General features: G+C 39.6%; 7 protein-coding genes across 18 annotated transcripts in view; 4 read left to right on the top strand and 3 right to left on the bottom strand.

Moving 5' to 3' along the window:
* Positions 1-10840, top strand: part of slc12a5a (solute carrier family 12 member 5a) — a 183240-nt gene extending 172400 nt beyond the window's left edge. The window contains exons 13-22 of the mRNA XM_046075103.1: positions 1605-1709; positions 2050-2218; positions 2346-2541; positions 3903-4072; positions 4459-4590; positions 5078-5185; positions 5737-5862; positions 7810-8003; positions 8478-8611; positions 10222-10840. Coding sequence (XP_045931059.1) covers positions 1605-1709; positions 2050-2218; positions 2346-2541; positions 3903-4072; positions 4459-4590; positions 5078-5185; positions 5737-5862; positions 7810-8003; positions 8478-8611; positions 10222-10313 — 1426 coding nt within the window. The 3' untranslated portion in view covers positions 10314-10840. The remainder of the gene's footprint in view (positions 1-1604; positions 1710-2049; positions 2219-2345; positions 2542-3902; positions 4073-4458; positions 4591-5077; positions 5186-5736; positions 5863-7809; positions 8004-8477; positions 8612-10221) is intronic.
* A 4571-nt stretch (positions 10841-15411) lies between these two features.
* Positions 15412-26565, bottom strand: ncoa5 (nuclear receptor coactivator 5). 8 transcript variants are annotated; one of them, XM_046075331.1, is made up of 12 exons: positions 26439-26565; positions 25451-25509; positions 23341-23619; positions 22974-23081; positions 22109-22172; positions 19803-20039; positions 19595-19716; positions 19022-19175; positions 18676-18878; positions 18350-18554; positions 18069-18160; positions 15412-17395 (listed from the first exon to the last, which is right to left on the bottom strand). In XM_046075331.1, exons 3-12 carry the CDS (start codon positions 23507-23509, stop codon positions 16830-16832), a joined length of 1920 nt encoding a protein of 639 aa, XP_045931287.1. In that variant the 5' UTR covers positions 23510-23619; positions 25451-25509; positions 26439-26565; the 3' UTR covers positions 15412-16829. The 8 variants fall into 8 exon arrangements, with proteins under 8 accessions (XP_045931287.1, XP_045931289.1, XP_045931291.1 ...); XM_046075333.1 differs by having other exon boundaries at positions 18676-18875; XM_046075335.1 differs by having other exon boundaries at positions 19022-19157.
* Positions 26566-32098: 5533 nt separating this feature from the next.
* On the top strand, positions 32099-36734 carry LOC123956827 (F-actin-capping protein subunit alpha-1). The gene is made up of 10 exons (XM_046029287.1): positions 32099-32237; positions 33814-33877; positions 33961-34012; positions 34111-34174; positions 34300-34506; positions 34597-34676; positions 34832-34910; positions 34997-35068; positions 35288-35350; positions 35764-36734. The coding sequence occupies exons 1-10, from the start codon at positions 32202-32204 to the stop codon at positions 35902-35904; spliced, it is 858 nt and encodes a 285-aa protein (XP_045885243.1). The 5' UTR covers positions 32099-32201; the 3' UTR covers positions 35905-36734.
* Positions 36735-44121: 7387 nt separating this feature from the next.
* Positions 44122-56184, top strand: mov10a (Mov10 RISC complex RNA helicase a). Of its 2 annotated transcripts, XM_046029028.1 has the most exons (22): positions 44127-44692; positions 44792-44897; positions 45227-45405; positions 46008-46249; positions 46353-46599; positions 47045-47185; positions 47273-47435; positions 47670-47821; positions 47931-48101; positions 48823-48970; positions 50188-50349; positions 50535-50638; positions 50751-50848; positions 51852-51950; positions 52103-52211; positions 53054-53171; positions 53834-54025; positions 54116-54187; positions 54370-54495; positions 54626-54714; positions 55123-55241; positions 55430-56184. In XM_046029028.1, exons 1-22 carry the CDS (start codon positions 44574-44576, stop codon positions 55492-55494), a joined length of 3021 nt encoding a protein of 1006 aa, XP_045884984.1. In that variant the 5' UTR covers positions 44127-44573; the 3' UTR covers positions 55495-56184. The 2 variants fall into 2 exon arrangements, with proteins under 2 accessions (XP_045884985.1, XP_045884984.1); XM_046029029.1 differs by lacking the exon at positions 55430-56184 and having other exon boundaries at positions 44122-44692; positions 55123-55246.
* A 111-nt stretch (positions 56185-56295) lies between these two features.
* Positions 56296-71895, bottom strand: LOC123987056 (rho-related GTP-binding protein RhoA-D). Its single transcript, XM_046075644.1, has 5 exons — positions 71728-71895; positions 64051-64208; positions 61452-61572; positions 61000-61130; positions 56296-59434 (listed from the first exon to the last, which is right to left on the bottom strand). The coding sequence occupies exons 2-5, from the start codon at positions 64204-64206 to the stop codon at positions 59261-59263; spliced, it is 582 nt and encodes a 193-aa protein (XP_045931600.1). The 5' UTR covers positions 64207-64208; positions 71728-71895; the 3' UTR covers positions 56296-59260.
* A 3119-nt stretch (positions 71896-75014) lies between these two features.
* ppm1j (protein phosphatase, Mg2+/Mn2+ dependent, 1J) lies at positions 75015-95950 on the bottom strand. 2 transcript variants are annotated; one of them, XM_046029188.1, is made up of 11 exons: positions 95933-95950; positions 94773-95055; positions 88657-88771; positions 85524-85853; positions 82087-82199; positions 81741-81825; positions 81137-81255; positions 80640-80703; positions 80132-80239; positions 78474-78625; positions 75015-76778 (listed from the first exon to the last, which is right to left on the bottom strand). In XM_046029188.1, the coding sequence occupies exons 2-11, from the start codon at positions 95030-95032 to the stop codon at positions 76631-76633; spliced, it is 1494 nt and encodes a 497-aa protein (XP_045885144.1). In that variant the 5' UTR covers positions 95033-95055; positions 95933-95950; the 3' UTR covers positions 75015-76630. The 2 variants fall into 2 exon arrangements, with proteins under 2 accessions (XP_045885144.1, XP_045885143.1); XM_046029187.1 differs by lacking the exon at positions 95933-95950 and having other exon boundaries at positions 94773-95264.
* A 7784-nt stretch (positions 95951-103734) lies between these two features.
* tafa3a (TAFA chemokine like family member 3a) overlaps positions 103735-108846 on the top strand; it is a 110315-nt gene continuing 105203 nt past the window's right edge. For all 3 annotated transcript variants that reach the window (XM_046075953.1, XM_046075954.1, XM_046075955.1), the window contains exon 1: positions 103735-104210. The gene's annotated coding sequence lies outside the window, so the exon portion shown is untranslated. The remainder of the gene's footprint in view (positions 104211-108846) is intronic.

Genomic DNA, 108846 nt, shown 5'->3' with positions numbered 1-108846 from the left:
CAACATCCTCCAGCATGACCGGTTTGGCGGTGGGTCAGTAATGGTGTGGGGTGGCATTTCTTTGGGGGGCCGCACAGCCCTCCATGTGCTCGCCAGAGGTAGCCTGACTGCCATTAGGTACCGAGATGAGATCCTCAGACGCCCTGTGAGACCATATGCTGGTGCGGTTGGCCCTGGGTTCCTCCTAATACAAGACAATGCTAGACCTCATGTGGCTGGAGTGTGTCAGCAGTTCCTGCAAGAGGAAGGCATTGATGCTATGGACTGGCCCGCCCGTTCCCCAGACCTGAATCCAATTGAGCACATCTGGGACATCATGTCTCGCTCCATCCACCAACGCCACGTTGCACCACAGACTGTCCAGGAGTTGGCAGATGCTTTAGTCCAGGTCTGGGAGGAGATCCCTCAGGAGACCATCCGCCACCTCATCAAGAGCATGCCCAGGCGTTGTAGGGAGGTCATACAGGCACGTGGAGGCCACACACACTACTGAGCCTCATTTTGACTTGTTAAGGACATTACATCAAAGTTGGATAGGCCTGTAGTGTGGTTTTCCACTTTGATTTGGAGTGTGACTCCAAATCCAGACTTCCGTGGGTTGATAAATTTGATTTCCATTGATAATTTTTGTGTGATTTTGTTGTCAGCACATTCAACTATGTAAAGAAAGGAGTATTTAATGAGATTATTTCATTCATTCAGATCTAGGATGTGTTATTTTAGTGTTCCCTTTATTTTTTTGAGCAGTGTAGGAGCAAGACCCTCAAACTCTGAAGACGACTACAAACTATGTGGCTGCGTAGTGGTTTTGCATCTCTTTGAGTGGAGTGATGTTTTGCATGTGAAGCAGAACTCTCAGGTGCTGCTGTTTGTTCACTACAGCTGTGTAGTTTGTAATCATTTTGTGTCTCTTCATAGTCGTTTTGTTTCTATTAGTAGTCATTTTGTGTCAGTTTCAGTGACATTGGGAGGTGAAGCACAGCTCTGTGGTGCTGCTGTTGGTTCAAAACCTGCACCTAAACATCAGTATTTAGTTTAAGTTGAGAGACTGTCATGTTATAGGAAACCAGCAAAGAAAGCCTGAGACGAAGGTTCTGCTTTCTTTAAAGTACAGCTTTTTGTTGTTCTAATTTAAATAATTTTACTATTTTTACTGTATTTTTTTTAAATGTTACTTTAGCCTCAGTATGCTGTGCAGATGTAATATGAAGGAAAAAATCACCAAAAACATTGGCTGGATTTGGTTAACAGATATATCAATATTAAAAGACCGATCAGTCACTTCAAACAGAGGCTCTGGCCACTGTGCCTGGGAGGCCCGCTCAGTAATCCATCCATGCTTATAATGGAGTAGTACTGAGCCATGCACACTGAGTATTTAAGTGATGTGATTCCCTGTGGTGAGTGACATCATGTTAACTTGACATTTACCAGTGATCCCTAATCCTTAATCACATTGCATTATGTCAAACTGTCGTCTAAAAAGTAGACTCGTTTCAGTGTGCTGACTGTATCACTGTCACGTTTTTAAATTTAGAATGAAGCTGCAAAACTATTGTTCATGTTTTGACTGACAATTATTGATTGGCGCTTGTCTGTCACAGTGCGGAGAAAGAGTGGGGTGATGGGATACGAGGTCTGTCTCTGAGCGCTGCACGTTACGCTCTCATGCGGCTAGAGGAAGGTCCCCCACACACCAAGAATTGGAGGTATGACCGACACACAAGCACAAATTCACACATTGTGTTGGTTTAGCACGGTTCAAATTAACATAGAATTAACAACATGTCTGCACATGTTCAGCTATTCTTTCACTTAATGTGAATCCCCTCAACACAGCTGTCAAACAACAAGAAGTGACTGTGAATTCATATTAACACGACAACCTTTCATGCCGTTTTTCTCTGCCCAACTGGAACTTTACTTGGCCCACTCTGCCATTTCTTTCTTCACGCCTTTAAAAGATTCTTTATTGCTCTCCCTTTCCTGCATTTGTGTCCCCCTACTTTTTTTTCACTTTCTCTGCCCTCTGCTCTCCCCTCTCTTCAGGCCCCAGTTGCTGGTGCTGGTTAGTACAGACGGAGAGCAAAATGTGGAGCAGCCTCGTCTGCTCTCTCTGACCAACCAGCTGAAGGCAGGCAAAGGTCTGACCATTGTTGGTACAGCTCTAGAGGGGACGTACCTGGAGAACCACGACCGGAGCCAGCGTGCAGAGCAGGTAAGGAACCTCAGCTATTAACTACAGTTAACAACTTGAGAGCCTTAGGCTAGAACTAAGCATTAAGCTAGCGTCTCTCTTGTTCTCTGCACCTTGGTAACCGTTATCCTCTGTCTTGCCTTTCTAGGCGTTGCGTAAACTGATGGAGACTGAGAAGGTGAAGGGCTTCTGCCAAGTAACTGTGTCCTCGAACCTGCGTGATGCCACCTCCCACCTCCTCCAGGCCAGTGGGCTAGGAGGCCTCAAACATAACGCTGTGCTGGTATCCTGGCCACGCAACTGGAGGCAGGGAGATGAGCTCCAGACCTGGAGGAACTTCGTTGGTGGGTCACTGGGAAAGCCAATAAACCAATAATCCCATTCAAAAAGGCTGAAATCCAAAAGCTTTGGCTCTGCTTCAGGCAGATTTTGGGGTAGTTTGTTGGAGTGGTGCACTTCTCTTCAACCAAAAACTACAGGTTTCAAGCACTTTTTATTGCAGCATCTGTGCTGCCGAAGCATCTCAGAAAAGACCAAATCCCTACCGGCTCCAGCTTTTGAGCAGCTCATCCTGCTATTTAACCTGTATGTTGAGGGGAAAAGTGAAAGAAAATCTCCTAATAATAAGAATACAGCATGAAAGAAAAGAATGAATAGTAACACTTTCTAAGAAGATCATCGCTAAAATGACTTACACAATATAATGCTTCCATATGACATTATAACAATTGTTATAATCACTTACAAATGCGCTATAGCAAAGTTCACAAGTCATTATGACCTTTTGATTTAATGTTTTTATAACTAGTAGTAATACCAGTTTATAACAATGTGCGCCAAGAATCTCCGACTATATTCCATAGCACATTATAACCATCGACTCTGCCTCGTCATAAATACACTTAAGTCACAATTTATATTTAGTGATATAAAATGGAATAATAGCTAATAGTAATGTTTAAAGTTATATAGCCTGTCTTTGTTTGCTTTAAGAAAAGTGTTAAAATATCTATCCCTGTATAATATATTATTGTGTACATAATACCATATGAACTAATTATAAGAACTTATAACACATTTTGCGCAGGAAAACAACATTTATTTATGTTTCTTCACTTTATGAACAATCTGTATGAATTTTTAACATTTTGCAGTTTAGCACAAAAACACAAATTAATTAGGGTACATCAAGGAAATTCATTCTCAGGCTGGTGAGAGATCGCTCAAGAGAAGACCTGTTGCCAACCATGTAACATCATGTAAGAAGAGGCTCAGATGTTGTCACAGATGAAAGGCGAGCCAACCGGAGACATCGTGGCAACCGCTGCACAAAACTTTTTAAAGAACATTTTAAAGTAATTGAATGGGAATACTGGTTGGGCAGTAAGGATGAGAATATCTTGGCACCTCACATTTGATTACAATTCAGAGGGCGGCGAAACAGAACAGGCAAGTTCAGACCATGCAGAAAAACATACTTATAATTTAATCATAGCTAATCATTGTCAAAGCTTCCCATTGAGGGTCAACCACAGCCAATTAGCTACAGCATGAAGGCCATGCAAAACAAAATCCAAAACACCTTAAAAATCTGAATAAATCAAATACTACATGATAGTTTCTGTTATGAAGACAGTTTGTAGAAGTAGTATGGCTAACAACTCCTCCTCCTCTGTGTGTGTGTGTGTGTGTGTGTGTTCTGCAGAGTTGGTCAGAGAAACCACAGCTGCTCACCTGGCTCTGCTTGTCCCAAAGAACATCGCAGCCTTCCCGTCGAATGGAGAGCGTTTCACTGAGGGTCACATTGATGTGTGGTGGATCGTCCATGATGGAGGCATGCTCATGCTGCTGCCCTTCCTCCTCCGCCAGCACAAGGTACTGTGCAACAGTTATTACTACAAGAAAAATACATAATAGGTAAACATTACAAGTACAGTACAGAATACACAACTAACCAAGCAAGGTCTACATTTTTACAGTCAGAATCAAAATTCTTACAGACAAAATAAACACTTGTACATCATATTCAGTCATATTTCCTATAATGTTCTTTCAAGATATTCACTGTGAAGTTTTAATACTCTTCAGAAAAAGTTTCTGTAGTAGTTTTGTGGTAAATTCTGATAGTTGTAAACAGGTAGACAAGCAGATTTGCAAATCACATCATAAAATAAGATTTACTAATGATTAAAACAAAGTAGTCACAGAAGAATGGAACAATACTCTAAGGATATGTCAGAAGCGTTGTTTCTGCTGCTCAGGTTTGGAGGAAGTGCAAGATGCGCATCTTCACGGTGGCCCAGTTGGACGACAACAGCATCCAGATGAAAAAGGACCTGACCACATTCCTCTATCACCTCCGCATTGACGCCATGGTGGAAGTTGTAGAAATGGTGAGTTTTCTCAAGACTAGACTGACACAATGACACAATGAAATATAGTGTGTGTGTTAAGTTGTCTTAAGTGCTTGTCATATGGTTGAACAGAATCTGAAAAACCTACATTTTTCAACTTTCCAAAACCATTATTCACGCCCACTTGAGGCATACATGGTATGCATGAGAATGCAGGAATTTAATTTCTCTCTAAAGCTCTTTTTTATTATTCACACAAGAACTTCTGTCACTTTTCATGTATACAACCATGAATGCCTTCAGCGCCATTTGACCTAGTTTATGTTTATGTTTAAAGCATACCTCATCATTCATTCTCCGGATGAAACTCCTTCCTGTCAGGCTATATGTGTATCAGGTTGAGGCTTACTGTATTAAAGGAGTCCGCAAGAACAGGCAACATTACACATGAGTGATTTGGCAATGACTGACTACTGGTACATGAATGTGAAAAGCACAAAAAACAACTGGAATTCTCTCTTCTTAGCATGACAGCGACATCTCAGCCTACACTTACGAGAAGACCCTGGTAATGGAACAACGGTCGCAGATGCTTAAACAGATCAACCTGACCAAGACCGAGCGTGAGAGAGAGGTAAGAAAGTTTGTTTGTGTGAAAGTTTTGTTTGTTTTGAAATGCACTCAAAGATGCACACATACACTTGACATGACTTGACAGGCCGACTTGGCATAATTCGACTTGACTTTACTTAACATGACACATAAGCCCCTCTGGACAAAAGCATATTTATGGTTTAATCAGAGCAGTGGGACACCATATTTACCCTTTCTGTCAGCGTTGACTACAGCCACAGCAGAAACAGCTTTGCTTTTGTGCATGACAGCAGGATGGTGTGAAAGATGTGAAAAATAATAGATATTGATCTCAGTGTTATACTATTATTACCTCCTACCAATTATTTGTTGAACTGATTGCTGGGTTTTCCGGGCAGTATGTTTAATTACTTCAGTGGGATTATCCTTAACCTATAATTCACTTTTTTATGAGCTGTTGCTGTGATATACAGTAAATAAATTTCATGTAAAAACACATTCCTGACCTACCTTGTTTTTCATAAATATTGAGCAAAAAAAATCTCTACTCACATCACCTGTTCCTTGCTTTGCTCTTGTTCATCTTTACAGATCCAGAGTATCACAGATTCATCCCGCGGGTCTATCCGCCGTAAGAACCCAGCCGCTGTAACGACCCAGCTGAGTGTGACCGAGGACCCGCCAGCAGCCAGCAAGGAGGAGAAGCCTGAGGAAGAGGTAGAGCACAGCTGACCTCAGTTTGAAGTGTAATGAATTGAAGTCAAGTTTATTTGAATGTTCACATGTAGGTGATTAAACACAGAACGGGCAAGAAAAGAAAAATGTGCCTGACTAAGAGATGTGATAAAACCAGGCACCCAGTGGAGTGTTGGGATATTTTTTAGTTATAAAATTTCAAAGGAATTCACGTGATAAACAAACACTGGATTAAACTGTACAACACAACACATAGTAAAGGACCTATTTTAAGGACAAATACTGTAGTTGTGTGGTGTAATAGAACTCTATAATTTAAAGGAATAGTTGATAGTGACATTTTAGGAAATAGACTTGTTAAAAGAGAAGCTAAATACCTTTCTCATGTCTGTCCGTTAAACGGGAGGATACAGGCAGCAGCCAGATAGCTTAGCTTAGCACAAAGAATGGAAACGGGGGGGGAAACCGAAAAGTCCACTTAGCAGCACCTCTAAAGTTGACTAATTAACGTGTAAATTGTGGTTTTTACAGGGTTTACCTGTGGGGCTATTTCTTAGCCAGGTGCAGTTTCTTCCTGGATTTGTCCTGGACAGAGCTGGCAAACTGTTTTCCCTGTTTCCAGGCTCTGTGCTAAGCTAACCTGTCCTGCTGTAGTGTATATACAGGTGCATCTCATAAAATTAGAATATTGTGGAAAAGTTCATTTATTTCCGTTATTTTATTAAAAGTGAACCTTTCATATATTCTACATTCATTACACATAAAGTGAAATATTTCTTTTTCTTTTGTTTTAATCTTGATGATCATGGCTTACAGCTCATGGAAATCAAAAAAACATATCTCAAAATATTAGAATAAAGAATGCACAAAACAGAAACGTTGACCTCCTGAAAAGTTGAAAAGTTCTGAAAAAGGTTAATTGGTCTTGGTCGGAGCTCCGTTTGCTTGAATTACTGCATCGGTGCGGCGTGGCATGGAGGCTGTGACTCTGCTGAGGTGTTATGGAAGCCCAGGCTGCTTTCATAGCGACCTTCAGCTCTTCTGTATTGTTGGGTCTGGTGTCTCTCACTTTTACTTTTGACAGCTCATAGATTCTCTATGGGGTTCAGATCAGGTGAGTTGGCTGGCCAATTAAGCACCATAACACCATGGTCAGCAAACCAGTAACTAGTGGTTTTGGCCCTGTGGGCAGGTGCCTCCTGCTGGAAAAGGAAATCAGCATCTCAGTAAAGCTTGTCAGCAGGTGGAAGCATGAAGTGCTTCCACCTCCTGGTAGATGCTGCATTGACTCTGGACTTGATCAAACACAGTGGACCATCACCAGCAGATGACACGGAACTCTCGACTTCAAGCAACTTGGATTCTGTGCCTCTCCACACGTCCTCCAGACTCTGGGACCTTGATTTCAAAATGAAAAGCAAAATTTACTTTGATATGAAAAGAGGAGTTTGTACCACTGAGCAGCAGGCCCGTTATTTATTCTAATTTTAGGAGAAGCACCTTACAGACATGAGATTGGTATAGTTTTCTCATCTACCTCGCAGCAATACAGCGAGTAAATGTATTTCCCAAAATGTCAAACTTTTCCTGTTAAATAATAGAAAAGCTGCCTTCTCTGATATCAGTTCACAGTTTTAGATTTCTGTTGACCAACTGATTGCGTCTGCTCTAACTGCAGGTTAATTTCAAGGTAATGTAATAGAGATTTGCTTTTTTCTTGCCTCAATCACAGCCCATGTTACTACAAAAGAAACCACATAATTTGCAGACTAAACAACGTAAGGCTCCTTAATCACACTTGTCTTTCCTCCCCCTCTCTCAAACACTGTGGCTCTCTGTGACTTTACCTACATTTTCATCTCAATCGTGACTCTTCCATATAATGTACATGTAACTCCACATCTGTCCTCTATTCCTCACGTCTCATAGTCAAAGTCGGCCTCTTCCCCTGTGTCCCCCCCTTCCCAGGTCCAGCTCATCCATGACAACACCACCCCTGCAAGCCCTGCAACCCCGGCCACCCCACTGACCCCCGCAGAGGGGGCCCAGAGCCCTGGGGAGCAGGTCCAGATGACCTGGACTGAGAAGTGCGACGGTGAGCCAGCCAAGCCGCCTGGTGCAGCCACACCAGAGGGCATCAAAGACATCTTCAACATGAAGCCGTGAGTGCTTTGAATTGCTCATTGAACCTTAACCTGTTGCAAAGGTAAATTACCTTCTTGTTCCTGACAAAAACAGCCTCCAGTCTCCACAGTCTTTTTTTTTTTCTGAACAATATAACAGCAAAGTGGTGTGCCAGAATACTGTTGATAATAATTTATAAGGTTAGATACACTGAATTCACAACTTATACTACTAAGCATGTGTTTCTCTTCTTGCCATGCTGCAGCGAGTGGGAGAACCTGTAAGTATTGAAGTCCCTGTAAACATCATTCAGTCCATTCACATCTCATCCTGACCAAGTTGGCCACATGAGCAGATGAAGATAGAATGCTTGTGTGTGAATGAGCACCTGTCACCTCGACCAACTTAGTATCACAAAGTTCTTCGTAACATGCTTTGAAATATCACTTATCTAGGCCTTAATCAGTGTGAACCAGTTTGACCTCCTTCTCTGTTGCTCTGTCTTCACTCAGGAACCAGTTCAATGTGCGACGTATGCACACAGCGCTCCGGCTGAATGAAGTCATCATCAAAAAGTCCTCAGAAGCCAAGCTAGTCCTTCTCAACATGCCCGGGCCACCCAAGAACCGGACAGGTGACGAGAACTGTATCCTTTACCCACACAGAAGTAGCTTTACTGAGAGGAGTTCCTAATATGTTACAGAGACTGCTGCTTTCCTTTCAAGTAATAAGCTTCAAGAAATGAGGGAAGCTCAAACACATCCTTGTAAAAAGAAAAAAATAAGATTTGTGTTGCTGATATGTAGGATTCACATATAAAACTATTTGATCATGGGTGTACCATGTCACAGAATGTCAATTCTGAAATCACCTGTGGATCCTGTACCACTGATTTCAGTGGTGCTCCACAGATACAACCAAATTCCGTTTAAGCCTCTAGGCACTTTACTATTCCAGGAATAAACTTGGATTTTAAGTAGTTAGCAGTAAATGGGAAGTTAATTGACTTGCTTTATGGAATAAAAATAGCACTGTGATTTGTTATCAGAAAATATGTGCAAGATGACAACGGAGGCAAACAACTAATTAGGATTTATAAGTGCCATTGCAGAAGATGGACCTTTTTAAATAACATGTGCAGGTAATATTTTTGATTTATTCTTTTTACTCATTTGGTAAACAATGTAATGTGAAAGGTGTTACTTGTAGTGATCAACCCACAGAGAACTATAAGAAGACTCCGCAATTCCCCTCAGCTCTATGGACCGTTTAGCCTCTTTAAGCGAGGAGAGTGAATATTGGTTGGCCCAAAACATGTCTCCAATGGTCAAATATTTTTAAACATAATTAATACATAATAACATATGTAATAACATATGTAACTAATAACTTTAGTAGGCAATAATATGTTAATGATGTTTTTATAGCTTGTTCCACTGCCCCCTAGTGGCAAAATAAATCCATAAATGCAGCTTTAAATTAAAAGAAAGAAAACAAACAAATACTACTATTACCACAGGAGAAGAAAACCAGACGAGACAGAAAAAGCCCATCTAATCAGAGAAGGATTAAGAGGTTAAACACTGTACAATTGTAAAACCTGAAACATGGACTAGATTAAAGAGAGCTATTCTTGTATACTGCAGTTATCCAACTAACTTAAAGGGGACCTATTAATGCAGCTCATTCATCTCTATATTTTTATTCTGGGATTCCACTAGAGCAATTTTGCATGGTTAACAGTTCAAAAAAAAACTTTATTTATCTTATACTGGCCCTTTATGCAGCCTATCAGTTCATCCTCCATGTGAAACATGCTGTTTTAGCAGTACCCTCACCCTAAAAACCCACTTTCTTCTTTCTTACAATTTCCCGGAAGCCTGCTCAGGGCCTGGTGAGCACTGTAAGTTCTCTTTATACACCCAGTGCTGTGAGCCCGCACCACCTCATCCTTAGCATATGACAGCTTTAACTTTTGATGAATTTACTGTTTATCAGACAGCAAATGAGACCGGAATTAGGCTGGAAAAACAGTAGATGACGCTGGAGTGGAGTGTTCCTGGGGGCCGGTGTAGGTACGAGATGTGCTTGGCCTGGAAAATCGCCCCGGGGCTTCACTGGTTACTGTACAAAAACAACTTTATAAAAAAAATACTCAAACCGATAAATCGATTATCAGAATAGTTGGCGACTAATTTCAAAGTTGACACAAAGTTGACAGTACTTGCAGTAGTTTCTTTAACTCTTCTCTCCCAGACATGGAGTTCCTCGAGGTCCTCACTGATGGTCTCAACCGGGTCCTCCTGGTCCGCGGAGGCGGCCGTGAGGTTATCACTATCTACTCCTGAAAGAGTAACCCCCTACAACCCCACCCCTCCCTCAACCCTGTTCCTGTATCACCTGTACTCCCACCCTCTCATCAACGCTGCTTCATCATCATGTCACCCTTGCCGTTTATTTCTGTAAGATAGTCCTCTCACACCCGACCAATAGCCCAGCTCAGCTTCAGCACCTCTCCCTCAGCTCCACCCCCAGCTGCAACGATGCTTGGCTACCAAACCCTTCATTATAGTCCAATAAGCTACTATAACTATTGTAGGTTCTAGACTAATTTAGATGCTACCTAGATTTGTTCTTCAAGAGACCTTTTTTTTCTTTTCTAGTCTTTTAATCTGCTGTAGTAACTCGCATTGAGTTGGAGTCACTTGGTGAGGAGGAGGAGGAGGTGGTGGTGGGTTGTTAGCTGAGGTGTGAGCGCACATGCATGTATGTGTCTCTGCAGTCTATTTATTTATTTATTTTTTTTGTTTTTTCAAATACAAATGTGACATAGCAGCGGCTTCTGCTCGGAAAGAACAAGAGGCAGCTGAAATGATCTCAGTGTACAATTGTCTGTTTAGTTCCCTCGCGGTGATCGGACACCTCCCACAGCGTTCCAGCCTGTTGTCTTTGATGTGATTTATCTTTCAAGGCAAAAGACACTGCTACCTACGGTCAGGACCCCCAGCTGGAAGGAGGAGAATAGAGTTGTTAAGTATGAACTGTGAAATTCACATTGATATTCGAAGAAGACTGAAAAAAGCACGTGGATCAAATCTGCAGTATTATCTTTAACCTGATCACTCCTTAGCATGCCATCCTTATAACTGTTTTTACTTACTGTTACTACCATCGCTGTCTCTCTACCCATCCTCATTCAACTCATTTCTTAGTGGCTGTTTATCCCTGTGGCCACTGTCAGTGCCAAAAAAATTAAATACAACAAGGCTAGCTTAGTTTGTAGAGATTGACACGTAATTAAACTGTGAATAGTGCGTTTCCTAGCAGAAGGCTGGTGTGACAGCAGAATGGGGAGACAGTACAACGCCGCCTCACCCCACCCCGAGGAGATTATCATTGCCAGCACCCCTCGACCCTCGTGTGGATCACTGTAAATAATGTACAAGCTCTGACGCGTTGTTCAGTATGAGTGTAGTATTTTTGTGACATACTAAAAAGCTTCTAGTGGAGAGAAAACGATCCTTCGCTGAGAGGGACAGCTCAAAAAAGCTGTTTTTAAAAAATGTATTTATTTATTTATTGGATGGCATAGGCTCCTGTCACTATGGTAAATAACTGTCATTGTAACCTCGACAAGCACTGCACCTGCACTGTCCGCCACTGTGCAACACGTAACAATTTGATGAATTCATTAGGTTCATCAAATAAAAAATACTAAATGTTATTTTTTCATCTAGAGAACAAATATGTATTTATGTTTATAGACAGAAGTTACACATATTGATAAAATAGTTGTATGTCATTTTGATTGTCACTCAAAGATATATTGTTGTTTTGCCTAAGTTAGATACATTAAATGTGCCATATAAAAGTATTTTTCAAAAAGAAATAGTGAACAAAAATTCTATTGCTTAAATCAGAGTGAACAAAGCGTGCTATATAAAAAAGAATAATAAATGAGGTGTCTACATGAAACTGTAGTTGGAAAGTTACCCTATAGATGATAAGAGAATAGATGTTCAGACCTCCATAAAAACTACAAACGCTCAGACATGACATGAGCATATCAGCCCTTACTGAGGTGAGGTTTTGAACATCTATCAGCTGATTGTTTGTAGGGTCCAGTCTAAATAAATAGAGGACAATGGCTTCTGTAGCTGGGAAACTCACGTTGTCCACAAGACTGAACTCTATGCAGTAGACGCTCCAGTGAGATTTTATATCCTCTAGATTGGTTAAGATTTGAGCCACACGTCCCTGACTGAATGACTTATGAGCAAATCATATTTAGGTTCAAAAAGTGCATCTTGGAAGGAATGTGCAATAGTTGAAATCTGGACTCATGTGATCATGTTATTTATTTTTTTACACATATATTTTGTATATGTAGATTTCGTAAGTCTTTAAAAAACAAAAAACAAATATCAGAATCATCTCACTCTGACCAAGGACAGCTGTCACTTTACTTTGATTTGGTTTCTTTTCTTGAAGAAACTGTTTTTGGTCATTTGCACTTGTAGTAGAAATATGAATATAAATAAATACGTATATATATATACAGTATTTACAATATAGGGAAGCAAAACAAATTAGTTTCTAGTACTATTTAAAACAGTATTAAGTGTTTTTAGTGTTGCTTGAATGTCTGATCATATGTTGTGAATGCTGCTAGTATCAATAGATGTATTTGTACTGTAAATAGAAATGACTAAAGCAACAGCTCAAATGGAAAAGGGTATAGACATACATATCAGTAGTGGTGGTTGTCAAACAAGACAAGGCTGTACCTGTGAACATTTGGCCTGTGATCTCTGAACAGGGTTCAACTTTCTTTTTTATTAAAAAACTATACTGAATACCTTGATGCAATATTCCAACTGAGGGAAAATCCGCCACCCTTTTTTTTTTTTTTTTTTAAAGAAATGCTCTCTTGATTGTTACCATATTTAATGTCATGAGTAAAGTGAACCAATTTTAAGGTATAGATATTATTAATTTACATAGTTAACAAAATATGTTTAAATATGAACATTTCTGGATTATCTACTAAATGTCACTGTTTGCAAATTTTTAAACACACCTACCTTTGACGCCTGTGATACTTAAGAAGCAGCCACTCCTAGTTTTCAAAGATTTTAGGGTGCCAAGTCATGAAGATTTTCTTTAACATGATTGTCACACTTAACTCTGACAAAAGGGGTTGTTTAACGCTCACATCAGTTTTTGAAGAACATGGCTATTTTGGGATTGTCTCCACAACATCGCCTGCATCAACTGAGCCTTTAAAATTGATTCAAAAGAGAAGATATCTGATGTTTATTGGAGAAGTTTATTGGAAATTAATTTATTTATTGAATTATAAATGTTTTATAATTGCTGTTTGCATGGTACTATGTGGCAATATTTGTTTTAGTGGTTTCTATAGTGACGATTTACAGGTTCAAGGTGCAGAGTTGGGGTAAAGTGTTGTCAAATGTTCTCACTGAGTTACAGATTTTGAGAATAGACCTTGAAAACAAGTCTTTTGCAAAAAATAAGAAAACGTATGAGTTCACTATATTGTTACTTGTTATATTTCAATCTTGCTCAAGTAGTCTTATGTAACGTAATAGGAGGATTTTGAGTTTGCGAATGAATGGGCCTTAGAAATGGTCTTTTCACCTTTTGTAAATATATATCACTTAAGTCAGAGACACTGTAACCTACTAGTGTTGTCTTTTGTTGTACACTGTTCTATCACTGTGGACAAAGTCTTAGAGTTTTGTAAGATTATGTGCAATATTGTTCTCACATTGGTCATTTTTCATTTTGTTACAATTGTGTTTTTTCTTTTCTACAAAACAACTGGAGGTGTCACTTAATTCATCAGAATGTTTGTCACCAGGTCTTACAGACAATACAGATCTACAGTGTTCATCCCAAATGTGGCTGTGACAGCAAAGCACTTTACACTGAGGGGGTACTCTGTGACAGGATCAGTTTTCTGGAGTGGAGGGTGTGATTGAAAGAGAGCCACCTGCTCTGTATACTCTATCCCACAGTGATCTCTAGTGGCACATCAGTGTATTACAGCCAGCTGTGTGTGTGTGGGGGGGGGTCTGACAGCTCAGACCAGAAAATATGATTAACTCCCATCAGCTTGCAGCAGTTTCAAACTGCAATACTCCAGAGACCAACCTGCTGATTTTGTTGATTTTGATATTGTCATTTGAGCATTTTTCTTGGACATTTTAGCATGCATCACATTCTTTCCTTTCTCTTGGCAAACTTCTTGAAAAGAATAATATTAACTGTTAAATTTATAATGCTTGTCACTCAATCTGTGAGGTGAGCCTTCCCTGAATCCCTCCTCCACCCCCAAAGCCCTGGCCTCCCCCATCCCAGCTACTAAATCCACCCCAGCTCTGTATTTTAAATGTGATTGCAGTATAATTCTCAAAAATGATCAAATATAAAACTCGCGCTTCCAAATCTGGCACCGGCTCTGCTTGGACCACACAAGGTAGTCGACTCAGAAACCAGCACGTCCCTTCTCCCCCCAACTGATCCATGATTTAGATCAGATCCTTCGCCTGCACAACTGTAGCATGAGACAAACTTGCTGGTGATCATTACTCAGTCTCCATCCTTAAATGGATATTAAGGGCTCTGAAACACATCTGTTACCGGGTTAAGGAGGCTGTCCTGTTAAGACACCAACAGAGAAAATACAAAACACATCCCAGATTATTGCAGAGGGAGCACACAGTCTGTAGCTGAGATAAAATAGTACCTTTCAGTGTATTTTGGATGGTAAGACAGCTGCACTTACACTTCAGTCGATCTCTCTGGGAGTCAGATGAGAAGAACTCAAGTGGCTATCCATGCAGTGCAAGCAGAGCCCCGTTCCAGTTATGTTGTGTAACTAAGTGCATGCATGCAATTACCCTGAACAAGGTGTATTGAAAATATATTGGGTGTTTGTGGCATAAAAGTACTTTGTTTAAATCAGTTATAAACTTTTCTTTCTAGTCGTATGATTTCTCTTTCCTTAGGACTGGCCAATCATTGTATCCAAGGTGAATATTATTATAGTACAAGATTCTATTTTTTATGGTGGATTTGTTGACAACAAATCAAATATCAGATAATATTTGCAGATAAACTGAGTACCAAAGTATATTTCAATTAACTACATATTTGGTAGTGTGCAAATGTGTGCTCCAGTGAATTAGACGCAGAAAGTTTACAAAACAATGTGTAGCAATTATTTAAGTTAACCGATCAAATATTTATATTGTTTCAACAGGGTAAAACTAAATACAATGGGAGTGCCAAAGTACATGGTGGAAGCTGCATGAAAAGGCAGAGTCTCTGCCTGTCCAAAACTGTAACGTTAGATGTATTATTTTTCAATCAATAGCTGTGGTTCTATTCAGTCAGTGTATTAAGTAAAGAGATTACCAATGACCAAAACAGGTATTTTATTGTTGAAATTCAGACAACCAAAACAATCTACATTTTTGGTGAAATTTCTGGCCAAAAGTTAGCACAAAGACTGGCAGGGGGGGGGGGGGGGTAGCCTGGCTCTGCCTCTTAAGACACATATTTATTTGGGTTAATCCGTAAAAACACTGAAGTGTAAAAATAACATAAGGCCATGCCATGCAACAAGCGGAGACTCCAGGAAGTTCCTACTTTTACCTTTGGACAGAGCCAGGCCTGCAGTTTTGACCTGTCCAGTCATTGTGCTAAGCATTAGCTTCATATTCATAAATGACTGGAATGATCTTCTTACATACCTCATGGAAATAAGCTATTTTCCAAAATGTCTTATCCTTTCAACACTTTATGGCCCTTGAAAAAACAGTATTTTATTTAACCAGTACCTCCCCTCTCGAGGAATGTCCACGTTTGTTTTTAATTCACTGGAGTTGTGGGGAAAATTTTTGTATGGATGCTTGAAAACTTTAATGGATGTATCGTATATATATATATATATATATACATACACACACACACACAAAGACACACCTGTATCAAATTTTAGTAATATGAAATTGTGTTCCCCCCCCCCCCCTATTCAGAACTGTTCATTACTCTTCCTTGATACTGTACCTAGTCTTATGGTAAAGCCGTAGTGTGTTCCTTTCAGTTCTGTGGGAGTGTGTATGTGTGTACATGTGCACTTGTAACTGCTGGGGGCGGGGTGGGAGGGGGCTATGTGTAAATAAATCAAATACAGTTAGTGTGGAGGTGTTTCTTTTGTGTCAGTGTAAGTTAAATATTCTAAAGTAAAAAAAACAAACATGTATTCTCTATTGTGTTTCATGGTACATTAAAAAGAGGAAAAAGTAGTTTTATCTTACATTTCAAATGCTTATATCTATAGCTTCTGGCGATACCCGTTCCATTTTATAGATTTGTCAGCACAAAATGCAATAAACCAATACCATTTTATTACAGCAATTGTGTCTTGAATTTTTAAATCATGTCTTGTTTTGACAATGAAAATGTTACAAATTAAAAAGACACTTTGGAAAACTATAAAACACACAACAGATCATGGTTGGAAAAATAACTAAGGAGTCCATCATAACCAAATTACACTGTACTTGACACACCTCACAGTTTAAATCACATGCAAGAAGAATGATTTATTATCTTCTGGCTAATAATTGAAAATACAGAACATTAGGAAATCCGGACAAGTTGTCAAATTTAACAAACTGAGCACAATACCCAGAAAAAAAATAAAAACTTAAGATTTTACAAAACACCCCTACAGTCTACCTATACACAGCTGGTAAATTCACCGCACAGAGTGTGTGTCAGAGGCAGAGGTGGACCTCACATTAGGAGAATAATTAATTCACTACAATCCATCAGTAATGTCGGGGATACATGGACATAGGCGGGGCCTGGCCCATGCTGGGTGCCTGCCTGGGTGGTGGCTGCTGAGAGGCGCCAGTTCCCACCAGGTGGTTGAGAGATGGTCCGCTCTGAATGAGGGTGTCCAGAGCTTTCTGTACACTTGGGTTGTCAAAATTGATACCTGAAGCAGAGCCGGGAGGTCTTTGACCGCCTGGTACAAGTGGCATGCGGCCAAGAGGTGGTGGGGCACCATAACCCTGGGATCCAGATGGAGGAAGGCCAGGCATGGTTGGGCGGGGTGGGTTCTGGGAAGGGGGGCCGTAGGACTGTGACTGAGAGGTGACAGGCAGGCCTCCAGTGCCTGTTGACGCCCCTGTGCCACTGTTGAACAGGCTGAGGATTTTAGCCTGCAGCTCCTGCTGATGATTGGGGTTAGCTGAGACACTTGAACCCGCTGACAGGCCGAGGTGGCTGGACTGTGGGGGTGTGTGAGTAGAATGGGATGGAGCAGGCAGTCCTGCAGCTGTGGGCGGAACATCATGGTGGGCTGCTGCAGGAACCGCAGAATGGACTGCAGCTGTAGGGTGATAGGTTCAGTTAGAATGAGCTGCTCTGCAAACACCTATGCTGCATTCAACAGGAACAAATTTCAGAAATAATTCAATTACCGTAGAAGAATATTTAAGGATTGGTTCGCATTTTTTAAGTCTGTTAGAATAATATTTACATGCCCGGTATACTAAAAGTTTTGGTTGCTATAATTGTTCTTCCTCGCCATAATGACTTGCGAAAGAGATTTGGGACAAAATCCACACAGTCTTTATTCTCGATAAAAATGCCATGTGAAATTGAGTTGAAGTTAATTTCACTAACTCGGACTGCGGAATATATTCTCATATTAAGTAGGTATATTCCAATTTCAAAAGTCCCCTAGTTTCCACAGTGTTCCCCTGATGAGTGGTAATAGGGTAGGGGGTGACACAAAGGGGACATTTCAAACTAAGAAGACTGACTTGGAAAAATTGATCTGTCCAATTCAGACCGATGAAGCCTTTTATTAACTTCGGCTCAAGTGTGAAATGCGTTTTTGCACAGAATAACAATTTTTTCGTTATAGGAAGGGATTTCTTCAGGGATAAATTACAACTACCACTTACTCTTTCAATGTAAACATGGGCAGGTGTATCGTTTTAAGAACAGACTTGAGAAAATGGGAACTTATACTTTAATAGCACACTTTTGTCTCTTACCTGCAAGAGGGTCTGCAGCGCTTCGTAGCAGTCGGGCTCTTTTGTCCTTCAGGTACGCAAGAAGTGCATCCAGTTCCTCTGGGGTTACAAATCTACCCGCCCATGACACAGAAATGAATAAGAAAATTAATTATTCCAAGGGTGGAGACATTACAACATGCCAACTGTGATTGAGGTATCACAGAAACAAATTACATTTTACATTCTCCACAGCTCCAATTAATTATTAATTCAAGATGTTACATACTTTTAGACAAGTCCAAAGATATTAAACCACATACCTGTTTTCAGACAACAGCGTGATGGCAGTGAGCACAGAAATAGGGTGGCTCTCTCTGTCAGGCTCCCTGAGTAACACATCGTCCGCCATCTTGGCAGCCTTTCTGGCAATCTCCTCACGTTCTTTTTCACGGTTTTCAACTTTGTAGGCGTCATAGTTGTGGGCAACCAGCATCATGGCATCCTGCATTGGCATGTTTCGATGCTCTATGACAATAAGGACACAATAAATGTTAGCATGTGAAACAAAAAAAATACACCATTTAAATGCTGTGGTCTTTACTTTGGTATTTCCGACAAACAGGTGCTAATTGTCCTCTAGCATTACCTTGCGGTGTCCCGAACAAGATGTTGACAGTGCAGGACCGGTGGACCTGGTGCTGCTGGGTAATGATGATGGCAAAGGGAGTGCGGGCTCGGCCTACATCCTCCAGTGCCTGGGTTAGTGACACTTCTGTGTTGAGGAAGATCAGATCCACCACCATGCCCAGATCACGGACTTTCCGCCCGACTGTCTCAGCATACTCCCTACAGTTGTTTTTCAAGCACAAGTACAAAACAGACAGACAGACACACACACACGCGCAGTATGAAATGAAAACATCCCAGATATTTAATGAGACGTTTCTGGTCTAAAACATTCATTTTCTGTAAAGAACAGAAAGCGGACATACTTTTGTGCCTTGTTGACAACAATCACAGAGCAGTCAACAGGACGGTCAGTGTCGTAGCGCCGTTGGAGTTCTTCATAGTACTGTCTATACAATTCATTACGCCTACGCTCCTCTGGTCGAGCACGATCATCTACAGCTGAGGGATTCAAGGGGACTGGAAAGTTTAATGTTAGTATAATTTTCTGCATTTGAAATTGACTTTTAAAAACTACCTGTTTTACTCTGACATTAAATACCGCAGATGTGCAAAACATTTACAATAAAATGGACGATTAGGACACAAACTTCATGAGCTTACATCTTTTTAAACTCTAAAATATGCAGTTTAAATAATATGGTTAAGCTGGAAAATAGTCTGGTTGCCATCTGCGGTGTCTAGTGATGGTGCTATGTCCCCACATCTGGACAACAAGGGGTAAACTACTGAAGAAAATGTTACAAGCAGTAAAAAGGATAATTTGTGGAATAGGAATTTGGTACTCAAGAAAATCTAATCTATCCAAGAATAAAATAAATTTTACAATTGGACACAATATTGTAATATTAAGGTGGTTAAGTACAGAGTATACATACCCTCTGGCTCACGGCGTCCGTTCCAGGGATCTCTGTATGGGTCCCTGTAGGGTTCATCCTTCCTTCGGTAATATTCTTCAGCAGCACTACCACTGCGGTAGTATCGGTCATAATCATCTCTGCTGTATGGAAACATTACAAGTTCAGACAAAAATAGAACCAGTTAAATCTGGACTTCCAAATAATGGGCTGAGGGTCCAGTAGGCACCTGTATGCAGGTTCCCGCGGGTCCTTGTCTCTGCTCTCTGAGCTACGGTACCGGTAATCATGGTCACGAGAGTGGCCAGCCGGTCTAGGCTCTCTACCCGAGTCCCTCCCATCACGGCTGTCCCGGGGCTCACGTCCATCACGGGCGTCCCTAGGCTCACGACCTTCACGCCCATAAGCAGGTGAACGTGACCGAGGCCGCAGGTCTTTGCTATCCCCGTAGCTGCTATACGGGGCCCTGAGAAAAAAAATGATCCATTAGTGCACAGAAGGTTAGAGTTTAGGATGCCTATGAAATACTACAAAGAGGTAATAGGAACATCTGTCCATGACTGATGAGGACAGGCCGACAGTAGGTATTGTAAATTTAATCAAATCTATTCAGTTTGAAAAGATGGACAATTTGTTTATTTGCACAACCGAAGCAGAGCAACCGAAAGCAGCTTTTGTGTTCGCAAAGGGAACTAACACAAATTCAATCCAGGAGGTGATTCCGATGAGCATCCATTCAACGACTATCTTTTGAAAATGTCCAGTGATCCGTGTACGCAACAATGTCGATTCATCAACGATTTTGAGGTTCACCGACGCTAAATCCATCTCTAAAAGACAAGTACCTTTTTGAATTAGCAGTTTGTGGTGTATTTTGCTCAATTTGCGCAGGATGATGTGTTTTGTTCTTCAATAAGCCACATTCCCATGCTGCAAATATGACGTCAGAAAAAAAAAAATGAAAAAATAAAGCGTTTGCCCGAATTTCGCACAAAAAAAAAAAAAAAAAAAGAGTTTTTAATCTCACCTTTGAGAATTTATTACATTTCAAAGAGGAAAATATTCTGAATTGCATAGAAAATTCAAATATTTCTACAAAGGTTTCCAAAAATTGAGATGTATGACGTTTCTACACAAACCGTAGAAATGGAAAACTGGCGACTTCCATGATGAGGTTCCTAAAACGTGAACGACCAAGGTATATCCAAGTGGCGGCTGCGCGCCGTTCCGAGTTTTTTTCCCCCTCCTTCCCATGTTAATAAAAGGTGGATGGGTGATTATGGGCCATTTTTTGCTAAAAAGGAGGCACTCCCACAGTTCTTTGCTCTAGCAGAAAAAGTTGCATTAGTTGCAACAGTTTTACTTCCGTGTTTCGGTTCTCTTGGAAGTGTCTTTTTCTAAATCCTTATGATTTGTCTTTCCTTGATCTCAAAATCATTTTTATTGCAGTCAAAGGAGGTGGTTAGAAAAAGACTACTTGGATTGAGCAAATATCTTATAACATGTATTTGCTTCTTGTCTCAATATTAAACTTGAATTTCCAAAGTGCTTGACTTAAAGGTGAGGCACAAAAATATTGGAGAAAATAAGTTTCTTATTATTATTTTAATTTCTTTTACCGCAAACTGAGACTATTTAATATCAAATTTACAATATGCACGTTATATTCCTGCTGTGTCAGTATTATGTGCACACGTGCGGGTGATATGTGGCACAATCCTGGTGATTTTACGTTATTCCACTGATCGTTGCTGGTGGTATAATCAAGAAATGCAGCAATGCGCCGACAAAGGCAGGGAAGAAGACGGCTGGTAGCTAGTAAACATGGAGGCTAACACCGTTGCTTTGAAATGCTTCCAAAACATTGGGTCAGAATTAGCATTGGAAAATTGCCTTTGAGGAAGGAAATTCAATCAACAGTTATTAGGCCTCAAGGACACACACAATGTGTTTTATTGGGAAACTTAACGTAAAAATACCTTTTTTCACAAATAAAATTTCAGTGCACCTTTAAATTTATTTTCAATGTAGCTTGCCTAAATTAACATGTGTTTGGCTTTAGGGAGCCATTTCTCAGACTAAATGCAGTTTAACTGCACACACCTAATTAGTTAAAGGCCATGTTGTAGGACATGAACCTGCTAATAGACATGGGGGGGGGGGGGATTAGCATTACGTTTCCCTCAGACAGAAAGTTGCATTTTCCTAGCTGAAGATAAAATGTGGGACAAAATCGTGCAAAGAACACAAGTGTTGAAAGCCATAAGGCAAGAATCTTTGAGACAAAGACACTAAATTACATTCACATGGCTCTTTCATTTATTTCAACATCTTGACATTTTAATTTAGGGTGAAATATTGACTGTCCCATGAACCACCACAAAACCATCTAATGGTACGGCAGCTTCCATCAAGCCGACTCACCAATGGTGTAAATGACAGCTGATGAAAAGTTATACGCTTTAGATCTTTTTTTGTTTTACCGGCACCTCAGAGGCATTGGTAGTTCTTCACACCCATTTCGCGTTACTTTACCTTCGTGAAGGGCTCTGCTGGGATTGAGGTTTAGCTTGCCGTCGCTCCACTGCCATATTTACATCTGAAAATAAATCAATCCAAACGTTGAACATAACAGTAACATGTAAATCAGCTTTTGTGTTCACGCAGAATCGAGAGGCCGCGTCAACACTTCCACGATCCAAATGACACTGTGGTCCAGTATCCAAGCTTGAATATCCAAATTGGGCGAGAGCCAAAAATGCAGCAAATCGAGAAATGAAGGAATTCTTTTTTCCCCCGTTCGTAACTGGCTAAACACTAGCAAAGCTTGAATGTGTAAATTAGATTATAAAACTTGAAATTTGGCCTTCAGAAACTCCCAAAACCAGAAGTGCTTCCATTTTAGTGACATTTAAATCCTCGTTGAAGAAAATTCCAAGACAGTGTTGCAAATAAAACAAGAGATTCAGGCTTTGCCAGAATTTAATAATGCACTTATTTATTTGCTTCGTAAGCCAATAACGTAACATATCTACAAAAAGGAAGGTTTAAGTTGAAAAATAAGCACAGCTTATCTTCATTTTGATGAGTTGTAGGTCAAATCATACAACCTGCACAGTGTGAGGTTAGCTGTGGGCAAGCAAAGGGCTCCACGTAATTGTTCTTAACCACATGAATGAAGGACATATCTAGCTTTCATACACAACCTTCATCCACAAGAGTTAATCCTTAAAACAAAAACAACTGTTTATATTCAGGTTTAACGCTTAAACCATCATGCCAAATCATCAAAATATTTTCACACAAAAACAAAAAAAAGTAACCTTAATCTTTTATTAACTTAATACCGAAACCTATCCTCTTTAGCCAGACAATCACACCTACTGCAGTTGAGGCTTACCTATTTTATAACCTTTATATATTCGACCCTGTTGGGCCGCCTTTGCAGCTTCGGCTTCCTCAACGCGTTCAAATTGTACAAATCCAAACCCACGAAACATGGATACGCCTGGAAGAGGAACATTTTAAGTGGTACAAACTTAGGATCATTTTTGAAGAACATTTTTCATACCTACCCATTTACCCACTTTAAAAAATGATCAGTAGCGACATCATTACGAATTTTACATGCCTTCATTTCATGAAAAAAAGACTATGTAAACGCTATTTGAAAATTGCTTTTGTGACATTCAGGGACAGTCTGCTCGATTCAAATCATTGTCATGAATTAAAATTGACAACTTATTGCGTATATTATGTTTACTGACCGACTATCTTCCCATATGGGCTGAACAGGTCTTCCATATCCTTCTTTTCCATGTCGGATGTCGGCAAATTCCCAACAAAAATCCGTCTCTCCAAATCTCTAGGATCATTGCTGCTGCAGGAGCGTGAATAACGCCCTGGTGATGCGCTGCGGCTTCTTCGGCGAGACATGACACGATCCCAAGGTTTACTGGTTTCTTTCTTCGTGTGGCTCAAATGCTTGAAAAAAAAAATGGTTGGATTGTTTGCTAATAAGCTTCTAAAAATTGTCGTCCACGATCCTGAAACGTCAGTGAGTTAAGAGAACAGATCAAATTCCTTGGAAGGATAAATTGTTTTAGTAGAGCAAAAGTTGCAGATCAAAATCACATCAAAAGTTCAGACAGTGGAAATGCTGTGGCAAATTAATTCTGAAATGTAGCAAATGTTGACATTTGAAATGAGTAGTGCTGATTCAATTGCAAATTCTTCCGAAACCTTGTGTTAAAACACAAGCAGGACAGCAGGATATTACTTGATTTAACTCTCCACTTTTACACATGCCTTGCCTTGAATTATGGCACACGGGACAGCAGGGTATGATTAATGCCGAGTATATTAAACACAAATGAAAATCCGCCACGCAAATTTGATGGACTTCCGTCTGATTTTCCGTGTGCAGCAACGTGAAAGCCTTGCAAACTCTGCCCACAATTTTGCTTCACTCATTGTGGTTTGGCAAGGCTCTTGTGCTTGACAGATGTAATTTCATGTAGTACCGCAGATGAACCGTTCTTACGCCTGATCGGACAAATGTGCACTTGCTGGGCTTTCATCCGCCTTTGCTTTCTTTTTTCTAGCACGGTGGCTGCTCTGGAAATGACTGATTTCTCCTCAGCTTTCACACAAAAATCAGTTTTTGATAACATCTTGTTTGAAGTAGTTGATCACTGGGTTCAGAGGTTTCAACACGCAGCAAATTGTTTATAATCTAAAAACAATGACCATTTCCACGTGCATCTGTTCGGGTTAAATTAATTTACCAGAATGAAATTTTGTAGTGAGAACCAAGCATTGAAAAATGCAGTCTGGATTTATAAAGCTACAGACATTTTGTTGTAAAATAATAAATAAAGCCAACACAATCCTGAAGTGATTTTCATTAAGAGAACTTTGTCCCCAGTGTAGGTTGTACACCCAGTATTAAAAAGGCACACCTGTGGAGACTGTGCCATGATTTAATCTGGCTGCACCATTTGCTTCAGTATTGAATAGATTAACTATGACATTACATAAAATGACTCTTTGCCTGTTAACCACTGAGCATATGCTTCAATTAATTCCTAAAATAAATGCAAAATGTCTATGCTAGGAAATGGTGAGTGAGTTGCTTCTTTGTAAAGAAATGGCTCCCGCCGAAACTGGCTTTAAGTTGAGCGGTATGCACTGCGAAGCCGCAAACATTTCACGCAGAACAAAATCGCAATACTGCTGTTTTGAGAAACTGTAGCAAGCGGCACAAATACCCACAGAGATACACACAGCGTCTACTGTGCAGCGCGATAAATGGTTATGAAATTCTCCCTCCACAACTTTGAAATGGACCTTTGGCAATAAATACAATCCCAGAGTCAGATATTCAAAAAAGGTCCACGATATAAGCTTAGTGTCACACCCAAACTTTGTTTCTCTGTAAAAATGTTGATCAAAGTGGAGCTACTAAATTTGTTGTTATTGTTATTTGACAACTCTCAAACTGTGTTTTCTACAAATCAAAACGGAGCTTCTGTTCAAATGATCCTCTTCTCTTGAAATGGTAAAAAACATCTTGAGGAAAATCGCACCAATGAAATGAAATCATGGGCTTCTGGTCGCCTCCTAAATGCAATTGCTTTCTTTTGTTCAAAGAAAAAAAACAACTTTCTTAAGAATCATCATGATAAACTGACGTTTTATGCGGCCTAGGTGGCACAATTTCAAGATATTTCAGAGAGAAAGAGAATCTCTTGAGATTCTCAGTTCCTACGTGTTAAAAACTGATATTAGAAAGTAAAGGCATTTGTTTTTGTTATACTACATTTAAAGTAGGAGATAATTTACATTATGCTTTTTGGGAAGCAGCCCCTTACATACCTTAACTTGAACCTGGATGCCCTGGATTCTGTGTCCACAAATTCAAAAACAAGACGCGTCTGAAAGGGGAGAAGAAAAACAAAAAACAATAACCACTTTAAACAGTTTAAATAATATATCCCTTCAAATGCTCCAAGATGTCTACAGTAACAGCTTCGCACTACACTGATTACTTTCGCCCAAAACATACACTAATAAGTGTGAGGTATGTTCATTATTTACATCTCTAAACTAAGCTCTGCCAAATAATACCTTACTCTTAAATTTCTTTAACACCACATTGGATCAAATGATGTACCCAGCACATATTTTTGTCTTGAAACAATCTAGGTAAACTTTTCATTGTTGACATAAAGCACCGCAATGTAGACTGCAATAACAATGTCGTATCCGTTACCATAATAAATTAAAGTACTCTGCTACCCAGAATACAATGCGCCATCACATGGATGCCTGGTCTCGTATTAAGGAAATACTACTCCTGCTAATGATTAAATGCTCATAAACTACACATCTGATCATTTATCGTCATCGTTGACTCAGACAAACAAGATTATGTCGTTTTAAAAAGTAGTTTGCCTTAGAAATAATTACAATGTCTGATAGTTTTTTTGCTCTAGCTGTGCGCGCTCCCGCGAAGGGTAGGCAAAGCTCGGGCCCGGTCGCGCTGCAATGGTGTACCACACGTTACAGCACCGGCTTTTGAGAACAGATAATATAATGGAAATGGGTTATTTGAAAAAAAAATAAAAAAGCATAACATTAATACAGTCGCACTTTTAAATCAACCTTCATTAGTTTGTTAATAGTGATATGGTCACGAAATAAACGCCAGTTTCTAGCTGTTAGCTTCTTAACGTTAGCATACCTGCTATCTTAAAACCGAAACGGCTAACGTTAGCTTCGTTACACAGCCAACTACATTAAGGTGCGCGATTTTCTGCACATGCCGTTATATTAACAACAGCAGAGCAACTGTTTTACTCACCTTCACGTGGATTTCACCTCCGTTTACAGTCTCTCAAGGCCACGGGCAGCTCCTGACGACTTCGCTATCTTCTCACCGAGACGTTCTTCTTCTTTCACTTAATATACGGCAGCTGGCTGCGACTTCTTCCACTGCTAAACATACACCGCCCCCTACTGGCTAGTTGTAAATTCAATCTGGCGAAGAAATCTTAGTTTCGGCAGTTTGACCCCTCCCAGAATATTATCATAAGAAATCTGCTACTTGTGTAAAATTAAACTATTTCGTGAATTAAATGGCACGCCTAAAACAGTTCTGAACTGTGGTTTCTGCAACAAGGAACGTTATTAGGGCTATGTATTTTTGCAAACAGCAAGTTCTCACCAGTGTTGGGCAGTAAACTGTTAAATTACTTTTCCCAGTAACTAGTAGTGTGCGGATTGCTTTTCAGTGCGCGACTACGCCGAGGTCAGCGGCACCGGACCTTGTGTTGTTAAAGTCAGCTGCCAAAAACTAAAGGAAGAAAGGAGAACAAGGAGGCGTTCTTTCCACAGCTGTATAGTTCGTGCCATTATTGTGTCACAGTCCAAGAACATTGTCCTCTATTGTAAACTTTTTGCGACCAGCAAAATGCGTTCAACCGCGAACAATTCTACATTTAATTTATTGAAGCATTTGCTAAAGCAGGACAGCAAGGTGAAAATTATGGTCGTCGGGAGAGAGTGGCTTAACGTAACGGTTTGTAAAAATACTGAATACTGCTCTTATAAATAGGCTACATGTGCAGAAAAACAGTAGTTCAAAAGTCAGGATTTACTTGCTTTATTTTTTTATTTCAGCCGGTGGCGTTAAGAAACGTTAGGCTATGTTTTGTATTAAAAAAAACACACACACTCCTTGCTACTGTTATTAATATGATATTAGTTAAAAAGTCGGGAGAGACTGCTTTGTTTGGGGTGAGTGGGGTGGTAGTGAAAGCAGTGTTTCCCATAATTATAATTTGGATAATTATCAACACTGACTGCCACATTTTCTGGTTGTTTTTTTTACTAGACATAGGCCCTACTTTAATTTAATTACAAAATAAATGTAACTGTAATCTATTACAGTTATGAAAATGTTCATGATTACATTGGTGGTTACATCTGAATATTTTCTGTAAACCTTTAAGAAGAAGAAGAAGACGAAGAAATAGCCTACTTTATTTATCCTGCAAGGGGACATTCAATGTTTTTTCACTCTGTTCATTTTTTTTTAGTATTATACACACACAAGTCTGAAATACACACACATGCCCATGCACAAACACAAGGAGAGTGAGGGGGCTGCCACTCAGTGCAGCACCCCAAGCAGTTGGGGGTTCAGGGACTTGTTCAAGGCCACCTTCTGCAGTTCCCAGGAGATGAACTGGCACCTCTCCAGCTAACAGTCCACACTATGTATCTCTGGTCCGGTTTCAAACCAAGTCCTTACTGACTAAGCTACTGCTGCCCCCTTTGCATCTTCTTCATGTGCTCAATGTCTTCCTTTGCCATTTCCAGCCACAACCGTTTAGTAAAGTTTGATGCTATTCAGATGCTTTTAATTGGTTCCTCTGTTTGAATTTGCAGCACCAACAGTCTGCCAGTAAAACTGTCTCTCAAGCTGTCTTGAACAGTTGAAAACATTCATTAGAAATTTAGAAAAGTAATCAAAAAGTCATTAAATGTATTAAGTTGCATTACTTTGAAAAAGTAATTGAAATAGTTACACTATTACATTTTAAATAGGGTAACTTACAAGTACTGTAATTTAAATAAACTTTACTTACCGGTACTTACACACACATATGTGTGTCCACAGTCTATGTTCAACACACAAAATAAGATTTAGTATCCATATGAAGTAGTTAAGAAAATTTCTTAAGCTGGTGTCTCTGTTCAAATATTATCCTATCAGCCAACTCAGAATCATGTCAAACTTGCAGGCAGACAGATTTTGTGATTATGGAACCAGTTCTGCATAGCATTCATGACATTAACTGGCTCTACTGCACCACACAGGAAACATTTATGTTAATGGTGTCTTGTCAACAATCTGTCCATACAGGGGGTGTCTGTTCCACTGCAGCAGCTTCCTACTCAAGTCCTTGTTCTTTTCTGGGTCGTTCTTCTCGAAAGCGGTGGTTGATTCTGTGCCCCTATTAATTTGTAACTCCACATGTGGCCAACAGGTGCCTTGCCTTATCTCCCTGGACTACTTAACTTGTCTTTTTCTCTTCTGCTGATGTCTGGCCAGCAGATTGGCATTAAGACTTTGTTCAATGTTCTGGATAAAATTTTGTTCCTTTCTCTCTAATCTGTGTTTCTCCCGCCTTCAAGTAGCATCGCTATTCTCTCCTCCTTTTTGAGCTATTTCAGTCTGTGTTTTGCACAGGCGTGGGACCTGGGCTCTACAGACTTCCAGTGCTCATCAGCACCTTTTAGTTGTGGTTCTACTAAGGTTTCACATCCAGCTGTTGTAAAGTCCTGGTCAGGAACTCACAATGTAGAGGGAGCCCAAAGGATTCAGGTTTCAGTTCTGTTCCTGTGCCGTCATCCATTGAAGGGACCTCCTGCAATTGTCATAAATACAATCTAAGTGTAAGTCCGAGGTCGGTACAATTTTAAACATGTTTCCTACCATGTAAAAAAGGAACAGCGGAATAAATAATGTTTGCTAAATAATAATGTTGCTAAATAAACTCATAGTATTTGATTTGAAAAACCTCAATACATTATGCTATTATGGAACTTTTGTTTCTTCCAATGGAAAGACTCAGTGCCAAGATAAAAAGTAGTAGGAGCCGCTTCATAAATGTGATCTACCGAAAGTGACCTGATTTAAAGATGAATGAGTCCACTGGACCATTGGGCTCCTGTCACTTCTATATAATGGATATCATGAGTGGATTTCCTTGTATAAAGCAACATTTAATGGTTGTGTAAGTGTTATAGTGATTCATATTCATTATTTATCCCCACTTTTTTTCCTTTCTCTTCAGTCATTCTTGTTATTGTTAATTCTCCGGCCTCTAATATATGATTGTGTTGCTAAACTTTTGTACATTCAATAATGCTTTATTATTAAATTAAAAATAAAAGTTTGTGCCACTTTAAAAAAGGGTTGAACATTGAAACACATCACCAAACCACTAAGATGACATAGTTCAAATGAAGATACACAGTATTTTCTGTTTATGGAAGCCAAACTTTCGTCTCATCACTGTCTTGTTTCTGGCGACCCCCTATCTGAACTCCAGCTATAGGAGTTTTCAGCGCTGTGAGTCTCTGGCAAAGGAAAACTACACCAGTGTTTTTGTCAAATTAAGTCTTATGGAGCACTTATTACTTATACTTATAATACTTATTATTTGATAAACATAATGGTAAGAGACAGAAAGTTTGGACAAATCTTAAACCCGTATCCCAATGTAATATATATATTTTGTATTGTGGCCAGCCTAAGGCACACCTGTGCAATACCCATGTTGTCTGATCAGCATCTTGATATGCCACACCTGTGAGGTGGATGGATTATCTCGGCAAAATAGAAGTGCTCACTAACACAGATTTTGACAGATTTGTGAACAATATTTGAGAGAAATAGGCCTTTGTTACATAGAGAAAGTCTTAGATCTTTGAGTTCAGTTTATGGTGAATGGGGGCAAAAACAAAAGTGTTGTGTTAATAATTTTGTTAAGTGTATATACAGTGTTTAAGTAATTTGTGGAAGTAAAATGTATTTGAGTTCTGAATTTAAACTCAGAACTCAAATTAATTTTGTTGAGCTGGGCTGCTTGTTGTTGGTGTATATTATTGTAAATTGAATATCTCTGGGCTTTGCACTGCTGCTGATCAGACAAAACAAGCAATTTGAATCACTTTTTGTAGACAAAATGATACATCCATTAAACAAAAAATAAAGAGAATAATTTGTTACTACCTAAGGCACCAAAATATCCACAACTGAAAGGACTCTGCTTCATCTAATTAGGACAACATGAGAGCTGTCATATTGAATCACACTGAATTGTCCAGTTTGTGAAATTGGATGTTAAATCAGAAACACAGCCATGCATGAAAACAGGGTGTGCGTTCCCGTCCTCTCGGAGACATCAGTGTCAGCTACAGCATCTCGCCTCATATGCTGTTGCTATAGTGACTGCTGACTTTATGGCAACCATGCCTGACAGCTCAGCATGGCATGTGTCTATTTTGTGTTCAAACTGAGAAAACAAGGTCCTCACTGTAGATCCTGGCCAAGCCACTGCATCTTTGGCTATTAATACAAAACTGCCTCTCTGGGATATTCAGCCATTAACATAATCAAAACTCCATGGCAGACATCTTAGCCCATAATCTATATCACTAATACTTATGTGAACAACTCTGATTGTCCAATTCAGCTGTCTTCTATTATAAAGCACGTTTACGCAATTACTGTAATTAAGTGCAATTTTGAGGTATGTAATATTACAATTTGAGATAATTAATTACATTATTAACAGAGACCCAACAATTCCCACCATGGGCAAGTATTTGACGACAGAGGCAAGGAAAAACTCCCTTTTAGGAGGTAGAAAAGGCTTAAACAGAACTGTGATTCAGGTCGGCCATCTTACTTCGTACTTCGTACTTTTTAACAGTTACTAGTTACTTTCCAGATTTTGATTTATAATACAAAATATAGTCAAAAACTGCAATATGGTGTATCATTATAGATTAAGCTACTACCTCACAGTATAAGCCAATACAGAAATTACAATTAACCCTACCAGCTGCAGCATTAAAGTGATGTAATGCATCCCTAATTATAATCTAAAATATATGATTATGCACAATAAGTATTTTCACTTTTGGCGCAGTCTATTTTGATAATTGAGTAAGTAAAAAAGTATTTTTACACGTGTAGTATTACTAAAAAAAGAGACTATTTCTTGCAACCATCTTTCCCCAGATTTGTCCTCCAACAGGATCAGGGTGGGAGGCTGTAGCCAAACAACCGGCCACGATGATAGTCAAAATCCCCTAACCTACTTCTTACATCACTTGAGCTGCCGTTAACACAAGCAAGCCAATGAAAATGTGGAAAACACGTGCTGTCTAAAATGTGGAAATTATTATTACCGGTATCCAGTAAGGCTACAAAATTATTTTGTTTGTGATGCTTATCTGAGCTGATGCTGCGTTCAAGTCATTTCGGAGCTATCGCAGTAACGAAGTTTTATTTTGTAACTAGCGTTCATATCGCATTTTAACCTCTATACGACCAACTCTAACATTAATGTATTAAGTGAAATACTTTCCCGTCTGCACCATCCATCCCAAACTGCATGAACGCATCAGGGTTGCCAGGTGGGATATGGCCAGGTCATGTCAGCTAAAGTTACAGTTTATATGTGAAAGTATTGTAAATTATGATATTACCTGGGTTCTATTTTAAAAAATAAAATAAAAAACACATTATATTATGTAACGTATGTAATCTCGAAAACTATCAGAGAAATCACAATTAACAAAAACATTTTAATAACTAGAAATAACATTACTATTAATTCAGCGTTCGAACATTTATTCATCTAGCTACAATAAGTCGTTTCTATCGCTTCATTAAATGTATTTAGAGTATCCTCAGGACAACACGGAAAGTGGGCTCACCCGCCAGAGTAACGTTACAGTTTTTCCTGGTTGTGTTTGAGTTGGGAGGAGCAACACATACCTGGCAACACCATCAGTCGCTTTGTTAATGCTTCATTGAGCCAAGATGGCAGACTTCGAAGAGCTCAGCGATGAAGAGAAGGTATTACCTTATAAATTCATACTGTATCACCTTATTATCCTTAACCGGTATCTTGAAAAGTAGCAGTAACGTTACTCTGTGATATCCTTAGTGTGTAATGTTAGCATGAATTGCCAGGCGCGCCGTATTAGGCGTCAGCTGGTGGAGCTAGCTAAGCCAAGGCAGTGTTGTATTTGACAGTTCCGAGTTGCAAGTTATCTTACATGTTGTTCCTGTGCACAAATACATTATGCAAGTTAGCTAACTCACGCGAGCCCGGCCGTCGGCTGAGCTTGATGTAAGTTATGATGACTATGAGTTTAGAATAAGTGGAAATGATCAGCTAACGCTAAATGAAAGGAAGTCGAGCTACTTCCTGCATTTACAGTAACGTTAAGGATAATGACAGTGCATCGGCAGTACAACACCACCCACACCCAGTTTAACTTACTGTAACTTAACGTCACTGCCTAAACTGGTCTTGATAACATCATAAATCGAAGTTAGGCAGGTTATTTTGTATTTAGCACGGATGACTGTAACTATTTGCACAGGCATCATAGAACTGATGCAGTCTTCCTGCAGTGTTGTTGAGGCGTGCAGGGACTGCTGCTGCTTCCCCTGTCTCATGCTGCTACATGTCAAAGAGTACTTGGCATTCCTGAAGCTGATGGTGTAGCCAGAAGCTTACACCTCCCGGCATTATTACAGTGAACCTTTAAAATAAACGTAAACAAGTCAGTGTCATGAAAGGATTGGCATTTCCCATTTTAAGTTTTCAGATATATACTTTTGATTCAATCTATATCAGATATAAGCTCAAATTATTGAACTGCTTGGTCGAGAATCAGAGCCTGAGCCTGGAAGTGCTTTCTGAACTCTGAATGGAGTGACTATTCAGGAGCAGCACAGTGAAACTGGGTTACTCATTGTTATGCCCCTTTGCCCTTTCAGCTGGACAGCCAGTTTGTAGGTCAGTGCCAGCTGCAGCCTGGAGGCTAAATAACCCTGTCTGCCTGACAGACGGTATCACTGGCACAGCCGCACTATAATGTGGCAGTGGCATTAGGACGTAGGTCAGGTTAAAGCTGTTAAGGTCACAAATGAGGGATGAAAAGAGAGAGGGTTTGTTGCAGCTTCTCTATTGAAAGCAAACTTCCATGTTATCTGCTCCCTGGTTGTGTCTAACTTGCCCGTTACCTCACAGTCCTTGTTGACTATTACCTTACTAGTGCCTTCTGCAGCTTTACTGTGTGGCTTTGACACTACATGCTTACACTTGCATACTGGCTGCTAAGAAAAGCCCTTGGGCGACATAACCTGCCTACCATCTAAGGAGCTGCTAAAAGCCAATAAAGTTATCAGACTGCTCTCTGCTCCACTCTAGTGGCTATTTGCAGGTTTTTCACTGCTCACAGAGATCATCTGTTCTATCTCAAAAGACAAAAAAATGACTTATTAATATTATTATGCTCTACCAGAGTTTCTTTAAGCAAGAAGGGAACTGAACGCATACGTTACACACTGTAACATGATGTGAATGTGATGCCTTGTGCTATTTTTATGTTTTATGACAAGGTATTTTATTTCTTTCTAGGTCCGTATTGCATCTAATTTTGTGGTGCACGCTCCTCCAGGAGAGTTCAATGAAGTCTTCAATGGTGAGCTTCATTTGTGATTTACATCTTCAGGACTACCTGCATTTTAATGTGTATGGACACGATCTCTTAATGCTTGTTTTCAGATGTGCGAATACTGCTCAACAATGATAATCTTCTCAGAGAGGGCGCGGCTCAGTAAGTTTCATTCTTTTATCTTTTTTTTCGATCCGGAAAAATATTGACGTTCTGGATGTACATGCAACTTGTGGTTGTATTATTTTTGTTTGATACAGTGCCTTTGCCCAGTACAACATGGATCAGTTTACCCTTGCCAAAATTGAAGGATATGAAGATCAGGCAAATATTTTCTTAAATCATTTTCTCACTGAACCCAATATGAAAAAAATGTCATCATGATTCTACATTATAAAGTCAATGCCTGCGTAATAGCAGCATTGTACCTCTGTCTGGTTCCCCTGTAGGTCCTGATAACAGAGCATGGAGACCTGGGTAATGGGCGCTTCTTTGACCCTCACAACAAGATCTCCTTCAAGTTTGACCACCTGAGAAAGGAAGCCAGTAACCCCCAGCCTCATGAGGGCGAGAAAGCCCTCAAGTCATGGAGAGATGCTTGTGATAATGCCCTTAGGGCCTACGTCAAGGAGCACTACCCCAGTGGAGTTTGCACCGTAAGATCGCTCTCCGAATCTGCACCTTCGCCACCATGTTTAGCATTACACACAATGAACCGCCCACTAATCCTGTTTTATCTGCTTCAGGTTTATGGGAAAACAATCGATGGCCAGCAGACAATTATCGCTTGTATCGAGGGTCATCAATTTGAGCCTAAAAACTTCTGGTAAATTAATGGAGGATAGTAATCTCATTTCAAACTTCCTAATGAAATTCACTCAGACAATTAAGTTGGGGCAGCGTAGACACATGATGTGTTACTGCGTTAGGTGTGTTTGTGATCAGTTTTCAAGTGCACTCCTCTACATTTTCTGTTTCCAGGAATGGTCGCTGCCGGTCTGAATGGAAGTTCAGTGTCTCGCAATCTACAGCACAGGTGACTGGTGTCATGAAAATACAGGTATGTTGAGTAAATAACAGGTGTAGTATGAGCTCAGCTATGGAGTTAGTTTTGTTTAACTGTTTATATCCTCTTGTTTATCTCAGGTACATTATTATGAGGATGGGAATGTGCAGCTGGTCAGCCATAAAGATGTACAGGAAGCACTGACTGTGTCTGTAAGTATTTCAACTTATTAATAGTTTTTATATTTTTAAACTCTGGAGTGTTTTTTAAGGGAAAGCCGAAGATTCCTGTGTTTGCATTTTCCAAACAAACCTAAGTGGTGTTGATAATCCAGAAGCAATTAGAAAATAAATGAATGGATTTTTTTTTTAGTATTCCTCATATGATTTATGTTGATGTGTGTTAAATTAGTTGAATTTGTCGTTTGTCAGAACGAGAGCCAGACTGCAAAGGAGCTTGTGAAAATTATTGAGGACGCAGAGAATGAATACCAGGTATGTGGGAGTTAAGAATAACAAGAGTTGCTTCCCTTTATGAATGAAAAGTCTTTATTTGGGCCATGCCAACTATGCCCAGGTCGCATAGGCTTACAAGACACCTCAAATACATATATGCCAGATCCAGAATGCTGACTATACGTTTTCAAACAATCATATTTTCAGACCTATATGACTCATAAGTCACTGACAAAGCATGTCCTGTATAAAACCGGAAATCAGAATGAATAGTTAATTAGTTTCCAGGTTTTTGAGACAAAGTTAGGAAACTGAAACACATGAAACATGATGTGATTCAATTGACTCAATTACCACTTCTCCCACAGCTCACACATTCAGTTTTCCTTCTGAAGTCACTGACACATGATATCACGGCCGGACTGACACACTTATCTTTGTTGGTTTTTCAGGTGGCCATCAGTGAGAACTATCAGACGATGTCGGACACCACATTCAAGGCCTTACGCAGACAGCTCCCAGTCACCCGAACCAAGATTGACTGGAACAAGATCCTCAGCTACAAGATTGGCAAGGAGATGCAGAATGCTTAGAGGACAGAGGCTGTTTGGGGTAACGACAACAACAAGTTGGAGAGATGCTGACGCTCGCGCAAACATGTGTGACGCAACATAATGTACTGTATGTCCTTCTAAAAAGAGACATTTGTTAGGGTTTTATCCAGAGAATGACAGCTTCCATTATGCACTACGAGGGGACGCCTTCATTTTAAAATGACATTGAGTGGTGTAACTGTCACTCATCTGCAAACATATGTAATTTTTCTTTTTTAAATAATGCCTTTAGTGACACTGTGAAAGCATTCCCTTCTATTCGAATTCATACAGTCACATGTTAAACACACACAGTTTCTGATCCCTCAGTGCTTCAAATGGACACACATCCTCTCAAAACCCCTTGACTTTCGTGTAGCAGTTCATTTACACTCTATAACAAAACCGATATTCTTTGAGAGTTTCCAATACCTCTATATTTTATTCTTATTTTTTTTTTAATGAACAGAGGGCAAATACTGTATGCAATTCGATATGTTAATTGATAGAACCAAATTATACGGTTTCTTTTTTGGTCTGAAGATCCCATCGGTTGATACTTATGCATCCCTCTGGATGCAGGATTGTAGACATTGTGGACATCTTCTTTCTTTCTTTTCCCATTCACTAACCATATTTTGTCTTCCTTATGGACTTTAGTTCTTTCGCTTCTCTCTGATATTTTCGGTGATAATCCCTCTATATCCCCCTGGACTGATACAGTGTTGGTGTTCTCCTGCCAGCCGTTTGCCTTTAGCTTTTGCTATATTTTTTATACAAACTGTAAGTACATTTATTATTCATGAAATAAAAATAATGTCTTCAAGCAATAGTTATCGTCTGTGTTTTACATCAATTATGGATTTTTTTTTTTTTTTTACAGAGCCTAGGTTACAGATGTTTTCTTCTGAGTTCTCGTATTAACCTGAAGACACATGACTAACTACAAAAAAAGGCAGTGCACATCCCATCCCTACTAGTGATGTTTCTAGTCAGGATGCTTTTTATTGCTCCTCTGTAAAGGTTGACAAGAATTTCCTCCTGATATGAAGTCTCATAGTTTGAAATTCAGCTAATGATGGTGGTGTCGTCTGCAAACTTCACAACAGAGTTCTCTCCATGTCGGAGGTTGCCGTCATAGGTGTACAGCGTGAGCACTAGAGGAGGAGGTGTTGACCGGGAAACATGATTGAAAAGTCATCTATTTATAGTTGGCCGGGAAATTAAATGATATTGAAAAGCCATGGATTTATAGTTGACTGGGAAATATGATTGAGAAATCATTGAATTATAGTTGACCGGGAAATATGATTGAAAAGTCATTGAATTGTAGTTGACTGGGAAATATGATTGAAAAGTCATTGAATTGTAGTTGACTGGGAAACATGATTGAAAAGTCATTGAATTGTAGTTGACCGGGAAACATGATTGAAAAGTCATTGAATTGTAGTTGACCGGGAAACATGATTGAAAAGTCATTGAATTGTAGTTGACCGGGAAACATGATTGAAAAGTCATTGAATTGTAGTTGACCGGGAAACATGATTGAAAAATCATCTATTTATAGTTGACCGGCAAATGACGTGATATTGAAAAGCCATGGATTTATAGTTGACCGGGAAATACTGTATGATTGAAAAGTCAATGCAGTATTGTTGACCGGGAGACCATCGCTTAGTGGATCAACGTTTCTGAACCCCACACATCTCACAAGTCCACATCAGGTAAGCACATATTTATTTATCTAATGTTTAATTGTACCAAATTTGTAGAAATTTATCGTTTATTGACATTGTCTAACATTATATGCAGTCATAGACTATGTACAAATGTTTCAATACCATTTTATACTGACAATATCCAAGCTCCATTGTATTAGGATAAGTTACTTCGCTAGTATAAATGCTAACTTTATCACCAGAAGATAATATCCTGTACAGGACTGTAAATTATGATAAGAACTGTATTTTATCTTTGCTCAGATTTCGAGTGCTTTGCGAAATATATGCTCGTAACTGATCCTAGCTAATCATTCATTGTCTAGCTAGTCATTTAACTTTAAATAAGCCAGCTAACTTGATACATCTGTCACTCTTCAACAACTTTCAGCCTCCAGATTCAATCTATGACTGCATTTAATGTTAGACAATTTAAATAACGTTAAACGTTAAACTATAAACGTCAATGGATTCCACCACAGCCAGGCAGTCTACATCTACAATAAACTGGCAAATTGGTAACGTTAGTGAATTCAGGTAAGTTAACTGTTAAAATTCAGCCCAACTGACATTGTTCATCTTCACATCCTTTTCACTACTGAAAGTTGTTTTGTTTGTATGTTTTCTGTTATAGATGCCCTGACTGAACCAATGGGGACAGAAGTCTTTGACTTTGCCCAGGCAGCACAAAAGTGGCTTCCTATGCTCCAGACTTGATGGGTGGACAGAGCAGGTATATTGGTTGAAATACCATTGAGGTCACGTTGATTTTTAGTTAGCTATGATTTCAACATGGTTTCCAAAAAAAAGGGTGCAAAATGATGATGAATCAACATCAGAGTCTGATGTTGATTCAGTGAAAGTAGCGTTGAGAGCAGAATGCTGATTCAACATAGTTTCAACGTTGTTTCAGTAGTAATATTGGTTGAAATACCATTGAAGTCACGTTGATTTTTAGTTAGGCTATCATTTCATAGTTGTTTCAATAGTAATATTGGTTGAAATAACATTGAAGTCACATTGATTTTTAGTTAGCTATGATTTCAACATTGTTTCAATATTAAAAAATGGTGCAAAATGATGATAAATCAACATCAGACTCTGATGTTGATTTTATCATCATTTTGCATTCAATGAAATTAGCGGTGAGAGCAGAATGCTGATTCAACATAGTTTCAATAATGTTTGCTATTTGGGATTACAGTAACTTTTGTTCAACAGGAAGAGAAATGGAAGAACATATCTGTCGCTTTTTATTTAACATCTTGGCTTCTTCACTGGTTGTTGACATAACTGTAGTTCTAATAGGCCTACAGTAACAAAAGAGCGCAAAGATTTTTTAAGTGCAAGTTATGCATACAACCCGTCTTTCAATCCTAACATCCCTGGGGTCAAACCTGGCCGCTAGTGTGTTAATTGCTGCAAGTTTGATACTTCATCCTCGTTTGGCCTTGCTATCTTTCAGACATGAGCCCGTTTATACGGAGTGGAGGGAGTTAACTCATGTTTCTTTCAAACTTCGTTTATCACCACGGCTTTATGGTGCAGACAATTGTCTCATAATTATTCTCCCGACAGCCTTGTACAGTACAATGTTCTTAATGAATCTCTTACAAGCCTGTCATTTTGACACAAGGCATGGTCAAACATTTGTTATCAGTATCATGTTGGTCAAAAACATGTTCAACAAGGGCGTAGGTTTGCATATGGACAGTTTTCCCTACCAGTATTTGTTGTGTCTTGACCATTGTTGAGACCAAACCTACACCCTTGTAAACCACTCTTACAAACAGCCCTTATTTTGTTTCAGTCAGGAAGGTAATGGTTGTTGTAAATGATAAACTGTAGAGGGTGCCATTTATCTAAGTACACTGAACAAAATTATAAACGCAACACTTTTGTTTTTGCCCCCATTCATCATGAGCTGAACTCAAAGATCTAAGACTTTCTCTATGTACAGAGAAGGCCTCCATCCATCGTCAACTGCTTATCCTGCGTACAGGGTCGCGGGGGGGCTGGAGCCAATCCCAGCCGATATCGGGTGAAAGGCGGGGTACACCCTGGACAGGTCGCAGGGCCACACGTAGACAAACAACCAGGAACACCCACACTCACACCTAAGGACAATTTCAGAGTCACCAAATAACCTAGTCCACATGTCTTTGGATGGTGGGAGGAAGCCGGAGCACCCGGAGAGAACCCACACAGACACGGGGGCCTGGAACAACCAAGGTTCGAACCCACGACCCTCTTGCTGTGAGGTGACAGCGCTAACCACTGCACTGCCACACAAAAGGTCTATTTCTCTTAAATATTGTTCACAAATCTGTTAAAATCTGTTAGTGAGCACTTCTCCTTTGCCGAGATAATCCATCCACCTCACAGGTGGCATATCAAGATGCTGATGAGACAGCATGGGTATTGCACAGGTGTGCCTTAGGCTGGCACAATAAAAGGCAACTGATGGGGGCAAAACAAATGTGTTGCGTTTATAATTTTGTTCAGTGTAGTCTATCTATCTGTGTGTGTGTGTGTTTGTGTGTGTGTGTATAGAAAACACATACTGTCACGGTGGGTGCAGGGTAAGCAGGTTGGCGGGCCCAAATACAGATGCAGGTACAGTTCCAAAGGTTTATTCACACAAACAGAAGGTGAGCACACTTACTACAGAGTGGCTGAAAAACACATTGAAACAAGCTGGGCGAACAAACAGGCTAAATACATCCACGAGACAACTGACAGAGTGTATACATGCTAGAAAACACCGCAATGACCAGACAAACACTAAACAGAAACACCAGGTATATATACACACACACACACACACACAGAGACTAACGAGCAGGGCGGGAGCAACACAGGTGACAGACATGACTAACGAGACACAGGCAGGCAGAGAGAGAGCAGGGGAAAACAGAGAGACTGACACGCAGAGGGATTACTGGGGTAACAGACACAACATAGTAGGGCTGGGGCGATTCGTCGACGTACGTAAATACGTCGACGCGTATTAGTACGTACGTCGCTGCATCCGGTGTGGGATTCTCCCGGCCAAGTTCCAGCTACAAGACCGCGCCTTCGACCGTCTAAAGTTTGGAGTATTTCAGACAGACACTCAACAACGCGCAGCTCCGTGAGCTCTCTGAACTGGAAACAGCTTCACTGCAGCACAACTGCTGTCCACGAACAGTGAAGCAGCACGAACACGTGAAACGAAAGTATCCCGCAGCACTTTGTCTAGACGGCAGCACCGCAAATCGTGCTTACTTTCTGTTGCCACGCAAGCACGGCACATTATCAGCGCGAGGACACGTAATATTTCTTCATTGCCTTCATGTTAAAAGTAATTTCTGCCCCGCTGCTGTCATGGTAACGTAACGTTACACCGCAAGTCATGTAGCGATCGGCTGTTTATATATTCTGTTTATTTGACGGCCACGTATGAGCGAGAAAACAGCTAATCTAATTACAGACGATCTGTGACTGTACAGTCTGAGTCCTTTCAGGTGTTCACTAATGCAGAAATACATTTTATTATCATACTGCATTACTTCATATTGAAATGAATCCATGTCAGAAACATTTAAAGTTTTAAGTAGCCTAATTAATGTCTGTTATTGTTATTATCACAACACATCAGTGACGTGGAAATTTGATTCATTTTGAGATTTGCTGCTATTGTCATTCTAATGTGCTTCATCAGGATGATTGAATAAAGTATAGATTATTGATTAGACATGTTTTAGATATTTATTTTGGATGAATTGGTATGTTAATCCAGTAATGGGCAACTTTTCTTTCTTTAGAATAAACAAAATTAGTCGTTAGATTAATCGACTAATCGAAAAAATAATCGTTAGATTAATCGACTTGAAAAATAATCGATATGTACAGCCCTACAACACAGGTTATATCACAAGATGTAACAGATCAGAAACAACTAACTAACTAACTCAGACACAAGCAGACAGATCACAACAAAACTAACACCTACACGGAAAACAGACTGAGGATGGGATAAAACAGAACTAATAGCAGACATGGGTAGTACACAGACTAACTATATAACAGATACTGGACACAGGGCAATAGACAGGACAGACCACATGCAACAAAATACCAGACAAGAATCTAACTTCAGACAATAACAGAAACCCATGTAAACTGACAAACACTGACCAACTATTACACAGGGATCATAACAGACAAAAACCTAAACGAGAACACAGAACTAGAACACAGAGTACCGAGCAGACTAAACCAAAATGATGCAGAGAAAGAACTAGAAGCAAATACTATTGCATGAACTAAGGCACAGGACTAGGAACAAAGACATGGAACAAAAACCCAGACTCCCCAACAAGACACACAGACAGGACTGAAACCCAGACACAGAGGAACCAAAATCAAAACACAGAGAAGGCATGGCCAAAATAAAATCCAGACAAGCTCAGGACAGGATCGTGACACATACATACTGTATTACATTGGGATACAGGTTTAAGATTTGTCCAAATTTTCTGTCTCTTACCATTATGTTTAGCAAATAATAAATAAAGACTGATAACAATAAATGTGACTGAATTTGACCAAAACACTGGTGTAGTTTTTCTTTGCCAGAGACTCACAGTGTTGAAAACTCCTATAGTTGGAGATTTAGATAGGGGTTTTCCATAAACAGAAAATACTGTATATCTTCATTTGAAGCATATCATCTTAATCGTAGTGGTTTGCTGATGTGTTTGAATGTTCAACCCGCTTTACAAGTTGCCTTTTATTGTGCCCAGCCTAAGGCACACCTGCGCAATACCCATGCTGTCTGATCAGCATCTTGATATGCCACAGCGGTGGATGGATTATCTCAGCAAAGGAGAAGTGCTCACTAAGACAAATTTTGACAGATTTGTGAAAAATATTTAAGAGAAATAGGACTTATGATATAACATATGATTACCAGTCATTTAAAATAATAAAAATAAATATTCAAATAATGTAAGCGGTGCAAAAGGGTTGGAGCTGTCCTGATACATGAATATGACAGCGCAAAAGTTATCTTCTTTGTGTTTTTCAGCTCATAGGAACATTATGCAGAGGCAAGTTTTTCTTGGAAGGTTAGTTTACAGAATATGAACAAAGTAACAGAAACTTCTTTATTTACTGACTGACCACTACATAAGTTGAGGACACACATGGCAGTTTATAAATTAATTTGAATTAGCCCTAACCTTACCAGCTGTGGGTGGTGATGGGGCAGTGGATAAGACACATGCCTTTGGTGTGAGAGACCTGGGTTCGATTCTACACTGTGATACATCCACCAATGTGTCCCTGGGCAAGACGCTTAAAGATCTGCAGCAGTTACATGTAACATACACATTAATGCACCAGTAATGTCAATCCAACCATCCATCGTCAACTGCTTATCCTGTGTACAGGGTCGCAGGGGGCTGGAACCTATCCCAGCTAACATCGAGCAAAAGGCGCCGTACACCCTGGACAAGTCGCCAGTCCATCGCAGAGAAATGTCAATCCATTAAAATAAAATAAAAATCCAAAACATAACACATAATAGTAGTCTAATCTGTAGGAGTACTTTACAAATACTTTGAGTACATTTAGCAGATAATAGGCTACTTACTTACAGGAGGCTACTTTTACTTAAATAAGGCGTTGAATGCAGGATTTTACTTGTGGTGTTATGAAGTATTTTCCCAGTATTGCTACTTTTACTTAAATAAATGATCTTAATACATCTTCCAACACAATAGATTATTGACTGCGAAAATAATCATACTATCAGAATTCATGACACATCCCAATATTTATGCTTCGACAAGATAATCCCAAACTTGAAGTTGTCTGGCTGGGGAATTGAATTGCCAAAACTCAGCAAACCGCTGCTGGAGTGACTATGATCATGCTTTCTGTATACCTTGTAATATGATTTGGAAAAACATAATAACAAACTGTGGAATGTAGAATTGTATGTATAACCAGTTAAGTACAAGACAGAATGTAAAACATATTCAGGCCTCTTTAGGAATCAACAGATGACACTGAAACAGGCTTGGTTTAAATGAGGAAAGACGCTGAAACAAAATGCTGGATATAGGCTCCGTGATTAGAACCTCACAGATACTTTGAGAATGGTGAAGGTGGAAATAACAAGACCCGGACCAGCTCGGCTCTATTGTGTATTTTGTGACTTCAGTTCACAACAAATAAATAAATATAACCAAGTGGCCTGACCTTCAGTCTGCCTCTCAACTTTGACTAAAGTTTATTAAGTAATGAAAAACGTCCACAACAAATAGTTCCCATTATAATGAATGGTTTAAGGCAGCTAAGTGCATTATAAAAGATTATAATGGAAATAAAAGGCCTACCCATTGAACATGCTATGGCTCTGTAGCGGCTCTGCTGGTGATTGTGTAGCCTAATAAAGTTTAGGGAGTGTCAACAATAACATGTCCGAGGATTCCCGTGCAGTCATCATGTTTGACAGGGAGGGAGACGTAAAACTCTGCGCCTTGTAAGGCATTTAAAGACAAAAGAACAAAAGTTGTTCGCTTCGACGACGTATTTTGTCCTGCCGCCGACGCGTTTTCGCTCTCTTTGTGTGAAACACTTGCAGACGCTCCCTAATTTACCTGAACACCGTTGGAGGGCGTTCATCAGCTTTACGTTTTGCGCTAAACTGCGCAAAACACTATATCACGTAACGATGTTTTAATCTACAAAAAAATGAATGAGCAAGCAATCCCCGCTTAAAAGAGTAACTTCAACACATTGAATGTGCGAAAAAGTCGCGAAAAATACGTATCATGTGGAAATATCCTCGCTGTCAGAGCACAAACACACCCACAGCTACTTCAGGAACCTGATGTGATGGTTAGTCAGCCGTGTAACTTCCTCGTTGGAGTCAGTAGCAACTGCCTGTGAGACGTTGACATGCCGCTCAAAGACTGTCTTGAATCCGGACTGGACTTCATTGAATTTCTGGGAGACAGAAAATCAAACACCAGCAAGAAGGAACTTCGTGACATCTATTACTCTGAATTTAAGGGCAGGTAAGCTGCAAAAACAAGCGGGTGACAAATGCAGTTGTGCATGCTGGGTTGAGTATATAACCTCAATATCACTTCCTGTCTGTATGTTTATGTCCACAGAAAAGGAATAAAAGACCCTAGCTTTTCCAGTGTTCTTTACGCCCTTGTGAAATTCAACAAAGCCCAAATAAGACAAGGGGAAATCTTCATAAATGCCAAACCCCAGGTAAGATGAGCTGGGTAGCCGAGAGTCCATAGGTTTTGCTTTATGTTTATTCTTTCCTTTCACCTGCCTTGGCCTTACGGATGGAAATAGCTGGTAGATAATCTGGTACAAAGCTTCTCTTCTCTTTTAGGGTTTTATGTATATAGTACACGGTCCCTAATAGAAATACATTTAATAAATTATAGAGGAACATAGGCTGTAAACGCTTACTCATCATTCACACCCAACTAAATTAACAAGACTGGACATGTTTTGTGTTTTGCTCCAACTGGAAGAAAATTCCAAAATAAAATGAGGAAGTATGAAGTCATTTATAATCACTGTTGTAGGTTCGAGTGTACTGTGACCAGTGGAGAAGGCCCCGGGCCTCCCAGCTGCCACACAGTCCCAGCTCAGGCCCTCAGAAGAGAGCTGAGACACTTGCACCCTCCTCTGTCCCGTCAGTCCCTGTGCTGACCCCCAAGAAAAAGCTGGCTACGGAAATCCTTCTCAAGTTAAAGGTGAACAGGTAGGTTTGTTTGTGTGCACTGTATAATGCTGTAATATGTTTCACTAACCCGTGTGTTACCCAAAAATGTCATCAGTTGTGTCAAAAGTCACGTGAACTGTGGGGGTGTTACGGCACATCTGTCACATGGCAGAGGGATGAGGAGTCCAGGAGAGCACTCTTTTGTCATGCAGTGTTTATGATGAGGTGGTGCAGTGATTTAGCGTTGTCGCAAGAAGGTCCTGGGTTCAAACTGGCTCGTCAGCTGGAGCCTTTGCCCCGTTCTCCCTGTGTCTGTGTCAGTTTCCTCAGGTGACAAACACATGCAGGTTAAACTGCCCCATAGCAGGGAATGTGAGAGTGAGGGGTTGTACGTTTAAAAGTGTCAGCCCTGTGATAGCCTGGCAACATGTCCACTTCTTGTCCGATGCCAGCTGGGACAGGCACCAGTCCCCCTGGAACACCAAAAAGCATAAGTGAGATAAGGACTACAAATAACGATTGTTTATAATCTGCAGATTATTTTCTTGATCTATAATACTAAAAAAAACAGTGAAAAATGGCCATCACAAATTTCTTAAGCCCAATGTCACATCTGATGCCTGATTGTGACTCTCTACTAGGAAAGAGTTGACAGCTGACAAGGGGGGCATTGAGATCACTTCAGACCCCGTGGCGAGTGGTGGTAAGGTTCAATTCACTGTGGATCATCTGAAGGAGCTGTTTATCCTCAAATTCCACATCATGAACAAGGGCACAAACTGCATCCACTTCACCTACTACACTGCCCTGCACAAGATACGCTGCTTCACCCTGGAGGATGAGAGGAGAGTGACCAGAGCCTGTCCTCTCTTCCTCTGTCCCGGTGAGAAAACTAGCACTTCCCCTCTTTTTCCATTGACAAAAAACACACTGAAGAGGTTATTAATGCTCACAGCTCCTCCCGTGTCATCTTCTTTCTTTCACAGGAGAAAGTTATGAAGTTATAGTTCGCTACATGCTGAACCACTATGGATATTTCCCTGCCACAATGTACTTCGAGTTCTGCCCAGATCTGCCGGGATCTGTACCATTTTGCATTGTGAGGGAGATGGAAGCAGCGGCCAGGACCCCGCTGGCTGTGGAGCTGGGGCCTGTGGCTCCTTACAAACCATTTCAGGTGGTCACATACAAGTCCGTCGACACTGTGATAGTGGAGGGAGTACCTCCTGAGAGGCAAGTTATTAAAAACTGATTGTAAACCAGTTCACCAGTCAAGTGCACTTTAGATGCCTGGTGATTTAAAAACTACAGCATATGTGAAAAAAGTTAAAAGTTAATTTTAAAGATTGTGAATAATAATAATGTGTATAAAAAGATGGTCTCTGATTCTAATTTTTAACTGTCCATGATGCTGGTCCCCTAAATTAAAAAAATTATGTGTAACAGATAAATGCAGCATACTGTGTCACTATCTAGATACAGATCTTTTTCCCAACAGCAGGAAATCCATTACAACAGATTTCAGTACAAATATTTGATTTGGGAGCTGGTTGGAGCAATTTTCCTCACTAATTGAAACTGATCAACAAATGAACCCAGAGTGGTTATGGTAATTGTGTTTAATTCATGTTGATTACAGTTAAGGTGTGTGTGTGTGGGTGTGTTTTGTTCTCCGCAGTTCCATTGTCCAGCATCTAAAGATGACAGTGAAATTAGGAGACTACACGTACCCTCATTACCTAAAAGAATTGGCTAAACAAAGGATGGAGGACTCTGAGTACCTCTCCCCAGCTCTCAGGCAGAAACTCGCATCAGTCAAGTGAGAGCACGACCTAATTATTGACAGTTAACCATGCCTTTTATCAGTTGAGTATTTTCTGTGCTTAACTCCCTACTTTATGTCCAGGGGTCTCCTCAACTCTCCCTTAAAGATGAAGAACTACTCTCAGCGATTTCACCTCCTGCTACACCTGGAAGAGTTACAGATGGAGGTGGACATCAGGAAGTATGACCTCCGCAAACAAATCATGACTCAGGACCAAAGAAACAAAAAACTGCTCAAGCTCACAGTAAGGAATCGTCAAAGTACGCTTAAGTACTGTTTTTAAATAGCACCAATGAAAAGGTGATGTCTTGGGAGTCTAGAACAGGTGTTTCCTTGATCTAAAGGGCGCTTTAATATGATGTGATATTATTGCTATATGTTGCTGACCTGCTGTTCAACTGTAAGTTCAGTGATCTGTGTTGGGAAAGGAGTGAAAATGCTTAGCGGAAAGAAGGCCAACATTGACATTCTCCAACAGGTTCCTGGTGTTGCTGAGAATCGGCCATCTGTACTACGAGGCGATTGTCTGAGGGTGTCCAAATCTGAAGACACGAGCCAGCCGATCACTGTGTACACCGGTTATGTTCACAGAGTAGAGCTGGATAGTGTGAAGCTGGGCTTCTCAAAGAAGTAAGAGCTTGGACTAAGGATACCTGTCTGCTTGAAACCCAGTTAATGTCTCGGACGGTGAATAAAAGAGCCAAACTCGCACCTTCCTCATTTCCCACCCCTGATTCAGGTTGTTGGAGAAGTTTCTCAGCAATATGAAGTTTGACGTGGAGTTTACTATTAACCGGTTCCCCTTGAAGCTGCAGCATCGGGCGGTGGAGTTGGCGCCAAAACATCAGCTCGAAGAGGTGCTGTTCCCATCTGCTGCAGCAGTGGATAATCTCGCAATGCCTAAACTCAGGTACGGTGCCCATACACATCAAGAACAAGCATACAAAACACTTTAAAAATAAATAAATGTATTATCTTCTACAAACACAAACCTAACCCCCTTAAAGTACTGATCTCATGTACTCGCTCTGCAGAGAAGCTTAAACTGTCTGGCATTGGTGATAAGAGCACATTAACTCCTAATGATTAGCGTGTGCTGAGCAGCCTTCGCCTCAGTTCTCTCTGGGCTCTCTTCCATCCTATCATATTAACAGGAGGACGTGCTGTTCTTTGGTTTAAAGCCATAAACTTGCCTCATGTAGATATGGTAAAACATGGCATATTATGTTGGCTGAGGACTTGCATGCAGAACCTTGTTTCCTAGAACTCGGACCAGACAAGTTCACTGGTCACTGCTTAGACATGATTGTAACAAACTTTTATCCCCGGCCCTTACCGTTGGTTACTCCACTACAAGGGCACAAGATACAAATGAGATTTTCATCTCAGAATCAGAAGGAGCTTTATTGCCAAGAAGTGTTTTACACATACGAGGAATTTGCTTTGGTGATAAGGTGCTACACGTAGACAAACATACAGTTGACATAAATAAATGTAGACATTTTATATGTTTTTATTTATTCAGCTGATCTGTTAAACACCTATTTTTAGCCTCTGCTCCACATTTTTAACTTTTTAAGTGTTTCAACAGTGTGCACGGTATAAAAAGCCATTCTCACATTACTGTCCAGGATGTTCAACCGCCAGCTGGAAAACAACCCGCAGCAACATGCTGCGGTGCAGCGCATTGTAGCCGGATCATCAAAGCCTGCTCCCCATCTTGTGTTTGGGCCTCCTGGAACTGGAAAAACCATCACTTTAGTTGAAGCTATGAATCAGGTATGAATTGTTTAAAATATGCTGTTATTATTAGTATTATTATATGGACTAGAACTGCACTAATTAGTTGATTAATTTGTCAACCGACAAACTATTTCGATAATAGATTTGATCATAATAATAATAATCATAATAATAATAATGCATTACATTTATATAGCGCTTTATCATGGAAACTCAAAGCGCTTCACAGTGAAGTGGGGGTGGGGGGGACTCGCCTCAACGACCACCAATGTGTAGCACCCACCTGGGTGATGAACGGCAGCCATTTAGCGCCAGAACACATAGTCATTTTTTACAAGCAAGAATGCTCAAAATTCTGTGGTTTTAGCTTCATGATCATTACATCATAGTAAATTGAATATTTTTAAGTTTTGAACTGTTTCTTGGACAAAACAAGATATTGAATGACGTCAGCTTCGGTTCAATGGTATTGTGGTAGCTATTTTTGCTGGTTTCTGATGTTTGATAGATCAAACAAGTAGTCGGTAATCAAAATGACCTTAGTTGCATTGTTAACATCAACACATTGTTATCTACCAGAGTTGGGAGAGTTTGTGTTTTCTCTGTGCACGTCTCATTGGAAAAAAAGGTGACGTCATGGATTTCCACCTGCCAATCAGATAGTAACAAACAAAGCAATCAGAATCAGCTGTGGGGTGGGGTGGTTGCTAGTGCCACTGATAAGGCAGTGGGTGTTCAATCCAATCAAACCACACCCTCACAGTCCTGAAGAACCAGATTTGATTGTGTCTCATTAATTTCAATGTTCTTTAGTCAAAAATATTTAATATCAAAGAGAAATTATTAATCATTTATAATCTCATCAATAAAAGAAGAGGCAGCCACAAAAAGGATACTTTATTATACATAATGTTTAGGAAAATTTAGTAAATGTATTCTGTAAGATGATTTCATTCCATAAACCTGGATATGTAGACTGATGAACTGTTAAAACATCTCTGTGGTGGAAGTAAATAATTGGCTGTGATGGGACAATAAAATTAACCCGCAGACTATAACTGGTCGTTATAATTCAACTCATTCAGACTCATGGTCTGAATTCAGTAATGCACTAATTAGTTTTTAGTATGCATGATTTTATTGTTGTTTCCGAGATGCACATGTTGCCACCCAAACCAACACTGTTGTTTATAAACAAAAATAATATAATAATAATTTGTTATGAATGAATTTTTCTTTGCTCACATTGACAGGTCAGCAGGGCAGACCCATCAGCCCACATCCTCGTATGTGCACCTTCAAACAGTGCATGTGACCTTCTCTGCGAGAGACTGATGGTACACATGGATCCACATCAGGTTTACCGTGTGTACGCTAATAGCCGAGACCCAAGAACTGTCCCCAAGCACCTACTGGTGAGTCAGCTGTTAGTTTTACCTCCACAGGATAATCTGGTTACTGGCCAAAAACCTGCTGAAGTTTTATTGGTGGTAACTTGTACTATATCAGTACACTTATGGATGGGTGTAAAATCTGTCAAAGAACTCAGAGAGACATATTTGGATTAACTACATTTTTCTCATCTTTTTGGTGTTTCCAGAAATATTGTAACTGGGACGAGAGACAAGATGGTTTTGTGTGTCCAAAAAAAGGAATTCTGATGGAATACAAAATCATTGTTACAACTATGGTCACAGCTGGCAGGTAGGTTGCTTGCTTGCTTATACAACTACTCAGTATTAGGCACTATTTGACTCTTTGGCTCTCGTTTGCATATTACAATCATAAAATGTCTGCTGTGTGTTTCTGTGTTTAGACTGGTGTCCGGAGGAATCCCAGTCGGCCATTTTACCCATGTCTTTTTGGATGAAGCAGGCCAGGCAGTGGAGCCAGAGTGCGTCATTGCTATTGCAGGTAAATGCTGAATTATCAGCGTACTACAGTAAGTCTTTATTTTTTTGATGAAACCTTGATGAAAGTCCCTTTTTTGATGAGCTCAAAACAAAAGCATCCTTTAAAGAAGCATACAAATGAATAGAGTACATAGATCGGGTGTGCTGGTCTAACTTAATTAAATTTGATGGATGATCCTCTTCACATCGTAATCTAGCATGTGCAGATCATAATAGCTTAACGCTGCATTAAAATTAAATATTTTCAGGCCAAATGAAATGATTGGATGGGCTTATTACAGGCCTGCACAGTTACTAGATTTTTTTTTTTTAATTTGCTTTCAGGATGTAAAGATAATTTTAACAAATACAACAAAAAATGTTCCTGTAATACATTACCTAGCTTTTACAATCAGGATTTCACACTTTCATGATGTCTCAAACTATTTTTATTCTGACTATTCTGGTGAGGACTCTGGTGAGAAATAAATGTCTGTCACACTGTACAGAACTGAATATACTTGCTTAAAATAGGATCTGATGATGGAGGGGAGAAGTGGTGCAGTCCGTCTACCGAGGCTGTGAAAGACTGAACAGATTTCTCATTTTTCAGAACCAGATTTCACTTGCACGTTTGTGAAAGCACACAGCCTCTTCATCATTGCCAAGACAGGCGATCGCTTAGTTCATCAGTGAGCATGTCCAGTGGCATTTGTAGTTCTGTCCATTTTTACAACTTGTTGCAAACCTGGCCAATAGCTGCAGGAAGTGTGTGCGACTGATTTGCGATATCAAAAAGTTTTTAAAAATTGAAAAATGCCTTGTTATCCTTGTTATGTCTGAAAGAAGCTTTTCACTGCAGAACGGCAGATCTCAGAGAGCATATATTGACACATTTCATTGTCACAGTTTAGAGGGTCTCATAATTAAAGGTCAAAATGTATGTACATTAGTAAGAGCTACATCAGTGGTGAAACTGAAGCATCTTGTTACTGATTGGTTGGATGTTTCACTGTGTTTCACAGGTCTGCTCAGTGCAAAAACGGGTCAGTTGGTGCTGGCAGGAGATCCCAAGCAGCTAGGACCGATCCTTCGATCGCCTCTTGCACAGCAGCATGGACTTGGTGAGATGAGGGGGATTATGTATTGCACACTGTGATAGTAATTATTGCGGTGTGTACCACTTTGTTGCTTCTGCTCTTCATTGTGTCTCAGCTTAAGCAACTTAATGATTGAAGGATATACATTTAATGCTGTGACAATGATGGTTCTGTAGGGCTTTCTCTGCTTGAGAGACTGATGAGGCATAACCCTTTATATGAGAAAAGTACAGACTCCGGACACTTTGACACCCGCTTTGTCACCAAACTGTTGCGAAACTACAGGTGTGTTTTTCAGTTTTCACCTCCATTTTGCTTGTTATAGTTTAAAGAGGTGGTATTATATTCTTCTTTATTGATTTATATACCTTTTTTGTGCATGTAATATGTTTTCAAAGTGAAAAAGCCCAAAGTCCACCCAAAAGGGAGTTCCCATCTCCTACAGAAAACACTGCTCTGAACTGCCCGAAAACAGCTTGTTTGTAGTCCCGCCGTTTCCCGCCTCATATAACGCTCTCCAAGCAGCCAGTCCGACATGCCCTCAAAAACACCGGTGGAAAAATATTGAGCTGCAGCACACACCTCTCCTCTCCCTTCCAAACATTAGCTACCCTCTTGGCAGTCAATCGACATCAAGCTGTTACTGTTATGTAGAGACAGAGCTCAGTTAAAACTTTATGGATGACAGATACTTTTGTTACAGATTAATAACTCCCCACTCTGAAACTCTTGCTCCAGTGTATGTTGCCAAGCTGGTCGGCAACATGTACAGCTGAACCGAAGCCGGGCTTCTCCCTGACCCGGCCTTCTCTGCTTCTGATTGGCTAATAGTCCTTAACTAGGAACTGTGCATGTGCAACTCCCAACAAAGATCATTTAGAGACAAGATGTATCACTCCATAGCTAAAACAAAGCCTTCAACACACAGGGTGAAAAGGAGCTGCAACAATGTGCAGTATGACAAAAATATGGTGTTTTTTGAAACTTAAACCATGTAAACCTGTTCTGGTACAACCCCTAAATAGGATTTTGAACCTGAAAATTAGCATAATACCACCTCTTTAAAATGCTGCTTTGTTGATTAAAACTCTTCAGCTTTGTTGTTTTTTTTTCCTTTCTTCACTCAGGTCTCATGATGCCATCCTGAAAATACCAAATGAGCTGTTCTATGAGAATGAACTGCAAGTGTTTGCTGACCAGTGGGATCGTGAGGCCTACTGCAATTGGGAATACCTTCCAAAAAAGGTGTGGCCACAAGAATGTTTAGTTATTTAATATCTCAAAACTGATGAAATGATCTCAATACTGATATGATCCTGATAGGCAGCAAAGCATTCTGATGGCTGTACATATTTCAACAATCTATTTATATATCCCTTAAAGGGATTATATTATTTGTTATTATTATGTTGCTTTATGGAAAGTGTAGGATCCAGGTTTTTTTGTGCTTGACCCATACCAGGGACTTAAAGTCAGAATATCTCTGCCTCCACTACACATGAGTGTCCCTTTAATTATAATTTGTGTCATAAGGCATCAACACCCATATTCTCTAAATTAACTGAACATGGCCTTTGATTGTCACAAAAAAACAGACAAAAATCACTACAACAAATTAGATCTTATTACGGGGGTAAAATTTCATTAGTAAACCAAAGTGGGGCAAAAATGAAATTATAGATAAAGTCAAAACTCTGATTAGGATAAAATGGAACAGCCCTGGGAGGGTTATTTTTAAGAGGACTGCTTATTTTAGGACATTTGAGTGTGAAACAAAAGGCAAAAGTGAGCAGAGATTAAAGACAAAGGGACACCGTGAAAACAAAAATACACAGATCACCAAATAACTTGCAAACCACAGGGATAACGTGGATAACTGACAACTGCTCACTCTCACATCAATACAGGGTTTCCCAGTGATCTTCCACGGGGTGATGGGGAAAGATGAGAGAGAGGCCAACAGTCCTTCTTTCTTTAATGTGTCTGAGATTGAAGTTCTGGTCGACTACCTCACCAAGCTGATGGAAACTCAGGGAAAGAAGGGTCTCCCCAAACTCTCCGCAAAAGACATTGGCATAATCGCCCCCTACAGGAAACAAGTAAGTCTGCATGGAGGGCATTTGTGTGTGTAGAGACGTGGATAAACAAGTTTTAACTAGTCATCTGTAACGTGTTTACTTTTCTAACAGGTCGAGAAAATCCAAAAGGCCCTGAAGTCCGTCTCCACTCTGAGTCGATGGAATGATCTCACAGAGCTCAAGGTTAGCAATGCTGCTGTAAAAGCACTCCTCTGGATCAGTTAATCTTACCCCAAAGTTGGTGTTCTCATTTAAAGTCTCATCTGCACATTATCAATACAATTAAATTAAAAGATTGTGATCATCTGTTTCCCTCCATGCACAAATGTATTTAATTAATAAAAATAAGCATTTCTCTGTATCAGGTGGGTTCTGTGGAGGAGTTTCAGGGACAAGAAAGGAAGATCATCATGGTCTCTACTGTTCGCAGCAGCGTCAACTATGTCAAGATGGACAAAGACTTCAACATTGGATTTCTGTCAAATGAAAAGGTTTGGTATATCCCTTCCTTGCCATAAAAAAGTGATGATGAAACCAGCATGATCTTTTAATAAGTTTTCTTTAAAACAGTAATGGATTTCATCTTCTTTCTATATTTATGTGTATTTTTCTGCTCTGCAGAGATTCAACGTGGCCATAACCAGGGCCAGGTCCCTGTTGATAGTCGTGGGAAATCCTGTGATCCTCAACAAGGACCCTGCCTGGGAGAAGTAAGTCAAAGCAGGAGTTGTCCAGGGTGTACCCTGCCTTTCGCCCAATGTCAGCTGGGATAGGCTCCAGCCCCCACGACCCTGTACACAGGATAAGCGGTTGACGATGGATGGATGGATGGATGGGAGACACAAAGTAGTCAGAAAAAACAGCAAGAGTATTATTTAAGCTGAGTTAAGAGCCTTGTATTGAAACATGATGTGATTGAGATTCAAAGTGCATTCTTGACCTTGGAAACAGTAGTTGATAAAACAGTCACACCACAAGGTCTATTTAGTAGCTGTTTTTGTAGCTTTTGACACAGTATTCTCTGCAGATGAAGTTTATCCAGTTGTCATGAAGTTTAGATGTCCAAATTTCCTTTTTATCCCCCCACGTTTGCTCAATTTGGGATTTTTCATTTGCAGGTTCATCAGCTACTGTGTTAAGGAAAAAGGTTACACTGGATTTGACTTTAAAGACGCAGAAGGAGAAGATGATATTGTGTCAAGACTGGCAACCCTGAAAATCAACATGGATTCTGACAGTTAGTACAACCATGACCTCAGTAAACCTTAAACAGATTGCCTTCAAGTCATGCTTGGCTGGATCATTACCAGCTACAGCTGAAATAGTAAAAAGTTGTAATTGCCACTGAACAAAAAATGTATTCAGGCTAATATCACTTGCACAAAGCAGTCATGAAACTTGTGTGTCTTTCTGCATTTGTCATAGGTCCTGTAGCAGAGGAGAGTGCCCTCCAGCAGTATGTGGACCCCGAATGGAAAAACGAGCATTAACGTCTCCGCCATTTGCAGTGACATCCTCAAAAGATAATTAGATTTAAGTACATAAAGAGGCATGGCAAGTATCAGTCAACATTGGCATCTATTACAGTAAAACTTAAATTAAGTCAAACCCTAATTAAGAGACTTTTACTGGACAGGTACGGCTAAATGTTTTGACGAATAAACGAAGGTCTCAGTTAGATGCTGGGTCTGTTTTTTATAAACAATCAAATAAATAATTTTATAGTATTTCCCATTTCTGCTGTGCAAAAAATGTGTGCAAAAGGAATTAAAGGTGTGTCACAACCTGTCCCAGATATAGGCAGATTGAGTTCAGTGACTGAAGAAAATAAAAGCCCAGGCTATTAATTGAAGTTTTTTGGTATTTAAGAATATATCCTGTTTGATGACAATGCCACAATGAACTAGCGAATGTTTTCTTCTCTTCTTTTCACTTTGTCTCTTCGGTGACTTTTTAAATAAAGCTTCCATTAGTCGAACAGCAATTAGGATGAACATTGCTGCACATAAGCAATTAATTTTCTCAGTGGGAAACTAAGGAGCAGACTATTCTGTTTCTCAGGAATTCATCACCGTTTGTCTTACTGCTGTTTGCACTTTAAGTCTCCTTTAAACTCAACTATTCCTTTCTGAATTTAAATACTGAAGAAATAAACTCTTTATGGTTTGATACATATTGCACTTCACTCTGTCATGTCATTATTTTGATTAACCTTTTAACGTCATCATATGCAGTAAACCATATTGAGGTTTTAATTTTCGGACAAGAATTGACCAAGGACGGCGAGTCGGTCTCGTCTCAAAAATAGTTTATTAACAATGTTCATGTTCACTTCAGATCAGACATTCACTACAACACTTTGTTTACAAAGCAATATTACAATGAGCTTTTATATAAATCTGGATCCTTTTGTCATTTCAAATACTTCGAGAAAAAGAAAGAAAAAAGGTTACACAACACTGAGCATAAGCTGTTCCCAAAGGGGGGAGGGGGGTGTATATATAAAGACCCAAGGTTTTCCCATGCATGCATCAACATCAGAAGGACAACGTTTGATTTAGCGCAACATTATCTGCATACACATTAACAGCAGTATTGTACATGCTCTTTGTGATATGTTCAACACTAGAGGCAGCAGAGGGCTGCTGCTCTGAGGGAATGCTTTCATCGTTACGCTGTGCTTCCAGCTGTGAAAGTTATCCGACTATCTCTGCCGACCTCGGTGTTCAGCTTGTTGAGACCCGTGAACATAATGCCACAACTGTGAAACGCATAACTCAAACCTTATGTTTTCACTGATAAAAATCTTCAGTCGTAACGATCTAAATCTCTTGTGCCTTGTTAGTGTGCTTGTTGTCCACAATAATGCGGCCAGGCAGCAGAGCCAGTCCAAAGTTAAAACATAGTATCCAACCTAGAAAGAGCTGAGGTAACAACATTAATATGGTGCTTGTGTGTGATTCTAATCAATGCCCCCTCTCCACAAAAACACCACCTCAGTTGAGCTGTGGAAAATACAACTAGTTTCTATAAGTTTTAGCTTCTCCACTGGATCGCTCAGCTAAAGCGTTATGTGCTTGGCCAGTAGAGGGTATAAAGTTGCATTACAATATATTAGATACAGATCCTGCCAGATGGTAGTTTTATTGCCTTTATTGGCATTATAAGAAGGTTGCATGCAACATCAAAGATATTGTTTTGCCACACACATTTCAGCATCCACCCTGTAGACAGACGGCAACATGCAACCAAGGGACATGTACAGTACACGAATGAGCAACTGAGGCAGAGAAAAGGAATGCCATTAGGAGCCTGAGGACAGTCACTGGGCCTTTTCGAGCGTTGTATATCAAGCCAATATATTTTCAATTCAAATTCACAATTGAGTGTTCTGAGAGGACATGTGAGCAAGAACTGGGACCAGTGGACAGCCTCTGACATGTCTCCAAAAGCTGAATTGTTTGTAGTCCCGCCTGAATTGTACTCTAAAAGTACAATTCAGTGTAGACCCTTGCTGATCTTATGCTCCTTTGACATAAGACATAAAATCAAACATTTCTTGCCAAGAAGTCAACATCAATAGCAACATAGATCAGTATAAACATTGACAAATCAACCCAAACTTTCCACAGTCCACAACTTTTTTGGCAGTAATACACAACTCTAAAACCTCAAAGACACTCTTTATTGCTCCCGACAGATGTTTTCCCAGTGATGTTGAGGAAATATGTACTGTTACGTCAAACATGTCATGAGAAAGTTTTGTCTTTCCCCATGATTCATCCTAGAAGCAAACCTACTGTACAGGTAAAGTTATCTGCCAAGAAAAATAAAGATTGCATTTATAGATACAATGTGTTACAATTTGTATTATGAGGGCTAACAAAACATTATGTGTAATCAAGCCTATTTTGGAACCAATTCAAAGAACCAAGCTTTGTGAGACATGTCAGAAAGGTCACTCTTTGATCTTGTCAGTCAGTATCAGGTTGGCATAGAGCAGCTGGTCTATCTGGTTTGCGAAAGAACAACCGAAAGGCACACCAGAACAGAGAAGGCACCGGGGGAAAACAGACTCCTCACACACAACTCAGCTTCTGTCAAACGTGAAGAATGTCGCCTGACTGGAAACATCCGCACGCAAACGCTAACAGCTCTGACAAGACATGATTTCCACAACTGGGCTGACCCGTAAAATCCACAGATTCCAACAGCAGGCGTAACCGGCTCGCTTGCATTGCAGCAGAACAGCTGAACTCAAGTCACTCACAACAAACAAACAAACAAACAAACAGGGGAGGATTTACCAGGTTTACCCTGTTGGTCCTAACAGCCTTTGTGCATAGTTGAGTTATATTGGCTTGTGTCTTGATTGGCCAGTTCTAATCTGCCCATCCTAGTCCCTTGCACATATTTGAGTTATGTTGTGAGGGATGCCTTTAAATAATCAGATTTTATACTCCCTCCCTCCTTTATTGGCCATTTATCACATTACAAAGGCAGCTACCGTCTTCAGCTAACTGTAGTGAGTATGGCAAATGTTGAGGGTACAATGATGTTTCATGCCAATAAAAAGGACACAAGCAACCAGTTGTCAACAGCACTGAAAGCCTTAGTTACGGCATTGCTCTGGTGTCACAATGACAACGCTGTGTAAAATCAGCTACAGTACAATGGGAAACCCCTCAGCTGAAATGTTAGCTTGCTGACAATCACGAGAAATAGACGCTGGTGTCTAAAACTAAACAAAAGGCACTAGCTCTTAGCTAGCTAGATCTAGTCAAAATATATCAACTTTCATTCTATACTGCGACTGCTACCATGATAAACAAAACCGATACTAACAGGATAGTCAGACAAGACCTTACTCATTAAGTCTTTATACAAGCTAAGAAGGATACTGCTCGCCCAAGCTCATGAAGAACAATATTGCATACAAATATGTGCATCTTTTACTGCCTCATTACATTACAAATATAAAGAAAAACAAAGAGGAAAACATTCTGTGTAAAGAGAGATTCTGTGGGGAAAAAAGCAAATCAACAATGAACTTTAAACATCAATTTTTTAACAGAGCTGTAATATAGACAAAGTCCATTTCCTGTATTAGGTTTGTTTGTGTTCGATTGATCTGTCTGCCTGTTATCGTGAAATGCGAGATACAGTACAAAGATGCCATTTGGTAAAAGGTCAGTCCTTTTTTGTGTATTTTGTTTTTCTCCTATTGGTCAGTGGATTTTATGGCGTCTAAGCTGCTCACAGCAGCGTGCAGCCGCTTCTCTTCTTGCGCTTGCGGACCTGCAGCGCCGCTCTAGTGGCCATCTCGAACACTTCCCGCACGCCGTCCTTGGTCTTGGCAGAGCACTCCAAGTAGCCAAAAGCACTGATCCTGTTGGCCATGTCTCTGCCTTCTTCTGCCTTCACCGGCTCCTGCGTGGTAAGATGAGAGTGTTAGGGACGATATGAAAATTATCAGCAGGAAAGAGCATTTAGAAAAGGGCCTGTCTACATCATCTTGAAATGATGACAAATTTATCAAATAGATAAAACTAAGAAGCCTCAAGTACACTACTTCACTTACCGTCCCAGTCACACCATAGCTTACACATGTTGAGGCAATACTGTCTATGTGACCATGTAAAATCTAAAACACTTGAATTGATGACTTAGTACTACTCTTTGTCAAATGGTTCCTACAGAAAGGAAAAGCTGACAGTGGCCGTCTGAACGAGCTGGAGAGCTTTGTCAACATGTTCCTATTATCAGCTGGACCTGGAGACAGACAGAGACAGAGCCATAGTGGCGTGCTGTGCCATTCTGCGACACAGTAAACCAATACGTTGCGGTCATTATCCTACGACTGAAAGGCCACTAACAGCCTTTTCAGAGCTGTCATTGTTTGTTTCCCGGGAGAAGTTAACTTTCAGTGACAGACAGGTAAAAAAAAATGAAAAGGGAGAGAGTGAGAGATTTCATTTCAATTAATATTCCATCTTTCTTTGGCTTTTTCCTATTTTCGAAAATTGCTCAACATCTTCTCTGATCAATGTTTTTCATATATCATCTATTGCATGTCCCTTTTTTTGTTGTTGTTCTTCCTTTGTGAGAGATATATACAGAAATTGAAGCTGGCTTAACTTCCGCTGCACCATCCAAAAGTACACATGCATGTAACAAGCCAATTGGCTTGTTACATGCATGCGCACTTTCCTGATAGATTAGTTTTTAATATTACCAGCATATTGTTACTGTTTAACAAAGCAATTCTTCAAATTGATGGGTGTTACTCAAACTGGCCCTCCTTCATTAAGCTGTAGTTCAACGAAATTGCCCCACATTCAGCCCTGAAAAAGGACATGAAGTTATGGTTCCCATGTGGTGAAAAAATATTTATAATAATAATACTACATTTTATTTATAGGCGCCTTTCGGGACACTCAAGGTCACCTCACAAAACATAATAAAACAGTACAGCAATAATGGATAAAATTAACAACTATAATTACAGTGCATGAAATCAGGGTAAAAAAAAACTGGAAACAAAGATTGAGAAAGAGTGATCATTATCACATAGAAAGAATGATCATATTGAGCAAAGGAATCAAAAACTGTAAACTGTCTGTGGTGCGATGCTGTAGTTGTAGTCTAGCAGTGTAATGAATTTACTAAATATGGCGAGGCTTGAATTTGTGTGACAAGCAGGATTCAATAGTGAACAAATATTCTGTAATATAAGTATAATGTGACCATAGCTTTACCGGTACCTGAGGCAACATGCCAACAAAGCAGCCCCTTGCGCCTTTTTAATAGTTTAATAGTGCTGTTGTTACTCCTGGTTAAGCAATATTTGTCATGAATATGTACATAAATAATTCAGACTGAACCTCACAAACTGGACCTCATGAAATGTTCCTCAGGACTTTGGTGCCTGTGTACCAAAGAGGTGTGTTATTGTGCCTGATCCACAGTTCATTGACCTTCAGAGGCTTTTGTACCTGCTTCATCTTGGCCAGCTCTCTCCGTGTGTGCTCATCATTCCTCAGGTCCTTCTTGTTCCCCACCAGAATGATGGGAACATTGGGACAGAAGTGCTTCACCTCAGGCGTCCACTTCTCTGGGATATTTTCTGTCCCAGGAGAAACAAGAAGTGAGCTGAAACACTTGTGAGAGGAGGGGGTGACTATAAAAAGGGACAGGCAGTGCAGAGTCACGGTGCAGAACACGTCTCATGATGGATTGCTCTGCAGATTGCTCGAGGCAAAGATTTTTTTTTAGTTGCACTAATTCTACTTCCGCATCAAGTCTTTTATACATGTGTTTTTATTATTTGATCATATTAGTCACTTTTCTGTGCTGCTGCCGTCCCAGCTAAACTAATTTGTTTAAATATGGGCTATACAAAGATAATTGTTTCACAATAGGCTTCTGTATGTCAGCAGTTCCTTACCTAAACTGTCTGGGCTGTCGATGGAGAAGCACATGAGGATAACATCTGTGTCAGGGTAGGAGAGAGGCCTCAACCTGTCATAGTCCTCTTGGCCTGCAGTATCCCACAGTGCCAACTCCACCTGGGAGAAATCACGAGAAAAGCAATTATCTTGATTTTGGAAGAGTGAATCTCCTGTCACCCCTTATTTTCTCCATGATTCATTCATTCTCGTCATTCACGACAACTTTTCTTAAGGGCTAAAAATTAAAATTAGTTGTCTACCCAGAATGGTCGTAATGTTTCTCACTGTTCCGGATAATTACACAAACAAACAATGAACCAGCCACAACATCATTAACGATGACGTTTCTTTTCTAGTCCACCGAGAGCCGTGACTATTTGGAGTATGACGAGTGTGAACCTTGAGGCATGTGGCCATTAAATACCAAGAAGTATATTTTTTTAAAGTTTTAAACATTACTTAACCTCGGGACATTTTTCTCCTAACCCTAACCCTGAACCCTAACCCTCTCTGACATACCTTGCAACTTGATCATATCTTATGATTTGTATCTTTTACCTAAGATGCTTCCTACGTTTGAGGGGAATTCAGTGTTTACATACTTGCTTCTCATCACCACTGCAGCTCTGATCTAATCAGCTTCATAAGTCTGTTATGTTGTCAGTATTGTGGAAATGAACTCAGGGAATGGTCTCATCCCATCACACCACTGATTAATTCAATTAGGGAAAGTGGGAGATTAGCAAGCGTCAAGCCAGATACCTTCTGTCCCTGTACAGGCATCAACAGCCAGTCTTCACTCAACTCTGCTCTTTAGCCGGCTCACTGTGTTCGGGGGAGGTGGGGGAAGACTTCTGCAAAGTTTTAAATATCGGAACTTTGCTGAATGACAATAAATTCTGGTATGCCCACAGAGAGCACAAGCATCAGTCAACGGTCCCAAAATAGAGGTTTGCAGAGGCAGAGGGTGGGAGGCGGCTGCACACTGTTGAGATTGCATGAGCAGCCGGGGCGGTTATGTTCCCACTGGACTTGTTCTAAGCTGTAGACTTTGGGGAGGAAAGAAAGGAGGGAAAAAACAGCTATTTTTAGAGTCTTCCCAGTGCACAGTAGGTGAGAGAACGAAAATGTTTTTACCCTTGTGTGTTAGGGCTGAGAACACAATCCAGCTGGTTGTATAATGGCCCAATTCTTATGGGGGCGGCCATCTTCTCGAAAGCTGCAGAAGGGCCGACACTCATCTCTTTACCAAAATGATCCCCCTCTAGGCTAATGTCCATCATGGATCCCTAACTTTATACTTCCTGTCCTGAACACAACAGTTAAACCCTAACTGCCTCCCAGCATCTAAGTGTCACCAGAAAAGGAAATGAAAGGAGTTTATCAGGCAGACGGAGGAGGAGAAGAGGAGGTGGAGGGTCCTGAAGTGAGGAGGGGGATTGCCAGGAGACATCCCCGTTCCCTGTTTGAACAGGAAGCTGGGAAATAGAGTCATTTCCTGTTTTGCCAAGTGGTGATCCCGCAGCAGTGGTCAGCTTAAGAGAACAAAACCCTTTGACATAACGAGTCATCTTACAGGCTCAGACTCAACCCTAACTGACCAACTCCCCATGACTCAGATTCAAGACACTAGTAAGACTTTAATGTAGCTCGTTTCAAAACTCATGCCACGCCTGAAATAACTACATATTTACAATATAGTGCACTTTATTTGCTGCTCTTATTTAACATGCTGTTACTACTTACACCTAATCCAGCACTACTTCCAAGGCCAAGGAGCATTTCATACTAAATTATTTTGTGGGGTTATGATTACTATTTTAATAAAGCCTCACTTACTATAGCACTGTGTCGTATTTCCCCACTGTGTGGAAGCTGGTCCTGGATGTAATCAGTTATAACAGGGTTGTACTGCTGTATAATGGCTTTGGGGAAGTTTACACTCCAGCAACACCTAGCCAAAATGACTTGTGATGCCAAACTGATCTTTTATACATAAAATGGTAAAAGGGAAAACTGAAAATAGAAACAGAAAAAGTAGGAATTTGCCTCTTTATGTGTATGTGTAAGTATATAAGCAGCCAAACAATGGTAGAATAAAATAACAGTTTGATCAACATAATACTGGGACTAGCCAGCTCTACACTGCAACAATATTGTTTCTGTATTTCCACATCTTCTACATGGATCACGAAATGGCGAGGAAACTGATTCTTTGCCTGGGACATGCAGCCTGTCTTTTAGCATGACATCATATATGTAGTCATCAAATGCATATTTATAACTTTTTTCTTTTCATTTTTTAGAAGCTTCTTTTTTTAAAATGAGTCAGTTTGACAGTTTTCAAACTCGTGGAGTGAAACACTGCTTTTGTCTACTTCAAGAACCCATTGTTTCAAACATTACAAAGAATTTCAAGTGGTAAGTCTGCCACCCGTAACATTTTAAACTTTTATGTGCTTTGCGACAATGACAAGAGTAGCAACAGTTACTGTGATGGGGCTTATTGAACGGTCAATTATGACAGTGTTAGTTTATTTCTACAAAAGACGCAACTACTTCTGGACTGCCTATTTGGGTGTCAAATGTACAAACCTGCTTTCCATCAACCTCAATATCAGCGATATAGTTCTCAAACACTGTTGGAACGTAGACTTCAGGAAACTGGTCTTTACTGAAGACAATGAGAAGACATGTTTTCCCACAAGCTCCATCCCCGACAATCACAAGCTTCTTCCGAATGGCAGCCATCTCTGTTGGGAAAAGAGGAGGTGTTTAAAGAGGTTGTCACAAACAGACATACCCCAAAAAGAGACTGTTGAGTGTCAAAATTATCAGTAGTACCACAAAAGAAACGTTTTTGCATTATGGGAGATTTCACTTGTCATGCTGCAAGAACCAGCCAAACAACACTTTGTCATCCGTTTGTGTATTTCACGCTACAGATATTTAAATTATTTGAAGAGATCACAGGAACACTAGATTAAAATGAAGAACGTTGTACAACCATTATTTCTGCTCATGCTGTGTGGCTCCAAAGCGACCACTCTGTCATCGCTGCATCACATTTCACCTAAGGGAGTGCTCCTTGATCTGCACGTTGTCACAGACAACTGCAGTCACAGACCTTGAATCCCCAATGCCAAATCTAGACTTCATAGCTACACAAGGAGAAGGAGGAAGATAGTGGAGTGATGGGGGAGAGAAAAGGGGTGGGGGGTTGAGACAAGCTGGGACATGAAGAAATGTTTCATCAGGCCCTGTTTGTTTCCCTCTGCAATGTGTGTGGAGTTTCCAAGAAATCAAAGCAGCTAAAGAAGTACTTAAAGGAGTCCTAAGGCATTCAAAAAACTACCCTGCTTTTGTTCTCTTCAGATGTTTCTTCACTTCTCTTCAGGAATATTCTGATTGTAGACACTAATTATTTTGAAATTACTTGGCATAAAAAAGAACAAGAGCCAAATCTCCCAGCCCATGTGTTGTTCCAGTGTTAAGCTGTAATTACTTACAGGGTTTGCTGTGAGCATGTGTAGCAAACTGCAGAAAAAGAAAACACCATGCAAGCATTTCCCACCAAAATAAAACGACGTGAGAAATAAATAAAACGACGTAAGATGGATGCTGGGGTCACATTTTACAAGTGAGCTTCAGGCCTGCAAGGACGAAGCTTTGCTGGTGTCCTGTGCACAACTGTACATTACAATCCACTAAACCAACTGAACCAAGAAACATTTCTGTAATAACCCCAGACGAGAGGACTGGTGTAGTTGGCGCAGCGTATGTGGGGATGAGTTAGCAGTGTAGCTGATGGATGAGCTGGAGCCCCGCTGCCTGGGAGCAGCTGTGCATATAGTCATTTGGCTCCTCACCTCATCCACTTTCTGCCAGACAGTCTTGACAGCAATCCTCTTCACGAGGGCACCCACTTATCAGGGAAAATTAATCTTTTAGTGCTGCTGGCAAAACTTTTGAGGTGAGTCTGCCCCCAACGTCCACTTTTAATCTCTGCTTGGGTGCATAGCAACAGCAAACCTTTCAGGAAGTAGCATCAAATCATAAAAAGTCATCACAAACACAGACTGAAATTATTAGTACAATTGTTGGTTTGGTACCATAAGAGATCAGCAGATTGGTGGCACCAGTTTAATCTTCTTAAAGCTAATACCTGTCAATGTTTGCAAAGTCTAAAGAGCTCCAAACATACACATTCTATAAAAGTCAATGAAAGAAAAAAGGACACAAGAGGAGGAATAATTAATAAGTCCTGTTTCCATGGATATTTGGACTAACCAGTAGCCCTACTGGAAACTTAGGGTTTTTCTTCCTTTTGCCCAAAGGCCCACTCCCTTTGCTGCAGTGTGTTCAGTTACAGGTTTAGCAGAGAGACGCCAAAGATGTTTGAATTAAGGCCACTGTAGCAAATACAGGTAGTGTGCTCACTCCTGTAATTTCCACAAGTAAGCAAATCTTCTGAATACACCGTACATTGATGACCAAAAGTCAACATTCACTTCAGCTGCAGTTGCAAATCCTTCGTCAGATATGAGATTATAGCAAAAAACTGAATTTTTAATGAGAACAGAGGCTGCTTCCACTTTTCTTCTGCATGTGGGTTTGATACCGGGCTAAATATTGATTCCAGAGAAGCTGCACATTATATTTTGAATTCCAGAGATTGCCAAATGGACCAGAGACGAACTAGATGATGGGTTCAAAGCCAAAAAAGTGAGAGACAGCAGCACCGAGGCCTGGGAGCATAGACTGTATAACAAAACAATCCACTTCCTGTTCTGTGAAGCCTGGGAGGAGCTTTTTGCTGCAGTTGTGTTTGGACAGGCCTCAGCAGAGACATGGCGAGGGCAGCCAGAGGCAATGTAACACAAGCAAGCATGCACGCACACATGCGTACTCACATACACATGCACACAGTCACCCTCTTTGCACTACACAATGATAGCTCGTCCTAAGTGGCAGTGCTATTGAGAGCCGATGAAGGAACATCTTCAGACACATTGGCAAAAGGAAAGGTCCCATAAAGTCACAAACTGTGCAGAATACTCTACCTATGACTGATGCCCTCAATTTAGGCACTAATGGACACTAATGACAGCAACAACTGAGGAGGAGGTAGTGGAAGATTTCACTACTGTTGTCATCCATATCAAGCCTTTTTATTATGTTTAAGCTAGCATTCATTCTCTCCACATTCATATCAAAGCCTTATCTCACCCTAATTCAATCACATGTGAATGGGAACCACTTATCTGTAACTGGTACCAGATGGCTGACCTTTGACCTCCACACTACTGAATAAAAGCAAAAAAGTGTCACTGAGAGATCAACAGTCCCCATGAAAGCTGCAAGAAAAGCAGAAATAGTTCAACATCATTCTGTCAGCCCTACATAATCATCACTCAGTGCAGGGTGCAGACATTTTCATTTACCTGTCACTGGGACACAACACAACTGAGATTTATCCAGTGGAGCAAACATCAAGAACATATTCATAAAGCCTTCGATCATTCGGAGGTTGATTGAGGACCAACAATAACTTTGCAGGTTATACATCATATAGACATTCTGTATACAAAGCATGAATACGATCAAACAAAAATAATACTGAATAATACTGAACTCGCAGAACTTTAGTTAATTAGTCTGTTAGCCCAGGTTGTATTTATTGTAATTAAAGCCTATGTTTTATCTCTTATGACTGCACTAAGTTATGACAAGCTGATGAACAAATATGCATCCTGATACAGTGATCTGAGCGGTTTATTTTAGTAATCTATTAGCATCCTTCCTCCCAATCTTCTGGCAGTGGTTCCAATATTTATTTAAATGAGGACAGACCTGTGATGCAGCAGGGGTGCCAATGTATCCTCCAGCTAAAGAAATGCAGGGTCGTCCTGTAAAAAGTTGAACTTGGCTCCAGTTTTGTCACAACACAATGCTACGTCATGGCCAATCACATTCACGCAAGCCCGACGGTTGATAAAATCATTTCCATTGTGATAACTTTCCAGAATTGTAAAATAATTGCAAAGATTAAAGAGAAAACTAATCATAACCACCACCTTTATTCTTTTTATTCTTCACGAGACTACACACATTTAGGTTGTGATTCCACAGAGGGACCCCGACCCACAAACAAGTGTTCTAAAATTATACCTTATAATGACAGAAAAACACTCTTGTTGCCTTTCTCGACGAAAGTCCAGTACAGTAAGTGCAGTCCAGTAAGTATGGAGCTACCTCCAGTAGCTGGTTAGCTTAGCTTAGTATAAAGACTGTAAACAGGGGGAAAAGGCTAGCTTGGATGTGTCCATCTACTGAGACAGTCAGTCCCAAACTTGCCAAACATGTGTTTCTCATTCGTGTAGCCTCTCGTAGGCTACTTCAGGTTTTGAACGGTCAATAAATTGAAGATGTCAGCTTGTGATCAAGGAAACTGTTGGGAACATTTTTCACTATTTTTGGGTGTTTTATTGACGATGAAAAAAATAATCCACAAATTTATTCATTATGGTATTATTCATAATAGTAAATAACATTTTCGGGCCAAATGACGCTGTCACGGTCTGTGTGGGTTCACTGTGTTGTTATGCAATGTAGATAACGTGTAAAGGGAATACTCTCAGACACTGGAAAACATACACAAAACCTGATCCAAACACAACACGAGGAGCCATTAAAAGGACATATAAAAGCAAAACACCATTACTTCCTACAACTATTTGAGCAATGCCCTAGGTTAATGAACACACCACCTCTCTTTGTCTTTAAGGTTTCCTAAGGCTTAGGGGCCAACAGGAGTTATGCAACAAACTGAGCAGAGTGTGCACAAAGCAAAGCTTGACCCTGGCCAATGAGGTACAGCTGCCTTTCAATCCTCATATGAGTTTTAACAACAATGCTGAACCAATATAAAAGGTTTGTTGTTTCTGGGATGATGACTTTTTTTTTGTTTGTTCTGGAGGTCCCGCAAACAAGCAAACGCATTACAGGAAATGAACCAGAGTATGATTGCTTTGCCTGTCTAACAGGCTTCCCAGGGCTGCACCTCTTTCTATGATACACTACAAGAAAGCTACAGTTACAGAGCAGCTGATTTCAACGTTGAAAAGTTATTTCCTCGTGTTGCCATTACACACGAGTTGTCAAGGAGCTCAAATCAAACTCTGGTTGTAAAAAGAGCAATAAAACCAGGGCTGGATTTTGACTTTGTCAGTTTGACAGATAAACATTCACCCAGAGATTACAAGTCTAGCCTAAATCTCTGTGGAACAATGCAAAACCTATTTTACTACAGAATAAAAATGACTTTTAATGTTATTCAGGGATACGAATTTTACAGGAATGCCTTCCAGCATCTTTGGCAACAACAACTCATTTCTAATAAGTATAGCTATTTACAATTACAGTTTTTCCTCAAGAGACACAAGCTAACACGTTGTTGTGTTGTTATTAAAAACAAAAAACAACTTTAGATCTGAAGACATCTGATATGCCTCACCTCTGCCAGTCTGTCTGTCTGAGAAAGTTCATAAACTGGCAGTGGCTGAGACAGAACAGGCAGCCTGCGACACTGGCTGTCTATGCCACCTTAACCTGATGGAAAAACATCTTACAAACTCTGACAGGATGCAACAGACATCACATGCAAGAACAGACGTTGGGTAACAACTCAAAGACTAATCTTACAAGAAAGCTTTAGGCTTCAGTTCAAGCATATATGGGTACAATGTAAAGATTCCTGAGTATAAGCTGTGGACTCAAGTGCATGAAGTTGAAATGTGAATACTGAGCCCTTTCGCAACAGCAGGAATATACACAGCAGATCAGGTCAGCCTCTCACATTCTTTGGGGCGTTTGTTAAAGACACACCAGCTCCTTAGTCTCAGTGAGTCATGACTTTACTGGTACACCCAAGGAGATTATTGTATTAAGCAAAAAAAAAAAGAAAAGAAACAGAAAACAATTTCAATTTCTCATATGCCAAACTGAAAGTAAAAGGAACTTAAAAGAGAATATTATTATATATTAAATAAAATGTTTATATTTAAGAAACAGTTCAACATTTTGGGAAATACACTTTGAGCTTTCTTGCTCAGTCAGTTAGCTTAGCTTAGCATCCAGCTCTTTTAATACTAATAATAATCCATGATAACCTGCCATAAAACATCTGTTTTTACAGTTCAGGTTTGATCAGATTGAACAAACATAATATAAAGTGTTAATTATTGAGCTTTACAGATGCTGGTAGGAGGGTTTTGTGATGTTTGGACAGAGGCAGACTAGTTGTTTCCCCTCTGTTTACAGTCTAATCACGGCCTAGGCTGGCCATTTTGAAATTAATGACCCGCAGCCTGGTCACTTTCATGGCTTCGGTCATGCAGCCATGAATTTATAAATACACAAGGAAGACACTCGCAGATACTCCTGTTCTTAAAGGCTATTGAGAGGAAGTAGGGCAAGGCAAAACATGATAGTGGAGTCAGCTGGTGGCATCCAGGGCGTGATGATCAAACTCAAAAGACAGAGGCTGGGGATGCAACGCACGGAGAGAACTGAAACCATGACTCACTCACTTCTGTTCAATAACTCAGGTGATAAGCAGACAGCAAACAGGGCCGATTGGCTGCCCAAGAAGACTCCACCAGAAGCAGCAGACCATTTCCTCTAAGGCTGCAACTAATGATTCTTTTCACTATCGATTTACCTGCAGATTATTTTCTTTATAAATCTATTAATCATTTCATTTATATTGTCAGAAAATAGTTTAAAATGACCATCACCACTGTCACCAGTGTTAAAACTGCTTGTTTTGTCTGACCAGGGGTCTAAAAGCCAAAAATATTCAGTTTACTATCATAGGCGACAAAAATCAACGGCGATTTTTCACATTTGAGAAGCTGGAGCCAGTAGATTTGTAGCATATTTACACCCCCAAAACAACAGTTAATAATTCATAAAAATTGATTCTGTTGATCCACTAATTGGTTCAGCTCTAAACTAGTCTATACAAGTGATAAAACTATCAGTCAATTAATGGGTTTGTTGATCGACAGAAAAATTAATCACACAAACAACTTGGACAAACCAAACCTTTTGAAGACATGTTCTAGTCCAACCAATTAATCAAAAAACATTCAACAAATCAATCGATAGTGATAACTGTAAGATGCAGCCCTAATATATAAACAGCCACACATTTAGAAGACACTACTTCAATTAATAGTGTGTAGTTGAACACAGTGATGAAATGTATTTTAAACACATACATTTGAGAATATAAAAATACAAATTACCCAAATTTCAGGGCGGCACCTATGTTTGTTATTTATTATTCAGTCAAGTCAGTTATTGTGATAGATTGTCCCCAAAATTACAATCACAGTTTCACAAATCTTGGAGTTTGACATCTTTAAAATCTCTATAATCAAACGTAGTTCAAAATGATCTTATTAATTTTCTGTCTTTTGACTAGTCGATTAATTAACTATAGTTGTTTTCAGCACTTGTACTTTTGCTGTCAACATCTTTCTGCATCTGTATCAAGAATATATTTTTGCATGAATGCCACATGTTTGTTGATTTTCCCAACACATTTGAACACATTCAGGAGGACAATTAAAATATTTAATCATTTCATGTGAATCTCAGAAGTTATCATGAATGAGACCTTCTCATTAAAAAACCCTGGATGAGTTGAGCCACGTTCATTCAGATATTTCTATTGACACAATTAAAGCAAACTTGTGCGTGCTCACCCAGGCTCTCAAATTTCACCCTCCACATGTTTTGTTGTGTTCGGGAAATCGTGTTTGGCAGCTGAAACAACGCCCTCTAAGAAAAGGGAGTCTTAATAAAGAGGACATTAAGTGTTCCCAGGAATAGAAATGGCTCATTAGGAGATTTGCCATGCGGAGTTGCTTATTGAGGTCGCAGCAGTTGGACAGATTGTACATGCCAGCAGGATCTGATCTGCTTGCTTTGACTTTGAAACTAACAACAACGAAGCTATCAACAGTTGTACAGAAAGACGCCCTGACAACTACAGCCACACTGGGTACACTTCAATATAATCTCCGCACTGTCTGGGATTTAACTACCACCTAAGCAGGAAAAAGGTGAATGTTAGTATGAGGACAAGCCACCACCTTGATCTCGCACCCAAGTAAGTGAGCTATAATTAGACTGTCGACTTGTGTCAAATGACAATATTTAACGTTAGTCAAACTAACGTTACAGCCTCCGTTTCATATTTACCTGTCACCAGCCAGATGAGAGGTTTTTATAAATATTAATCCCCGCTTGCTCTTCCTCTTGATCGTGACACACACAAACGCACACACACACTTCTTGCTGCAGTATTCGCTAATTTCACAGAGAGGGTGTTGAGAAACGGGGCAGGCGAGCAAGATCCTCCCATCGCCACCATCGACAAGCTAACAGACAAGCACTTCCGTTTGAGGCTTTCAAAATAAAATAGTTAAAATCAAGGTAGTTTATCACATTACAACCATAGACTGTATAAAAACACAAGGCTGTATAATGAAAAGACATTTGTAGTCAGAACTACAACATATAATCAGATGAAGGTCTATTCATATACGGTAACATATGGAATCAATAAAACACATTAAAACTAAATAAAGAGTTATTTATATACATACATAGGTTTATACATCCACTTTGACTGTGTTTGCGCACAGTCTATGTGTAAAACACAGAGTCTGCCTATTCTCATCTTGCCAGAGCAATCATCTTGTCAATACCTCATTCTCTTTCTCTTTACATTTTTGTCTTGCTTTACCAATTTTCTTTCTTGTTTTGCACTTCCCCTCTCCCCCAAACACACACACGCACACAGTCACACAGGCACACACTTTGCTATTTTTTGTTCAGTTCATTATTTTATTTAAACATATTTATGTGAATAGGGGGGAAGTTAAATAAAAAGCAATAAGTAGCCTACAGCTCACCATAGCCTTCCTCCCAAGGGGGCTCCTCATATGATTTAGAATTAGTTTTTTTATGGATAGAAAATGTGGCCTGTACTAACTGTAGTTAGTTAGCTCAGAGCCTCCTACAGTCATACCTGAGTTTTGGGAGGAAAACAGTAATACGTTAAGGACATATTACACTACACCGACACACCTAGGACCGTGAAACTCACTCACCTGGGCACACTATTATTTTTATAATTTTAAAATGACATACGAATGTGTCTAGAAATCTGATTATTTTAAAAATGAATGACACAGAAATTTGAGACAAAATCAAAAATGTTAAGTCAATAAACAATTTATTGTCTTAATTTATTCACTTACTAAAGGGAATTAGCCGCAATATCATTAAGGCTGGATTAACAAACAGGTCCCAAAGGTGTGTGTGAGATGTTTTTTGTATTTTGATTATTTGCAAATAATCAAAATAAAAAACTTAATTACAATATCAACTGGGTCATCCATTAGGCTACATAATCTTGTGGCCTTGTGTTGTTGAAGGGCCATGTGACAAAAGCACTGGCGCATTATTTGATGTCACAGAAGGTGTTTTAAATAAGCTGTCAAAGGAAAACAAACACCTGCTATGATATTATCAATATTATTTCATTTTAGATATCGAAATAATTATAATTATTTTGATTTGTGCACTCATATACTATACTTGCACAATGTTTCCCCCTTATTTTGAAAGCTATTGGTTGTGCTTCCGTGCTTTTATGGTTACTTGTAACTACCTTGACAGAGCTGCTGCAGCCGCTGGAGTCGCCCAGGTCCCTCCTCCCCTCCCCGGTCAAAGATGACATCATCCGTAGTAAGACTCGTGCAACAGGAGGGATGGGTGTGGATCTCACCACTGTAGCCCTGTGAACACCCCCCCCCCCCCCCCCCCCCCCCCCCCCCCCCCATTATCTACATATCTACAACAGACAGACAGACAGTCACTTCCAGACAGACAGTCTCAAGTGTGTTAAGTATAGTAAATTGTCTCAAGTCCTGTAGTTAAGTACACATTTAAAGCTTTTGTATTATGCTGATTAGATGTTTACTGAGGTTTGATTGGAGCTATTCAGGGATTAATGTATGTATGTAATGCAAGTATTAAGTGAAATGATAAAGGTTCTCGCTCCTTTTCTTTCTTCCCTTTTCTCTTTTCATAGACCTGTGTGCCATGGAACTAAAATGTTTAGACTATAATTTTATTTTATTTGTTTTACCTAAGATAACTGTTATCTTACACTGTTATGCCTGTGTATCAATATTGATCTTGCATCAGTAATATATTGTATTCTTCCCATTCCCTGCTGTATCAAATTCTAACTGTTGATGAAACCATAAAGAAAACATAAAAAATTGTTTAAAAGAAAGAACAATTAATGGTTCCCTGTGGAGTTAATTGAATTGTAGTAGTGGGGTGATGCGATACATAATTCTGTTCATGACTTCACACTATTTCACTTTTCAGCAGCAAACAAAGGCAGGGAAGAAGAAGACTACTAACAAGTAAATGTGGATGTGAAGAATGCTGGATTTAAGATATAAAAAAAATCAGGTTTGCAAATGTTTTAGCAAGGAAATGCAGTCAGCTCATTTGTTAGAACTCAAGGATACACACAATGTGTTTAGGTGAATAACACTAAATGCAAACAAAGCTCCACAGGCAGGTCCATGCTGAACCACCTAATGGAAAGAAAACTAACAGGAGAGTGAGGTCTGTCTGTACACACTATTGCATTCCTGAGAAAAGGTCTAATCAAGCAAAAGTGAAAACACCTTTGTGGGTGGACAATAGGTGCCTTTAAAAATATAACATATATATACAAATATAACAACAATATGAACCAGTTAAAATTAACTGCTAATTAACAAAAAAATTATGCTTATAATTTGCTAGTAATATTTTATTACTTATTTAGTCATGTAAAGTTTGGAATGGAAGACTCATTTGTAATATATTTATATAATGGCGTTACCAGGAGTGTGAATGTGGGTGTGAGTGGTTGTTTGTTTCTATTTGTCCTATGATGGGCTCGCGACATGTCCAAGGTGTACCCCGCCTCTTGCCCAATGTCAGCTGGGATTGGCCCCTGTCCACCACGACCCTGCACGGATAAATGAGTATAGATAATGGATGGATCGATGGTATTACCAGTAAGTAAAGTATCTCAGATGTTCACACCCTATAGTTAGTTTACATAATGACCATAAATGTCTGTAAATTCCATTATGTTCTGTTTCCTTGTAAAATCTCAACAAATATACTTACATACTTTGCCTCCTAAGATACAATATAAACATACAGAGGAATTCCACTCTTGGGAAAGTATGTCTTTAGATAACTCTGTGCTTCAATAGCAACTCCTAACGATCATGATGGCGTCAGAAGATTTAGAAGCTGGACTTTCCTCTTAGTCAAACAGTGGAATTATCAGTGACAGGCTCTTTGAACTCTTCTGACTCATAAGTTGGCCACACCAAAGAGTTATTTCCTTTTGAGAAAAATATGGTCAGCGTCACAAGAGTGTAAACAAACAAGTTCCAAGCAAATGGGAAAAAATCAGATTTATTTCTAAACTCGTACACATTATCCCTCTACCTCACATTTTGGTAGCTCATATTCTAGGACACACCATCTCTCTAAACAAACTGCAATGGATAGAAACATAAAAATAAAACTTCTGATACTGCTTACAACCACAGTTGTATTCAAAAATATATGGATAATCTAAATAAACATGACATACCAAAAATGGTACCAAAGAGGTATACAGTACATTTAAGGGCACACAATGTTCTTTGCCACTTCTTCTACAAGGATCAAATTTAGTGCATCGGACAAAAAAAACTCTCGAGTCCCTTTCACCTCTCAATAAGGCATATGTGTGAAGTTTATCACATCTTACTATACCGAGAACAAATAACTTTCTCCTACTAAGGTTAAACAATGAAAACATGTAGTTAAATTAAACAAATGATCCTGTTCCTTCATGTTGTTTTTAAAATGTGTTTTAAAGAACACAAGTATAAACTTCTGTTCTCTTCACTGTAATGGCAAAAAAATATCACATTCAATAGAAATATGTCACAAGTCAACAGGCTACCACAGAGCGTGTGCAACAATGCCTAAGGTGTAGAGCTGCAACCAATAGCCGATTAATCAATTCGTTGTCAACTATTAAATTAATTGCCAACTATTATGATAATCAATTAATAGCTTTGAGACCTTTTTTAAAGAAAAAAACAAACAAGAAAACATTTTCTGATTTCAGCTTTTCAAATGTACACATTTTCTGGTTTCCTTACTTCTCTATGACAGTAAACTGAATATATTTGGGTTGTCAACAAAAGGAGACATTTGAGGGCATCCCCTTGGGCTTTGGGAAACACTGATCGTCATTTTCTGGACCTAACAACTAATGGATTAATTGAGAAAATAATCGAGAGATTAATTGATAATGAATAGAATCATTAGTTGCAGCCCTACTAAGGTGTCGTCATTCATTCATTATTAATAAAGGAAGTACAGCGATACAAACCCAACCGATTCTGTTTAAGTGCTGAAAAAGGTCCGTTCCTCTGTTTTTACATCCTACATGCTTCTTTAATGTACAGACATGAATCTAGAGATTTTTTTTGTTTATCATTTATGTATTTATTTTAGAGGTTTCCATCCTTATGCCACAACGGCATCTCTTTGGTTTCCTCAAATTCTTTACTGCAACCTCCTTTACAACGTATGATTGTGAAACAGCACAAAGCTTGTTTTTTTTGTTTGTTTATGTTTAACGAAAGGGAGTCACATTCACGGCATGACATGAAAATTAACAATCCATTCAAAGTATTGAGTCGCGGTTCAGCCTTGAAGATAAACAGGAAACAAAAATACTACAAGGGTTTAATTTTCACTGTCAACCGTCACAAACAGCTGGGAGAAAGATTGTGACTTCTCTTATAATGTCACTGAAAATCTTTTGTTACATGACTGGGTTGAAGTGAAGTGGCTGGGACTGGGTCCAGTCTACTGGGTTGATGAAGGTGATGCTCAGACCCAAGTCTTCTCTATGACAAAGGTGTTTCCCCACCTCCCCAGGGCTTAGGGAGCTTGGACCGTGGGGAGGACCCTAAAGAGTCAGCCCTGTCATAGGGGTCGCTGCAGCACCTTGTCATGTCTCTAACTCCTGCCCTGCCAGTGGGATGACAAACACAGTGATGTCATCGCCTGAGCCAAGTTTGTCATTGGGTAGCCGCCAGCCGCGCTCTTTCAGCACTCCTCGTGACCTCATCAGCAGGTCCTGGGCTGCCAGTGTATATCTGTGTAACACACAGAGGGCAGAAAGCAAATATGGTCATTACAATAGTGAGCCCCCGCCCTATATATGCCCTATGTAATTAACTGCAGATGTATGGTCTCAGTAAACTATGAGAATAGTTAGGACAGTAAAGGATGCAGAATTGTTGTGAGACAGTGGAAAGTGGTCACACGCTCATCATTTGAGCACTGGACTGAACTAATATCTAACATGGCAGGTTATGAACTAGTCATATCTAGGACTTTAATGGACTACATCAACAACAGACATTGTTCAACAACTGATCACACATCATGGCCAGCAAAATAGCAACTGATAAAGCCCATTGTCAATATTTGTCTAATTTATTTATTACTTACTCTTTATAGTGAGTATACTGATACATCTACTCTTTGGTACTGTATTGCTGCTTATTATGTTCAATATTCTTTTAGCTATGGAGATATGGGGTGGGGTAGGTTGATGGGGGGAAATGTCTTATAACCTTCATGATATGACAAAATGTTGGACAAAAATATCATTAAAAAAACAAACAGAAACAATAGTGAGATACACTACAATTTAAGATAAGCACAAAGACACAGACAAAACACAGATTCATATTCAATCAAGTAAGCATATCAGATAAAATAAAGCTTGCTTTTTGTTCAATTCTGGTCAACCAATCATCCAATAACAATTGTACACCCATTCTAGGTTTACTATATATGCGTTTGTCTTATGTCTTTGTCCATTTTGACCGTGGTGAAGACACAGTAATGTGGAAAGATTGGTTTGTTCACACTGTTTTGCTGTCCTTAAGCTGAGAACCACCTGATTCAGCTGCAGACTGCTAGAACAGTAAATAAAGTTAATAAAGTTATATCTTATCTTATCTTAACATGTGCAGATAACTATTTTTAATTTGAGAAATACTTAATTTTACCCCCTATTTAGCATTTATTAACAGCATATACATATTAAAAGTTCAGTGTGTAAGTTTTAGTGGCATCTAGTGTTGAGACTTGCAAATTGAAACCAACTGCTCAGTCACCACTCACCGCTCCCTTTGCAAGCACTCAGGAAATTTTTATAAACCAGATGACTACTACTACTACTACTACTTCTTCTTCTTCTTCTTCTTCTTCTTCTTCTTCTTCTTCTTCTTCTTCTTCTTCTTCTTCTTCTTCTTCATACAGATTCAACGTTGTGACAAAACGCGCTCTGTAGAGCAGTTTGGGCTACTGTATAAACATGGTGGTACAACATGGCGACTAAGGTAAAAAAAGGTCTTTACTGAAAACATAGTTATGTGTATTACATTGAATTTATGTCAACAGATCCTCCTAAATATTACACACTGGACCTTTAAATAGTTTATAACACTCTATAATGTAATTTTTTGTTAAAGTTTAAAGTGTTTTTATGTGTTTCACAACATAATATAACACAGTTGTACTTACATAATATACATCTTAATACGTCATAATATACGTAAGTTTTAATTGTTGAAACATTGCTGTGCATTAACACACATTTAAACATGTCATTATGTCTGCTTGACTTTGCAGGAGACCTAAGTATTTGTCACCATCTAGTGGACACACTTTTTCTGCAGCTGTCATGTACTTTTCTTCTAAATGTTCACATAGCGCAAGACAGAACAAAAAGCCAGAACAAAAGCCCAATGTAAAGGATTATTTGGCAGACTGCATACCTCATGGGATCAGAAGGGTCGCAGCAGGATAAGTAAGCTGACACAGCATCTGCCACTTCCCTGTCCGTTGTCACGTCCCACAACCCATCTGTGCCCATAACCAAGACGTCATCTGGGCCATGTTTGTTTTCATCCAGGTTATAAACCTTCACCTGTGATAGAAAGAAAATTAATTAAAAATATTATTGATACATTTTTATTCATCATCATGCTGGCATGATTTTAAAAACTATTTTGCAGAAAGAATCCAGTTAACATTTTGTGCTTGGTTGTCCTGAAAGCAAATGTATGCTGGCATGCAACGGATATAACCTCCATATATAGTTATTATACTTAGATAAGATAAAACCAAAATACTAAAAAGGTTTTGTGCACTTCTAGCCGTTCTAGAAAAAAGTTCAAATGAGTGTCTAACTGCCCTGTGCACTTTAACACAACATAGAGTGTTAAAGAGTTTTAATAAATTGAAGAAAGAAAAAAATTTGCTTTTATATTTACTATTTACAAGTCAGAGATAATTATGTAAAAGAAATTTAAAAAACAATGTATACACTGAGGGTGCCACAGTGAACAAACCTTAAGAGTCATTTTAGGTTATGAGACCTCTGCAGCAAGATAGGTTCTTGGTCAATGAAATAGGATTGATTCATGCACAGTATTCACCAGTGGTGGAAGAAGTAGTCATATCATTTACTAAAGTAAAAATAACAGTACAGCTCTGTAAAAAAAAACTATGTAATAAGTAAAAGTCCTACATTCAAGATTTCACTTAGAGTAGAAGTACAAAAGTATTAACAGAAAAATTTACTTATTAATGTAAAAGTACTTGTTGGGTAGAACAGTTCCTCTCTGAGAGTAAGATTATGTATACTGTATACACAATTTTACACATGTATTTTATATACTGTTAGACAGTTTAATCTGTATCATAAAGTATCAACAGTATGATATTTTATAAATTGATGAATTTCTGTTTTGGTAAAGTAACTCCAGCTGTTAAATAACTGCAGTTAGTATAAAGTAGCATTGAAAAACTAAAGAAAAGTAAAAGTACCTCAAAACTGTTCTTAAGTACTAGACCTGAATATATGTACTTAGTTATTTTACACCACTGGCATTGAAAAAAAAAAGCCCTCTCAACAGCAGCAAAAAAACTAAAATAAGTTGTTGCACACTGAGAAGCGTCCCAAAAATATTTATTCAAATGTGTGTACAAGGCAGCCTGATGAAGCCTGTGGTGAAAACCGTTTGAATGCTTGAATGAACCAGTGTTCACCAACTTATTAAATTTTTTTAATATTGTATCTTTGATAACAGATGAAGTCGTTTTAAAATGATCTCTCAACTGCTATAAAACACAACCTGAAACACTTAAAATATACATGTATGTTTCCATGAGGAATAAGACCTTTCCCAAAGAATTTGAGAGATTGAAAAAAAGAATATACAGTAAGAAGTCTAACCCACTCAGTTCCCATGCTGGTTGTTGGTGTTTGTTTTCTCCTTCTTATGTAAAATATCGTTAATTAAAATAAAATGAAATAAAATGACTGCTGGAGTCAATGAATCTGTTTTTTTGACCCATATCTGCGCCTGCAAAAAGGCAATGAAGCATTTTATGAGACACGGCTTCCAGGAGTGCAACTACTCAAACTCACCTCAGGGACGCATGAGAGGAAGGGCTTGATGTAAATATTGGAGTTGTACACCTTCAGGTCATGATCACCTAGACCACGGGTGACTCCAATTGTCGCCATGACGCGTGCCTGTGTAAACCAAACCACACATTCACACAGGCGCGCACACACACACACACACACACACACACGCACACACACAGTAATGTAGGTTATTGGTCCGGGATGTGATTCAGTTCTAGGAAAATCCACTTATGAGGGATTATTAAGTGAAGACCATGTTCTCTCAGACAATAATGAAAATGTTGAGCAGGGCTGATGCTGCAGAATTTAACAAATCACTTGTAGATGTAGAAAAGATGCATCATTATTGTATTAATCCGCATCCGACAGACTAAAAGATGTATCAGCTGTAGATAATCTGGAGCAAGCACATTTTATTATTATATCATTACTAAGTAGAAACTGTCCGCAGTCTCTAAAAGGCTGTGTATCACGTACAATACATCAGGTTGTCTCTGTTTCTTACCTTTTTACCCTCTCCATATATCAGGGGGAATTTCAGATCATCTTCAACAATTGTTTTATAAGCCCTACAAGAAAACAAACAACAAATCTCACATGTAAGTTTCTTTTGATGACCAAGTCACTACTTCAATTCAAAAATGCCAACAATTGACTGGTCCTAGCTTCTCAAATGTTAATATTTGCTGCTTTTCTCTCTGTTGTCATCATTATTAACTGAACATTTTGGTTTTTCAAGGTATGAACAAGTCAAGTTGAGCTTTGGAGAATTGGGAAAGATGTTTTTACTATTTTCTGATATTTTATAGACTAAACAAATAATCAGTTCATCAAGAAAATAATTGGCAGATTCATCAATAATTAAAGTCATCATTGGTTCATCTCTCCTAAACACTCCACAACTTAACTGTTCTGAAAATTATAGGATGGAGGACAGAGTAAAGGGTTCATGAACAGTGATTAACTCTCATAAATGTGATTAAAAAGGATCTCCAGGTTTACCAGCCAGTCATGGTGTGGTCTCTGTAGAGCATCTTTTTGCCCAGCTCACTGTGCTGGATCCTACGAGGGAACTCAATGTGAGTGAACTCGTTACCCAGGAGCTCTGGCCTCAGGAAGCCCTGGAGTGACACACGAAATGGAGCAGGTTGCATCAAACCCCATAAAAAGTGTACCTCAGCCTAAATGTCAGTCATAACTCACATGTTTTTCCAAATCATGAAAAGCTGTAAGATTGCATGTGTAACAGGAGGCCTGCTGTACTGTATTCTATTCACTGAAAGCACAAAGCAGCTTCCCGTTTTAGCAGCAAACCTCATCCACCCACTTTGTGACTCAGATCTACAACCGGTTACTAAAACAGGCAACTGATGAACGTCACTTTATATCAGTGAGATACAAGATTTCATCCCTTTTCTTCAGGTTGCCCACTTATCACACTCAACTCAACTTTACTATTTGTTTAACCTCACTTGACAAGTAACGTTATATTTATACTCCTCCTGTTACAGCTTTCTATGTATCAGATTATAAAATCCCCTTGAACACACTAATATGTGTAAAATAGTTATATTTGCTATGTTAAACGTAGAAGATGGAAGAATACCAGATACTGTAGCCGCTGTCTCTCTGACTCGGGTGTGAATTCATTGGTCATGGGAATAACTTCATTATTTCGTATGATTATGGCCCTGAAGAGAGAAAGAGGGAGGGGAGACAGGAGTGAGAACACAGACAGAACCTTATTTTTCACAAACAGCTTATGTAAGTGGATTGGTTATTGGTACAAGAAGGCTACATGATGCTGCAGTATGCAAAACGAACCCCAGGGGGCACAAGAAGCTACTATGTCTGAGAAGGTTTCCTATGAGTGCATCCATGCACTGTGTAGTAGAGAGCTAGAGTGAATTGCATTTTTCCTGTGGTCGTCAGGTATTTTCCACTTCTCTCACCTGCTATCTCCAGCATTGGCCACGTAGAGTTTCCCCATTAAATGAATGGCAGCTAAGGCACAACACCCACCAGAGATGGCATATGAAAGTTTTTCCTTTTCAATTAGGTCATCCTGAAATAAAGAGAGACAAGTCAAAGTAACAAAATGCCACACAACACATCAGTGATTTAAGAGCTCGCTTTGCCTCTCATCACCCAGAATAGCTCATTATTTTCTTCATCCATATTCATATTTAAAACAAAACAGCAGTGGTAATGGAGAGAAACAAGGAGGCTTTGAAGAATACATTACCTTGGCTACGGGTTATTATCAGTATCATCTAAACCAGACAGTGGTTGCATCAGAGAAGAGAATCACTTTGAGCTTACTGACTGCGTGAGGCCCTCAGGATCCTCATGTCTGGATACTTATCCACAACAGGAAGATATCACCATTAAAAAAGTTACCAGTTTACTGCTGGTAGCTCTGTGAGGCTGCACTTGGGCACAACAGTGCTTTGAGCAAAATCATAACGTTGTCATTGAGAGGTTGCTAACATACTCTCAATGACAATGTTACCATGCTGATATATGGCATGTATAATGTTTACCATGTTCACCATTTTAGTTTAACATGTTAGCATGCTAACATCTTCTTATAAGCACTAAATACAAAGTACAGCAAAGAATGATGAGATTGTTACACTATTTTTCTGAACTCATTACTACACATAAACAAGTTTAAGACTGTGGATCAGCTGGTAAACCCAACCCCTCCTTGTGCCTCAGCTGGAACTAATGATGACTGTGAATTGTTTTTATCTTATTTTACCAATAAAGTGGTGTCAATCAGAGCCTCTATTACCCCCACGGCCTCTTACTCAGAGGTTCCTCACCAGCAACAAGAGAGTTTTAACCAGTTTTATCCCATCGACTTGTCTGACCTTTTAAAAACAGTATCACAAATGAGAGTGTCCTCCAGCCCACTTGATGTAATACCAATACAAAGTTTTTACAGAAAGGAATGGATTCTGTTGGGCCCCATTTGATCTCTGTTTTTAACAGCTCCCTATCTACTGGTTGTGTCCCTGATTATTTTAAAACGGTTTGCGTGAACCCACTTTTAAAGAAACCTGGTTTAGATCCCTCCCTCCCACATAATTTTAGACCAATTTCAAAACTGCCTTTTATTGCAAAGATTCTAGAAAGAATTTTGTCCAAACAGCTGCTCACTGTACTGGAAAATAACAAAATATTTGAAAAGTTTCAATCTGGTTTCAGGAAGTACCACAGCACTGAGACTTCCCTGGTTAATGTCACCAATGACCTTTTAATGTCTGCTGATGAAGGTATGTGCTCAGTCCTGGTACTCCTGGACCTTAGCGCTGCTTTTGACACCATTGATCACAACATCATGTTAGACAGACTGAGGCATTGGGTGGGGATCTCTGGTACTGCCCTAGAATGGTTTTCATCCTACCTGTCAAATAGGAAGTTTTGCGTGTCTACAACAACTATGTCTCTTTATTTCTGTCCAGTTAAATATGGTGTGCCTCAGGGGTTGGTCTTAGGACCCATTTTGTTTTCCTTGTATCTGCTTCCCCTTGGACATATTATCCATAAACATGGCATTTCTTTTCATATTTATGCTGATGACACAAAAATATACTTGCCCATCAGATCCACAGACAATGGAATGCTGAGTTCACTTAACAACTTCCTTTGTGAAGTTAAAAAATGGATGTCAAATAATTTCCTCCAGCTGAACTCAGACAAAACAGAAATCCTGGTCATCGGGTCTCAGCAGATGGCAAATCAAATACTGCCATCTGCTGGTTCCCTAGTAAATCACAGTAAGCCTGTGGCAAAGAACCTTGGTGTCTGGTTTGATAGTAATTTAAATTTCGAGCAGCACACCACAAAGCTTGTTCAATCATGTTTTTATCAACTTATAAATATAGTAAAAATTCTATCTATGTTAACTTTAAGGACACAGAGACCATTTTACACGCCTTCATCTCATCACGCCTGGATTATTGCAACAGCCTTTTCACCTGTTTAACCCAAAAATCTATTGATCGACTCCAGACTGTCCAGAACTCAGCTGCCAGGCTTTTAACCAGAACAAAGAAATATGACCACATTACTCCTATTTTAGCTTCATTACACTGGCTCCCAGTATGTTTTAGAATTGACTTTAAAATTCTATTGATCACTTTTAAAGCTCTTCATGGCCTCTCGCCTTGTTATATTTCTGAACTTTTAGTCCCATACACACCAGCACGTACCTTGAGACCCTCAGGCAGAGGTCTGTTGTCTGTTCCAGAGTCTCGACTGAAAACTAATGGGGACAGAGCGTTTGCTGTCAGGGCCCCGTGGCTCTGGAACAGCCTGCCTGAGGAAATCGGTCAGCTGAGTCAGTGAACTCTTTTAAGTCCCTTCTTAAAACATACTTTTATAGGAGGGCCTTTCCCGGTCTTATTTGACTTTATTTTATCCCTTTTATTTTATTCTATTTTACTAATTTTATATTTATCACAAATGTGTATTTTAGTCTTTTCAATGTTTTCATGCTTTTATATTGTATTGTTTTTGTATTATTGTCTTTTGGGTATTATTGTCTTTACACTTGTTAAAGCACTTTGTAACTTGTTTTTGAAAAGTGCTCTACAAATAAAGATTATTATTATTATTGTTTTTGCAGATTAGTCATAAACCATATTTGGACAAAGTGAAAGTTTACCCTGATGGTGATGGATGGAAAATTATGGTATCACAAAAATAATTACAATTCATCCCGAGAGGGACATGAATGTGTGTAATTACATGGCAATGCATCCAATAGCTGTTGAGATATTTTACTCAATTTACCCCAATTGAGAACGTAATAGTGAATCTAGACAAAAAGTCACCAGTTTTATTCGGATATAAAATCTGGGAACTACGAATGCCTGTATAGAATTTAATGCCAATCCGTCCAGTAAATGTTGAGATATTTCATTGGATATGCCAACATTTTGACAGCTGGTGGCACTAGAAGCAAAGTTTAGAGGATTACCAAAGTTATGGGATTCATCCTCTGACCACCAAGAATGTCCTAACCAAATTCTACGTCAATCAATCCAAATGTTGTTGAGATATTTAAATCTTGACCAAAGTGGGGGATCAACTGATCGATCAACAGACAAATGCAATCCCCATGGCTCATGAAGATGTGAGAGAAAGTTAGGTTTACCAAAATAAGATCTTTCTACTGTCCCCCTTTAGTGAGCTTTTTGTACAAATTATAACAGACCGGCTAAGATAGTAAGTGTTTTCATGGAATTTGAATATAAAATCTTCAGTAATGTTACTGTTTGAGGATACAAATGTGCAAACATGCCTTGTGCAGCTTGAATTAAGCAAAGCAGTGTTCTCTTTTTTTTCTCACATGGATTGTTTTTTATCATCTGCTCACCATCTGTGAGAAGGCCGTCTCTATGACTCCCATCACCAGGCTCTCCAAGCTGACAACCTTCTCCATGTGAAAGCGTACGGAAGAGTCGCTGACAGCCTCTGGGTCTTCTGGTTCCTGTGCAGCTCCCTTCTTCGTCTCCACCTGGTACGGGCTGCCGTTCTTGGCCAGGCAGATAGGAGGTGCGCTGGTGGGGTTCTCCAGCAGGTGACAGATTTCTCCCAAACGGTCTCTGATGAGGCGGTGAAGAAGCTTGGAGGCCATGATGGCGGCTCCGGAACCTGCATGTCCATCAAACACGCCCCAAAAGTGGAGAGGGATTCCTGTTCCATCCTACAAAATGTATATGAATATGAAAATGAGAAGTGGCAATACAAAAAAGAACAGAAAAGTAATAAGTCCTATGGTTATGGTTTTGAAATCTCCCGTGAGATTACATCTCTGAGCAGAAGGCACAGATTTGTGAGGGTTTACAAGCTCTGGGGCTGCAGCTGGTTACATTTGTAATGCTAAGCAATATGTTTCTTCCATTTCAGGTTTTATTGTACCACAGTTCCAGTAAATCTAGATTATAATATTATGGGAAAGCAGGAAAGAGACAAAAATCTTATTGTGATCTTTACTTTTAATGATTTATGTGGCACAGTTTAAGTGAAAGACAATTTAAAAATGTAGTGTGCAAAAAACATGAAATTGAAGTAATATTATTTGATTTACGGTGGAAATCAAGTGTCCTGTGATATCTGGCCTAACATGATCTACACATGCGATGGAAAGACTACAGGAAAATTCTTCACATGCCAGGGCTTTTGCTGATCTACCATGACGTAATGGCCGATGGAAAGGCGTTGCCACCTTTGTGTTTACAGGCATGTTTACAAGCAGAGTTGGCCTGACTGACTAACAGATGAACAGGCTTACCCCTCTGATGCCCAAGTGGGGGAGGGGTTCCACAAGGGATGAGGTAATTAATTTACGCCAAATGGAGGAGTGTGTGTGTGTGTGTGTGTGTGTGTGTGTGTGCAGGCACACTAAAACAAATATATTGACCTGAAAAACCAAATGTCAAAGACTACAGGACTACAATCACTGAGAAACAAGTATTTGGCCTGTGCTCTACAGACATAGAACAGTCCTTATGCAACATCAGCTCAAAAGCACAAACCTGGTGTGTGTGTGTACACAGTTTTTAGTATGTTAATAAAATGAATAACTGTTACACACAATCTTGGTTGTAGAGTAAAAAACCTTAATGCTCAGCCAGATCTGGCACTTAAACCTGCAATGAGTGATTTTTTTGGCAGCTTGGGGGCAGCGGAGACATTGAAATACAACCACCTATTAAATTGATGGGGTAACATGTTAGCAATCAGTTGCCTATTTACACATTCTGCAGATTAAGAGCAACATTAGCATTTATTTAGAGTTGTGTTTGTGGCCCCCTGATTAATGTTAAGTCTATTACTCACTCTCTTTAGGCTCTGTTTTTGATCTTATAGAGAAATGGAGAGCGATAATTCTCACTACAAGTGACCCCATTCACATACAAGTCTGTGTTTTCCTCATCCCTTCATGTGTATGTGTGTGTGTGTTGAAGGGTGTTTCTTGCGTTCCTTGGGCATGGAGGAGATCAGGATTTTGGCGGGCAGCACAACTGTTTTCCATCTGCTCATGTACTGGTGGTAAAGAATTCAGGCTTCCTGTGACTCGTCACCAGATTATTCCTCATTTCACATGGTACATAAAGCCATCGCTCGTGTTTAGTTTCTAGTGTATATGCTACTGGTTGGTTTATAGCCATACTAACCTTCACCTTTTGTGTCTGTTTATTTCAAGATCGACTCAGTTTATGCTGGAAGATTTCCTGGTTTGTAACCACACTGCCAGAGCTTTGGATCTAGTCTGCCCACTCCTGCTTGACCCCTGCTCACATGAACATTCTCGGCCTTGCACTCATCATTTTTTGTTAATATACTGTAAAATAAAACCTGTGAACTTTCTCTCAGCCTCCTGTGCTCTGGGTCCACCCTCTACCAACCGTAACAGAATGAGAAAGCTTCACACAACATGCTGGAAACTCAGGTAAACTCCCACTGCAATGTTACAGTAATACTATCAGTAGCTTGACGCTGAACTAATCCATGCTCGTTTCATGATAACATTGCATTTACTGCATTTATATAGCCGATAAAAGCCAACTCTGGGTCGGTTTTGTCAGTTTCAAAACAAAGTGGAGGTCTCTATGTAACTTGTTTGGCCTGATGGGCTTCGGCACATAAAACTTGCTGATGTTTTGTTTTTTCTTATGTGGAGTTTGTTTTGGAGTCTGTGTTGTGCTGGGAGCTGGTCATTTTGTGGTGTTAGTGGACTGAATGTCATTAGCTGCGGTGTTGTCACTGTAGTGGGCAAGAGGCTCGGGAGCATGCATGCAGAGAACTCGACCCAATTCCTTCACATAAGAAGAAAAATAGTGGCTGTCCCAAGCAAAAGAGAAAACAGGCGTGTGGTTCATTTCTAAGTGAGGTTACAGCCCGTTGACAAGCAGCTAGTAAAAACGTGATGTATTGATAAGTAATTTTATTGAAAAACTACATTTGGCCCCTTTTAATATACTTTAATATATATATATATATATTCAAATAGTAGAATTTGGTTAAAAGTCTTCTTTTTGGGACTTTGGGTCTCTTCAGTTAAATCTTCTTTACTACAAAGCTGAGGGTGAAGATACAAACGTTCCAAAAAATACTTGTCTTGTACTTGTACCACTGGTACTCGTTTCTGGTGCTTTGCTTTGTAATGACGAGATGAGGTACAGTGAGGGATCTATCAGATACATTTAAACAACAGTATATATAGTGAAATATTAGAAGTCCCTCAAGGACTGGAGGGGAATTGCAAGTAACAAAGTGAATCCATCAATACCAAATAGGATACGAAGACACCACTGCTGGGTGTCAGATAACTGCACTTCATGAACAGACGCGATTATAATTCAAATGCACTACTGCACAGACTATACAGTGCTTTTGTTTATTTGTGTATTGGAGCTGCCAAGTTTTTGTTGCCTTCAACCAGACACTTCGTTCCTCATTCATTGACTCCTGTTCTGGTATTCAGGAGCTTTCCCTTCACTCACCCCGTTGTCCTCCAGCATAGTGGAGTTGCGGTGTTTGCTGCTTGGCTTCTTCACAAACAGCTTCTCGCAGGAGGCCTGGTCCTCGTTCAGCATGCTCTTCCCCGCATTGATCACCCTGATGGAGAAAGAGGTGAGAAAGAAAGGCGAGAATGGAGTCAGATGATTTATGGTGTTAGCTCTCATTCCTCTAACCACACAAACACTTAATAGCAGCCTGAAAGATGGAGAGAATCGAACAGTGTTGAAAGAAGTGGGCCAGGATGAAGTCATGTCCCAGAAGGGAACTTGTAGGAGAGATTAATTGTTTTTATTATGAGCTGATGCCTGTGGAGGATAATGGCTTTGGAGTAATAACAATGTTTTATACTTTAGCAGCATTTATATTGGTGTGTGCTGCAGCAGTGTTCACTGAAGGTACCACTGCTTAACAGTGGTGAAAAAGTGGTGAAGCCTCTCCTCAAAGTATGCAAATTAATTAGCAGATTCTTGAAACTTATTTGAGTTGTTTAATTGTAAATTGTAAAATTGTAAATCATTATGGACCATAAACCTGCATTACTTGTTTCTGGGTGGGGTTTGCCACTTGGGTGCAGCACAACCAAGTGCAACAAGCAGGAAACACTGACATACGTAATTACATCATAAAGTTGTTTTGTGTTGGCAAACTATTGCATATTTACACATCCAGCAGACACGAGGCAACATAAGCATTCAGTTGTTGAGTTTCTGACTACCTGGCGATTTTTAGTCCAATATTTACTCTTTTTTAGCTATGTTTTGGACTTTATACACCTGATGGAAATATCTGGCTCTTTAGCTGCTAAATGCTTCACTATGTTTACCTTATTAGTCGCACCTGTGGTTCTAGGAAGGTAGAGTACAGTGGGTTTATCAGAGCTTTTCTCTGAAAACTGCTGTATCTGGAAACAAGGTTCAAGTTGTGGGCCATAAAACCACAACAATGAGCAGAAAGATGCTAAAAATCTCTGTAGAGCTGAGGAGAACTGCAGTCAGGTAATAATTCTCTATGGGTTTGTAACAACGTGCCACTTTCACATTACCTATAATGATTTCATAATGTAAAAATACTGATTTGAGCAACTTTCACTACATTGCCACACAATGATAATCTCTCAGCACCAAACATGAATGCAGACTTGATGTTTACTCTGGTGGTTTACACAACTCAAGCATGTTTCAAGAATCTGCCAGTTATTTTTCATACTTAGCTGAAGCGAATGGAAACTATTGCCTACGCAGAAAAAACAGCATGTTTTGCAAAGTGATTAGTAAGGCATAAGATAAGTTTTATAGTAAATGGGCTTCAACATACAAACATCCCACCGGATGGTCCTTTAAGCTGCTGCATGAGGCTGGAATGTCATGCTGGCATATTACATAACATATTCAGTTTCAATTATAGATAAATGCCACTTTATCTGAAAAAATGGCATAATGCCTATTGCACAATTCTAGTAATTCAAGTATTGTCAATATGATTCCCTCGGAAACTTCTGCAGAGGAGGGATTAGGAATTTATCAGTGGCTGCTGGGATCATCACTGGAAGAGAAAAGAGCAAGACACTAAAAATGAAAGCGAGACTGGCAGTGAGAGGGAAAGAGGAAAAACTGTCCAGTCAAACAAAGGAAAGAAAAGAGAAAGCCAGAGCAAAAAATCTCATAAATGTAAGACCTTTGACTTCTCACTTTCCAAATAGTTCAGCTGATTATAATCATTGCAAAAAATGGTCACTGGCTGGCCAGAAGCACTCGTATCAGAGAGCAGCAAATACAGTATGAGGCGCAAAATGCTACTGCTGCCCAAATCTGGATTATAAAAAGCTCTCTCACTTTCTAATCAGTTGAAAGCAGTGGACAGGCACCATACTGTCCTGCACATCGCTCCCTGCATTAAGACTGATGACAGGAAAGAATTTAAAGAGTGTATGTTTTTATTTGCTATGGGATGCAATATACTGATGGCTGATGGATCATCAATATTAGACTTGCTGAAAAAATGGCCACCATATACCTCCTTAGTACAACAATGTTACTCTTCTTAGGGTTTTTTCACATTTTGGCCCTTTAAATAAACATTAATATAATCATTTGTTGTATAATATCATAATTATAGAGTTTCTTACAATACTTTAAAAATGCTAAATTCCTGATGTAGCTTAAAGTTAAACAGTAAGTCGAAAACCATAAATCATTTTAACACTTGTTTTGAGAGGAGACTAGATTGAATATGAAAATAAATGCCCTCTTCCTGCAGGTTAACAGTGTAATTAAGTTTCACCCTCCCACAGTAAAGAATGATTCTCTGTTTTGAAAGCAGTCACATGCGCTCAATGAGCTATAATTGAGCATAATGTTGGCTGTGTGGGAGGATGTGATTCTAAACAAGGAGCTCAGGCCTTCCTATAATGTGACTTAACTCTTACACATATCTGCATTTCGGTCAACCACACCAACTTGTGACTGAAAACTATGTTGGCCAAGTTTGGTATTTCTCTGTTTGAACCCTCCTTTTGTGCAGTATATTATGCAAGGAAAGTTCAAAAGAGGAAGTTGAGAGTTCCTGTGAATTCTCAGAATCTCTTGTGGACCTTCAAACGTCATAGATTTGAGGGAAATGTGTGTCAAGTTTGGTGTTATATGTTATCTATTTCCTCTTTAGTAAAAAGTAGAGTGGTGGTTAAAAACTTCACCTCATGGCTTGTTAACCCCATGCTACTCAAGAAAGGCTGTTTCAGTGATGTAGAGTCCATCAGAGGCCGATCAGTAAGCCAGTGAAAGACATAGATTTTGAATTTTCCATTACAAAACTGAACTTTCTGAAACGTGTTGTAACTGTCACATGTGTTAGTATATTTTTTGATTGTTTGTGATGCTTTTTGCATTAATGGTGGTCAATATAGAGTTTAAAATAAAAACTGTATACCTGCACCAACAGTCTGTCCTGCAGGTGTGTGCAGACACATTTGAGAAAAGTGTGGACTGTTTGATAGGATTTTTATAAACTGAATAAAAAGATGAATCCCTGGTTAAACTATGCTACATCAGGTGGAGGTGGGCATCTGGACAAACTCTGCTGGCCTTGCACAAAGTCTTTATATTTAACATGTAAGGATTAGTCTAGCCATATTCTGAATTCCCTTTCAGGGAGAGGAAGTTGCTTGTTATGTTTGACACTGTGTACACATGGTGCAATGCTGAAATGAAAACTGCCAGGCGAGACCTGACGAAAACAAATCCCCAGTCCAATATAAGGAGATACTGCATAGACTTGGGTATTGCTTAGAGCATAATTCAAGTACTGTAATTAAAACATGCTGTTTTAATTAAAACATGCTGTTTTAATTTAGGACCTGGACACACAATAGTGTAAGGATTGGGTGATATGGACATATAAACTGGTAAATAATAATCTTCATTGTATTGAAATGCATGGTAACACAGACTGAAATCGACTCTATGACAATAAAAAAGGTAAAGTGGCGGGCTGGCCAGCTAAACAATGAGCTGAAACTCACAATGTGCTGCAGATTTTGGTGTTAATTCCTTGTAGGCTCGTCACTATGAGCGACACCTATTATTACACATTGTTTCAAACAATGTTGTTATAAAAATATCAATTATAGCTACTTTAATGAAATAGTTACTGCACACTACAGTACATCACTTATCCAACAGAATCATGTATCCATGAACATGAACTGTTCCAACATGACTTTTTAACAAGTCTGTGATCTATTCTCTATACCTGCTGATTCACTTCAGAATCACAGAGAGCTTTGGATGATTTTTCTCCTGCAGTTTTGTGCTCGCCTAACATCTGTTTATTCATGCATTATTAATAATATTACGTGGAGTTATTACATCATAGATGATGTATATATATATATATTTATATATAAATAAAATGTGTTCTCATCTTGGCTTAAAACAAGAGAAAATATCCATGTAAACATTTCCAAAATTAATTGAGCCACAGGAAGACTTTCTGCCTCCATATTGAATTGTATTAAATATCTATTTCACAAAAGCACTTACTGTAAATGAACTCACATTTTGATGCTGACACAATGTTGTACAGCAGCGTTATAGCATCAATTGGACTCATTATCTTGATCATCCAAAACCTGTGTGGTGCTAAAACTGTTCACAGTTCCTTTGAAACTAGATCCTATGTGTCTGTCTAACTTTTGACACGTATGTGGTGATGTTCAAAGGTTGAACTTCAATAACACTGTCACATCAGGACCAGTGAAAACCCCGCGATCAAGCTAACCCAACAACAATCACCATAATTCCTCATTACCACCAGAATGACAGACAGACACTAATTAAGTGTAATCAAAGTGGAGAGTGCACAGATTCTGAATGAATGTAAGTCAGCAGGGCGGCCTCCAACTGGACAGCATCCACATTCTGTACAGCGTTTTGGCCATCATTGCTCCTACACAGTAAACAGCACCAGACAAAATGGATGGCACTTATATCTGCTCCAACAGATAAATGTTGCTCTGTGAAAATTATCATTTCAGCCTGAAATTGAATCTGAAGTGAAGCAGCACAGCTACATCACCCATGTTTCGATGACTCCACACACATCACAGTCCATTTAACACCTTTGGATAGCTGTAAATGGTCTAATCAGAGCCATATCAGCTGTATGAGTGAATAAATAGCTTCTTCAGTCAATCCAGAATAAACACGGCCGTATATTCATCCAGGTGTTCAATCTTTACAACCTGATTACAGGAACAACTTGGCATTAGTGCTGCATTTTAGCGAGTGGACGGAATCCTTATTTGGGTAATTGCAGATGTTTTCAGTCACATTTAGTTGGGATTGATCTGTGTTAGCTGGAGAGTTTTGTCTGCTCAAAATGTGATAATCTAACACCGATGGGTGTGGAATTTTGCTACATGAGCACCAACAGCTGAGCAGATCAGACGATTAGATTGTGTTGTAAACAGCACTGCTAATGCTGTGATTACAGTTTAAGCGACTAAAATCAAAGTCATTTGCAGCATAAAGCAGATGACAGCACTGATGACGGTGCACAATCCCACACAGTGACCTCCCTTTCTGCATTACAGCCTACCTATTTCACTTCTCTTTTTCAGTCTTCTGAGAAGACAGTTGTCGTCACAAATCTCATCCTTGTCCCTTTTGAGACACTCTGCATGAGTCAGCCTTTTTTTTCGACACTGGGTACAGGAGGATGGCGAGGGGATATACAGTATAGCCCACATACTGTAGGACTGGAGCTATTCAGTCCTTCATAACCCCCCGCCCTCCCCTGCCTCTGGAAGAGTGGAATGTCTGAAAATGTTTTTCCTCAGTGGGAATTGCCAGAACAGCAAATCCCAGCCAACACTGTGAATGAAATGCTGCTGCTTTGTTTCTACCTGTGACAGTACTGCAGGTGTAAAACCCCCTGCAGTGAATGCAATACTTCAGGAGTGGAATTCTGCACCTTAGCTCACAAAGAAATGTGAATTAGTCACAACTTAATGCACCAGGAAAACCTTTTTATGAAAGACAAAGATGAAGCAACCTAAAGTATTTAACAAAAACACTGACTCAAAGGCTCTTAGTGTGTAAAAAATACAAATAAGTGCCCCAACACAGAGGGGAAAAAATCATTTGGGATGCTTTTTTGAATATCAAAAACGTCATGAATGTAAAGAAACACACAGAAAGGTTGGTTAGTAACATGAGTAGGTAGACATTTCCTGCTTTCACTTTTGTATGACCTAGAAATTCAAGCATATTAATTTGAGGAGGAGCCTTCAGTCAAAGATATTTGAATACATTTCACTGTTGTCACGACAGGAATCGTTTTTTCTAATAACAGACACACTAATCCAAATATTAATTACAGCAGCTAGGGGGAGGAATGCTGTGGTAGAAAGTGTAGCCTACAATCGCAAAAGGCCATGTTGTGGCAATTGGCTGCTGCAGTGCACTCAGAGCTGCCGAGTGTGCTGCAACACAGGCCTGCCTGACACTCATCAGGATAGTAATAAAATCATAAGATTTGGAGATGGGAATGATTTTGGGGGGCGCGTTTCGCCAAGCAATGCTTTGACTTGGCCACTCACTCTGCGTATCCCGTCCGCCAGGGAAGCCTACTGTCTCTCTTCAACGTCAGCACCGGCCGTGATGCGTGCTCGGTGGAGTACTGCAGGAGCTCCGGGGTGAGGTCCAAGAAATCCGGCCGGCCGTAGGGGAAGCGCGGCGGCAGGCTGTCCGGTCCGCAGGTCTGGCCGCCACCTGAGTGATGGTTGTGGTGGTGGTGGTGTCCGTGTGGCATCATCCCTCCCACCAGGGTGGACATCGCGTTTTTAACTTTGCTGATCATCTTCGGCACCGAAGATCCAAAAGCTACGGACGGAAAATTAAACGCGATGCGATGTGAGAGAAAAAAACAACAACAATACACAGCCAGTGACGAGGATCATTTCAGGAAGCGATTTTTTTTCTTCCTTGGCCCCATGTGACAGCTTTCAGACAGGCAGATACGGTGTTTTCCTCATTGAAACAGAATAAAACCCTCACTGGCTGCGTATGGGCTGTAATCCGGCAGATGGCTATATCTCATCTCAGAAGGCAGGGCTTCACGTGGACGTGCAGCAAGCCGTGAACACACTCACACCCAAATAATAAACAACTATTTCAACAGCTACGGGAAATATTAATAGGCTGCTTTAGTCACGAGGACTGACAGACCTTAATGGGAAAGAGCCAAATAAATATTGGAAGATTTATGGATTATGACCATTGGCTTGGTCAGCTAGGCCTATAACCTATGATAACCTACAAGAAAAGGTGATATTTACACAGTAGGCTACATTAAAGGTACAATGTAAAGAAATGTACATTAAATAATCGCTTTCTATTGCCAATGTGTGAAAGGATTATAATGTAACTTAAAAAATGAAACCTTGCCCAGCTTTCTTGGCTGCCTGTGGACTGACTGGTTGGGGCTATGTGACATTTATGTGCCTACAGAGTGCCTTGCCTCTGTTCAGCTCCACTACAGCGCCAAAAGTGTGCCACACTAGCTAATATTAGCTTAGAAATGTAGTCCGATAAAGTCAACAAACGACCGGCCCCCACCCAGCTACAGTAGCTTGGAAAAGAGTGATATGGGTCACAGAATTTGATAAGTTAATTGTTTGTCAGGCCACAAATGAGACAAGAATCAGGTTGGAAAAATAATAAGACATCACTGGAGTGTTTCCGGCCAGGTCTCACTGACTGGATCTTATTATTTTCTGGTTTTGCCTCTGATGTCCTCCAGCTGCTCTGCCTGAGCTCTAGGTGATTTACACAGTTTCCTTAGCTTTCTTGTTGCTAAAGTAACTGCTGCTAACCGAGCAACAGGATGCTGACTGCAGTTCACTTAACGGACACCGGTGTCAGTAAGAGCTGAAAATTTCTAAATTTCACATAGTACCTTTAAATGAAAAGGCTTTACACAAAACAAATCTCCCTAAGACAGATTTTATGCTGTGAACATGAGAAAAACAATTCCAAAACAATTCTAACAAGCATTGATCTAAACTGTAGCCACTTTTTTCAAAACTCTTCATAAGGTCTCCATTACCAACATGCATCTAGGCCAAACAGTTAGTCTTACTTCCAAAAATCACTCAAACCACCAAAAAACATCATACATGTCTCAAAAGAAGCTTATTCGACCAAACACTGGTAACAATTCTCACTCAGAAAGGAGCCCATCCCAGCTGACATCGGCTGAAAGGCGGGGTACACCCTGGACAGGTCAGGTGCCAGTCCATTGTAGGGCCACACAGCATTAGATAAATGATGAATTTTTATCTTTGAAGTTTGAATGATTTTTCACATCAATCACTATTTCATTATAGAATAATAATAACATATTTCCGTTTATTGACTGTACTGAAGTGTAATGTAACAAGAATAAATCAGAAATGCAGCAATTTGTTTCAATATCCTTTATTTTTTCTAGATCATTGCATGTAATTTACTTCCTGAAATTTCAGCGCCGCAATACAGTTTTTCTCAATTGTTTACACACTAAAACTGGTACTTGGGAGACAATGACCACAACCTGTAATTCATTTACCAACCCCCTGAACCAATTCTGCTAAAATACAAGCACATTTCCTGCTTTACACTCAGATTGCAGTTTGAAACCACACTATACACACATAGTGGTAAACATAAAATGTATGTAAATATTCTGCTAAGACTTTCTATTTATTTCAGTCTTGTAACTGAGAAATTCAGGACATTTGCCATCATTCTGTTCTGAATGTGTTTTTAAAGTTTGAAAGCCATTGATTACAACGTATAAACCCTTTATAGAGGGTATGTTTATAATAATTTGAATAATCTCCCAGAGATCAAACAAACTGATAATATGATGTCCGATCTGTAAACGAGGTTTCTGGTTTAGGTGGGATTTTTAGGAACTTAAACATAATTTCACAAAATTGTATTTATTTATTGTTTATTATGAATACACATATTTTATATGTATTATTTAATTTACACAATTATATATGCAACTGTAGCAGAGCTTACTGACAAATCACTTGTTGTACTACCTGTGTCGTGTCTCATCCCACCATAGTGGTTTGCTATTTAGGAGAAAAGTCCCAGTGGCGGTCTGGCCATCTGGAGTACTGGGACAATTCCCGGTGGGCCGGCCAACCTCTGGCAATGTACCAGAACGAAAGAACTGAGGTAAGAGTACAGTAACTGTGTGTTCAAACAGGCTAGTGGAAAAACTAAAATCTGATGCTTCACGTTAGTAAAGCTCTGAATGTCTACATTTTGCTGTCCTGTGGAGATTTTGTGGGAAATAAATCACTTCAGGATCATGTAATTTTATTTTGCTAAAATAAGTATTTTCATTTGATTCTGATTGTTTTTGCCTTGCCATTCTACATGTATAAGTGTTTTAGACAATTGTATTTAACCCCTTGACGCCAATTGTCACGAATACGCATCACACTTCTTCCTTTCAGACTGCAGCCAAGATAGCGCATGTATTCCCCCGATGCCTGTTAGTGCATATTTGATACGTACCTAGGAACCTTTTGCAAGCCCTGGTTTCTCCTTTATGCCTGTTGTCGCTAATTTGCATCATACCTACATCATACCTCTTTTCTATATTCTACAGACAAATTAACAATCTTCACTTAATTTAACATCAGCTTGAAAGCAAATGAACAGAAATAATTAAAAACATGTTTTTATTGTAAAACAATTCAGGCGTCAAGGGGTTAATGCCTGCCATTGGTTGGAAATGACCTATACATATTATAAAACAAATCAGTCCTTTCCCTCTCAAATTCATATTTTGTGTGAAAGAATGTGTCTTCAGTGATTTGCTAGATATGACGCTCATTGACAATTTCCTACTTCACCTCTTACTAGACAACACATTGAAACTCATCAACAGTCTGGTGTAAATAGCGAGTAAAGCCACACAGTAACATTTATTGTGTTGCCATTCATTCACTTGATATGAAATAGTGGTGCTGCTGATGTGTTTTGTAGTTTTTAAAAAAAATGCCTTTATTAGTTAATTTATATATTATTTTATTTATATCCAGGTTGGTGATAGGTGCTGCTCTCTTAGGTTACATTCTATGTTTGGAGAGGTGTTTTATTATGTGTACTCCCATGACTTAAAGGCAGCCAGCTGACCCTGAGCAGCAGTTCTCTGTCTCAGGGAGGATTGTGGACATTTTAGTCTTTTTATCTCAAGGCTTCATGTGATGTAAGGTAGTTCAATCATGACAATTTCAATGTGTGTTCTGCAGCTTTTAAAGTAGTACTGCCATAGTGATCAATGGCTGTAATGCTGCTAGGTGTTTTATTAGAGGCTGGTTCTGCTTGTTTATGCGTGCATTAGCAGGGCGGCCATGGTGGAGTATACAGTGGACCGTACTGGTGGGCTGGGCTGGATCTAAGTCCAGGGCCATTTTTTACTCTCAGTCCGTCCTTGCCATATCCCCATCACTGAAACATACTGACACTGCACAGTTAATCGACACACAAAGGAGCTGGAGTTTGACATCAGACAAGAGTCCTTGTTATGGTCCAGTTTTGAAAGAGGAACCGCACTAATGGTACACAAAGAGTAGCCTGTAACTGTGTTACATAATCACTTTTATCTGGGTCACAGACCATCTTGCAGCCGACAGCGCTCAAAGACTGAGGCTGATAGGCAATTTAAATGCACCAGGTAAACAAAACATCCATCCGCCCATTCCTGCTTATTCCTACCATCAGCACACTCAATACTAAAGATGTCTCCTCTGCTTTTATTGATAAAATTCTTATCTTTGTTATTTACTGACTATAAATCACTTAAATTTGTTTTGACAAATATAGTACACAACATTATTCTTCATCATCCCTTCGAATCAGCAACATGTCATGTATTCCGTTTTTAATTAATAAATTCAGTTGTATTTTTTGAAGGTGTTTATTTATTTATGAATTTAAGAAATGGAAAGTAACCAAGTAGATTTACTCAGGTACTGTACTTAAGTACAAATTGGAGCTGCTTGTACTTGAGTATTATACTTTATCCTTCTACTCTACTCAGTTCTGCTTCCTTCCAAAATGATGTATTGTACAATATACTACACTACAATTATTTAACAGCTTTGGTTACTCATTACATTTCAGATTAAGTTTTTAAATACCAAATGTAAGATGAACCGAAATATATTGTGTTGGGATAGATTAACTACTCAACAGTGAACAGTAAAATGCTGCATACACATTAATGCATCCATAAGGATTATCAGTGATGTAATATATAATAGTATAACACTCAGAATCTTTCTGTATGAAATACTTTTACCTTTAAGTACATTTTGCTAATAATACTTTATAGTGCTTTTACATTTAGGAAATATATATATAATTATATATTCCTATAATGATTATATTATTTATTATGTTATAATTATAATAGTTTGCATCTTCTACATCAATTCTATGATTATCACCATGAAACAAAGTGAAGAAACCACAGAAAGTGCGACACAGATGAGGTTGTGTGCAGTGTAGTTTTGAGATGTAGAGCTCTTTGCACCTGTATCTGTTCTCCACTAGATGGAGCTTAAGTACTATCTGATGAGAAGCATTTTGAAAACAATGAGGTTAGGATGCTGTGGAAGAGGCTGGTGTGAACCTTTCATTATGTGTGTTGACTTTTTCTCTCTCTTACATGTTATTCACAGACACATTGTAATTCTGTGTCTGTAAGTTAACACATTTTCTTTTCAGCACCTATTTATTGACTAGTTATTTGTGAAAACAGCTGTTTTGTCCACAACACCACATGCTGGCAAGTGATTAAAGGATATGAAATGATTCCCTTTGCCTTAAAGGATGGATTGGAAAAGATGTTTATTTCCCCTCGCACAGATGAAGTACTCTCAACATCCAGTAGGAGTGGATGAAGATTTAATCTCTCTCCTGATGAATGACCCACTACTTCTCTGTCAGACGCTGCCCAGCCAGACTGCCCTAAATCAAAACGAAACGATAAAATAAGAGAATTTGTTCCTATGAATCCTCTATTTTTCTCTGTTCGTGTGTGTTTGTGCGTGTGCATGTGTGTGTGTGTGTGTTGGTAAGGTCGCAGACACTGGTCCCAGGGCAGAAGATCTCTGGTGAGAAGGCATCAAATTATCTGATATGCAGATTTTCAGGACAGAAAACAAGACAAAAGAAAAATCTTCAGTTCTGGAGTTCATATTTTATTGTGTGGCGATGCAAAATGAATGAACTGTGGTCAGATCTCCACTGCAAAAAACTTAATTTTAACAAGATTTTCATCTTGTCTCATATTTTGCTTTGAATCTGGTGTTGACTCACAGGTACTGTAGACATCAAAGAAAGGAGGATAAAGCCACACACTCATAACAGCAATGTAATCTTTTTATTTTAAAAGTACATTCACTCAAGAACTTGTACTTTACTAGAATATTTCAATTGTATACCAATGTCTACTTCTCCACAACAATTCATACAATTATACATTTACTACATTGCATGTATTTAACAAAACTATTTCTGTCACTTTCCACCATAACCTGAGCCTTTATTGTTTATTGTTTCAGATGAGGTGTTAGTGGCTCCACCAAAGTGTTATTTCCCCTCTACACTTCTTCATTTTAACAAACTGTTTGAGGTCCACAGATGTAAAATGATCCACTATTTTACAAATAAAGCTAAATTATTCAATAATTATTATTGAAGGGGGCCCAACAGCAGCTACAACAGTAAAATGCTACTTACACATTGATGGATCAGTGTTAACAATCTAATAATGTCATATATAATAGTGTAATGCAGGGACTATGATGAGTTATTTTACTTTTGATGCTTTACATTAAGTACATTTTGCTGATAATACTACTGCATTAAGTATTTTAAATGCATGACTTTTACTTGTAATGGAGTATTTTTATATTGTTTAATTGGTATTGTTACAGTAAAGGATCTGAATGCTCGTCCTCCACTTCTGAAATTCTGAAAATAAATAGTGTGTTCAAAGTTATTATGAGTATGTGACTTCTCCTCCTTTCTTTCAACGGGTAAGGAAACATACAATATGCTATTTATTTGACCCAATCTATTTTCGTATGTTTTTATAATCCTCTTATACAGTAGCTGACAAAACACAACATTTTTGATATTATTTACATTTTACTCATCTTAGGTCAGGTGTTAAACTTTAATGAAAGACGGTATACTGTTTATATGGTAATCTTAGCAGTGTAACATTGACTGTCTTGGTTGTGCCTTATTTTTGTTTATTAAAGCTGTTAGTACTCTCACTGTTGAGTTCATATATTTTGACTTTTTGTGGGCATTATTTCTTTCTCTGTGGCTATAGCTCCCCACTGGTATCTGAGTGAGCTGGTGAAGTTGGAAACTCCATTAAGGTGGGCCCCTGATGAAAACCCATTAATGGCTCTATAATCTGGATTGAGGTCGGGGGAAAGACCTGGCAGTGCAACCGCACACAAAGCCATAAAGCCTGATGTGGCTGCCTCTCATCGGGCATCTGCAGCTGAGGAAGAATAACTGTCTCGGTGTCTGCAGACCTGTTGACTTAAAGGGGGCATTAACTGCCGCTTCCTCTGCATTATTGATGGCTAGCTCCACTTCTGCAGCCATTATGCCTCCTATTCTTCCTCTTGCAATTTTCTGGTAGACATCCCACTGTCTTCAAACACACTTCCGCAACGAAGGCGAGTGAGGGTTCAGGCAGAGGACTCGCACTGCTCCCAGCAGGGTGCTGTTATTTTAAGCTAGACCACCACAATCAATATCAGTGCACCACAACTCTTGCTCCCTGTACGAAGTGAAAGTAATCACAGGATGACAAGCATGGGATGATGAGCGTTATGCAAGGTGCCACCTACAGTAACAAGACCTAAAAAGGCAGTGAGGTTTCCTCTGCGGGTTGCCAAATCACATGATGCCTCAAATGCAGCAGATGTGTGTTTCTTATTCCCTTGCGGTGTGACCCCAAAGAGACAAAACCAGAGCCTTTTATTAGATTTTGATGCTGAAAGCTCACTAACCGGGATTACCTCATGATTCAACTCAGCCGCCACCTACAGAACGTTTGTTGTTGAGCTCTCTCACAGAAGCTAATACTGCTGGCTTTATCTGCTCTCACACAGCTTGAGACACCTTACCTCACGGCTGACCTCATCCTGTCATATGATTTAATGAGTAGAGCTGTGTCACAAACCACAGTGTCAGGGGTATGACAGGATAGGTCTATACAATGCACTAAAGATTAATGAGGTCATCTCCTCTCTCAGTGTGTGTGTGTGTGTGTGTGTGTGTGTGTGAGAGAGTGTGTGTGTGTGTGTGTGTGTGAGAGAGAGAGGGAGGAAGAAAGAAACTTGATGACTTTGGGAATCATATAATAAATTACTTAAATAGAATAAAAATAACAGCTTCTCTCCTCATAGCCAATTATGAAGTGACGTGAAGCCTGGCTGTGGTCTACATATCTGCTTTGAATTTTATCGCTCAGCCTGGTCAATGATAATAGCCTGACATTTTTGGTATTCGGTCCCCAGAGATTTGTGTATTCTGCCCTTTGATTCTGCTTGCATGTCTATGAGGTAGATGGTTTTGGCTTTATGATGATAACACTCTCTGAGGGTGTCCAAAATCAATCAAATCCAAACCCAAATGCTCGCCGCGCATCTCCACAGGCTATTTCAAAGGTTGGTATTGATTATTCCACCCATTCCTGCCTTTCGGAGGGGGAACAGACGAAAGAGACTGCTTGAGAAATGGAGAGATGATAATGCAATTACTGGGGGGAAGCCTTTGTAGACCGGGCAGTAATGCTTGAGGAGAGGGGAAGCTAAATGCCAGAGACAAACAGATGTATTAACCTCAGTGAGTAGTCAGGAGACTAATGCATGTCAGAACACGCAAGTTATGGGCCTATACAGAAATTATTAGGGAGAGGGGTTAGTAAAGGGGGAGGTTATTTTGAAGTGTGGATTCAAAGAAAATATTATTATAGCATATAATATTAATAATGCTAGGGAGGGCCTATCTTTTAAAAAAATATATAAAATAAAGCTTAAAAATATAACATTCTAGTAACACACCTAAAACCTAAACTGCACTTTCTGCAAAACCATATCCCATCATAAACTGGCCTCTTTGGTTTGTTTGCAAAACATTTCCTCAATACAGGCGCTGATAAAAAACATCAAAAATATTAATCAACCTAAACAGCCACACATAGTGCTGGAAATTACACTGAAGCAATTTGTAACAACATTAAGGAACATTTATAGTTGTCGCTGCTATCGATGGTGTTCTGCTGTCTTCACAAGAAGGCACAACCATCAAGTTATCATCATCTTAAACTGGATGAGATTAATGTCTGCAATCCTTCCTTTCACCACCACAGATCTCCATTGGGTGGCGCTAAAACACCAGAGCAGTAACAGCAGCCTCCACACACACACACACACACACATACACGCGCGCGCACACAAACACTCACTGAGATGAATCCGGCGGCTCTTCCGTCCCTCGGACACATCAAGTCCATTTCTCTAACTGGGCGAAGACGTTGCCAAACCCAACTGCAACCAGTATCTGGAAGGAGGATTGTAAACAAAATAAAGTCCCACCATGCTTGGATCCAGAAACTATGAGTGACGGTCCGGCGTGTTGCCCTGCTGCTGAGGCGCTCTGGCGGATGGGAAGTTGTGAGTCAGAGGCGGAGGACCAGCAACTTTTATAGACTTTGAAGTCCCCTGCCTGCAAGTAGCCAGCAGCCCCAATTTAGACTTTTTTTACTCAGGGATTGTGCGTCGGGACAGTTGTTACATTAGACCAGTATTTTTAGGTTATGCGTTGTGGAGGACGTCTTGAAGCGACACGGAAATGGCATTTCTGTTTTTTGTGGTTGACAATGGAGAATAAATGAAAGGGACATTTCAGGGGATTAACTGACAGCACAACGACAGGTAGGTTGACATACCATGAAAATGTTAATGGTGTACATTTTTTACATGTGGTGTAATAGGTGGCTTTTACAACGTTTAATAGAAATTATTGAATTCAAACAATTTAGACTGTCGATTTCTGAAGCAGCTGGCGTGACTGGGAAAACGAAAAGCAGCCAAACCTGTGAATAAACTAAGCTCATCGATTGGGATATTGATTATTTCCTCTATGTTAAATAGTTATTAGGGTACCTTGAGACTCCAGCAAGCTACTGGAAACTAATGATTCAAAGTGGCGTGCAGGTGTAGCTGAAGAAATGTTCAGCTTCACACTGTCTAGATTCACAGAATATCAGATCTGTGCCGCAACATGAAATCATCACTAACTGCTTAAATTAGACAAAAACAAAGTTTCCTCTTAGAGGGATCATTTTGGGAGCACAAAGGAAGTGAAGGAAGTCCCTTCTGTGTGCTCATACAGAAAGAAACTTTTAAAGAAACATGTAGCCTATATAAAAGGCTAAAATGAGTAATGTGTGTGTGGTCTCATCAGCATGCAGACAATTCATTATCTGATTATGGTTTCAGAGAAGAAGAATTTTTTACCAGATAATCTTCACTGATAATCTTGTGAAAAACATCTATCTCTCATCTATCGATCTATCTATCCTGTCTGTCTGTCTGTTCCCCTCAACTCCAAAATAAGAAAAAAAGCAGCTCCTGCTACAAAGGGCTTGTTTGTGACTTAAGAAAAGTACAATGCTGTTGAGATGACACAGATGGAGGCCCTAATGAAAACTCTTCTGTTTGCTGTCAGATGCTCTGCACACAGACAGTAGATAATCATTATTATGCTTTCTACAACCCCTCCCGTCTTCACTATCCCCCTCCCACTTCCTCTCTTCTTTTTTAATATATATCAGTCTATCTCCTTGTTCCCCCCTTTCTTTTACCTGCCCTTCATCCCCTTGACAAGCGTTGTGCAGTCAGCTGTTTCTTTTTTCCCCCATCCTCAATTAGTGCTATCATCACATTTCATCCTGCGGAATATGAGGCTAGTAATAACCTTACATTCCTATTGCGGGATGATACAATTCTGCTGTGATTAATTGAAGTCCCCTCAGAGATTCAGAGGAGGTGTAGATCTTCCCTTTCACGCTCACTGACAGGCAACCCATTATATTGTTTTATAGATCGCCGTCAGTAGCCCTTGAAGCTGCCTGCGGCCCACTGTTGTTCTGGAGGGTTTTATTGTGCGGTATTATTGGTTGGTATTGCTGACAGGCAAAGCAAAGGCCACCATGGGATTACTGGAGATGGGATCCCTGTGACAGTTCCACTATATTTGACAGTAACACTGGAAACTTGGAAAAGATTTGTGCACTCTGCAGTGGTTGTTGTAAAAAGTGGGAATTTGTTATGGAGCTAAAGGCTTAGAATAAAGTTGTCTGTACCTGCAAACACCCTGCCAGCTTAACCTTGCCATACTGCACTATGGGCCTGCATATTCCCAAACAGGTGGTGAATCAAAAACGGCTGCTCATGCCGATGTGGTAACGTCAATCGCATCTCTGTAAAATAATCAGAATGCAGCGGTTAAACAGATTAGCTTGCAATAGTAGTTGTATGCTTCTTTTTTCTGTCTTTTTTTTTTTTTTTTTTTTTTAAACCATCATCACACAGACATTGGAACAAACAGCAGAGCCTGAAGAAGACAGAAAGAGGCTTGGGGAAAGTACTTGATATGCATGAGCCACCAGGTGATTTCCAGAGGAAGAGAACACCATGGATAAGAGGCTTGTCTCTAGTTTTAAGGAGCCACCCCAGGCAGTATTTGTGTTCTCCGGCAGCTTCCTGCTCTCTCTGTCAGATCAATAGGGCATAATATGAAAGTCTGGCTTGTGTTTGCAGGCATGAGACAAAACAATACAATTTAGTAGTTTTTACAATCTACCCATATGTGAATGCACCACCCTGTGATATTAAGATTGCCTTTTGAGACTACAGCTCATCCAAATGTCTTCATGTAAGACTGACATTTATGCAGTCCCTGTAGTGTTGGCATGCTAATCATGTTTGTGTATGCAGGATACATATACATGTGACAGCCCAGTGTCTTGTCACAGTGAACATAGAAGTGCAGCCCCACGACTTAACCATAAAATCCTGGGTATTGCATCATTTTAGAAACCCTGTATTCACCACCAGCCTTGCAGATTTGGCTTAGCGGAACAATAAAAAGTCAGCCATCTATCTACATGATTACACCCGATTTCAGCACCCTGAGATTCACTGCTCAGCGGTGTTCATAGGCTAATGTGTTTAGAAAGCACAGTTTGTTCCACCTCTCAAAGCGCCTGCTCGAGCCTCTGGGGTGAATCCATTGGGTGTTTTAAGGGAAATTCAAAGCCCCACCATAACGAACGAAATGTAGCATTGTTACGCTCTTGTGCAGCTCCGTCATGTACAGAGGAGGTGGATGTGGGGAGAGCACATCCCATGTTTTATAGATGCCATTTAAAGGAGCATGCCCATGATGGGCTGACTGCAATGAACTGTAACCGCCGACAAAACACCAAGACAATAAACAAACAAATTGGGTTTCTGGAAGCCAGCAGTGTCCCTCTCACTCGCCCTGGCTGAGCCTTGCAGATGCGGCAGGCTGTTTTTTCCTTAGAGATTAGGCTGTGAAGCACAACTCCATCTCTTATTTATTCATGCTGATTTGCTGGGTGCATGTTTGGCTGTTGGTGTGTATGAGTGTGTGTGTGTGTGTGTGTGTGTGTGTGTGTGAGAGAGAGAGAGAGAAAGAGAGTGTTTATAAAAGTTGGTGTTTTCCTGAGTGAGTTTACAGTATGTGAATGGTGTGTGGGCACATCATGTATGTGTGAAGAGGCTTTTGTATCTCTTTTTGCTCAATTAATGGTGTGTGTGTGTGTGTGTTGTGATGTCATTGAATTATATCAGTTCCTCCTGTAAAACTCATGTCATGTAGTGAAAGCCATCATTCCAATATTGGATTCAACTTTTTGTTGAGTGTTTGTAGAATCAGAAATCGTATTCTATATTTCAAAGTGATAGTTTTAGATTTCAAAGTGGGAAGAGTGCTTAACTTAACACTAGGGCTGAATGATTAATCGTTTTCAAATCGAAATTGTGATTTGAAAGGATGCAATTAGCTAATCGTGAAGACGACGAAATAAAATGTAGGTTAATTATACAGCGCAGCTGACCCATTTTAAACAGTCACACAGCCAACAGTTACATATCCACATGGAGCATTTCAAAATAAGAGTGTTTTGCCTGTCTGATTTTGCTGACTTGTTCAGATTTTGCTTATTTGTTCAGTTGTCCTTGATTTTTCTGCTTCTACCATAGTTAAGTAGCTACGTAGTTAAACTGTTAACTGTGTTTATTGTTGATGTACGATCGGGAGTCTGCAAAGGGTGTTTTATTTTGAAAATTGACCAGATTCTCTATGCTGTTCTGTGTCTGACTTCCTGCCTGGTTCTGCTCTGTGCTGCTTGATGCGGCTTCTGTCAAAAATAGACTGGCAGTGAATATTGAACTTGAGCAAAACTTCAGTAAAAAAAAATCTCAAATCAAATCGTGAATGCAATATCTGGCAGAAAAATTGCTGAAAAGCAGTGTTCTGCTGTTTCAAGCCTGTTTCGCCTCTGACCACATCCAGTGGTCTGTAACCGCACCCAACAGTGACATCATAGTGTCCCTAGCTACCCCTTCATGTGACCGTTGCAAGGTGAGAAGGTCAAAGCACTGGAGAACAGCAAAAACAAGAATATTCAGGGGGTGGTAAGTAAACTCTTTAACTACTTACCAGGTTACATTTCAGTAAAAGACATCCAATCACAGGCCTTTGAATTTTGTTATGTGCGCGATAACGGTGGGTGGAAGCTAAAGATTACAGTGTTTCAAACAATTGCACACAATTCTTAGAAGCATATTCAGGTTTCTATTCATAATATGATGATTTCAGAATGATTATTTTTTCTTTTGAAATGTGTCCAGCTGGAATCCCCATTTACTTTTTGTGTCGGGGTGACATACCTTACATTTTCTAAGCCCAAATGGTCCTTCCTGTCTGTCCTGAACATACAAGGTGTACAGCAGAGGAGACATGTGACTCCAATTTCTCCAGCTGACTCTTCAAGTGCTCTGGACACTGAGGACAATGAGGTCTGAGTGGAGAAACAGCCTCAGCAGAGCCTACAAATCCATTCTTTCATGGAGGTGGGTTTTGGGTATCAGACTTCTCTGCCAGCCCCCCTTTCTCTCCCTCCTTCTTCAATCCATTGCTCTGTTCCTTTTCCTGGAGATAGTCAGTATTTGGCAGCTTTCACTCTCAATATTGTGCCATTGCGCTGAATTCCCATCAACTCCTTCTCCAGCACAGCAGCGAGGAACTCAATTCTCCAAGCCCTTAACCAGTGGCCCAGTGAAAGGTTGGGGAATTGCAGATCCACATCTAAACCCTATCCCCTATTGAAGTAAGAGAGCACTCTTTTTTTTTTGTTAGCAGATCTCTCTCTCTCTCTCTCTCTCTCTCTCTCTCTCTCTCTCTCTCTCTCTCTCTCTCTCTCTCTCTCCTGAGATGCCTGATGGTCCTTAGCATTATGTTTTCTCTCCTACTCTTTTC

Source organism: Micropterus dolomieu, linkage group LG18 (assembly GCF_021292245.1).
Source record: "Micropterus dolomieu isolate WLL.071019.BEF.003 ecotype Adirondacks linkage group LG18, ASM2129224v1, whole genome shotgun sequence".
NCBI classification, from domain to species: Eukaryota; Metazoa; Chordata; class Actinopteri; order Centrarchiformes; family Centrarchidae; genus Micropterus; species Micropterus dolomieu.
This window is presented reverse-complemented; position numbering and strand designations above follow the sequence as displayed.

What these genes read in the sequence shown, in the direction of transcription:
- LOC123956827 (XM_046029287.1), top strand. Translation starts at nt 32,202, where the DNA reads ATGGCAGACTTCGAAGAGCTCAGCGATGAAGAGAAG. An exon ending in AGGAAGCACTGACTGTGTCT is followed by an intron (nt 35,069 to 35,287) that starts GTAAGTATTTCA and finishes GTCGTTTGTCAG; the next exon opens with AACGAGAGCCAGACTGCAAA. An exon ending in ACGCAGAGAATGAATACCAG is followed by an intron (nt 35,351 to 35,763) that starts GTATGTGGGAGT and finishes TTGGTTTTTCAG; the next exon opens with GTGGCCATCAGTGAGAACTA.
- ncoa5 (XM_046075331.1), bottom strand. Translation starts at nt 23,509, where the DNA reads ATGTCTCGCCGAAGAAGCCGCAGCGCATCACCAGGGCGTTATTCACGC. An exon ending in CAGCAGAGCCCTTCACGAAG is followed by an intron (nt 20,040 to 22,108) that starts GTAAAGTAACGC and finishes TTTTTTTCTCAG; the next exon opens with GGCCCCGTATAGCAGCTACG. An exon ending in GTTGTCAACAAGGCACAAAA is followed by an intron (nt 18,879 to 19,021) that starts GTATGTCCGCTT and finishes GAAAAACAACTG; the next exon opens with TAGGGAGTATGCTGAGACAG.
- LOC123987056 (XM_046075644.1), bottom strand. Translation starts at nt 64,206, where the DNA reads ATGGCTGCCATTCGGAAGAAGCTTGTGATTGTCGGGGATGGAGCTTGT. An exon ending in TTGAGGTTGATGGAAAGCAG is followed by an intron (nt 61,573 to 64,050) that starts GTTTGTACATTT and finishes GATTTCTCCCAG; the next exon opens with GTGGAGTTGGCACTGTGGGA. An exon ending in CGACAGCCCAGACAGTTTAG is followed by an intron (nt 61,131 to 61,451) that starts GTAAGGAACTGC and finishes CTCCTGGGACAG; the next exon opens with AAAATATCCCAGAGAAGTGG.
- mov10a (XM_046029028.1), top strand. Translation starts at nt 44,574, where the DNA reads ATGCCGCTCAAAGACTGTCTTGAATCCGGACTGGACTTCATTGAATTT. An exon ending in CTCAAGTTAAAGGTGAACAG is followed by an intron (nt 45,406 to 46,007) that starts GTAGGTTTGTTT and finishes ACTCTCTACTAG; the next exon opens with GAAAGAGTTGACAGCTGACA. An exon ending in AAAAACTGCTCAAGCTCACA is followed by an intron (nt 47,436 to 47,669) that starts GTAAGGAATCGT and finishes ATTCTCCAACAG; the next exon opens with GTTCCTGGTGTTGCTGAGAA.
- ppm1j (XM_046029188.1), bottom strand. Translation starts at nt 95,032, where the DNA reads ATGATCAGCAAAGTTAAAAACGCGATGTCCACCCTGGTGGGAGGGATG. An exon ending in AGACGGCCTTCTCACAGATG is followed by an intron (nt 82,200 to 85,523) that starts GTGAGCAGATGA and finishes TCTTTATTTCAG; the next exon opens with GATGACCTAATTGAAAAGGA. An exon ending in GACCACACCATGACTGGCTG is followed by an intron (nt 80,704 to 81,136) that starts GTAAACCTGGAG and finishes GTTTTCTTGTAG; the next exon opens with GGCTTATAAAACAATTGTTG.